Source organism: Vigna umbellata, chromosome 5, assembly GCF_029865625.1.
Source record: "Vigna umbellata cultivar VRB3 chromosome 5, Vumbellata_1.0, whole genome shotgun sequence".
NCBI classification, from domain to species: domain Eukaryota; kingdom Viridiplantae; phylum Streptophyta; class Magnoliopsida; order Fabales; family Fabaceae; genus Vigna; species Vigna umbellata.
The window spans coordinates 66873344-67009916 of record NC_142169.1 but is presented as its reverse complement, the minus strand read 5'-3'; the positions used below and the strand labels follow the sequence as shown (position 1 = coordinate 67009916).

General features: G+C 29.6%; 16 protein-coding genes and 1 non-coding gene across 22 annotated transcripts; 4 read left to right on the top strand and 13 right to left on the bottom strand.

The window, feature by feature from the left end:
- Positions 1–423: 423 nt before the first annotated feature.
- Positions 424–2924, bottom strand: LOC124825979 (GDSL esterase/lipase At1g29670-like). The gene is made up of 5 exons (XM_047298739.2): positions 2544–2924; positions 2231–2355; positions 1868–2113; positions 1222–1456; positions 424–1041 (listed from the first exon to the last, which is right to left on the bottom strand). The coding sequence occupies exons 1-5, from the start codon at positions 2791–2793 to the stop codon at positions 776–778; spliced, it is 1122 nt and encodes a 373-aa protein (XP_047154695.2). The 5' UTR covers positions 2794–2924; the 3' UTR covers positions 424–775.
- A 2141-nt stretch (positions 2925–5065) lies between these two features.
- On the bottom strand, positions 5066–6966 carry LOC124825924 (GDSL esterase/lipase At1g29670-like). The gene is made up of 5 exons (XM_047298668.2): positions 6617–6966; positions 6234–6358; positions 5894–6139; positions 5574–5820; positions 5066–5491 (listed from the first exon to the last, which is right to left on the bottom strand). Exons 1-5 carry the CDS (start codon positions 6864–6866, stop codon positions 5214–5216), a joined length of 1146 nt encoding a protein of 381 aa, XP_047154624.1. The 5' UTR covers positions 6867–6966; the 3' UTR covers positions 5066–5213.
- Positions 6967–19239: 12273 nt separating this feature from the next.
- Positions 19240–22278, bottom strand: LOC124825926 (GDSL esterase/lipase At1g29670-like). Its single transcript, XM_047298669.2, has 5 exons — positions 21986–22278; positions 21762–21886; positions 21391–21636; positions 19660–19894; positions 19240–19594 (listed from the first exon to the last, which is right to left on the bottom strand). Exons 1-5 carry the CDS (start codon positions 22230–22232, stop codon positions 19410–19412), a joined length of 1038 nt encoding a protein of 345 aa, XP_047154625.1. The 5' UTR covers positions 22233–22278; the 3' UTR covers positions 19240–19409.
- A 12313-nt stretch (positions 22279–34591) lies between these two features.
- On the bottom strand, positions 34592–36650 carry LOC124825874 (GDSL esterase/lipase At5g45670-like). Its single transcript, XM_047298602.2, has 5 exons — positions 36355–36650; positions 36165–36286; positions 35832–36074; positions 35319–35553; positions 34592–35241 (listed from the first exon to the last, which is right to left on the bottom strand). Exons 1-5 carry the CDS (start codon positions 36617–36619, stop codon positions 35060–35062), a joined length of 1047 nt encoding a protein of 348 aa, XP_047154558.1. The 5' UTR covers positions 36620–36650; the 3' UTR covers positions 34592–35059.
- A 7627-nt stretch (positions 36651–44277) lies between these two features.
- LOC124825981 (GDSL esterase/lipase At1g29660-like) lies at positions 44278–45965 on the bottom strand. Of its 4 annotated transcripts, none has more exons than XM_088091583.1 (6): positions 45710–45965; positions 45490–45614; positions 45307–45382; positions 45137–45200; positions 44642–44898; positions 44278–44552 (listed from the first exon to the last, which is right to left on the bottom strand). In XM_088091583.1, the coding sequence occupies exons 1-6, from the start codon at positions 45957–45959 to the stop codon at positions 44359–44361; spliced, it is 966 nt and encodes a 321-aa protein (XP_087947709.1). In that variant the 5' UTR covers positions 45960–45965; the 3' UTR covers positions 44278–44358. The 4 variants fall into 4 exon arrangements, with proteins under 4 accessions (XP_087947709.1, XP_087947710.1, XP_047154697.1 ...); XM_088091584.1 differs by having other exon boundaries at positions 45496–45614; XM_047298741.2 differs by having other exon boundaries at positions 44642–44873; positions 45137–45382.
- A 1742-nt stretch (positions 45966–47707) lies between these two features.
- LOC124825929 (GDSL esterase/lipase At1g29670-like) lies at positions 47708–50545 on the bottom strand. The gene is made up of 5 exons (XM_047298673.2): positions 50248–50545; positions 50048–50172; positions 49701–49943; positions 48169–48412; positions 47708–48088 (listed from the first exon to the last, which is right to left on the bottom strand). Exons 1-5 carry the CDS (start codon positions 50486–50488, stop codon positions 47871–47873), a joined length of 1071 nt encoding a protein of 356 aa, XP_047154629.2. The 5' UTR covers positions 50489–50545; the 3' UTR covers positions 47708–47870.
- A 5350-nt stretch (positions 50546–55895) lies between these two features.
- LOC124825927 (GDSL esterase/lipase At1g29670-like) lies at positions 55896–58734 on the bottom strand. Its single transcript, XM_047298670.2, has 5 exons — positions 58419–58734; positions 57163–57287; positions 56803–57048; positions 56439–56694; positions 55896–56327 (listed from the first exon to the last, which is right to left on the bottom strand). The coding sequence occupies exons 1-5, from the start codon at positions 58663–58665 to the stop codon at positions 56104–56106; spliced, it is 1098 nt and encodes a 365-aa protein (XP_047154626.1). The 5' UTR covers positions 58666–58734; the 3' UTR covers positions 55896–56103.
- A 6674-nt stretch (positions 58735–65408) lies between these two features.
- On the bottom strand, positions 65409–68155 carry LOC124825928 (GDSL esterase/lipase At1g29670-like). The gene is made up of 5 exons (XM_047298671.2): positions 67856–68155; positions 66674–66798; positions 66334–66579; positions 65943–66198; positions 65409–65863 (listed from the first exon to the last, which is right to left on the bottom strand). Exons 1-5 carry the CDS (start codon positions 68079–68081, stop codon positions 65640–65642), a joined length of 1077 nt encoding a protein of 358 aa, XP_047154627.2. The 5' UTR covers positions 68082–68155; the 3' UTR covers positions 65409–65639.
- Positions 68156–71639: 3484 nt separating this feature from the next.
- LOC124825930 (adenine phosphoribosyltransferase) lies at positions 71640–73346 on the bottom strand. The gene is made up of 2 exons (XM_047298674.2): positions 72807–73346; positions 71640–71896 (listed from the first exon to the last, which is right to left on the bottom strand). The coding sequence occupies exons 1-2, from the start codon at positions 73266–73268 to the stop codon at positions 71729–71731; spliced, it is 630 nt and encodes a 209-aa protein (XP_047154630.1). The 5' UTR covers positions 73269–73346; the 3' UTR covers positions 71640–71728.
- A 6631-nt stretch (positions 73347–79977) lies between these two features.
- LOC124825931 (subtilisin-like protease SBT5.6) lies at positions 79978–86086 on the top strand. Its single transcript, XM_047298675.2, has 9 exons — positions 79978–80115; positions 80224–80419; positions 80496–80687; positions 81056–81167; positions 83284–83845; positions 84199–84296; positions 84386–84743; positions 84889–85105; positions 85428–86086. Exons 1-9 carry the CDS (start codon positions 80026–80028, stop codon positions 85967–85969), a joined length of 2367 nt encoding a protein of 788 aa, XP_047154631.1. The 5' UTR covers positions 79978–80025; the 3' UTR covers positions 85970–86086.
- Positions 86087–86444: 358 nt separating this feature from the next.
- LOC124825932 (Pentatricopeptide repeat (PPR) superfamily protein) lies at positions 86445–90372 on the bottom strand. Of its 2 annotated transcripts, none has more exons than XM_047298676.2 (8): positions 90217–90372; positions 89179–89315; positions 89023–89091; positions 88877–88947; positions 88702–88798; positions 88005–88148; positions 87066–87278; positions 86445–86960 (listed from the first exon to the last, which is right to left on the bottom strand). In XM_047298676.2, exons 2-8 carry the CDS (start codon positions 89239–89241, stop codon positions 86754–86756), a joined length of 864 nt encoding a protein of 287 aa, XP_047154632.1. In that variant the 5' UTR covers positions 89242–89315; positions 90217–90372; the 3' UTR covers positions 86445–86753. The 2 variants fall into 2 exon arrangements, with proteins under 2 accessions (XP_047154632.1, XP_087972518.1); XM_088116392.1 differs by lacking the exon at positions 90217–90372 and adding an exon at positions 90046–90064.
- Positions 90373–93892: 3520 nt separating this feature from the next.
- Positions 93893–93965, top strand: TRNAK-CUU (transfer RNA lysine (anticodon CUU)). The gene has a single exon. It is a non-coding gene; the product is annotated as a tRNA-Lys (tRNA).
- Positions 93966–100324: 6359 nt separating this feature from the next.
- Positions 100325–100925, top strand: LOC124825875 (protein S40-1-like). The gene has a single exon (XM_047298604.2). The coding sequence runs from the start codon at positions 100427–100429 to the stop codon at positions 100748–100750; it is 324 nt and encodes a 107-aa protein (XP_047154560.1). The 5' UTR covers positions 100325–100426; the 3' UTR covers positions 100751–100925.
- Positions 100926–107448: 6523 nt separating this feature from the next.
- Positions 107449–111073, top strand: LOC124825933 (DNA-binding bromodomain-containing protein). Its single transcript, XM_047298680.2, has 11 exons — positions 107449–107610; positions 108029–108844; positions 108964–109024; positions 109095–109241; positions 109320–109384; positions 109481–109532; positions 109625–109708; positions 109794–109915; positions 110022–110088; positions 110327–110448; positions 110532–111073. Exons 2-11 carry the CDS (start codon positions 108122–108124, stop codon positions 110778–110780), a joined length of 1692 nt encoding a protein of 563 aa, XP_047154636.1. The 5' UTR covers positions 107449–107610; positions 108029–108121; the 3' UTR covers positions 110781–111073.
- Positions 111074–112193: 1120 nt separating this feature from the next.
- On the bottom strand, positions 112194–114402 carry EIF4E (eukaryotic translation initiation factor 4E). The gene is made up of 5 exons (XM_047298682.2): positions 114037–114402; positions 113760–113925; positions 113098–113223; positions 112638–112703; positions 112194–112543 (listed from the first exon to the last, which is right to left on the bottom strand). The coding sequence occupies exons 1-5, from the start codon at positions 114318–114320 to the stop codon at positions 112493–112495; spliced, it is 693 nt and encodes a 230-aa protein (XP_047154638.1). The 5' UTR covers positions 114321–114402; the 3' UTR covers positions 112194–112492.
- Positions 114403–115677: 1275 nt separating this feature from the next.
- On the bottom strand, positions 115678–120213 carry LOC124825936 (serine hydroxymethyltransferase 3, chloroplastic-like). Of its 2 annotated transcripts, none has more exons than XM_047298684.2 (12): positions 120114–120213; positions 119710–119967; positions 119094–119289; positions 118777–118951; positions 118564–118681; positions 118373–118485; positions 118151–118273; positions 117872–117976; positions 117642–117728; positions 116606–116713; positions 116356–116428; positions 115678–116246 (listed from the first exon to the last, which is right to left on the bottom strand). In XM_047298684.2, the coding sequence occupies exons 2-12, from the start codon at positions 119915–119917 to the stop codon at positions 115972–115974; spliced, it is 1581 nt and encodes a 526-aa protein (XP_047154640.1). In that variant the 5' UTR covers positions 119918–119967; positions 120114–120213; the 3' UTR covers positions 115678–115971. The 2 variants fall into 2 exon arrangements, with proteins under 2 accessions (XP_047154640.1, XP_047154639.1); XM_047298683.2 differs by having other exon boundaries at positions 120057–120200.
- A 4522-nt stretch (positions 120214–124735) lies between these two features.
- LOC124825937 (PITH domain protein (DUF1000)) lies at positions 124736–129335 on the bottom strand. Its single transcript, XM_047298686.2, has 9 exons — positions 129179–129335; positions 128975–129055; positions 128838–128887; positions 127303–127380; positions 126198–126255; positions 126067–126116; positions 125716–125824; positions 125582–125643; positions 124736–124956 (listed from the first exon to the last, which is right to left on the bottom strand). The coding sequence occupies exons 1-9, from the start codon at positions 129260–129262 to the stop codon at positions 124914–124916; spliced, it is 615 nt and encodes a 204-aa protein (XP_047154642.1). The 5' UTR covers positions 129263–129335; the 3' UTR covers positions 124736–124913.
- Positions 129336–136573: the final 7238 nt, after the last annotated feature.

The window sequence follows — 136573 nt, the reverse complement described above, 5'->3', positions numbered from 1 at the left end:
ATATCTATCTCATCATACCCTTCAAATGAAACTATTTTAAAGGATGATTAGTTTAAACATGAGTAGATATCTTGAATAATTCTCAGACCTAAACTTAACACAGTCTTCAAATTTCAACCATTGTGAAGACGAAAAGTAGAAACCAATGACCAAGTATGCTGAAAGTAAAACTTTCACAGAAGCAGATATAAAAGTTTACCACAATAATAACAAACTATTCTGATAAATGATCCATCTTGAATATTCGAATGTTATCCTTCATTGAAAGAAGTTCTATTTCAAAATTTCACTCGTTCGTGCATCTTGTGTAAAACAATTAAGAAAAGTCAAATAATAGAACATACATTAACTTGTTACAAAAACATAAATTCTTGAGTTAATCAATCTCTTTTCTCTCAGACAGAATGCTACGAAGTAGGGCACTAGTGCCAAGTGTTGCTTTTAATTCTAAAGGACCAAATTGATAATTTTTTACAGAAAAAAAAAAATCAGTAGGGTAGTCACTTAGATAAAGGATAGGAAGGGGCTAACAGAATGAATGTCAGAACTTTAAAGACTTCTCAATAACTTGAAAGGTTAAGTAGGAAAAAGAACGATGCTTGAAGAACAAAAGTTTAGTTTATTCTATGAATTGGATAAAATCTGAGGCAGAGGATAAGCAATTTAATCACTTGATTAAATCCACTTTGTCACTCAATTAAGTAGCAGGCCATTCATACATACTCAACTCAGAAGCAATTCAGCTCCTTATGAATAAGTACATGATAACCAGAACTTATTCAGTGACACTGAGCTGTGAAGTTGCCCCATTTGTAAACTCCAATACCCTCTTAGCTTCCCAGTCAACAAGGTGTTTGATATCCATTGGATAAACGAAAGCTGGATCAATGATAGAATCATAAGCTGGGATTGCATTGAGTAGGTTCCATGCCTCAGTTGGATGGACGTCATCCCAAAACACATATTCACTCCTATTATTGCACGGCTTTTGATCAGGAATACACCCCAATGGGCAGCAAGCAGCATCAGAAACCAAAAACCCTGAGACACATGGACTATATATGGTTATATATTATTCCCATACATCAAAATAATTCCATATTGTTTAGGAATCAAGATTAAGGTCAGAATATATTATACTGCATGCACTGCAGCCAAAGGCAATACATTGCTTTTAATTTGGAAATGTGGATTGAACAATACGAAAACCAAGTTTATTACCATGTGCATTGCCCTTTGGTGCCATGTGTATCGTGATGAATTTGGAATTAGCAGAGAATCTGTTATTGAATTGATCCACAAGAGCTTTAAGCTTGTTATTGAAATCGAGTGCAGCAGCATTCTGCTCTTCAACACAAGATCCATTTGTCCCATGAGAATGCATCACACTTGGAGTGCATCCGAAAAGGCCTAAACCATTCAACACGTACTTTCTTGCTCCAAGGTCATGTAAAGCCTGTCCATAAAATCAAATTTCCCAGCTCAATCATCATATCATGCATGGTGTACTTCAACTGAAATGCTACAGCTATTATTCCATAATATAACTACATCCTCCTATAAACCTTATAGATACTTTGTACGAAACAAAGTTCAGTTTCTATGTCTTGTTAGAGTAAAATTTTATACTATCAACCTATAAAAACTAAAGGAAGATAAGATTTTTAAAATTTTACATATTCAATCGGTGTTTGGGACAATTTCTCTATAAAAAAGTATTAAATGAGAAAGTTAAAGCATTTAATGTCTTTAGAAACATAAAACCATTCAATACTTACAATACAAAAACAAATATATGATTAGTATCATGACAAGATTTATAATTCATATTACAATCATTTGTGAAAAAGAAAATTTTAATGGATACCAGTAAATTCAGAGATAACTCTTCAATTAGAGCTTGTGCATACTGCTCAAGGCTATAAATTCGGCTTGTTGGGTAGAACTGAGGATTGAAGTAGTTTCCCATGTAATCATTGCTGCCTATGTTCACATAATACAAGCATTTTTCAAGATATTGTCGAGCAAAGTCTGGACTTCTAAATCTGGTTGCAATTTCAGAAACTATGACTCTGTGATTTGCTAACTGTAATCCCAAGCTGATAGAACCGCCCTGCATTGCATTGCGTTAATGCGGTAGCATGCATGAGAATTGTTACACAATCACTCCACCATAAACTAATTGAAGAATTTGAGCAAACTAGAAAGAATTCGGTTCTTTGATTAGTACTAAATGTGATCCGGTTTCGTTGCGTATTCCAGCTCCACCCGATGCATAGTTCACACCTTCAAGTATGTCTGAACCACTGGTGTTTGCAAAGGGTGGGATGAAATTCTCAAATCCCAGAAGCTGAGCTGCAATTATAGAACTTTAGTCTGTGACAAATACAGTTTTTATTCTGTTAGTACTACTAAAGAATTTTAAAATTTATGTTTGCAACCTTAAATGCTCAATAGTCTTTATAAATGTAAAGAAAAGTTCATTTTTTTTTCATTCAAAAACTAAAAACAGCTTTGAAAAAGTGTAACCAAACAACCCTTACTGATTATGTCAATTTCTGTCCGGCCATTGGTAAATCTTCCAGTTGGTCCAGTGGGGAAGTCGATGCCATATGGTCTGTAATTGGATTTTGCAGAGGTTGGAAGATGATTGTTGTTTCCACTATCAGATAAAGAGTCCCCAAGTATAAAAAGGCAAGGCACTTGGGACACCCCATGGACACCAAGTTGAATGCAGTTAGCAGCCAAGAAAAGAAGAAGCATAACCAACCATATGTCGGTTTCACAAGCCATCCCAAAGCAGAGGAATTGACGAGGAAAAAGAGATTAGGTTATGCTCCAGGAAATGAGGAACATGAACAGAGAACAAGAAAAGTAGGTATGATGGAAGCGGGGTTATCAAGGCATTCATTATTGGTTTAAAATATGTTACGTCAACCCTCAACTTGCTGCACATATAAAACACTCAATTATTGCAACGTTCATATCCGGGCTTAAAGCATAAGTATTATTCTGGAACAATATTATCTTTAAAAAAAATACTGTAATGGATTAAAAATATTGTATATAAATTCTCTTTCATTTCAACTTTTTCTAAAAGATGAGGCTTTTGAGTATAAAAAACAAATTTTATAAGAAATCATCTGTTAGAGATCTGACCTTAACCAGAGATAAGACGAGTTCAGATGTTGATTTTATATGTTAGTTTTATAAAATTAAGTTAAATTTAAAATTTAGTTGTTAACCCTAACTCTAATAATAAAAAAGAAAATGAAAATACATAAAACATGTTAGTATTATGTGCACTGTAATATTTTTTTTCTTTTCTATTGCAACGTTTTAAAGTATTTTCAACAAAAAGATAATTATTACATGCTCACAAATTATTTTGAAGTTGTTTCAAGGTACTCTTTGGAAGAAATAACATGTTTATATAAGGAAATTCATTATAAAATGAGAAATTATAAAAAAAAATCATTATTTTAAGATTTTGAATTAAAAATAATATTGATCTGTTATATGAATTGAATTCAAATTTTATTAATTTTGTATTTCTTTAACAAATTCTTTCCCTGGCAGATTTATAGATTCATAAGTTGCTTAAAAAAATTAGTTACTTGTTAAAGCAATTGTTTCTTATAAATAAAATATACTATTTTATTTCCTTTTCAGTTCCGACGAAGAAGACCAGGAACAATTGAAACAAAACATAAAAGTGTCAAACGAATCAAAAGATGGTGAACAAAATTACGTTAAAATTAAATCTAGAAAAATCATAAACATACAAAAACCACGTCACAAACGGATAAAAAAAATAAATAAAAAAATAAAATGAGAAAAGCACAAAATAACAAAATCACGTGTCTAGGATTTGCTGCGTCGTCTTTGTTTTCTCTTTTCTCACTCGTCATCGATAATATCGACATGTTATTGTTGATGTGCATTGGTGGTTCTCGTCGTTGACCTTTTCCTCATGGTCATTTTAACCTAGTTTGCGAGTAAAGTAATTTCTCAGGCTGCTTAGTTGATTTAACTTTATTTAATTTTACATTAAAAAATAGAGAAGAAGAAGCAACTTATGAGAATGAAATAGATATTTATAGAACTTAGTACAACTAAGAATCTGGACTTAAAAAATCCCTTCGCCTCCATTGATTTCCTCAACCCCACAATGTTTTCTTCCATCAAACATTTGTCGGTGCTCAAAAGATGTCTGGAACTGAAGTGTTTTTTATTATAAAATACCTAACAACAACGACATTTCAATATGTCGCTCTTGTTTCAAACTGATCCCTCCTGAAACAATGATTTCTTGTTAGTATAATTGTAATATTTCCTTATCTTTCATCAATATCAAAATCGGTTCAACATCTCTTATGTATTTCACTCAATCTAAATAATATAATTACAGAATTATCTTTCACTCTCAGAGAATTATCAAATGATAATTGTGAAAATATCTTTTTCTAATATATTATTAGAAAACAACTTACGTTATTTTTCTGAACATATTTTTGCATCACAAAGATAATCTCAACTATTATGTATCCTCTTATCAATAAATAAAAAATTCAAGATCGCATAACTCTATAAAAATATCTATGCATTTGTTTTTAATTTTATTCATTATATTTGTCACATTTATCTTAGCTCATCTTTGTCACTGTAAGATTAATAATAAAAAATGAGATGTACACTTCTTCAATTTTTCTACACCTTTAATATACCTAATAAAAAATAATATTTTTACTATTCTACTTAATTGATTTCAAATTATTTTATATTTTGAAATAAAAATACAATTTTATTGAATTTGGATAAATACAGAATAGAAAATGTGATGATCATATATCATCATCCTAAAAGAAATGTCACCTTTTTATTTATGTATTTATTATTATTGCTATTAGTTATAATAAAAATAGTTTACAATTTTTTTCTCACTTATTTGCAAAGTTTCCTCATTAATTACTGTTTGAATGAATCACACAACTTTTACTCACTTGATCTCCATCACAAATTGTTCCATTTATTCGGTTATGAACTACATCTTATATATTGTGAGTTTGGTTGTAGAATGATAAACTCGTTATTCATTAGTTTTGCAAATTATATATTACATCCTTGATTTAGAATTGCATTACACAGAAACAAGAAGAACTATGCTGCATTCATGACAGCCATTTTATTCAGTAGTACATGATAACGAGAGCTTATTCAGTGGCACTAAGTTGTGAAGTGGAGTCATCAGTGAGATCCAATTCCATTTTAATTTCATAGTGAACAAGGTGCTTGATATCCATTGGATAAGTGAAGTCTGAAGTAGAGGTAGAATTATAATTTGTTAATGCATTGAGTAGGTTCCATTTTTCAGTGGTGTGGAATGCATCCCAAAACACATAATCATTCCGATTATAGCACGGCTTTCCATCAGGAATGCACTCCCCTGTTAACCCTGGTTCGCAGCAAGGAGATTCTGGAAACTCAAAACCTGTGACACATGGAATATGTATATGCTTATCTCATAGTTAAAGACAAAAAATTTCTTTGAATAACAAAACCAAACCAAGTACCATTTTTATCACGAAGGTAAATGGCCAATGCTTGAGTATCCAGAAAGATGAACTTGGAATCGGCAGAGAATCCGTAATTGAATTTATCCACGAGAGCTTTAAGCTTGTTATTAAACTGGTATGCAGCAGTGTTCTGCTCTTCAACACAAGATTCATTTGTCCCATAAGAAGCCACGATACCAAGAGTGCATCCTATAAGGCCCAACCCTGCCGACGCATACTTTCTCGCTCCAAGTTCATGTAAAGCCTGACCATAATAGGATCTACATTTATTCATGTTCTAATCATTTCTGAAACACACAACTTCAATTAATGGATACCTGAAAATGCTGAGATAACTCTTCGATCAGAACTTCTGTATACTGCTCAACAGTATACATGCTGCTTGTTGGGTAGAACTGGGGAAGGAAGTAATTCGCCATGTAATCATTGCTACCTATGTTCACATAATACAAGCATTTTTCAAGGTATTCTTGAGCCAAGTCAGGACTTCCGAGTCTGGTAGCAATTTCAGAAACTATGACACTGTGATTTGCTAGCTGTGATCGCAAGCTGATAGAACCACCCTGTATTTGAACTAGTTTAGTAGCATGCATGAAAATTGTAACACAAGAACTCACCAAGAGAAATTGAAGATCGTGAGAAACATGAAAATTATACCGTATGCGAGCCGGTTTCGCTGCGTATTCCAGCTCCACCCGATGCATAGTTCACACCTTTGAGTATGTCTGATCCGCTAGTGTTTGCAAAGGGTGGTATGAAATTCTCAAATTCCAGAAACTGACCTACATATGTGGACTCTGATAGTGTGAGCTTCGACAAAGTGCACAGGGTAAGAAAAAAGACTCATTGCTTTAAAAATAAACATGGTTTTAATTCTTTCTGCACCGTTAAGAAATCGCTGAGTGAATACAATGTAGTGCATACTAATTAAATAGCGAGATTTGATATTAAAGCCTTTAAATGCAAAACAGAATGGTAAATAGTTTAAGGGGGAAATGAGAGAGAGATTAGAGGTGTTGATAAGTATAGAGAAATGTTACTGATTATGTCAATTTCTGTTCGGCCATTGGTAAATCTTCCAGTTGGTCCTAATGGAAAGTCCACCCCATAAGGTTTGTAATTAGATTTTGTAGTGGTTGGAAGTTGGTTGTTGTTTCCACTGTCAGACATGGAGTCCCCGAAGATAAAAAGACAAGGCACTTGGGACACCCCAAGGGCACAGTGTTGCATGCAGTTTGCAGCCAAGAAAAGAAAAAACACAACCAACCATGTGTTGGTTTCACAAGCCATATCTAAGCAGAGGAATTGCTCAAGCAATAGAGGTTAGGCTGTGCCCCAGGAAACCAGGACAATACTAAAGAAGTTGTAGTTGGCTGGTGTGGTTATCAAGACTTGTTGCTCTATATATTGTGAATCAAAATAAACATGTGAATGATTGGATAGGCAAGTTTCATACTGCATATAAAAACAAAAGCTCTGTGGCAATGAATTGAGTATTCAAAGTAACTGTTTATTGAGTTACGGCCCCTGCGCGCCATTATTGCAACAGTAGCAGAAATACACAAAAATAAAATAAAATTGACAGTTTATTTAATGTCGCTTGTTTGATATAAAACATGTGGCTAAGATAGTTCCAGTACGATTAGATATAGCATTGACAAATATGGTTGCATTGTAAATTGTAGATACGCATACAATATACGTTGTGCAAATCATCCATCCGCAAGATTTTCGCTATACAATGGACCCTTGAACTTGTCAATGAAATCTGATACTGGTCACCATGGCTATCAGAAGATGAAATTCGAAAACATGTTCTCCTTCATGAGACACCTTATATCTACATCGACTTGGCAACTCCTTGTCATCTGAAATTATTATGATTTAACATGCAAAAAAAAAAAAAAAAAAAGAGGTGCCCTGAGGATTAAATAACTAACCATCTAAAGTCCAAATTCAGAAGTTGATGTCCCCTCAATTAATTTTCTGTCGGAACAATCATACTAATAGTTCTCAATCCTAGTTAAAGTGATGAATTGGACCACCAAAGAAATATTAAAAGAAAATTAAAGATGGTGATGATCGGGACCACCCAAGAAGTACTAAATATAAAATTAGTTGATGACCTTGCTAGAAAAAAAAAATAATAGATAAAAGTTCAAGCTTGATTTGTCTCTACCTAGATATTAGTATAATAGATAAAGTAATTATAAAATAGTGTAAAATGAATGTGAAAATTTTGTGTATATCAAATTATCAATTTTGATTCAATTAAGTGTGAGTTTGTTTTTTGAGGTAAGTAATATTGAGAGAGATAGTGGAAAATGATAGAAATTAATGAGGGGAAAGAGAATGGAAAGTAATGTTATATGTATTAAGTGAAAAGTAAAGATAAATGAAAGAAAATTTATAAATTGCGTAAAGGATTTGCGGAAAAAAAATATTTTAATTGATAAAATTGGAAAATTATAATTTTATATTTTTTGGTTAAAATTGATTTAAAATAAAATTTAAATAGTTTAAATTAATTTAAAATAAAATATGATTTATTAATTACAATAAAAATAAGTGATGAAATTAATTTAAAATAAAATGTGATTGGTTGCATTTAAGTTAAAATAAGATGTGAGTGATTAGTTTAGCTGAAAAATATCTCAATTAATGAAATTATTTTGAATTAGAATATGATTGATTAAAATTAATGGAAATTAAAATGTGACTTGTTTTTAATATTTTTTTAATTGATGAAAATAATCTACATGAAAATGTTGAAAAAGGAATTTTATAAAAAAAAATAAAATATGAATTGAAATAATTATAAAGTGTAATTGGTTAAAATTATCATGCAATTAAAATGTGTCATTACTTAAAAAATTGCTTTAATCCATCGATTTGATTTAAAATAAAATGTTAAACCTGAAGTTTGATAAAATAAATAAGTTTTTTTTTCAAAATGAAACCAAGAATCGTATCTAGTTAGATGAGAATCGATTTTTCTTAGAAGAAAATTTATTCTACTCCAAAATGAAGCATATATTCAATTTTGGACAAGAATATGTTGTATTGGTGTCTCCATAATTGATTATCCTTCTACACCAACACGATTATGATCTTATTTAAATTTCTCAACGAAGCATGTCCGACAATTGAAATATTACCTCATAGATCTCAATTAATTTGTTTTAAAAAATAATTATTTTTACTCATTTTTCTTATATTATGTTTCATTTATGAAAAGTTAAAAGAAAAATAACTTTCTTCTATCCTGTTTCATGGTGAAATTTGTTAAAAATTATTGTTAACTATATAATATATGAATATTATTAAAACAAAAGGACAGAGCACTGATTAATAGGACCAAAACCAGCTAAGGCTAAAGGAAGCATAGAACATGTCAACTTAAGGCTAGCATTAGCCCACGCCTACCTGGAGCCCTACCCAACCTATGTCTCTTTCCATGGATTGGAGGGAAAAGAGAGATATAAGATAAAAGAAAAAAAAAAAACTAGATTAACGGAAAAATTATGAGAAATAAAGAAAAAAAAAATTATGAATATTAATGAATGATGTGATAGGTTTAGTAAATTAAAAAATATATTTTAGTTGATAAAAATAAAAGATTATTACTTTATTTTTGGATATAAAATAGTTTAAAATAAAATATAAATAGTGTAGATTATGTTATAACGAAATGTGAATTATTATAAATTGATGAAGTTATAATGAAATAAAATAGAATTGGTGGAAATTAAATTGAAATAAATTGTGACTAAATAGTTAAATAAATTATTATTATTATTATTATATTTATAATTATTGTTATTAATAATAATAATATTATTTATAATTATTATTATTATTATTTATAATTAATAATAATAATATTATTATTTATGATTAATATTATTATTATTTATAATTAATAATAATAATATTATTATTATTTATAATTAATATTATTATTATAGTTATTATTATTGTTATTATTATTATTATTATTATTATTATTATTATTTGTAACATTAATATTATTATAATTATTAATTTTATTATCATTATTATTATTCACTTTTTTCTTCATTTTTTTCTGCAAAGGATTTTTTTTTTTCTTCTTCGTCCAACACAACAGTTTTAATAAAACACACGCTCAAAATACGAGAATGGATTATGTAAATAGTAATATTGGTTCTGTTTAACAAATAAAAAGAAGATAATTGATTCTTTTAAAAAAATAGAAAGAAGATAATCGATTGATTATCTGATAGTTCAAAATCTTTTTTCACATGGTTGGTCATGATTTTTTTTTTCATAGAAAAATATTGTGAGAATAGAAGAATAAATGAGTAACTTTATATTATTTGAGGTAACTTTCTCTCATTTTCTTCTCATTCCAGCAAGAGAGCTTTCGCAACATATCAAATACATATGTGGTAACATTTTATAATCTCACATTTGATAATTTATAATTGATATATTATAGCATTTATATTTAAGATAACATTCCATAATCTCACACTTGATAATTCATAGTTAATATATATATATATATATATATATATATATATATATATATATATATATATATATATATATTAATATATATGTATTAAACTCAGATTTCAACTACAAACTCATAAATATAAGTCAAATTCTTCTAATTTGTTATTCTATCTCTTTCTTCGTTGGTACTGAATCAGATGACATTCCTTCATCTGCTTCCGTATAACGAATTATACATACACAAACATAAACAAGTAGAGTGAGCTAACATGCAACAAATCATTTATAAAACATGCATAATTACTTTGATACACTCAACAAACATCATATAATAATTATGTCAGACACCCTCATATCACCATACAACAATCGCACCATAGATACTCATCCCATCATACCACAATCCCTAATAGACACTCATCCCACAATACCCAATAGACACTCATCTCACAATACCCAATAGACACTCATCCCACAATACTCAATAAACATTCATTCCACAATACCCAATAGACACTCATCCCACAATACTCAATAGACACTCATTCCACAATACCCAATAGACACTCATTCGGATGATACGTTGATGAGCGGTCACGGAAGGTTATGCACTTGTGATGACTTCTACTTCTTCTCTTGCAAATACACTTCCAAAATACTCCCTATCATCCACAAGGTTAGTCCTCAACACTATGTCCAAAACCGGCACATAGACCAGGACCTCCTGCCCCTCTCACCACATAATTAATCCTTCTCTACTTCAGACTGAATGATTATTAGAGTATCAGGATAACCTCTAACAACAGGACCCTCAACATCAACATATACACAAATATCATATCATTACAAAATCTCTCCACGAGACTCGTACCATGCTCATATTCCTCAACTCATATTATACCATTACAATACCCATATCATGTTCAGATGCATAAATTCAAATCCAATATAATAAAATACAATCATCACAGAAATCATACAAAATGAATATATCACAAAATAAATTAACAATACTAAAATATCACCATAAATGGTCATCGGAGAAGAATCAAATGTTTGACGAATCAAACTCACCATAAACGCCAGTACATATGACTAGTCACAACTTACTGGATTTGACCAAGGCTGCTCTATGATCAGGGATGTACCAACTTCGATTTTGTAAGATTCCTCTATCCTACCATCACAATTATAACCTTAATATAAACGTTCTGGGGAACTAAGAAGTTGAATCTGGCATAGCCGGTTAGACATCTTCTTATCCTTCCAGAAAGATGAATCCATCACATATTTTATATCAATTGAGTATATTGCATAATAGTTTAACAGTACTTAATCTGTTCAATAGGATTTAAGTTAAAAACCTATCGAGTAGACTTCTAGGAAAGAGAGGTGTGTCACCATGGACAACTTAAGTACCAAGTTTTTCCTTAGCCAAAGTGTTCATCAACTAGTTTTTAACAAATTTCTTATTTACAGATTCAAAATAACAACATATAATATTAACACAGAAATTCAATACAACAAACACCTATGTTTTTCATTAACAATATTCACACAGAATTTCAACACATGAATAGTAATAAAACAATACTAAATCATAATATAAAGGCTTAGAAAGTTTAGCTCCCCTACCTCTATTACAGACTTAATCTCTTGCTCAGAATTTGTTTCCCCGAAAACCCTCTAGAACCTCTACTCTTCTTGTAACTAAAAATTCCTTCCTAACTCTTTCTTCTCTATTTATCAAGATTTCTCACTTGATTCTTCCTTTCTTTGTGCAGGATAACCTCCCCTCTCATGGCTATTTATAGTCCAAAAATTTTACTATTTAACAATTTTTTAATATTATTTATTATTTTAATATTATTTTATTATATTAATATTTTAATCACCACTTGACATATTTGATCCCTCAATAATGACTTCAAACGTGGAATGCTTATCCACTATCACTATTTTAAATTTTTTTTTGGTATTTTTTTTTAAAACAAAAAGGTAGAAAAGAGTTTGAGCCCATATTCTTGAAATCACCACAATTTTCTACCATTTAAGCTACCAAAATTTCTTATTTAGCTTTCCACATTTTATTTTTACATAAACTTATTAATTATATTTTCCATTCACGAAGAAATTTATTACTACTAGTAATAAAATTGTTACTATTAAGGTAAATATTTTTCATGGGTCTTACACATGTTCAAACGCAAGAAGTGATATGTAAATATAAGAATTGATTATGCTTAACAAGTAAAAGGAAAGAATTGATTCTCTTAAAAAAATAGAAAAAAGAGAATCGGTTATTTGAGTTCAAAAGTTTGGTCAAGAATTTCATTTTTTTTTTGTACATTGTGAAAATAGAAGGAGAAATTAATAATTTTGTATGATTCGAGGTGACTTCCTCTCTTTTTCTTCTAATTCTAATAACAGTTTTCTCGATATCTTCGGTAAATCCATACTCCATTCTCTCTTCAAATTGTGTGAAACAAAAAGAAGTGAAACTGACTTTCATATCATTGAACACATTAGAAAAAAAAAAGGTCATAGTATTTTAGCATGATATTTCATAATTTAAAAAAAAATTAAAACTAAATATAATGTTAGAGGGTGAGCTTTAAGCCTAACTCAACCCCACAAAATTGGTTGTAAGGTGAGGTTTGGATCTCACTTATATATTATAATTTGGCCTTATCTCTAGTCGATGTGAGACTTCTAACACACCCCCTTCACGCCGAGGTATAGACATCTCGTGCGTAATAGTAAAAATTGGGTAGTTCGATAACAGCCCGATAGCGGATGGAATAGAAATTCCCAAAAAACAAGAAATATCACTAGGATAGGCTCCAACCATGACTCTGATAACATATTAGAAAGTCGATTTAAATCTAACTCAACCTCACAAACCGGCTTGTAAGGTGAGGTTTGCACCTCACTTATTTATTATAAATCGTCTTCACGTCGAGGTATAAACATCTCGAGAGTGATAATATAATTAATGAGATGTTCCGATAGATAAACTTTTATAATATTAACTAATATTTAATAATTAAAAAATATCAATAAAATATGTTGTTTGGTCAGGACTATTTTTAAATCATAGTCTCTCCATATATTTTCAATTCCACTAATATCAATTTAAATTTTATTCCACTAATATTAGTTATAATTGTTTGAACTTATACTAAATAGGATTTTTTTAAGTTGTTGCTAAGTTCTTTATTCACTTTTCAATTGATATTAATTGAAACATTTTTCTAAATGATATTAGTCCAAATAAAAAAAATTAATCAAGATTGATTGAAAGTTTTTTTAATCAACATTAAAATAAGATGTTATCAATTATAGACAAAAAGTAATACAAGTGACTATCAGAAAAACAATTCACATAAAAATTGATTAAAAAGTTACCATAGACGTTAATACAGTAAAACTTAGTTAATATTTATCTTAAAATAATATTGTCAAAAATAAACGAAAATTTATAATCTAAAAAATAATTATAGTCTAAATAGTGAAAAGGAAGTATCAGCAATGTCTATTGGTGGTATTTTGTTGTCATATTGGATTGAATCGTGCATGCTGACTTTAATGGTCTTGTCTTTCATATTATTTTTGTACCAAAACTACACAAAAAGTTTTGTGAATTACAACACAGCAACACTAATAATGCACATGTTATCTTCTGACTTTTCTGTTCAAACACCTAAGCATTGTGCAACTTATCTGGTTTCCTTTTTCTCAAACTCATTTTCCATGAGCTAGTGGGCCTGGGCTTGGGCTCCATCTAAGTATATGGACAAATGGAAGAACTTGCATTTCATGCTCCCTCCCTCCATTATCCCATCTTCTCATTCCATCTCCCCAATTTTTTTTAAATTCTAAATTTACCCTTTTTACTTTTACAAATTTTACTTTTTATTTTTTTAAAACCCTAATTCAAATTCCCTTTCATTTTCATGATTCCATAATATAATCTGTTAAAAATTTCTTCTCCACTTCTTTGTCTTTATAAACTTGAAAATCTATACTTAAACTTGAAACTCTGAATCACAAAGAGATAACCCTTGTCGTTGTAAACCAAACCGTTTAGGCCGGAAGAGCTGAACTTTTCTTCGATGATAACTGATATTCGATGAATCTCGTAGAATTTGAAAGGAAATAAAAAATGTTGTGTTAACAGAAGTGGAAATTAAGAGAAAGAGAAAAAGTGACGCTGGGGATAGGGGTGGGGGCTTGCTGCTTTGAGTGTAAGGGAAAGTAAAAGTGAAAAAAGATTGATATTAGGGTTTTAAAAAATAAAAAATAGAATTGGTAAAAGTAAAAAGTAAAAATAATAAATTTATAATTTAAAAAAATTTGAAGAGGTGTAAGAAGAAGATCGGGATGGAGGAATCATCACTCTTCCATCAAAACTTGGAGCACATGGCGTATTGAGTGAACCACCCTCAACTTCTTCTTAACTATATTTATGAATATAATTAGAATTTATCGTACTATTGTTAAAGAATTTTTACATTAATTACATATAAATGTAATTAATATTCATTTTTTTAAAAATTAAATATACGAATAGACAATGAATTAATATTTTATTTTTATATTTTTATTTAAATTATTAAAATATTTATAATTTATTAGGTAACTTAAAATTATTTTTGTGACATCCCAAAAATATAATAAGCACATCATATACTTTAGGAGTCAACATTCCCAATAAAGAGAACAGTTAGAGTATGACTTGCAATTAAACAAGAAATTACAGTCATCCAGAACATAATATAGAGTTTAAACTTAGAAAGTTCCGAGTATTTTATATCCCGAGATCTAAACATATAAATACTAAGTAGACTGTGCAGCAGCATCGTTCTCCTCCAGCTCTTGCTCCAGAGGTATTTCCTCAACCACATCTGCTCCCATCCAAGTGGATGATCATCGCAAAGAAAACATACACAAACAGCACAAACACAGAAGCAAGGGTGAGCTAGATATAAAAAGCATGTTATCTCATAACACAGTTAATTCATGTCATCATACATAGATACATGTACAAGAAAAATTAAAGTATACTCATAACCCACATTTCATAACCTCATACGACTCATATTTACACTCGCATAGTTCAGCTGGTCTTTCTCCAACACTATACAAGGTAAATCCCCAACACACGACTCATATTTACACTCGCATAGTTCAGCTGGTCTTTCTCCAACACTATACAAGGTAAATTCCCAACACACGACTCATCCGGATTTGTATAACTGTCGAACTATTGGTCGTCTTTGCACTTGCGTAGTTCAGCTGGCACTCCCCAACACTAGCAAGGTAAATCCCCCAAATCTGTCTATGTCTAAACTCTAAGACTATAGACGAGGACCTCCCTCTACTCTCACCACTCACATTGTCCTTCTCTATTTGAGCATGAACAATGCTTTGAGTTTAGGGATAGACATACCAGTTCAAAGCTCCATACAGTTATACAGAACAACATCATCACCCCACACATCACTTTCATCCATCTCTCCCCGAGATGTCCTCTTCATCTTCATTTACATCATCATACAACATCAACCATGTCATAAAAACAACTCATAAATTACATACTTTCACAAAACCATCACTTATTAACACAAATTTCTTTAGGACTTTTAATGTTCAATACCTAAGTAATTCAAACAGCTTGGAGACCCTCACCAATGGCTCCGGAAGGGTCAAAACCCCCAGAACGAACTAAAGAACGTCCAAAACGGACATCCGGAACTCCCAAAACATCAAAAACAGCAAAAACACTCAACCTGCGACACATAATTCGCTCAGCGCACCCCCCCTTGTGCGCTGTGCGAATTTTCCCAGACAAAAGGACCACTAAAATTCGCATAGCGCACCCTATTTCGCATGGCGAATTAATTCGCAGCGTACATCACTTCAAACCTCTCGCTATGCACCCCACTCGCTCTTCGAATTAAATAGGCAGTGATCCTAAATCACCACCAGTCGCATAGCGACAAGATTCGCCATGGCGAGTCCAAAAACAGTGAGCATCACCCTCTGGAAATTCGCACAGCGCACTAACTCGCACAGCGAATTTCCAAAACAGTGAGCACCCCTTTTCAGGGTCTCGCTATGCGAGAGAACTCGCATAGCGACGCTGCATAATCTGCAGTACGTGAATTCTGCATAATCACTCACTTACACTAACCCTTACCATTTCTAGGACTCTTGGTTAATTTCTAAGACCTCTTATTCTATTATTACTGGTAATTCTTCTTGTCTAGATGATCCAAATCCTCCCTAGTACTAATGTAAAGGGATTAAATTCAGTTTTTCCATTTAAAGCATCAATCCTTGCAACTTATGAACACATTCTTATCTCAACCATTATCTCAGGACTTACTCAGTTCTCTGACCCCTCACCAGTTCTATTGACTCAACTAAACTATCCCAACTGCCCAATTGGTCACCAGAGAAGAATCAGATGTCTGAACGCATCAGTCTCACCTTCGCCGCCAACACATATGACTAGTCACAACGTACTGGACCAGGCCAGGGCTGCTCTATGATCAGGGATGTGCCAACTCAGGTTTTTAAGATTCTTCTATCCTACCAACACAGTGCTCTCAACAAGTCCTAATTGCCTTATAGTACTCTAGACCCCATTCACCCAATTTTAGTACTCCACTTCCCTCAGAGTAACCTAAATCAGTACATGTATCCACTCACCATCCTTTTTAATTATTTCCCAGAGATCTTATTCAAATCCAGAAACCCAGTACAGCCAACATAATGCTCATCCAAGTCAAACAATGTTCAGCACACTATGGTTACACAACTCCCACACATCCAGCAGATACAAATCAACATGCTCATCACAAAACATAACTAAACAGTACATAACAGTTCAAATCAACACACCGATTCAGGACTTAACATGCATATATCTCAAATTAATTTCAAACAAAAGACTAGCTCCCCTTACCTCAGAGTGTATTTCCAAGCTCACAAGGACGCCCCTTTTTGGGTATCTCACACACGCGAACTCAATCCAAACCCTACAAACCACCAAAGTGGTGACAGCAACAGCTCTTAGAGCTTTATTTGGCAGAAACAGGAAAACGACACCCCTTAGTAACGTACAACCCGTACTGTTGCATGCTTTAGGTTCGAAAATAGTGAAAGAGAAGGGAAAAACAACTTACCCATCCAAACGAAAATACGATCGGTTCAAAAGGAAGCCTTCGGTGTGGTGAACGTCTGAGCACCTTCCAACCCAAGATTGAACGGTTCAGAGAATTGGAAATTTAGAGAGAAGGCAGAGAAAACATTTAGGGCAAGGGTTTTAGAGAGAGAAAAGGAAAGAGCTCAGGAAAGTTGAAAAAGAATTCTGAGAGGCCCTTCCTAAGGTTAAGCTGGCCTTAGGCTGATGGGCCTGGCTGCCCCACATAGGGCCCAATGGCCTTAAACTTTTTCAGGCTCTTACAATTTTTGTTATATTTATTAATTGTTAATTTTGTTTTATTTATAAAGTTTTTGTTTTTTTTGTTAGACTACATTTTAGATTTAGTCAAGTTTTAAGTCTGAGAACTTTCAATAAAGTTCTTGTTAAATTTTGGTGATTTATTGAATCATGAGAAATTTAAACTTTTTCAACTCCGTCCTTTTGACCAAAATTGATTAAGGTGACAGATAAGATAAAAATTACATCACCAAATTAACAATCAATTGAATAATTTTAAATTTTTGAAAATCCATAAACCACAACAATTAAAATGTTAATAAAGACTCAATTGCAAGTTTCAAAATTTATCAATTTTTTTCTGCTGTTATTTGATTAAATTTCAGTTAGATTCCTACTATTCTTTATTACAATCTTAATTCAATGTTTTTTTTTTCATTTATACAATTTTTTATTCAAATGATGTATTTATAATAAGTCATATAATATTATGTTTCATTTGTTATAATTTTTATGATATTTTTTAATTAAAAATTAAAATATTAAAATATTAAAAAAATAATCTTTATTTATTAAATGTAAGGATACACTTAAAAGTAAAATTGTACGTATATCGACACATATCTACTCGTCCCATTTCATTTGTGCTGTACTTTTCATTTCATTTTCACCATCTACCTTTCTAACACGATCAGATCCAATTCAAGATTATTCCGAGTCGCACAATCCAGATAATGAAGTTCCAAGAGTTTTTTTTTTTTGTCAGTAAAAAATATAATAAATAGAAGAACATTTAGGGTGATCTAATTTATATAAAAAATTTACAAAAACCTCGTAATCTAGATATCCTTTTAATTTTACAAAAAAGCTTAATATAAGTATCAAGACAAACTCCTCTAACTCTCAAAGCATATCTACAAGAGCAATTCCTTTTGAAACTCAAAAGCATTTCAACCTCATTAATTAAACATGTAAAGAATACGAGAAATATTTTCCTCAACATTACCGCACATTAAGCGTAAGCTAATCATGTCAAAATACCCTCCTACCCAACTTATTCTTAGTTTTATAATAAAATAAAAGAGAAATTGTGCGAGTAATATGCATCACTTGTTTTACTATTTTTTTAAAGTATATTAAAGATAAAGTAGTACATGACAACGTCACTTTTTTTTATCCTGAAATTGTAGTTTACGAACGACCTGTCTATTTTATTAATCTTTTAAAAATTTCATATTTTAATAAATTTTATTAAAATTAAACTATTTTCATAAACAGGTTAATTTTTTTTTATCCTCATCTCTTCTCTCACTTCAACCTAGAGTAATTTAATGTTATAACAAGGTAATGTTAATACTTCCATTTTAGCAAATTTTAAAAAAATTATCTATTTCGGTAAATTTTAATTAAACTATACCACTTTCGTAAACAATATCTTCCTCTCTTTTTCTCATTTGAACCCATCATTAGAGTAATTCAATGTTATAATATAACCTCAACACATTTCAATACTCTTTTTATAAAATGTACTAATTTTAATGAATTTACAGTAAAATCCACCAGATTCATAAACAAAGTCATTTCTTTCCTATCTTCATCTATTTTCTCATTTCAACCCACCAGAAGAGTAATTTAATTTAAAACGTAATCTTCATAAACATTAAGGTCAATTATGTGGTAAATATTACTTTTCCTCATGAATGAGAAATAAAATAAAAAACACACACCATGCCATATATATCTTTAATACCTTTATAAATTAAACTTAATTCATATTATATATATAGAAACCTTTTAAGTACATTAATTTGATTTTTTGTTTAACTGGGCATTTATTGAAGAGATAGAAGCATCCATATGTGGTTTGAAGTGAATGATTTGGTTCAGTGGTTAATAAGAGGCTGGATTTGGTCGTATGTACCGATTGCAAAGAGTTGGTGGACTAGCTGAGTGATATGGTATCCATCGTAGAACAAATACTGGTTTCTATTGGGGCACGGTGTTCCATTAAGAACACACTGTCCATCGTCTCTCGTAGGGCAGCAAGGAGCATTCAGAACAGTGATACCTGAAACACATGCATGCTTAGTTGTTTGCGTAGAAGAAGAATCAAGTGTAAGAAATTGTTCATACCAAATTGGTCAAGGGGGCCGTCTGAGCTGTTTATGAAGATGAACTTGGAATCAGTGAACTTGTTATTCAATGTGTTCACTAAAGAATTGAGCTTGTTGTTGAAGAGGATGGCAGCGTCATTGAACTCAGCAACACAACTTCCATTTGTTCCACGTGTAGATATGGCTTGTGGAGTGCACCCTAGAGAACCCAACCCAGCTGCCGCCACTTTTCTTGCTCCTCTCTCATGCAGTTCCTGTCATCCAATACATACTATTATGTGCTGTCATCTTCTCTTTCATTTATCTTCTCATCTTATATGAATCCTCATATTTAGAGAGATAATAAAAACTATAATGTTTAAGGAAATTAAACGAGAAGAAAAAATCACAATGAAATCGTTTCGTACGAATGATGTTTTATGCATTGTTCATTTAGAAAATGAGAAATTGAGAAAAAGTAATAGAACTAAACTTAAATAAACCAATTTTGTGCAATTAACGTTGTTAGTGGACTTTTTAAAGTAGCTAAAAGTTTCTGGGCTGGGCCTAAGCTTGTATTTGGTTAACGTCTTAGTTGCATGGAAAATTTTGTTTATTAATTAATTAATCACTTTGGCATTAGATTTTGTTTTAGCAGATGGAACGATAATAATCTTATAATATCATTTATCATAAGTTGAATCTAAAATTTTTTATTTTAAAATTATTTTTTGACAACTGCAAATATTATTAAAATATGTTTATAAACATTAAATACATTAAAAAATAAATTGTATCCCTCCATTCCTTTTAAATCTCTTGTTTTTAAATTTTTTTATTTTCTTATTATAATTTTTAAATCTTAATAAAATATTAAATATTTTTATATCCTTATATTCATCATTCACCTAATATTAAATTAGTTTACAAATATATACATTTCATGATTTTTTTTAAAAAATATTGAATATATACTTAAAATGGGGGCATTAAAAATTAATTGCATTTATAAAAACAAAAGTAATTAATTTCCATCTAAATCTGCAATATCTTACCTCTGTTATTTTCATTACAAAATTTATTTTTAATGTCATAATATATTTTTTTATGAAATTTAATATTTATTTCAACGCCAGTTTTTTTGGTTTGAGATTAAAGAGCATGTAAATATTTTTTTTATATTTTTTTGTAAAGTAAATGATAGATCTTCTTAATATCTATGCATACAAAATAATGAAAAACATTTTATCCATGTAACTATTAAATTATACAATAATATATTGATGATAATATACATACATATACACACACACACACACACACATATATATATATATATATATATATATATATATATATATATATATATATATATATATATATATCAAACGCTGAAATGAAAAATAAATTAATTTCATATATACTAATATATGCTTGATTTATTCTGTGACACGCATGCACGCACCAACACAAAATACATACATCCACAGGCACACAGAGAAATAGGAAGTAAATTTAGTTAAGTAAAGAGTTAGTAAATGAAACTATTTTTTAAGCGAACCCTAACTCTTGAACTCGGGAGGGTTCTTATTAAATGCCATTCAAAGAACCCAAATTACCTCCAACGTATTCCTGATATAATAAATAATGAATACTGTTTATAGAAGTTTGATTTCAAATATTTATAATTATGTATGCTGTTAAGATTAAACCCCCCGATCGTGAATTTGTCAGACAATTATTGAAAAGCAAATAGAAAATTGTAAAATACCTCCATATATTGGGATAACTTGTTTATGAGAATATTGGTATATCGCTCAAGGGTATAGATTCGGCTTGAAGGGTATTGATCGGGAAGAAAGAAATTGTTTATGTAATCGTTGCTGCCTATGTTCACGTAATACAAACACTGGTTAAGGTACTCTTTAGCTTTCCTTAAACCTCCAAGTTCCCTGGCGATTTTCAAATATATGGCTCTGTGATTTTTCAGCTGTTCTTCCAAGTGGACATTGTCACCCTGCGTTGACGATAATTTAGTGGCATGCCTCAGCATTGAAACACAAATACTCTAAAACTATACGAAAAGCAGTTAGATATATAAATGAAGAAAGAAAGAAGGGTATATATATTTTGTTGATATACAAGACGCTTTCCGGTTTCAGAGAGAATCCCAGCTGCTCCGGATGCATGATTCACACCCTTAAGTATGTCTGAGCCACTAGTGTTTGCAAAGGGAGGGATATATTCTGAAAATTCAAGAAGTTGGGCTGCAAAGTGTGCATGGAGTGAGAAAATAGAGATAAAGAAAATATAAGTTTTTACTTAATTTTATTGTTGTTGATGAAAAATAAGGTAGAGAATATCACCAAGGTAATCAACTAGGTTTTGTCCATTGGTAAATCGTCCAGAAGGGCCTCCTGGGAAGTCGATGCCATATGGATTGTAATTGCTTTTTGCAGCTGTTCGAAGCTTGTTGTTATTTCCATTGTCACATAAAGAGTCCCCAAAGATAAAAAAGCCGGGCACTTGCTGTCCATTGACATAATGTTGCATGCAATTTGCAAGCAATAGAAGAATAGCTGAAACCAATGATGCTTTAGACTTAATTGTCATCTTAGGCTAGGTAGGTAGAAAAAGGCAGATGAGAAGAAAGAGTTTCGTGTGTGGCTATTGCAAGATGAAAGATGCATGTATATATAGGGTTGGGAACAAAGTTCTGTGTCCAAACTTTTAATTTACCATTACAATGAAGTCAAAATGAAGTAATAGTTTAAGGACAACCAGTTTGGCATCTTTATTTTGTTTTTAATATTTCTAAACCAAACTATAATGTGTATTTGTTAATTGCTATTTCAATTTCATCTTCACCCAATGCGAAGTTTCATATGAATCTAACACTTCCTGTTTTTGCATTTTCTTCCTCATGTTGAAAAGTCAAGGCCCAAAATGTTCTACATATTTATTTTGTATCTTTCAATTTAACAATTGATATATGAAAAAGGATTCATTTATTTCACTTGGTCTTGATTTTCATTTTTTAATTTTTTTTAGGGTTCATTGTTTAGACTAATTATTTCATATCATTAAGAAGAGAATAATAGTATGAAATTCTATAATAAAATTAAGTATACTCTAAATAAAAAATATTTTTTTAAAAAAAATCTTACTTTATTTTATAAAATATATGTATTTTATTTAGATATAGTTACATTATAATTATATTATAGTATAATCATAAAATTATACATTTAAAAATTAATTGTATAAATATATGATTTATTATTTATTATAAAATTATCTATAAAAATTAATTAATATTTTAAAGGATTTAAGTTTATGGTATTAAACGATAAATGAATATAAATAACTATCACATAAATTAGTAACTTTCATAAACTCGTAAAATTATATTAATTTTTTATATTTAGTTATTATTAATAGTATCTATGATAATGTCAATGCTATCATAGGTACCACTAAGTATATTTAAAACTATAAATTACATTTAATTAAACTTTTAGATTAATGAGATGATAAATGTATACTTAATTCATTAAATCATTTTCTTTTCCCTCTTTACTAATATGTATCTGATAATATGAAAATCTTCCTTAATTGGAAGTGGACACTGACACAAAAAAGATTTTTATAAATATATATATATATATATATATATATATATATATATATATATCAAAACTACTAAAATTATTAATACTTTTCTTTTTTATAATATGTGTCGAAAAGTAATTTATAATATGTGATAATTGATTATTATAAATAAAATAATTGATTATTTTAAATAATAATATATTATTTGAAAATTGATTCAAACATAAGAAATAATAAATTGTATTTATGTTATTTTTTTAGATTAAATTATTATTAAGTATTGAATGTATTGACTTTTTTAACAATAGGTTCAAAAGGTTTATGAATAATTAGGTTGACGATTTTCTGATTTTCAAATACTTTTAATATTGGAATGTGTTTAATTAGTAATTTAGTTTTTATATTTAAGTTTATAATTTATTTTGGTGTTTAATTTTTTTATTTAATTGAATTGTAATATTTTTTATATAAAATCAATTTTGTCCCTCTTGTTAAAGTGACGTTAAAGCTATTTAAAAGATTATGCGTGATAAAATTTGAAAAGTTTCATGTGTTCAAACGATAACCTATATTTTGTCAATGTGCATATTTTCAAGACGATAATGTCAATTTAATAGAAGATACTTAATTGAGTAAAAAAAATTATAAAAACTAAAGTGAATCATATAATAAATAGAATCAAATTATTAATTAAATTCATAAAATACTATTAAAAAAAATCCTAAAGTCCTCACATAATAACATAATAGACAGAGTTATTGATGATAATATTAATTATTTGACTAATTTGTCCTGTCAAAATAGTTTTAATCTACAACTAACTCAGCTGATTACGAGCTTGAGTCGGGTTGAACTTGAAAAAAATGTAATTTTTTTATACGAGCTAGTTGTTAATCTAGCTTACTTAGAATCCGACTCTCCGGGTTGAACCCGTGGAGAGCTGGGTTGGCTCACCAACCCACCTAATTTAATTTAATTATTTATTATTTTGTGTTTTAATATTATTAATTAGTATTTTTTTTATTATAATGTACATAGTGATAAAGAAGATGCTTTAAGAGAGAAAAATATTATTGATTTATCTAATATTATAAATGGACAAGTGATAAATTATCAATGTTAATAACTTATTTTTGTACATGCTTTTGGATTATACTGAGACTGTATGATACTTTTTTTTTTATTTTGAATTGTCTCTAGAGTTTAACATCATTTTAGTGTGACCTTTATTTAGATTTGAATTAAAAGATATTGTAATTTTTTATTTTAAAAAAATATTATAATTAAATGAGTTAGTGAATTAACCCGTTTAATCCACCAACCCGTGTTCGGTCGAGTTAGATTCAAATTTTTTCAACTCACTAATAAGTGGGCTAGGTTGATTCACTAAGTGACCAATATTATTTTCATAGGTTGCAATGATAAATATATATATATATATATATATATATATATATATATATATATAATATATATATATATATATATATATATATAAGAAATTGTACATATTTGATTAGTAATGTTTTAAGTTTGAAGATACAAATGATAGGAATCATGTAGATAATTGAGTTACTTATGATAAAAGGATGATCATCCATTTCGTTGAAAATAGATTATATACGAATTTCTTTAACTTTAAGAGGAAGATAAAGGAAGATCAAATTATTAATTATCTATTTGTAATATTTAAATTTTTATGTATTTTATTCATAAAAAAATAAGTATATTAATAAATTAACAAATTTAAGAGTTGATTTTAGAAAAGATTTTGTTTGATTTGAAGACTAAGTAAAGAATTTTTATAATAGAGTTGAATTTGTAGAATATATACTTTTTCGTTATCATACTATGATTTTATTTTATTTTAATGCTATATATGTACCTATTTCTAACTTTTTGTTGTTAGTAATATTATTCAATTTAAAAGCTCATTATCCACGAGTTTTGGAGTAGAAAAAAATAGGGTGCAAAATTGAAAAAAATTATAAAGACATCTAAAAAAGTAAGTTTTAATAATATATAGTTCAGTATTTTCTTAAATATAATACATTCAATATAGTTCTATTTTCATTTATATGAGTTTTTAATTCAAAATTAAAATTTAGGAAACAATCAACATCACTTTTACAACTTGTAACTCTTCAATAACTGAAAAAACATGTTTCGTTTAATATTTTTAAATAAATTTTACTTGATGTTATTTTATCAAATATATATGTTACTATACTATTCCATTACATTACTACGTCAGTTCTAGCCTTCTATTTATATATATTGACGTACTGTTCAAGACAGTATATTTAGAGGAGTGAGTGATATTTGGAAGATACAAGATTATTTAGTTTTTAAGATTGATTTGAAGAAGGGAATTTAAGAAAAAAGCAAGAGTAAAAATAAGGTTGTTTTAGTTAAAATTTTTTAATTAAAAATAAAGATTAATATAAGAAAAACCCATAAAAATTAGTAAAGCATGTTATAGTTTGGTAGATTAAAAAATCACCTGAATTACTAATAAATTTTACAAAATTTTAATTATCTACTGATTTTCAAAAAATTAATCGTCAATAGATTTATTAATAAATTTTAAAAAGGTTTAATTAGCGACTGATTTAAAATAAAAAATTATTATTAACGAATTTACTCACAAATTTTATTACAATATAATTAAAGTTTAAAATGAAAATATTCACATCTTTAATAAAATTTATTAAAATCATTCATCAATAATAAATATTATAAATTATTAAAAAAAAAATACTAACAAATGTTATTAATTCTGTTGATAAAAAAATTAATTTACCAACATATTTTTTTAATAGATTTTGTAAGGGTCTGTAAAATTAATAAAGGGGTCTTTGGGCCTTATGTGGGGCATCCAGACCCATCAGATCAAAGGCACATGATCTTAGCAGGGTCTTTCTCCTAAGTCAGTTTTCCCTGCCAATTTTTCCTTCTCTAACATACACCCTGTTGAACCGTTTAATTTTTGAATAGGTGGTGCTCAAACGTTCACCGCCCGTAACGGACCGAACGGTTATTGTTCCAACCGGTAAGTCACTTTTTCCTTTTCTCCACCGTTTCTAGCACCTAGGGCATTGCTACTTTACTGAATGCATGCCACTAGAAGTGTTCTACTTCAAATTTGAGGTAATTTCTAGCCTAAAAAGCTAATTCTATCACCATTGAGTCATTTACAGGGTGTCTTTGAATTTTGCTATGAGAACACTATTTAGATCTTCATGTCAAGTAAACTGTGAAGTTTTCCAGTGAGCTAATTATTTTTGTATGAATTTATTTTATACAAATATATGCAGGTTGAATGTTGAACTGTGTTCTTATAATTTTTATTGGATAATTATAACTGAGACTGTGGAATTGTGCTTAAATAATTTATGCTTTGGTGTTGAACTGGTACATGTGGCAATTATGTTTGTAAGTGTCTCTGTTGAAATTAATCTGTTTTGGTTGAAATTGTTCTGGTTGGAGGATTTGGAGTAAGGGCTCTGATAGCATGTATATGGGCAGGTACTGTTTAAGGTTACTGTGGAGAAGGGTGATATATATAATTGGGTATTTGATGTCTAGAACATTGTAGGATAGTTTTAATAACTTGGATAATTAAATCATAACTTGTTAAAAGCCTTTCTTTGTTGGTAGGATAGAGGGGACTTAAAAACCTGAGTTGGCACATCCCTGATCATAGAGCAGCCCTGGCCTGGTCCAGTACGTTGTGACTAGTCATATGTGCTAGCGCCAAAGGTGAGTCTGATGCGTTCAGACATATGAACCCTCTGCGGTAACCAATTGGGAGAAAGTAAGATCTCTACAATGATGAAAATTAGACAAGTATATGTATGTATATTATTAAATGTTATGGAAATATAAGTTAGGAAAGCATGATATATATTATATTAACATATGAAACGTATGATATAAATTGTTATCATAATATAATATATATATATATATATATATATATATATATATTATATTTCCATAACATTTAATAATATATATATATATATATATATATATATATATATATATATATATATATGAACGTAAATTGGTGCATGGATGGGATCTCACTCCTTTTTCTTCTTTTGTTTGGATTGATTGATGTTGTTTGACTGTCAGGATGTATGTATGGCGTTGTTGAGTGGTTGTAAAGCATATGAATGTGAACTACAATGATGTAATTGAGTATGAAGTGGACATCTCAGGGTGAGATGATTGAAAGAGATGTGTGGGGTGTTGTTGTTGTTCTGTATAACTGTATGGAGCTTTGAACTGGTATGTCTATCCCTACACTCGAATCATTGTTCATACTCAAATAGAGGAGAGCAGTGTAAGTGGTGAGAGTAGAGGGAGGTTCTTGTCTATAGTCTTAGAGTTTAGACATAGATAGATGGGGATTTTCCTTGCATAGTGTTGGGGAGTGCCAGCTGAACTACGCAAGTGCAAAGACGACCAATAGTTCGACAGTTATACCAATCTGGATGAGTCGTGTGAGTGTTTGAGTCATGGTTTAAAGTGGTATGCCTTGATTGTTCTTTATATGTAGCTAAGCACGATGATATTTATTGATTGAACTATATGATTACTGTTTGTTTATCTAGCTCACCCTTGCTTCTTTGTAGTGTGCTGCTTGTGTATGTTTTTCTTTGCAATGATCATCCACTTGGATGGGAGCAGATGTTGTTGAGGAGGTTCCCTTGGAGCAAGAGTTGGAGGATGCTGATGCAATATAGTATTTTTAGGATTTATAAATTTAAGTTGGTGTTATTTTGAAGTACTCTAAACTGTTTAAGTTTTAAGTTATATTCTTTTGTGGATGACTGTAATATCAGCTACTGAACTACTATTCTACTCTGACTGTTCTCTTTATTGGAACGTAGACGCTTAAGTTATATGATTGTGGTTATTATATATTTGGGATGCCACAGATTTTACGAATCAAAATTTCTGTCAATAAATCTAAACTCTTAAATGTATTAGTATAAATTATCAACAATTCAAAATTAGAGACGAATTTATTTTTTTGTCGATAAAATAATAGTTTTGTTTAGTGTAATTTTATTAAACACTTAAAATCTAACTTATTTGTTAAAAAGATTATCTAAGGTTAATTTAGTCTTGAATTTATATAACATCTCTATCTTATTTTTATCCTTAACTAAAAAAAGTTATTACAATGAACTTTAGAATATTAACGTAATTGAAATATCTAAATTCATAATAATACTTAATATATGTTATTTAGAAATTATTATAATTTGTGTGGGAATCTTGAGTTTAAATTTTACCTATTTAAGTATAATAAATATACGTAAAATCATGAATAATGTTTTACCTAACATAGAAGAATTGTATCTAGGCAAACATGCAAACAAGCTTAAGGAAATAAAATATCATTTTCAATGTAGAGTAACAGTCAGAGTCCATAAAAAAAATTCTGGTAGTTACGATTTACAAACATTTTTTTAAAAAAAAGAGAAGAAGTCCTTTATAATTTATAATTCTAAATTTGAATATCTTATAGCATAATAATTAAAATAAAGACTTTAATTTATTATTTATTATAAGTAATAATATAACGTATTATGTAAAAAATATATTAAAATAAAATACATTTTAAAAAACTTATAGATCTATATTTATAAATATATGATATTAATAAAATAATAAATAGAAATATTAAGTTCACATAATATAAAAAAAATATTATACAATAATAAAAAATAAAAAAATAATACAAATTGTGAGGTGATGTTGTAACTTTTTTTTTTTATTTCAAATTTAGTTTGCTGCCCTTCAAAAGATCTTATAGTTGCACACTTTTCTCACATTTTAATAACCATTTAACTAATCAGTAACCACTAATTAACACCCTACTTTCCAAAGTCAAGGTATTAAAAGTAATTAAATCTAAACTCTTAAATGGTTAGGCATGTATATTCTTCTCTCTCTACCTCTTTTTTTTTTTTTGGGGTTAAATATGTTTTTAGTTCCTAAACTATTGGCCGTTTCTGGTTTTCGTCCCTCTTCCAAACTAAGGTACAATTTGGTCTTCATTCTTTAGAAAAACGTTCGTTTTAGTCCTCAAAATTTTGTTTTTAGTCCTCAAAACGTTCGTTTTTTCGACTAAAACGAACGTTTTTTAAAGATTGAGGACTAAATTGTACCTTACTTTGGAAGAGGGACGAAAACCAGAAACGGTCAATAGTTTAGGGACAAAAAACATATTTAACCCTTTTTTTTTTATTGAATTTCCTATCTATGATTATGTCAAAATTTTATAATATATGGAACTTACTATATCTTGGTAATTTTTGGTATCAGACTGCGCTATAATTACATAACAAACCAAAACATATACTAATTCAACTAACATGTTGACAAATAAAAATAAAAATTGGTGAAGAAAACTGAAAGAAAAAACGTGAAAAAAATGGAGCCAGATAACTATTAAAGAAAGCTATTTAAGAGAATGTAAAATATCAAAAGTTGTGGCGAAAATAACAACTAGTTAAAATTGAGAAAATCATATTTTTAAGTTCACTTCCCCCTTTTATACTTTGAAACAAGCACAACCTTAGATTAATAAACCTCCATTTATTTGTATCAGACTTTTTAAAAGAATATTTATAAACAGACCATAATTTCATTGAAATCTTAACTACACATGTACTAGAGGGAGATGCGATCATTTCTAAACAAAAATACCTTACATTTAGTACTTCAAACTATAGATTCGTCTTTATTTTCGTACCTATGTCTATATCTATATCTATATATATATATATATATATATATATATATATATATATATATATATATATATATATATATTAATGTTTCAATATCAATTCATTTATTTTTATAAATATTATAAAAAATATATAATATTATTAAATATTTAATATAAAAAATATATGTTCTCATTTTATTAATGCTAAATATAAAAAATATTATAATCATGTAAATTTAAAAATAGAGCACAAAAAAGCAATTAATAAAAGTAAAATAATTATTTAAAATATTACATAAGTATAGATAAATGAAATTTTATTACAACCAAAATATTATTAATTTTACAAACATTAATAAATTAAAGTTGATAAAATTAAATTTTTTTAGAATGTTATGAAAAGAAAATAAATATTCAAGTTAAAAAATGTTTTAAAAATATTTTTACTTATTTTCTATAAATTAAAATGAAATATTCATTATACACTAATAAATATTATAGTTCACAACAAAATCGTGAAGATAAAAAAATATTAAACTAATCAAAATTTAAATTTAACAAGAAATCTTTCATTTTAAAACTTTAACCTATATTGATAAATTGATAATAAATGATATTCAAAATAATAATATATAATTTTATTGAAAAAATAATTTTATGTGATTAAAACAAAAAAAATATATTAAAAAATTAAAATAATAGAGTGTGTGTCCTAAAAATAATTTAATATATTAAAATAAATGTATAATAAAGAGTATGATAAGATGAAAAAATCTATTGGAAAACTGATTTTTTTTTTCGATATCAAAGTAGTTAAATCCTTTTTATATAATTGAAAATTATTTTAGTGAAATAAAAGCTATTCAAATGAAACAAAATTAAGAATAAAGATAATAAATATGAGCTTTATATATTACTTAATAATTAAAAGGTTTATAAATTGAATATTTGAAACTGCAGTTAAACATTCTTATATGAAAAAATAAATAAATAAAAAACATTAAAAATGACTAGATATAATCCATGGTAACACTAGTAAAAAATTGGGTTTTTACAGCGCACATTATGCCACGGTTCACTAGAAACCGCAGCATAATGGTGCGCGGTGGCAGTTTTGTAAATAGAAACCATCCCCTTTGACGCCACGTCTGAAAAAAAAAATTAAATAACAGCGTATATGCCGTAGTTCTCTGGAAAACTGCGGCATATACCCCTGCCAATTTATTGCAGGGGTTGACTGAGTCAGAGAATTTCAGAAGTTACAGGGGTATATGCCGCGGTTGCTCAGCGAACCGCGGCATATACCGCAGTAACTTCTGAACTTCTCCGTCAGTCAGAGAATTTCAGAAGTTACAGGGGTATATGCCGCGGTGGCTCTGAGCAACCGCGGCATATACCCCCTGTCATCTACTGATATTCCCCAAAAGGCAGTTGGGGAGACAGTTGTATTCAGAAGTTACAGGGGTATATGCCGCGGTTCGCTGGGAAACCGCGGCATATACCGCAGTAACTTCTGAACTTCTCCGTCAGTCAGAGAATTTCAGAAGTTACAGGGGTATATGCCGCGGTTGCTCAGAGCAACCGCGGCATATACCCCCTGTCATCTACTAATATTCCCCAAAAGGCAGTTGGGGAGACAGTTGTATTCAGCACGTTACAGGGGTATAGGCCGCGGTTCTCAGAGTAACCGCGACCTATTCTCCTACCTGAAATAAATTTAAATTGAATTTGAAATATTTAGAGGAATATACCGCGGTTGGCCCCTGAACCGCGACATATAGTTTAAAAATAATTTCAAAAATGCCATTTAGGTTATTTTTTTAATGAGTATAGGCCGCGGTTCGTTGTGAAACCGCGGTTAAGTAGTGAACCGCGGTAGATTCCCCAGTCAGAGTTAAAAAATAAAACTTTGGAACAGTATCGTCTTGTTCGCGCAGACGCTGGACGTCGAGTTTTCTTCTCCCGCCGACCACCCATCTCAGTTCCCTCGTTTCTTCACCGTTTAAACTCAAAATTGTTCGGTCAATTCCCATTTTTGACGATAAGAAACAGTTTTAGCCGATCAAAATCGTTTGAAACGCTTGTCATTCCTCTCCGCTGCCATTCCCCTTTGCTGCACCAAGCTTTTTCGCCGCCCCTGTTCCAGGTATTTATGCTCTTTTGCATTCTTAACATGATTTCTTCATTAGTTTTTGCATAATAACAATTGCTATAGTTTTGTTAATGTATGAAATTACTATAGTTTTGGTAATGTATGGTATAGTTTTTGCTAAAATTTTGGTAATGCATGAAATTGCTATAGTTTTGGTAATGTATGGTATAGTTTTTGCTATAGTTTTGGTAATGTGTGTTGTAGTTCTTGCATTATTTATATATCCGGGTAAGTGAACTTTGTTAACATAATAATGTTTCATATGTGATTTTAATATTTAATAGTTACGTTATTATGAATTTCAGGCGCCATTGGCAACTTCTTGTTATGTCTATGCAAGACAACTATGCTTTGTGGTTCTGTTCATTGCACAGGCCTCCTCCCACACAACTCAGACAAGCAATTGATTAGTAAGAACCTCAATGTTTGGACTTTCTTTGTTATATAAATGAATGCTAAAACCTTTTTTTATATACAGTTCTATTCCAGCAAGTATGATGATGGGTGGGAGATCAATTGTTAATAGTAGAAAGATTGCTTGGATTTCTCTCAAGGTTTGACATATGCTAAAGCCATACTTTGTTATAATTATTTTATTTTAATGTTATTCACTAACTATTATCAACTGTGATGATATATTGTAGTGTAACAGACAAAATGGGTCATATGAGTGCGGATACTATGTAATGTATTGGATGACCCATATTGTTCGTTCTCACATCACAAGTCGCTGGGAAACGGTAATATTTAACTTTAACAACATTTGATTTTTTCCCAAATGTTGAATTCATATACACTAATTAATATGAATTGTCTTTTGCAGAGATTCAAGACTACTACACCAGTTCCTGAGAAGTCACTATTATTCATTAGGAACGCTGCTGCGAAGTATATAATTAGATTATACAATAGCTCTTAGATTTAAACATTGCATTTGATTAGATTGAATTTTCTTAGACTTTGTACTTTATTTGATGTTGAAATACATTTGAACATGTGTTTGTTATGTTCAAATTGAATTTGTGTACATGTTTTTATATGCAGGTCTGTTTTTGTGGTAGTGGATATCACAAAAACAGACCTGCAATTTTAAAAAACTGCAGGGGAATATGCCGCGGTTGTAACCACAACCGCGGCATATAGTGTTTTGTTTTTTTTTTTAATGAGACATATGGCCGCGGTTAGTAATAGAACCGCGGCATATACTGACCGCGGCATATCGTGGACAAATTTTTTTTTTTTTAAAAAAAATGGATTTAGGCAGCGGTTCCTTGGACAACCGCGGCATATTCCGCAACCTATATACCGCGGTCATAACTGCGGCCTAAAGTCTCTGACTTACTACCGCGGCTGAATAGGCCGCGGTTCGTAAACCGCGACGTATAGTGAAAAATAACCGCGGTAAAATTCCCTCGCTGCACTAGTGTAAAAACCTAAAAATTGATAGTATATAGTTTAAATATATTGTTACAAAGTGCATCATTTGTCTTGTGGTGAAAACTAAGTCCGTGGAGTCACATAATGGTATATGACTATTTACATTCTTAAATAAAAAAAATTACGTTCTAACTAATGACAATAACTTTTAGTCTAATGGCAAGTGTTGGAATTAATTTAAACATTAATTGAGTGGTTAAGTAGAAGGAAATGGATTAATTCAAATATTACTCTTTAAAAGAATTTAGTACTTCAAAATTATTTTAGGAATGATTCAAATTTTAAAAAACAAATTTAACAGTTTATTAGTGTTGAGAAAAAAACAATAAAGGAATATATAAGAAGGAAACAGTGAACACAAAAATTTATAGACTCATGATTTTTTCCAAATTTATATGTAACAAAATTTACTTAAAAAAGGAACACAATTATATACATTCTACTATAAAAGAGTATACAACAAACTAAATATGAAGCTTGTTAAAAATATATCTAGAAACCACTATTTATAAATTTAAGTACATTATCTCTTATCTAGTCTCAGGTATTGAAAAGTAATAAAAAGTCTGTAGTATTTTGAATATTAATCCTGTTAGCCTCTTTAATTATTAAATCATTTTAAAATTCGTTAAATGTTATGTTGCACATGATAAGTATAACTGGAAACAGTGTATCTAATTATATTATGTTTGAAAATCCAACCGAGAGAAATATTTAAAAAATCTTTATTGGTATATCAATGTGACATCATTTTTTAATAAAATAAACCTTTGGAAAGTAAGTTTTACAGTCTTTCTTTGTTTTGAAAAGAACTGGAAAGATAACCTAGAAATGGAAAACATCGATACCATCAAAATGAACCCTATAAGAGATACTTCAAACAGTTAAAAACTTACAGATTACTTGAAATTATTAACAGTACATTAAATATTTTTTACAATAGTAACAACGCATTATTAGTATAAAAACTTGTATATTCTCGATTCATCAGATATCATCAGCGGTGATTGAATAAGATTCAGTCCACAATCTTTTCTTCTATTTTATACGGATGAAAAGGAAAAATGATACATGTTTTATTGTATTATACTCAAACAGTAGGCACTTATTCAAATTGATGCAATATAAGCAACGATTTAGAAAAAGTCTGACAACACACATACTGACATGCTCTTTTTACATTATTAAGATGTCGTATAAATACAATAATTTATATAATAGTTTGCACAATAACAATCTTTTTTAAGAAAAACATTGCGCAAATTATTGTATAAATTATTGAATATTAATGATCTTGTGAGTAAAATTTATTGAAAGGTATACAAGTTTATGAGTCGGATTGAATGATTATAAGACCTGTGTCTGACTCATTTTTGTAACTTTTTCAACAAATTTTATCCAAGAATAAAGAGCATATTAGACAGAGTGATGAAAGACTTAGTGAATTATTTAAGGATATGTGCCGTAATAAATTGGCCTGAATCTTCAGGTCAGAAGGCGCTGCACACCCTGATTTACTATTCCTGCGGTGAACCTGTTGGTCTTTTCTGTTCCATGGAGTCCATCGTAAAAGCGGAATTCATCTCTATTGCTGCAGGGTATTCCATTTGGAATACACGTCTCATTTCGCACCGTTGGGCAGCAAGGAGTATCCGCATCAGTGAAACCTGAAACACACGGACCATTTAGGTTCAACTTGTAATCCAGAATGTGAAATGGAGAGAGAGAAAACGGGAACTGGTACCAGTGTTGGTTTCGCTGTTTACGACCACGAATTTGGCTTTAGAAGATAACTTGTTTTCATTCAATCGCTCCACTTCAGATTTAAGCTTTCTGTCGAAAAGTAACGCAGCATCGTTCAGCTGTTGAGCACAACCTCTACCTTCTCTTGTATACGTAGCTCTGGCAAATGGATTGCATCCAATGTGACCCAGTGTAAAGACAAGGAATTTTCTTGCCCCGTAGTTGTCATGCAGTGTCTGTTGCCCACAATCATGTTTTTTTAGTTATATATGTATATCATCATATTAAGGCGTTTTCATCTAATTAGTTGGAGCTGGATTCAACGTTACAAATAATTTGTAACAACTACTACTATTCTTATGAATATTCCAAAAATATTACGTTATTTAGAAAAGTATTTTTTAATAGTTTAATGCTTCTAAAATGTATAAACTTTCTTCGAGTATATCTGGGGTGGTTTGTGATAAACTTTTTTACTTAAATAGAAAAAGAAATAGAAATCAGTATAAAACACCTTCAGATATGAAGAGTAGCGTCTAACAAGATCTGCAGCATATTGATCGGGTGTAAAGTCGCGTCTTGTTGGGGAAGAGGGGAGGAAGTAATTGCCGTAGTAATCATTGGTTCCTATTTTCATGTAATACACGCACTTGCCAAGGTGCTTTTCAGCTTTTTTTGAATTTCCAAGTCTCCTAACAATTCGGTTATATATGTCTCCGTGATTTTGGATCTGTCTTTCCAAACTGATAATGTCACCCTGCGATGCGTACGTAATAGTAATTTAGTGGCATTGAAATAATCCTCCAAAAAACATATTATATAAGAATGGATGATATAAAAATAATACTCTTTGGGAGCCTGTCTCAGGGCGAATCCCTCCTGCAGCAGATGCATAGTTGACACCCTTGAGTATGTCTGAGCCATCGGTGTCTGCATAGGGTGGGATGTCCGGTAACCCTTGACGTTCAGCTGCAATTAGTAAAAGTGTGGATTAGTGTTAAAAAAATGTTGAATTAAGAATTGAGAATGTTACTTACCAACAAAGTCAGCTTCTATTCGTCCATTGGTAGCTCTTCCTGTTGGGTTATTGCCTTGTTTGTAGTCGATGCCATATGGACTGTAATTGGCTTTTGCGTTTGTGGCGCGGTTGTTGTTATTTCCATTTTCAGAGTAAGAGTCCCCGAAGATATACATGCAAGGCGCTTGCGAATTTCCATGGACACACTGTTGCATGCAGTTTGCAGCCAACAGAAAAATGGACAAAACCACCCATGACTTAGTCTTAGCTCCCATCATCTCCATCTATTGATCTTGGAAAGAAAAACTGATAATGATCAAAGCAATGTGTGGGAGTATATATATGGGGTGGGGTGACAGTTTTTGTGTCCAAGTTGCATTCAGATTTTTTCAATTCAGTTTTATTGGTTTTAAGATTAAAAGAAGGATGAAAACGAAATTAACTTTTACATGTATAAATGTTATACAAATATATTTTTATTAAAATTAATATTTTAATTAAATATTTTTAAAAAAACTAAATTTATTTATATTTATATTTTGCATTGAATTTTATTTAAAATTATTTTAAAGTTGTTAATATAAAGTAGTGTTAACAGAAAAAAAAATTAACATTAATTTTAACAAACAAATATGTTAAACTTATTTATCAATTATATTTCATAAAATAAAATAAATTTATCAAAATTTTCAATACTTTTAAATAATTGTATATTTTAAAATAGAGCTGTTAAAATGGGTCACAACCCGCGAGTCAATCCGGTCCACCACAGGTTTGAACCGGGTTGGATTTAAAAATATTATATATTTTTTATGTGGGACAAATTTCAACCCGCTCATTTAAATCTATCTCATGTTGAACCTGTGGTAGACTGGGTTGGCCCACCAACCTACCTACCTAATTTTATTTTATTAAAATTTAATTTTAATTTTATAAAAAAATATTTATTATTTTGTTTTTGCTAAAAAAAATTATTTAAGTTCCTTATTTTCAAAATTAATTAAACACCCGGATTGAAATTTGTTTAGATTTAAATTATAAAAAGTTTGTAATTTTTTTATTTAAAAAAATTATAATTAAGTGAGACAGTGAGCCAACCCATTTACCCACCAACCCATAGTGGGTCGGGTCGAGTTTGAATTTTTTTGGCTTGCTAATAAATGAGCCACATTGGATTGATTCACTAAGTGACCAACCCGTGGTGGGCCGGGCTGAGTCGGACCGAGTGACTCATTTTGTATAAATGTTTAAGTTGGTTTAAAAATAACATTTTTACAAATTCAAATATAAAATTTTAAAATGATTTTAAACAATTATTTAACCATTCAAAACAAATAAATTTAAAATTTAAAAACAATTTTAAATAGAGTTTAATATAAAATATAAATATAAACAAACATAATCTTTTTCAAAATATTTAATAAAAATATTAATTTTAATAAAAATGTTTCTATAACATTTATATCAAATTAAATTTTAAAAAGATGATAATTTCATTTAAAAAAAATTAATTTTAAATTGAGACAGAAATAAAAATAAAAAAAATAAATTAAAATGAAGGTAATGTTACGTAACATGTAACACTATCACTGTTACATCGTATTGTTCTTCTTCTATGGTTTGTTAGTTTTAAAAAGGCTTAAATGCTTATTTCGTCTTTATGTTAAAAGGTGAATTTTTGTTTAGTACCCGGTTTTAAAAATGAAAACATTGGGTCCCTATGTTATGAAAAGTATATGAATAAGGTTCACAAAGAAAGAACAAGTTCAACAAATCATCAAAGAAAAAACTGAACAAGAGAGAGAAAAAGTTAGACAGCAAAAGAGATAAAAGAAAAAGTACGGTCACATCAGCATGGACTTAACGTCGTTGCTGTCAACTTAATGGATAAGACCTTATTCATACACATTTTCATGACATAGGGACCCAATGTCTTTATTTGGACGAAGTAAACATTTAAGCCTTTTAAAAATAATATTAAAAATTAATTAAAAAGAAAAAGAATTATAAAGTAGAAAAACTATAAAATGATATGGGATACATTTTTAATTGTGTTAGTGCAATTTTAAAAAATAAAACTGATAATATAAATTTTTTAAAATAAAAACTAAATTGATACAGATAAAAAGAAGATATGAATTTGAAATTTTTTTATACACTGAAAATAAATGGAATGCTTTAACCTAATTAATATTATTGCTGGCACGTGGAGTTTGGCAAGTTTTGGTACAGATTATTTAAGTTTTATAAGTGCTTTATTTATATTACATGAGCTGTTTTAGCTTCTTTTCTCAATTTTTCTTTACTGATTTATTACTCTACTTATCTATAATTAACCTATATTTCTTTTATCTATGTATAGTCAGGAATGTCAAACCGAAGAATTGAATAATTTTTTTTAGTTGAATTATAAAAAATATTAAAAACTACTTAATTCTTCAAGGTATGCTTGAATTTGCTATGTGTAATTTTAACAAGTTCCTGTATCAGGGTTATACTAACTTATACGTACATTACTTTCCATGAATGTGATTTAATATGTTGAAAATCTCACTTTTCTAAAACTGAATACTACTATGTAGAAAAATAGTGTTAAACCTATTAGAATGATATTAATGCATAAATGTTATGAAATTATCTTTCCTAGCTAAAAATAAATATTATTCAAGAAAAAGTTTCAAAAGAAAAAGTTATTTTGATTTAACATAAAAGTTCAAGACATAAATTGTGACAATTCCATTTCTTAATATTTCAAATAATAATAATAATAATATATTATAGTTTTAGTTCATTTATTATTTTTTTTATTCTTTATAAACAAAAATGTGATTTACAAGAAATACAATTATTTAAAATGTATATTCTTTGAATAAAAATTTTGAAAGATGCAAGTTGAAACAACTTGTTTTTTTTTCTCTTCTTAAGGATGTTTGTAATCCAAATCTTCTAAAATTGAAAATGTACAGAGTTAAATAGTGATAATTTCAATCAAATATTTAATAACGGTTAAAAATCAATTTTATGTTTTAATAAAAAAAAGTTATATTTTAAATTATTGAATGAACTAATTTAGATACCTTTGAATTAAAAAACCTTTAAACATGTAAAATGATACAGCTTGACATCTAAAAAAAACTAATATATATATATATATATATATATATATATATATATATATATATATATATATATATATATATATATATATATATATATATATAAGGGTTTGCTAACGCGCGTACGCCTGTTTTTCAGTTGGTACATTTTAGCAATGTGTATCGGGTTTTAGTAGACAAAAATATCCTTATATATCATGGATTCTAAGTTTTAAGGTTAACGGTATTTTAATAATTTTCATTCTCAAAACTAAAAAAAAAAAAAGAAACCCCCAAAGCCTTACTCACCTCTCTCATTCCTTTAAACCCTTTCTCTTTCATCTTTCTCACTCCAATCTTTTCTCTGTCATCCCTACTGTAGCCCCAATTGAAAAAATCAGAAACACCCTACTGTAGCCCCAATTGAAAAAATCAGAAACCGTTAAACAATCTTACAAAAAAATGATTTTATAATGAGTTTTGATCTTATAATTTTTGTCTTATCTAATTTTATCCAATTTTCACAAGCATAAAGGAATTGGTAATTGACCTGGAAAAAATCAGAAATACTTGTTGTTAAACAATTTCTTACAAAAATTGACTTTATAATGAGTTTTTATTTTATAATTTTTGTCTTATCTGAAAGAATTGGTAATTGGCCTGGAGGGTTTTTTTAGAGATGATGATTCAACATATGAGATGATGAAATTAGAGAAATTAGTAAAGATGGTGAAATTGAAGAGATCTTGAATGAACCTTTGCCTCAAGGTGAATATGTCAATGACTCAACTCTTTAGAAAGACAAATTGTTTAAAGGCAAGTGTTTCTGATTTTTTCAATTGGGGCTACAGTAGGGAGACAGAGAAAAGGAGAAAATGTTGGAGTGAGAGAGATGAAAGAGAAAGGATTGAGAGGAATGAGAGAGGTGAGCAAGGGTTTGGGGGGTTTCTTTTTTTTTTTTTTATGTTTTGAGAATGAAAATTATTAAAATACCCTTAACCTTAAAACTTAGAATCCATGATATATAAGGGTATTTTTGTCTACTAAAATCCGGTACACATTGCTAAAATGTACCAACTGAAAAACAGGCGTACGCGCGTTAGCAAACCCCTATATATATATATATATATATATATATATTTATTTATTTATTTATTTATTTAAATATTTATGAGATTTAAAATAATAAAATAAATATTGTGACGAAAATAAATTAATAGATTGATTTGGATATACATCTCTATTATTTTTTTTTCATAATTTGAGTTATGCCAGTTCATAATTTCTTGAATAAAATAAATAGAAAAATTTACAATTATCAATATACAAATATTTTCTAACAAAAACTATATAATTCTGATTCTCCAATATATAGAAATTCACTCGTGATGAGCTAAACGTAAAAGAAAAAATATATTTCTCTTATATCAAATTTACATAATAATAACAATAATAGTGATACTTGATTTAATTTTGTTTTAAATAATATACAAATTAATATTTATTTAAATTAATATATTTTAACGATTAGAATGAAACAAATATTTAAAAATATAAATAATATATTTAATTAATTATAGGTAACCATCTTTATTATAATAAGCGTTATAGGACAATTACATTTCCCTAACACATAAGAAAAACTCCTGAAATCTAGTTTCAGAAGTCAATCTTTTGCTAATTTTTTACTTTTCTTATTCTTTTTTAGTTCGATCCATCGTGATCATCGATTCGAAAATATACCAAAGTGTCTCAATCCACATTACAATAACTCTTATGCAACCAAAATAAGAAAATTCACAATATTCTTAAACAACCTTCAAGAAAAAAAAAATACAAAGGTTATTGAAATCAGTCATCAAACAACTAATACTACACCACACTAAAGAAGACAAACAACAAAACATACCAAAAAAATACACCTGGAGTGACAAATAATCTTCAAAAGAGTTATACTACAAAGTCAGTAACATGTTCAATCTCTTTATTAATGATCTTAAGTAATAAAGTGTTTTTAGATGTAAAATATGAGTATTCAAGAAATATTTGCTTCAAAAACTCGCTTAAAAGCTTCCGCAAATACTACAAAAGAATTAATTCTAAAAATAATTGAATATTTTTCCTTTTAACATATTTGAAAATATTTTATTATTACTGGCTGAAATAGCCACTCAAAATTATAATCTATCATTATATTTTTCATAAATCTTAGAAATCATTTTCAATCAACATAATGAATTATTATTAATTATTTATGAAAGTATATTTTTTTCATGTCACATAAAATAATAAATTATTTATGGAATTTTCAAGCGAATTTTAAATTTCCAAGAAAATTTGCATAAATTTGTGATTTCTAAAATTTTAAATTTCTTCTCTTGAAATTTATATTATCTAAAAATTTTATAAATTTTTTTTTTTGGAATTATAACATTCAATAATTTATTACTTATTGAAACTATCTATATAAAAAATTATTATTTATTGTAAAAAACATTTATGGGGTAACTTTCAATGGAGTCATTATATCCCTCCAACTAATACTACAACTTTCAAAGTTAGAAAATAAACACGTTCTTTTTTATTAGCTTTGACCTATCATTGTAAAGCTCCCCATCATTCAATTGCATGATAGAAGGTATCGATGCTGAAATTTCACGACCGAAATATTACTATTTTCATATAAGAGATTATGATATACTTGTAACTTAATTAATTCAAGTTATTAACTTAAAATAAAGTAAAATAAGTCTAAATTAAAAATAACTCATTTCATCTCTTGTGTTGAAATAGATGGTGTAAATTTTTAATATTCAATTATCATATTGAATCAATTTTAATGGAGTTGAAAAGTTAAGTTACCCACATGATCTATTAATGATATTTATCATACAATTTATTATAGTTTCATTAACATTAATTTCTTTGAAAATTGCATGTGTATCTTTCCTTGGAGGAAATCATGTTCTGAGGCTAAAATGGTTACTAACTGTAAAAGTCTTCCTTTTAGTATTTAATACAACAACAAACTTAAGACTACTCCTTAAATCAAAATATGTGTCCATTATTTTATGCACGTGTTTCAGTGGTAAAGAAATTAATTACATGGGTTAAATAATTTTTTTATATTTTCCAAAACTGATTTATTTAAAACTGGTACTTCCAAAAGAAAAGTTGTGAGGGTTTTAATATTAAAAATTTAGTGAATAAGTATTTATATTAATTTTAAATTAAGTGTTGACACTAAGCTATTTGCAGCTTGATATTGATAAAGTTAACATCTCAATACTACTAATTTAAAAAAATGTTGAGTGTTAAAAATATTCAGAGATAAACAAATTTTAGAAGTATAAAAAATATTATTTAGACTAAACATTATATAACAAGAATAAATTTTAGAAGTATAAAAAATATTATTTAAATTAAACATTATATAACTAGAATATGTAAAGATGATGAAGAAAAACTACAATTATAAATATATTTTGCATAATATTTTGAAGGTATGAATATACCTATAATATATAATGTACCACTATAAAAATAAAAATTTATAAACTATTAGGTCTATGATTACTTTTTTGTTTTTATGTTTTTTCTTTTACTTAACTGAATTTTAATATTTTTTTAATAGAGTTAATTTGATTTTTTTTTTCATTAAGTTGATATTAACCGTGTTTATAAAGTGTTATATGTCAAAATTATAGTAAAATGTCACGTGTAAAATCTAAAAGGCTTTAACTCTCAAACTAAACTAAAGAAGTTATAAGAAAAAAAATGAAGCAACGTAAAATATAAAAAATACAAAGTTAATATTATTAGGATTGTAAATATTCTCATATTTTAGAAGAAAATTTATTCTCTATTTTAAGTTCTCACTAGACTGAAAGGAAATTTATTTAACAAGACTGTAAGTAAAACTGTCAAAATGAGTCACAATTTGCGGGTCAACTTTGTCCATTATGGGTTTGAGCCAGGTTAGGTTTGAAAAAGTTGAATTTTTTTTATGCGGGTCAGATTTTAACCGACTCATTTAAACTCGGTTCATGCGGGTTGAACCCTGGTGGGCCGGGTTGACCCACCAATCCACCTACCTAATTTTATTTTATTAAAATTTAATTTTAATTTTATAAAAAAAATATTTATTATTTTGTTTTTGCTTGAAAAAATTATTTAAGTTCATTATTTTTAAAATTAATTAAACACCCATTGGGAGTGAAATTTAGTTAGATTTAAATTATAAAAAGTTTATAATTTTTTTTTTATTTATAAAAAATTGTAATTAAGGGAATCAGTGAGTCAACCTGTTTACCCACCAACCCGCGTTGAGTCAGGCCGGGTTCGAATTTTTCTAACTCGCTAATAAATGAACCGGGTTGGATTGACTCATTAAGTGACCAACCCGTGGTGGGTCAGACTAGATCGGGTCAGGTAGCCTGTTTTGACCTCTCTAGCGGTAAGCCTTCCTTTTCTCCTCTAATCATAAACTTTTGTAGGGTTAAAATGATTTTACAGCTTTTGGCCAAAACATTGTTTTATTAAAGTAAGGTTTATATATATTCAATCGTTCGAAATATATTTTTTCTTGACGGGTGTTACTTAGGAATCTCGTGGGGCATTGTATTAACCAATCATATTCTTTTTGTCTTTTATAGTATAAATAGTCTCTCTATTATAATTTCATATGCATCATCTTATAAACTTTAGTTACAAAGGTTATTTCATAAGCCTTTATATTTTTTTTGTACAAGGGTTGAGGGCACCCATAATGTTTCTTATTATATATATATATATATATATATATATATATATATATATATATATATATATTAATATTAAATGCCAAGGAGTAATATATTTATTATGTAGAATGGATTTTTTTATTTATTTCTATTTTGGCGGTAGGTGTAAGAATATATCTCATGTATTTAAGGTGTCGTAGTTTGAATTGAGGACTGAACAAGTCGCATGATGTCATTGGATGATCTCTGTGCAGTGATTCGGTTGGCAGCTTCCGAGGGATGCGTTTCATCCCAAAACATGTAGTTACTTCTATTCTGACATAGTGTTCTATTAGGTAAACAAGGCGTTGGGCAGCATGGAGCATTCACAACAGGGAAATCTGAAACACAAATCAAATCAAATTGTAAGACATTGATTGGATGTTGTTTTAATCTAGAATGTGAAATTTAAGAAATTTGAAAAGGGCACCTGGGATAATGGATCTGTCCAAGCTAGGGACGAAGATGGATTTGGAATGGGTAGAGGAATGGTTATTGAATTGGTCCACTCTAGATTTAAGCTTGTCATTATAGATGGAGACAGCATCACTCATCTCTTCAACACAAGATCCATTTGTCTGATGCGTGGTAGCTGGAATGCAACCTATATCAGCCACCCCAACTACCACGAATTTTCTTGCCCCAAAATCGTCATGCAGTTCCTGTCCCCCAAAATCATCTTTTTTTCTATAATTTTTCAATAGGTGTAAATATTATTAGGGTGGTATAATTAGATCCATCCTATGATTTTTGTTATCAAATTCTTTCACTTTTTGCATTCGTTGTTTGTTTTTTATACAATCTTTTGTAATACTTGATCCAGTAGTTTAATTTCAATTTATATAATCCAGTATGCTTGGAAAAAATACCCCACATGATGAATTTAGGAGACAGTGAGAAAAATGTAGAAAAAATTGTAAAATACCTGTATATATTTAAATAGTCGGACAAGAAGAGTGTCGGCGTATTGTTGAGGGGTATAGAAGAGCCTGGTTAGGTAAATAGGGAAAAAGAAGTAATTGAATAGGTAATCGTTGGTGCCTATATTCACATAATACAAGCACTTGTTAAGGTACTCTGTTGCATTCTCAGAACCTCCAAGTTTCTCACTGATCTCTGAAAATATGGCTCTGTGATTGCTCACCTGATTTTCCAAATCAATATTGTCACCCTGCGTCAGCATACAAATGAAAATCTTTTAAAATTATACCAAAAAAGACCAATTAAATGGAAAAAGAAAGAAGGATAAATAAAGGTATATTAATTTGAATTATATACTCCAACCATGCCACTCTCGGGTCTTATTCCTGCTCCTCCAGATGCATAGTTCACACCCTTAAGAATGTCTGAGCCACTAGTGTCTGCATGGGGTGGGATGAATTTCTGAAATCCCAGAAGCTCGCCTGCAACAAATGGCTAAACGTTAATTGGAGTGCTAAACACAAAACCTGGGGTTAAAAATATTATATTTTAAAAAGAAATTGTGAATGTTACGTACTAATGAAGTCAAATGAGGTTCTTCCATTAGTAAATCTTCCTGTTGGACCTTGTGGGAAGTCGATGCCATATGGTATGAAATTGGCTCTTCCTAATGTTGCACGGTTGTTGTTATTTCCACAGTCAGTTAGAGAGTCCCCAAAGGCAAAAAGGCAAGGAACAAGTGGTTCTGCATGGACACAATAATGTTGCATGCAATTTGCAGCCAATAGAAGAGATAAAACTAGCCAGAGTTTAATCTTAGCTTCCATCGATCTCGTTGTAGCAAGTGTCAGATGAAAGATGCATGTGTATTTATTGAATTTTTTGCTTTCAAATGAAGTCAGAATGAATCAACATTGGAGGCCGAATAGTTTGTCAACGGAAAGTAATTACTAACATTATTGCTAAGATGACCTGTTGGGCAAGTTTTGTTGCTGGTAGAAACAGAAGGGAAGAGATCTTTTTGTGGATTATTCACATATGAAATTCATATGCCCGAGACTCAACTCTTCTGCTACAAACAAAAAATATTAATGAGAGTTATTGTATAAAAATCTTTGAGAGTGTCTAATCTAATCAAAAGTGGGTCTCTTTTGTAATACCCACAACATTATTTCATCTCCAAAAAGTCTGAGGACTGCATTGAAATTGCTCAAAAGATGGATTTCATGCATGTCATTGGTGGGTTGTTGTTGATGATAGAAGATTTCTCCTTTCCATCCTTTAGCTTTTCGCCTCTCCTACTACTAATGATTGTCCATGTAAAATTCATTTTGGTATCGATATACCAGCATTCCTGTTTTAAGAGACTACTTCTATATAATTCATAGACTCTGAATCAATCTATCAATTTTAAGTTAAGAATATCTTAAAAGTTACATAATACATCATTAGATAGCAGGTTCATCTTCCGATTGTACACTTTTTCCATATTATTATTACACTCATACTAAAAATTTGTTGGATATGAAAATAATAGGACCCTTGTTCTATAGAAAAATGTTTCTTTACATAAGTAGTATCAGTTGACAACTCACTTTTAAAAATAATTTGGTCATTAAAAAGATTAACTTTTATATATTTGTAAAAATATATTAAAAGATACAACAATAATAGATGTGAAGTATGTGTAAAAATTCGTTGGATACTAAAATAGTAATAGCTTGTTCCATATTAATATTACACCCAAAGGTCTATCCTTCAAAAAATAATAAATTATTTACTTTTGTTTTCCTATAGGGTTTTTCCTTAATTTATTTTTAACGAAGCACACGAAAAATTAAGTTCACTGTTCAACATAATTTTTTTCCATCGTCATTTAACTTGATCTTTAAGATAAGAAGTGCATTTTCTTGTGAGACCAAACCTACCTTAATAAAAATAGGTTTAGATTCTATTTCTATATCCAATACGTTCACTTAGTATAAAAGGTGTGATTCTAATTGTAGTTAAATTAATGTCTTATTTTCTCAAAAAAAAGATCGTATTTAATTTACATATCTACGCAAGTTTACTTGGTATAAAAGATGCGATTTGAGTCGTTATCAAATTGACATCGTTTCTTATTATAAACGACTTACCTTCGATTTCATTTTTCATATAAGTTCATGTATATTATCAAATCAATGTCGTATGTCAAAAAACTTAGTATAAGAGGCAATAATTTAGTTGTGATTAAATTCACGTCGTACTTTAATTAAAATGGCACGTGTCTTCTGATCTCTACTTACATATTTGTGTGTAAGTAAATAACAAAATGTAGCATTTTTAAAGAAAGGTAATTTTGGGACGTGATTTTACATCTAAAGAGATGCGATGGTTACATGTTCGTTTGACAATCCTAAAAGCATTGTACATAATTTGTGGAGATTGTCTTTGATGGGATGTTTTTGGTCCGTCATTATGATTTGTTTTTTATATACTTTTTTAATTAGTCTGTATTCGTTAAGATTAATTATTCCTTCAGATAAAAAAAATACAATTTTCAATTAAGCACAGAAATATATAGTGCAAAAAATAGTTGAAAAGGAAAATATATTCATGTCTTTAATAGAAATATAACAAAGTCCCATATCACATACGGTTCGCCCATCATGAACTTATTGACTAAACTTTATTAAACATTAGAAAAGTATAAAAGTGTTCATTTGTAAATGGATATGGGATTTTGAAGTAAAGCATCAAGACTGAACAAGGGTGCTGATGTTGACTGGGTAAACGAAGTCTCGATTAGAACCATTATACGCAAGGAGTGCGAGGAATCTGTTGAAAGCTTCTGTGAAAACAAATTTATCCCAAAACACATACTGATTTCTATTCTGGCATGGTGTTTGATTAGGATCACACAGCAAATCCGTCCCCGTTGGGCAGCAAGAAGCATTCGTAACAGTGAAACCTCCTGAAACAGTACAAGGACCTTTCATTCAGATTGTTTCAATATAAAAACGAAGCATAGAGTTTAAGAAAATAGAAATGCACCAGTAGCAACGACTCCAAGGTTTCTGGCTGAGTTGTTTACAAACATGAATCTAGAATCATCACCAAAATTGTTGTTTAGTCGGTCCACTAGAGATCTAAGCTTGCCAGTGAATATGGAGGTTGCAGCATTCATCTCTTCAACACAAGATCCATTTGTCCTATTCATGGATAAGGCATACGGAGTGCACCCAATACGACCCGGCGAGATGAACACGAATTTTCTTGCCCCAAGACTACGCAGATCCTGTCCTCCAAAATCATGTATATTTTCATAATTGTTAAACTTGGATAACTAAGGTAGAGGAGTGTATAAATACATCAATTGAATTAGTTTATTATAAAATTAAACTAAATTTTAGAAGGAACTGGGGTTATTTAAACTGAATTAAATGATAATTCAATTGAATTTAATTAACTTGTTTTATGATTTGAGAAATTTAGACTAAATTATTCATCTTTAATTGATAATGTTTTCATCTTTAAGACAGATTATTGTGCCATGGTTACAATTAAGTCAGTTCTGAGAATCTATTTAATTGGAAACTGATTATATGATGAGCTGTCAAAGAACTTGTTAAGGTTCTTTGGACTTTCAGTTGGACGTAGAATTGTTGCTTAACTATTTGTCTTATTTTAATTTAGAAGTCTGTGTGTCTAGCAATTTAGAGATTGATTTTAGAATATTTTGTTTGTTTTGAATACTTGCTCATTTGCACTAGGTGTGATTTTTTTAGAAACCGATCTAAAGTTTTAAAATTGAGATTTTTATTATTGTATTATGAATTTGGTTTAATCCTCGTATTTGATGTTTTTATTCTTTCCTTTTAATAATATAACTTTCTTTAAAAGTAAATAATTGGTCAACATCACAAGGTCAACTAATTGAAATGTCAAAATTTCAAAAGAATGTTTGAAAGAGAATTATCTTCTAAGAAAATGTTTAAAATATGGAAAATGATACTTGAACAACCATTTTTGACAACATTTAGACACGCGCACACGTGTCAAAATCTGAGTGGTCCATTTTCATTTAATTTTTCCAACTGGACCACTCAGATTTTGACACGTGTGCGCGTGTCTAAATGTTGTCAAAAATGGTTGTTCAAGTGTCATTTTCCTTAAAATATTATCAATTGAAATGTCAAAATTTCATAAGAATTTTTGAAAGAGAATAACTTTCTAAAAAATATTTAAAATATTATAAATCAATATATATCTTATTTTGAAGTGTTTTTTCCAATTTCAGAAATTTTCAAAATCAACTTTTCAAAATTAAATCAATATATAATTCAACTTAGTATGAATTTAGTTGACTTCAAATATATTTTTGAACAATTGTTTTAGTGAAACCTGGGATGAGAGTCATGTAATGTCTTTGAAACCGTAAGACATCAATCCATAGCATCCCAAGTAGAATAAATTTATGAGTAATCCAATATGTGATTTGAGTTTATAATTATGTATGCTACTAAAAGCGTGATGAAGTGGATTTGTGAGGGAAAAATGAAAAGAAAAAAGGAAATTGTAGGTACCTGAATATAGCGAGAGTATCTGTTAATAAGATCTTGTGCAAATTGTTCAGTGTTGAAGAAGCGGCTTGTTCGGTAAAATTGGGGAAGATAGTAATTATATATGTAATCATTGTTACCTATATGCACGTAATACAAGCACTGCCTAAGGTGTTGTCGAGTTCGATTATATCCAATTTGTGAAAGAATTCTGAGAATTATGTATCTGTGATTTGCGATCTGCCTTCTGAAATTGATATTGTTACCCTGCGTACGTAGTATAGTGGCATTAGCTGGCTTTGAGATATAATAAAAAGGCTCTAAAATTATAAGAAGAAAAACAGTATTCATGTATGTATGTGTGTGTATACTAGATGTCTGCCGGTCTCATCGCGAATCCCAGCTGATCCAGATGCATAGGTGACACCCTTGAGTATGTCTGAGCCAGTGGTGTTTGCATAGGGTGGGATGGATGTGTTTAATCTCAGAAATTCAGCTGCAACGGTTGAAGTTTAATTAGTGAGGTAAAAAATAAAAGTATGGGAAAGCACAGAGCATTGATGTTACGTACCAATGATATCAACTTGCGTTTTTCCATTGGAAAATCTACCAGTTGAGCCTCGGGAGAAGTCGATGCCATAGGGCATATAATTGGATTTTACGCTTGTTCGAAGGTTGTTGTTGTTTCCATGGTCAGATAGAGTGCCCCCAAACACAAAGACACCAGGCACTTGCGCTTGTCCATTCACACAACATTGTTGCAGCATATTTGCAGCCAATAGAAGAAGAGATAGAAGCAGCCATGACTTCATCTCCAAAACAAGTTGGGTTACTTACTTTTATCAGAAAATGATAGTTATAAAAGAGTGTCACAGCCACAACAAGCAACGCGCAAGGGTATATATAGGCTAACTTTTTATTTATCATCAACTGATTAAACCAGGATTTCGTACGTCTTTACCTTTTTTCAACCCATTACATTATTGTTACGATCCCGTGTTTGGCAAGTATTTTACCATTTCAATAGTCATATCCATTTTCTATTTTAATTTTTACTTGAAATTATACATTAGTTAGATATAAAATTAATGTGTAATATATAAAACAAGAAACTTCATTCTATCAAGAATTCTATTTTCTCAGATATAGTTAAATTTAAATTCAAATTTTATTATATTAATATATTATAAGAGTCTTTTTTTTATTATAAGAGTAATTAATAATTAAGGTATTAGTTTCATTTAAGACATTATATTATAATAGAACGAGTTTGTTATCACTTACTTTTAAGTCTCTGACTTGATTCTGTGATATTAAATGCTTTTAAATATATAGATTGTGTTGGTGATTAGAATCTATGGTAATAAATGTTTTTTAAGTGTGTAAATCACGTTTCAAAGTTATGATAAATAATTTATAGTGTAGTGTAAAAATGTCTTTTAATAGTTTTTCTAGGATGTGTATATTATTAAACTAATTAATTAACTTATTTTGTTCTTTTGTCATCAAAAACTCTGTATCTCTTTTATTTCCTAATAAAGCACTTTATCTCTTTTTAGTATAAGTATGTTTTGGTAAATTATGATATAAATTCTATTCTGAGATCGAAATTAAAATTATAGTTTAAAATTTAGTTTATAACCTAAATCAAAAATATAATTTTATATAAACTAATACGAAAATAATATAAATAAATTTTAGTTTACAAAAGAAATATTCCATTTTATTTTATTATTTTCCCTTAAAAGTGCTTTATAGAAAATCCATTCAAACTTTATCCCCATTTACTTAAAGTGTATTTGGATTGTAAATGTTTAAAGTATAAAAACGTGGAATTAAGTATTTTATTACAATATTAGTTTATTCTAAATTTTTATTAACATATTATTATTATTCATTACAATTAAAAATAATCAAAATTAAAAAAATTCCGACACCAAATCAATTATCTTCAATATAATTAAATATATAATTACTTTGCAAGTCAAACAACATATATTAGATTATATTGAGAACATAATTAATTATGTAAATTAAGACATTGCTCTCCGCCAATACTGGAATGCCACAGCAAATAAAAGACTTAATTCAGCGACTCTGATATTCATGCTAGAATCATGGGCTTCTTCATCAATTTGCTGCTATTTCTTTTTTCTTTCAGTTTACCAAAATCAATAAGTTTTTAAATATTTACAAGAAGTACAACTTTACTTTTAATGAAAAAGTCGTCTCATAGATATGCAACTTTTCTTTTCCAGTTTTAATTAAAGAAGTATTACTTCAATTTTTTTTAAAAGAATGGTTTTACCAAGAGTGTTCGCTTGAACAGATATAATGTTGATTGACAAATGCGAGTCATGAAATCAAAATGAAGTCGTGTTCGGATGAGAAGAAACGCGAGAAACGCAGCAAATGGATTTGTGGGATGTCATGATTTTTTGTCACCTGCAAAAATGAAGAGATTTGAAGGAATTGGTACTGAAATGTTACATGTATCCTCAACCTATTATACAATTTCTTGTGTGTATATCAACTTAACATACAAAATCGATTTTCAAAACTACAGAACCGAATCGAGGAAGTTAAAATTAAAAAGACGTAAAGATACGTGTTTATATATTAATGAAAAAGTCGTCTCATAAATATACAACTTTTCTTTTCCAAATTTTAAATAAAGAAGTCACATATTACTTCAATTTAAAAACAGGCTTCACTAAGTGTTTGTTTTTGTCATTCTAACCACAACATGGGAGTTTTTTAAGTCATTGTAATTACAATTATGCTAAATTTACTAAGTGTGTAAATTACATTTTAAAGTTATGATAAATAATTTGGAGTGTAGTGTAAAAATGTCTTTTAAAGTTTTGCTAGGATGTGTATATTATTAAACTAATTAATTAGCTTATTTTGTTCTTTTGTCATGAAAAACTCTGTATCTCTTTTATTTCCTAATAAGGCACTTTATCTCTTTTTAATATAAGCATGTTTTGGTAAATTATAATATAAATTCTATTATGTTATCTAAATAAAAATTATAGTTTAAAATTTAGTTTATAACCTTGTTCTATAGAATCTTGTTTTATAGAAAAATGTTTTTTTAATATGTTCTTTTATATAGCTAGTATCACATTAATACAAAAATAAATTTTAATATCTATTATTTTAAATATTTTATATTTGATTACACATCGTTGTATTTATGACCGATGTTAATTGACGTCATGTGTATTAATATATAAAAGAAAAAACTTCATTCTATCGTGAATTCAATTTTCTTATATTTAATTAAATTTAAATTCAAATTTTATTATATTAATATATTATAAGAGTCTTTTTTTATTATAAGAGTAATTAATAATTAAGGTATTAGTTTCATTTAAAACATTATATTATAAAAGAACGAGTTTGTTATCACTTACTTTTAAGTCTCTGACTTGATTATGTGATATTAAATGCTTTTAAATATATAGATTGCGTTGGTGGTTAGAATTAATATATGGTATAATAAATGTTTTTTAAGTGTGTAAATTACGTTTCAAAGTTATGATAAATAATTCATAGTGTAGTGTAAAAACGTCTTTTAATAGTTTTTCTAGGATGTGTATATTGTTAAACTAATTAATTAACTTATTTTGTTCTTTTGTCATGAAAAACTCTATCTCTTCTATTTCCAAATAAAGCACTTTATCTCTTTTTAGTATAAGTATGTTTTGGTAAATTATAATATAAATTCTATTCTGAGATCGAAATAAAAATTATAATTTAAAATTTAGTTTATAACCTAAATTAAAAGTAAAAGTTTATATAAACTAATACGAAAATATAAATAAATTTTAGTTTACAAAAGAAATATTTCATTTTTTTTTATTTTTTGTAACACTCCAAATTTTGAAATTTAATAGATAATATAACTATTGTACATTTATCTTACAATAATCTCTCAAACAGTATAAAGAGTTCATACTTAATTACATTATGCTTTCAAACATCATCACGTAAAACACTCATAATTTTTTTCTTTCTTCTTAAACTATTCTTCATTTCTATGTTGCCTCCTGTTTCACTTGTATTAGTTCAGATGTCGTTCCCTCATCTGTTCACGTATAACTTATACGTTATACGATCATCACAAAAATATGATTTTCTGAGACAAACAAACAAGTAAGGGTGAGTTATCATGCAAAATTCTAAAATGAGTCATATCAATATTGTTATACATAATACATTCATCATAAATTTTTGTAATATGAAATTATTATACTAGACTCTATTATTCGGATATAATGTTGATGGAAGTCTCGGGTGGTCATACACTTAAGGTGACCTCTACTTTTCTCACAACATAATCTTGACCAAATACAATATATCATATCACCCAAAAGGTTAGTCACTTAACATCAATGACCATAATTGAAGATAAACTAGGACCTCCTACCACTCTCACCACATAACACATCCTTCTCTATTTGAGTCTGGATAATTATTAGAGTATTAGGATAACCACCAACAACAAGACCCTCAGCATAAACATATACACTAATACATGTCATTATAGAGTCTCTCCCCGAGACTCATGCTATATTCAAATGCATAATTTCATATCCAACATCGTAAAATACATTCATCACAGAAATCATACAAATTGATTATATCACAAAATAAATTAACAATAATAAAATATCACTATAAATGGTCACCAGAAAAGAATCAAATGTTTGACGAATCAAACTCACCGTAAACGCTAGTACATATGACTAGTCACAACTTACTGGATCAGACCAAGGTTGTTCTATGATCAAGGATGTATCAACTCCGGTTTTTTAAGATTCCTTTATCCTATCAGCAAAAATTAACCTTAATATAAACGTTTTGTGGAACTAAGTAGTTGAATCTGGCATAACCGGTTAGACACCTTCTTATCCTTCCAGAAAGATGCAAGAAAAAATGCACTAATACATAGACATACATAATAATTCAATAAGAAAGATGCAAGAAGAGAATAAAAACAATAAACATTCTGGAAAACTAAGAAGTTGAATCTAACATAGCCGGTTAAACATCTTCTTATCCTTCCAGAAAGATGTAAGAAAAATACACTAACACATAGACATACACAATAATTCAATATATGAATAGTAATTAGATAATTAACATAAAAGCCTAGAAAAAAAACAAAAAAGTTATCCTCAAATCTTCTCAAACTCATTCCATTATTCTTCTTCAAATCATCTCCCAGGAATCACCTCGTGTGAATAAAGCATAAGTGTTTGTGTTTGTCATTATTCTAACCACAACAACAGGAAAGTTTTTTAAGTCATTGTAATTACGATTATGGCTACATTTATATAAAAATAAGTTTTTTCTTAAAATATATTTTAATTATAATATATTTATAATTATTAAAATATAATAGAAAATTTATATTTTTGTTTTTATAAAAAAGTATATAATTTGTTTATAAATATAAGAAAATAAATCGTAAATGTGAAAATAATTATAAAAATAAATCACAGTGTATATCTGTATTTAATAACAATATAAAAAATGTTATTTTTGGTTTTATTTAAAATTTTGGTTTAATAGGTTCGGAGGTCCCTATATTTGCGGGTTCGTTTCACTTGGGTCCTCCAATTTTAGAAGTGATCAATTAGGTCCCTAATTTAATAAAATTGAGTCAATAATACCCTTTCCGTTAAATGCAAGGGAATCTGAATACAAATTAAACAGGTGGCATGCTAAGGCATCATTTTATTTTGCAGGTGGCAGAGTTTGAGCTTAATACGTGACAATTTCTGCAATTTTTAATTTGCATTCAGATTCCCTTGCATTTAACGGAAAGGGTATTATTGACTCAATTTTGTTAAATTAGGGACCTAATTGATCACTTTTAAAATTGGAGGACCCAAGTGAAACGAACCCGCAAATATAGGGACCTCCGAACCTATTAAACCTAAAATTTTTATAAGTTTAAAAATGAATTAAATAAAATTCTGTTGAACGTTAATATTTAAAATGTGGAACTAAACATTATGAATCACTCGCTGAAGTTTTATCATTGTTTTCCTTTTTTGTGGAGAGTCGTGGAGATGGACCAGGGATTTTCACTGTTGAAGGACTTTAAGTTTTTTAAAATCCAACTACATGAAGAGATTTAGTTTAGGCTATAAATAGTATGTTCGTACCCTCGCAAACCGAAATGATTTAGGCTAATTGTAAAAGTTTTGCACGCAAATAATTTCTTGTAATTTTATTAATTTTGGATGAAAATACATATCATAATTAGCACTCACTACCAATAAGCAAACCTTAACCAAAATTTTTATGGCAAATTACACTTGGACTTGTTACCACAAACATAAAAGACAGAAATATCAGAGATTTTATGGGCACACAAACATTAAAATAACAGTAACCAGCTTATGTCCAATTAGATCTGAGCCAAGCGATTGATGTCAACAGGGTAAGCATCTGACGAAGATTGAGCATTGTAAGCTCTCCTTGCAATGATAGCATTTGCAGACTCTGTTGGATGAAATGCATCCCAAAACAGGTATTCCTTCCTGTTCCTGCATGGGGGTTGAAAGGGCAAACATGTAATTTGACCATTGTTCCTTCCTACCCCACAGCACCCAGCATTTGTAACTCTGAATCCTGAAAATCAAACACCACATGGGTATAAACTTAAATCAGAAAAAACTATCTCCATAGTAAAATCATTCTAAAAAAAGTTGCATATGTTGAGGCAGAACAGAAAACAATTACCAAAGGAAGATGGGTTGTTTAGGATATCTTGAAAGATACCATAAACGTTTACATAGATGGCTCTCGCATCAGGAAACTGGTTGTTGAATCGATCAACAAGAGATCTCAATCCGTTGTTGAATAATTGGTTTGCAGAATTGATTCTTGCCACACATGTTCTACCATCTGGGCTGTTTTGGGCCAATGCATTAGGGCTGCAACCTATTTGACCAACCCCAAACAACGCCAGTTTCCTTGCGCCATTATTGTACAAAACCTGAATCAAGCACCAGCACAAAAGAACTCAGTTTTTAAACTTATTCCATTTATTCTTCCGGAATTTTCTTCAAACAGTTTATGTTGATGAGAAGAAGCATATACTAACCGTGAGTTGTTGAGCATATGCCTGAATAAGAACATTAGCATACTGCTGGGGTGTGAACTGCCTACTGCTGGAATAGACTAAGGGCATGAAATAGTTGTTGAGGTAATCATTGCTACCCAATCCAACTGAGTAGATGCACTGGCTAAGGTAATTTGCAGCCGTGTTCTCATCTCCCAGTAAATTTACAATCTGGGTCACTGTTCTTTGGTAATTTTGTACCTGCCCCCTAAAACTGATACGAGCACCCTACAGTTTAAGTAAAGTAGAAAACGTATGAACAATCATAGAAAATAACCAAATGGTTGCCAAATTTATGGAAGAAAAAATTATGGGCCAAAAGGCTCCAAAATAAATAAGCACCAATTGCTGTCCAGTTTCCTCTCTAATGCCGGCAGCTGCAGAAGCATAATTCACTCCCCTAAGTATGTCTCTACCCCTTGCTGTTGCAAAGGGACTTATGTAACCGTTGAACCCCAAAAGCTCAGCTGTTAAAGTTCAAGAGAAAGTTAGACAAGAGTAAAAATTTCATATATGATTTACCATATATGCAACTATTAAAGAATCCATTTAGTTCATGTGCAGAATAAGCAGCTCCTACTTTCCTCTCACCATCTTTTTCTTTTTAGTATTACTACTATACCAGCACTGCTGGTTAATTTTTCTAGCTGCTGCTCTTTCCCTCTTTACTTCCCTCCTCGACCACCAGTTAGGTCTTAATTCAAGGACTACACCAGAACCAGACTGTCTTAAATTGCAAATTCAATGCAGCCAAACATGCCCATGTGCTTGATATTTGAGGGGTAGACATATAACTAAAGTCAAAGAGCAGTAGTAACATGTGCACAGTTTGGAAAACTTTACCAAAGTCAAATTTTTAGTTGCTCATAAAAAAAAATATTTTATAAACTTTAACTTGGACCATGTAAAATTAGTGTTCACTCTAATTTTATTATCAATGAAAAACGTTAGTAATAAAGGAGTTTAATTGTTAGGCATAAGAATAATTAATTAAACTTGTAATGAAAAATGAAAATAAATAACGTTGAACGAAACCAAAAGTTAAAAAGGGTTTTGGAATGTAAGAGATACCACAAATTTTACTCACCAAGTTCTTGTTTATGTTTGATGATTTCTGTGTGCTACTTTTTTATTTGGTTCTGTATTTTCATCTGATGTTTGACAAAGATGGTATGTGTCTTTAAGGCGTTCTTTAATTGGAAGTTAAGATTAATATGCTGTGCAGGGAATTTTTTTTTTTTCTGGCTAAATTTAGCATCAATGCATCGTATAATTGTCGCCTAATTGGTCATTAAAGGTAATCTATGGTCGATTACAAAAGCAAACATATTTATACGTTGAATTGAGGTTACATATATATACCTGTCTTAAATGATCAGATGAAAAACGGGAAAACAATATAAACTGTGAGAAACATTACTTTCATGCCAGAAAAACAGTAAATAAACGTAAAATCTTAAGTTGGATAAAGGCTGAGAAGTGAAGATTATAGGAAGGGTATCTCGTATTCTGCCGAAAATAGCATGCAAGTTTGATAAGCTGATTAAAAAAAGTTTGAACTTGAAAAAAATTATTAGTTGAGAAATTAAGAAACTCACCGACAACATCAACAGTAGTTTTGCCATTGGAAAACCTTCCAGTTGGACCACCAGAGAAGTCAATCCCGTAGGGAAGGTAATTGGCTTTGGCCAATGAATTGAGCTGGTTGTTATTCCCATTATCCACCAAAGAGTCACCAAAAATAAAGTAGCAAGGTACTTGTTGTGCAAATCCAAACCCATTACTGCATAAAACCAGAACCACTATCACTAACCCTATATTCATAATGTACTTCCCAGATGCCATTGTCGCTAGAAATGAAGCTACAAATTCCGAACTATGTGCTTTGGGTTAATGAGTGGATGAAGAACTTGTAATGAACAAAACTATTTATAGTAGGAGATGGAAGAGAAAGGACCAACCTTGTAGTCTTTTACAGTTGGGATATTATTGTTATGAGCATTAAATTCACGCGGATATAGTGTGAAATTCAATGACGACAGTCCCGCCTTTATCATGTACCCAGTCATTATCTCTTTCTCTTCTCTTTAATGTCCAATTAATTGCATTTTTTTGTAGAGATTATGTGAATTCAGGTATTGCAAGAGAACCTTTTTTTTTTTTGCAAAAATTAAAATCCAAATTTGTTTCATACAATCGGGTTTAAATCTAAGATCTCATGTAAGCTGGGCAAAGTATATGAAAGTACTGTTTGTATTCTTATGATAGAAATTATGAATGAAATAGTAGGTACTGTATTGGATAACATGAAAGTAAATTGAGAGAAAGAGAAGGCCTTCTATATGATGCGAGTCTCTTTCCTAATTAAGGGCATTCAATATAAGGTATAAACTTGTATCTTGTTTATTGGCCGGTTTGCATCGATATAATGCTCACAGAAGATATATGATAAGGTGAATCTCAAATCAACGTCAATCATTTTCTTTCTTTTCTTTTCTTTTTATAAAACTGTGTGGATCTAGCTAGGTAATTAAATAGAAATAACATTGAGAATAATTAAGGAATTATTATTAGTTTATATCTCTGGCATCTTCGTGACTTTACTTTCTCTTCTGCTAGCTGTTAGTATTTTGCAGAAAATGGAGAACAGATAGTACCAAACCATTTTGAATTTTGGAAAGGGAAATAAATGTTGAGAAGAAAATGAAATGAATGCAATGTCGGACACCTTCATCAGGCTATGTACCTAATCTACTCCGCGTTTCAAAATATTCATCCACACCATCATTAAAAATATATTACTCACTCTTCTCCAGTTTAGATAATAATAATAAACTCATTCACTCTATCTTGTAGCATAATTACTCTCAAACATGATTCAATCGATTTTAATTTTGAAAACTTTATTTCAACTGTCACGATGATTATGTGTAATATTAATAATATTCTGCAAACAATGTACGAATATGGAAAATAATACAACAATTTTATACTGTATGAGTTATCCCATCTCGCTAACAGTTTCATTACAATGTTTTTTCCTGTAAATCTTATGTTTTTCATTTAACTGGACTTTATATCCATTTCAGTAGTTATTTATTCAGTACGTATTTAGCAATTAAAATTTAATTTCGAAATGTTCAATTACTTTATACAAAATGACCAAACCTTAACAAGTGATGCGACTATAATAAATGATGAATAGTATGTCACGTTAAGATCTTGAACTGGTTTATCAATTATCACTTCTCACGTGTATTATGTTAAAAAAACTCTTTTATAAATCAATTAATTGAGAATAAAAAGAACAAAAAAACACGAGAGAGAAAATTGTTTGAGGATGATTTAGTCATTTCTTAAAGAAACAAATAAGTAATAAAAAGTCTTGGAAAATTAAATATAAAAGAATAAAGTAAGATCTTTAAAAGAGATTGGAGCTTATTTTCTAATAATTATAGCAATAAAATTATTCGAAAAAAGTGGTCCGTATAAATTACTTTCGTTATCTAAATCCTGAAATCTCTCAAGTGTGAAATCAAGCTATCTTAGATTTACTTTGATTGAGATTTTTAGAGTGCATCCCTGCCCTATATCAAGCTAACAACCGAAATCTAAATTTAAATAAAATGGTCTAATTGGATTGAAAATTAAAGTTCACTTATTTTTTATGCTTTTTGTTCTAACAAGGTTGAACGAAAAATATAAAAAATTATTTTGACAGTTTATTATTAAGAGCATAGCTAACCAAAATATGTATGGGTTGTTTTCACTATGGACCGACCCGGCAGCAAATTGATTGTTATAAATTTAATTTATGATTTTTCAGTTTTTAATTGGCCATAAAAAATGCTAAAATTTAGGGAAATATATTTTAATAGCATAATACTTAAGATTTTAATAACTAGTTGTTTGGGGAATGAAAAGCAGGAGTATTGATGTGGGTTTGAGATGGTGGGTGGATAAGGCTAGGAAGTTGAGAAGCAAACATAAATGTTAGAAGATAGTGTGAATTCAATGATTTTTTTGCTTTCATACGGACTAACGTAACAGAAGCTTGGATTTTTCAACAGTCACTAAGGTCTAAAACTCAATGGTCAACTTAGCTATGCAACTTGGAGCATGTTGTGGTTGACATTTGCGTCGGTTGTGCACCAATTAAAACCGTGTCTGCAGTCCATGCTCCGCTGGTCAGCACAAAATGTTGCTGCGTCTTACTAAGCTAAGAATCCTCTGCACTTTACAGCTAATAGGATCCACGTATGTTATTTTTCTTCTCTTCGGCTAATCATTGAAATCAAATTTACAAGTGTAAGTCTAACCATATAAAGGTATGATTGATAATGATATTGAGAGATTATTATTTGAGTCATATGATTGTTGGTTTTGGACATAACAATGCTAGACAAATTATTTCACTCGTTCTTATTCATATCATTTCTCAACATCCTCCTGCCTCCTTTTTCAGTTGAATTTTATTGTTTTACACAAAATCACAAATAAGCAGAGATTTGGCATAGTGACATGGATTGAAAAAAAAAACAATTTAAATCTAAAAATCAAATCAAATAGATAACGTAAAATGAAATCAAAAATCGGATCAGATAAAAAAAATGAAAAAGAATTAAAATTTTTTTGAAGTCCACAAAAGTATTAAAATTCACTCAAATATTAATACATAAGTCACACACTCACTGTATTTATTTGCAAATCGTACCAATAACAAAGTAGTAATATATGGTAGGTAAAAATTGTTCGTTAACTTTAGATTAAATAATTCTATTCGTGGTAGACAAATTTTAAATTCTTATTTTTATGTATTTTAATTCGGTTTTTACTTTAAAAAATTTATTGCAATCAGATTCTTTATCTTAACATTACACCAATATTATTAAAGAGGTGTCATGTATCAATTAAAGATTTTTTTTGTTTTTTAATTTTTTTTAATTAAAAATAAAAAATTATCACTTGTCAAGATATTGTCTTAATTTAGTTTCTATTGTCCTAATTGAGTTCCAATTTTTCTGAAACAAAATGTCTCTCTTTATTTAATTTAATTTTTTTATAAATTTTATACAAATATTATTTTTAAAATAAATAAAATAAATGTTTTATTAAATATTTTAATTAATATTAAGTTTATTTATATTTATATTTTACATTAAAATTTATTTAAAATTATTTTCAAATTTTAAATTTATTTGTTTTAAATTATAAAATTGTTTAAAACTATTTTAAAAGTTTAGAATTTGTAAAAGTTATTTTTAAACCGACTCAAACATTTGTATAAAAATTATTAAATTTTACACGTTTTAAAATTTTGTAAAAGTTGATAGATTTATTTTATTTTATGAATACAATTACATATTTGATAACTGAAATTAATTTCGATTTTATTCTATCAATATTACTTTCTACTAGTAACTCTAAAATCATTTTAAATAAAATTCAATATAAAATATAAATATAAATAAATTTATTTTTTGTTAAAAATATTTAATAAAAATATTTGCAAAACATTCGTATATTTATATAAACTTTAAATTTGAAAATAAACGAAATTATTTAATTAACTTAATTGAAAAAATAAAAGTATATGGAGTAAATTTAGATTAAGACAATGATATCATTATAATGGTAACATATATGGCATTGTTGCTACTTCATCACAATATTGATGTCACGTTATACAAAATATTCTTTTATAAAAAATTAAAAAATATATTTAAAAAAACAAAAAATTATGAATTGATACGTAATACATTTTTAATTGTGTTAATGCATTATTAACAAAAAAAAAAACCTTATTAGATAAAAAATTTCAAAATAGGAATCGTGCATAAATAAGAATGATTTAAATTCTTTTTATAAAAGTAAAGAAATGAAATTATTTTACCACAAGTTTGTAAAAGAAAATAACAACAAAGTGTTGTATTTTTTAACTTTGTAACTAGAATAACAGAACGATTATACTCATGTAATCTCTAATCCTTGCACTTTCTACAAGAGTTTTTTATATTATTATCTTTTCAATTTTATTTTTTTATTTTTTATTTTCATTATTACTACTTCTATTTTAATTACTTTTACTTTTTATTTTTTAGTACGATATTTCATATAAATGTATATTAAATAATATTAAAATTTTAAATTAAATTAAATTAAATTATCATAAAATTTTAAATTTAAAAATGAAATTTAAAAAAATCAATTAATACAAATTTATGTTAAAGGGGTGTAGAGTGATTTTCATAAAAAAATTAAAAAAAAAATATTTTTAAAGTTAAAATAAAATTTTCTTAAAAAATTGGAAGTACAAGTTAAGATGTTAGAGGAAGATGAAAGACCTCAATTTTGGAATAAAAAAAAATAGTATGGAGATATAGGAAGCACTTGAGGTGGTGGAGGAAGCAACTCTCAATGAAGGAGAGAGAAAGACTTAGTTGTTGATGGAGAGATTGGAGAAAGATCCAAAAGCACTAGTGGTTTCCTACGTAGAGTTGCTCCCTCCACCACCACCAACCGCTCCCTGCACTACTCCATACCTAATTTGCCCTTCTATAAAACGGATGTCAACATCTATTTCACCTTCAATAGATGTTGACATCCGTTTACATATTTTATATTTTAGTTTATTATTTTTATTTAAAAAAAAAAATTCAACGGATGTGCCACATCCGTTTAATAGATTTTTAAAAAGTAATTTATTTATTATTTAAATAATAATATATAAATTAAATTAATTATTATTATTTTATTAAATAAAATAAAATTAATTTATAGATAATTCAGTAATATTTTTAAAATAATTAAATAATATTTATATATTAATTTAAAATAAAAAATAAAAAAAATAAAAACTAAAAAAATTCAATGGATGTCGGATGTGGCACATCCGTTTTAATATATTATAAAAAATATTTTAATTATTATTTAAATAATAATACATAAATTAAATTAATAATAATTATTTTATTAAATAAAATAAAATTAATTTATAAATAATTAAGTAATAATTTTAAAATAATTAAATAATATTTATATATTAATTTAAAATAAAAAAAATAAAAAAACTAAAAACTAAGAAAAACAAAAAAATTTAACGGATGTCGCTACGTCCGTTAACGGATGCACATCCGTTTTAATATATTTATAAAAAATATTTTAATTATTATTTAAATAATAATACATAAATTAAATTAATAATTATTATTTTATTAAATAAAATAAAATTAATTTATAAATAATTAAGTAATAATTTTAAAAAAATTAAACAATATTTATATATTAATTTAAAATACAATAAATTAAAAAATTAAAAATTAAAAAAAAAACGCAACGGATGTGGCACATCCGTTGAAGAATTTTTTCTTCATAGAATGTTGACATCCATTGGAGAAAAGAGGTGAGAGTATAGATATTTTAAAATATAAAGAATAGTTTTGGAATTTAAAAAAAATGTGGTAGTGCAGGAAGCAAAGTGGGGTGGTGTAGGGAGTATCCTTCTTTCTGCGTTATGCTGGGTTAAAGTACAAGCCCATCACTGTTTTAAAGACCAACACAAACTAGTAATAGGTAAATGCTGCTCCTTAAGTTTATCAAAAAATATAAAGATTAAAAGGTTTTTTTTTCTTTTTCTAAAAACAAATGAAATTAATTCTAGTGATGTTTTTATTTCTCTTACGACCTATTAATTTTAATTTATGCATGTTAATATGTATTGCACTATTCATCATGCTTATAAGCTATCTTTTTTCTTTCTTAATCATTTAAAATCTTTACACTTATAAATGATTTATTGTAATTAAATATAATTGATTTTTTTAATATAATTAATTATTATAAGAAAGTTAATCCATTATTTTGAATGATAAAAAATGATCTAAAAATTATTTCAAACACAAGTTATACACTTGTTTGGTTATCACCCAAACAATCCATTCTGCTTGGATTTTTAGATTCCACAACTACAAAAAATAATCAATTAGTTCTTTTATATTGATTATTTTTAGATCTCTTATCAATTATTGGAATATATAAATAAGAGGTATTCCTCATCTTAAGATGAGTTAAATTTGAAGTCACTGTTTTAACATTAAACCAACATTATATATAGCACTCCATACATTCACACTCTTAGAACTAAAGTAAAAGTGACATGAGATTTTTAAATATTAATATTTTAATTGAAGCTATTTAAGAGGTGAACGTCAATTATCTAAGTTAAAAATGTCATAATAAAAAAATTATGTACAACAGGACACTTTATAAATTGGATAAATAATGTTTCAGTGTAAACCAAAAATAATTGTCTTTTCCAAACTAACTTTTAGAATATATATTAATTTTAGCATTAAAATTTACAAAATTATTAAATATAAAATCAGAGTAAATTGTTATATAAGTAAAATTGTTAAAATGGATCATTTGATTCAGTTCCGTCTAATTCTCCATATTTTCCATCCAAATTAATTTACTCATTAGAAAATTGAAGAAATTTGAATCCAATAGTTCATATAATTTTACTTTTTGTGTTGATTGATTAAAATTCTTAAAAAGGATAGTACAGTTATATTTGTTAAACCAGCAAGTAAACAACTTTTTTTCAAATCTTATGAAATATAATTTTCACATTGAAATTGCCTAAGATAAATCACAGTTGGTAATATAAAGCCGCAAATCTCTAACTGTGTCCTTTTTAATCCAAAGGACGACAAAGTTTTCAATTAAATGTTAAAGAAGATTCTGATTAAGCAATAGAATATGGTTTTGGACACAGGTTATTGCAATTACTAGAGATTTTTGGCAGAACTAAAAGGTGATTAGGACCTAGCCAAGGTACTGATATCAGAAGGGTAAGCATCTAATGAAGATTGAGCGTTGTAAGCTCTCCTACCGATGATAGTATTGGCAGCCTCACTTGGATTGTATGCATCAAAATACAACACCTCGTTCCTGTTAGAGCATGGTTGTTGAAGTGACTGACATGTAACTCTACCACTGTTCCTTCCTACCCTACAGCACCCAGCATTTACCACTCTGAAACCTGAAAATTCAACAACAACACTTCTGCTAAATTTTAGTCCCAACAAAAATACCAAATGTTTTGGGCAGAAGATAATTACCAAAGCTTGATGGGTTACGTATTATGTCTTGAAAGATACCATAAACGTTTATATAGGTGAATTTTGCATTCGGCAACTGGGTGTTGAGTTGATCAACCATAGATCTCACTCTGCTGTTGAATAATTGAATTGGAGAATTCAATGTTTCCACACATGTTATACCATCTGGGCTGTTTTGTGCCAATGCATAAGGGCTGCAACCTATTGGAGAAACCCCAAATAACACCATTTTCCTTGCCCCGTAGTTGTACAGAACCTGAATCAAAAACACAACAATCAAGCTTTTAATTTGTGAACCTACTTTGAGCTTCCTTCTTACCTTCACAACTTTGTACCACAATCATTTATTTTTGTTGTTTATTTTTATCAGACTTAATGAAAATGTACTAACCCTGAGGAATTGAGCATATTGTTGAATAAGAAGATCAGCAAATCGATCTGGTGGGTATAGAGTGCTGGTGCGATAGAGTTGAGTCAAAAAATAGTTGTTAAGGTAATCTTCACTGCCAATTCCAATTGAATAAATGCACCTTTTCAGATAAACCTCAGTTCTGTTGGCATCTCTCAGTAAATTTAACATATAGGACACTGTCCTTATGTGGTTTTGCACCTGCCCTCTAAAATTGGTACGGCCTCCCTACAAAGTTGAACACAAATCAACAACTATACAAAAAATAAACACCATATGGCTACCAAATTGACGAAGAAAAGAACAACAAAATAAGTACTACCAGGTGCTGCCCAGTTTCGTCACTAATTCCGGCACCTGCAGAAGCATAATTGACTCCAGAAAATATGTTTCTATCATTGGCTCTTGAAAATGGAGCTATGTAGCTGCTCAACCCCAATCTTTCAGCTGTCAGAATTCATGAGAAAGTTAGACAACATTTCATATGTTTACATGCATATATATCAGCTCTTAAGAACTATGCCAGAATTAGACTCTTTAATTGCACATTCTCTTCAGCCTAACAAAAGAGCATGTGCTTGGTTGGTATTGGAGGGTTAGGCAGACACCCAAAGAGGAATGACTCAAAGGGCAATATGCTCACTTTTTTCAAAACTTTAAGCAATTGATTATACTTTAAGTTCAAATCATATATAAGTATAGTAATAACTTCAATGATACAAAGATAAAAAAAAAATAGATAAATTATATTTTGACTAAATTGTATAATTTTTATTTTCTGAAAATAAATTCAAGATATAATATGCTAATATTCTCCTAATAAAAACAAATTCTCATCAAAATTGAATAATTTAATTATCATGAGCAATTAGTATAGGAAGATACAAGTTAAACTATGAATGACTACGAAACGGTAAAGGACGTGTTTATCTTCTCATTCTCATCATTAAAGAAAAAAATTATTCTCATTCTTATACCCATATTCAAATTGAATAAATCTTTTATGTCATCTCCATCTTACTAGTAATATATATATCAATATATATTACTAGTATTTTTTTAATTAAATTTTTAATAACATTTTTAATTTTACATAATGCCCCTTCCCTCCTAATTAATAATAATATGATTAACAAATAAATATTAAAAGTTTAATTTCTGCGTAAAAGTGTATTGCCAGAGCATAACGGAGATTTATATATCTAACGGCGTTGATTTTTACATTAGGAGGGACGATATTGTTATACTTTTAAAAGTTTTGGATCTTGATTAAATTTTGATTAACATGCGAGCTAAATTGAATGAAAATAAAAGTAGTAAGACCAAAATGATAGTTAAATCTTCCAGAAACAATATATTAATTTCCAGTTTATATCCCAAAACTTTAAAATTATTTCATGAAGAACTTGTTTTTCATAAAAAGTAAAATAAAATACTAGTTTATGAATAAAATATAAAAGAAGTAATTATATTTTAGGAAGAGAGGATAAATTAAGAAACTGACCTATTATATCAACAAGAGTTTTGCCATTGGAAAACCTTCCAGTTGGGCCAAAACTGAAGTCAATCCCATAAGGCAGATAATCGGCCCTAGCATATGACCAGAGGTTGTTGTTGTTCCCACTATCTGCCAATGAGTCCCCAAAAATAAAGTAGCATGGAACTTGTTGTGCACCTCCTCTCACACTCCACAAACCCACTCCCACGATTACCATCACCACTATATTCATTTTCCCTTCACCACTCAACTAACCTACCAAATTAACAACAACAATTTTTATCATCACATTTCTAATCTCATCAAACTATATATAGTACAACCAACGCAAAAAACCAATTACCTATATTTCTTTTTATCACCATTAACTTCATCCCTACTTATGTCAAATTCAATAAGCAGTATTAAAGTCACATTAGCCTTGTACCACTTTACTTGTACCTACTTTAAAATAATTAAAAGTGTTAAATATACTTAAAATTCATCTTCTCAAACTTAAAAATATAATGAATATAATACTTCTAATCCAATTGTATTAATATCTTTTTATGTATTAAATGGTGTTTCAAATTAGTGTTTGAGGTATTTACACTGTTTAATTCATTTTAACTTAAATGTTAATCTGAAATACCATTTAACACACAAAATATTACACAATTAAGTTAAAAGAATTATATTCATTTATTTTTTAAAAGTTAGACAAAATAAATTTAAATTTTTAATCTAGAAACTAAAAACATATTAACCTTAGTAATTAATTACTTTTAAATTTTGTGTCTATATGCTATTCAACACTAAAGTAAAAAGAATATGGAGATTCCCCAGACATGAAACTGTATATTTAAAGATACTTTAAGATGATAAAGAATAATTTTGTGTTAAATTGGAATGGAGAAATCCTAAAAATATTTTAAGAAGCATGTGTTGTTTTAAGGGACAGCGTTTACTTTTTTTTTGTTCTCTGTTTAGTGTTCTACAGAAAGTGGAAAGTGGGGTACCAAACAAGTTTGAATTTTGGAATGTGAAATTAAAGTTTGGAGGTAGCAGGAGCGACAGGGAATTTGAAACTAAAAGTTGACAAGATCAGATGAATCCTATGCACTTAGGGCAACTTCATCACGCCATGTCGTTATCCTCTATTTACTCACAATAACTATTTTTCTTTCTTTAATTCTGAATCTTTTCATTCTTTCAATTTCCTACTGATCTTTTAAATATTTTTACTCCGTATATATGGAGATCTATTGATTAAAAAATACTTTCAATAATCCAAAACGGAATACTTCAACTCAATATAATTATGTTTTCAAATTTATGCATTGACAAAATTTGAGACCTCTTTCTTTTTTCTTGTTGTTTGAATAATAGTCTTTTTCAAGTTGTTCGAGAGAAGGTGTGTTTACGCAAATATTTTAGTGCTCAAGTTAGTTACAAAATAAAACCTTATCAAAATGTATTAAAGATATTGAAATAAATACCTTGTCAATATTATGTTATCTAGGATTTAGAAATGTGTTACTAAGATTTGTTTCTTATAGTATGAGAGTCTTAAAAAATCATTTATTTTCTCAACGTAGATAAATTGTATCATTCAATTTTGTTAATAAGTATTCAACGATAATAGTTTTAAAATATTTAATGTTTTTATTCTGTCTAAAATAACTTTACAATAATTAAAAAGTTCTACTTTGTTCTTTAAATTTGCTTTTCTCGACTGTTATTTATCAACAAAACATTAATTAGCAAAAGAGACATAGCTGGACACTGTATTTCTTGCATTTGAAGTAGTTAAGGTAAAATGAAAAGAGTGGTATTTTGAATGAAAAAAGAAACATTTATCAAAATTATTACAAAAATATTTTATAGTTAGTTTCTTTAACAAGTAAAAGTGTTTTGTAAATAAAATTAATTATATAGTAGTTCATGCCTGGAGATGGTCGGTCCATGCCTTGGTGGAAGTAGCCATCTTTTCATAAATGCTACTTTATACTAAACTTTAATTATTTTGGCTGTGCCATTCACTAACAAACTTGGATTTTCAGAATTAATAAATGAATAAACTTACATTATTTTATACAATCATTCTAATAATGTTTACTTAGAACATTTCTAATTACGTACGTATGGTTGAGTTGTTTAACTCGTTCTAGTGTAAGCTCAATTACATTCACGTTTAATATTTAAGAATTTTAACAAGTATCTTTCCAATAAATAACAAGTATATGGTGTTAATGTAGCTATGTTTAGAATGAGAGAAGAAAGAGTAACTAGGTATAACTAAGGGCAACAATTGTAGAGGTACCACTTAATTGTCAACTAGAATTGTTTAGTTTGACACAAGGCTTGAAGCTTCTTTTCATTAGTAGACAACTTAGTTAATTTATTATATTAGGTACCCAATTTGACCATTTTGCAGTTTGTGAATGATGATGATGATGTGTTTCTTTAAGTGACTGTGATTTATGTTAACCCCTTCCTATACCTAATATTAGTAGCTTTTATCACAACTATGTTGTAACAAATTGATTCTACACCTTTTAACATCTCTTATTCTTTTAACAAATTAAACACAAGATTGGATTTACATATAAATTCTCAATATATAATTATGTCATTATATCCTGTGTTTTATAAAAAGAAAATGCATTTAAATTTTATCCAAAAATTAACAAAAGCACGTGGTAACTACGAACCAAATATTAATTCACTTGAAACCATGTCAGCGTTCGATCATTGTGACTACATATTTCTTTTTGTACACAAAGATCAAGTAATCACAAATTTATTTGTCAATTGTACCTAATCATGTTGCAATATATCCCAGATTCTTTATAACTCCTTCTAAAAATAAACTAAGAAATGTCTACAAGTGATCAGTCATAAAAATACAAGGACACATAGTGTGGAAGAAATTCAAGATGGTGCACTTGATTCAAGTGGGAAAAAAAAAAGTCCAACCTATAAATGACTTAATAATGCATTAACTATGTACTTGCAGCTTAATTTTTGTCATGCTAATTAAAAATATTGTTAAGTTTATTCAGTTATCTTCTTCCCTGAAAACAGCATTTCTTAAAACAGTTTTCAATCATATTTATAAAAAAACAGTGATTGGATTTTCTTTTATTTAGATCTGAGTTTAAAAAAGTATTTCATTTTGATTGTTAAAGCAAAGATTAATGTTAGTGTTGCTGAATTTGCCACAAATTGTTGTATTAGTAGTTGGGGGTTGACAATGAAGTGGACTCTCTGTCTTCGGATCGGGCTTCAGATACCGTATATGTATGCTAAAGAAGGCTGTTTCTTCTTTCACTTCCACTTCCAAAAATTTTAGGCTCAAATATAAGAAATTTTTCTTTGCTTCGGAGGAAGTATGAGGTAGGAATTTATTTTATTTACTTCAACCAGAAATTTTGACGATTATGATATTTATTTTCACACTGAATACTTTATTTTATTTTGATAATTATCTTGTTCTGTTCGCATGCAAACTTGGAAGTTTGGAAATTCTGGAATGAGTGACATTTAAACGTAAAGGTCATTCGTTTGGGTTCAGATAAATGAAAACAAAGCTGCAGATTCTGCTGTGAGCTTACTAAAATTTTACCTTAAGAGAAATTATGGTATTTTTTTTTAAAACTTGTTTCGATTGAATAAAATCCATAACCAAGCTTCTGTAAAACAAACTTTATAGAAACACTTCATATTTACAATGTCCTCATTCCATCGTTGTAACAGTAAATTTAACTGTAAATTCCTGCTGAAATCTTATATCCTAAGAAAAACAGAGTGAAAGCAAAAATTGAAATTGAATTTTGGTCACTTATAAGTTCAGCAGTTACATAATCCTTAAAAATTCTCGATGATCCAAATTCCCAACTATAGATCAGAGTCTTTACCACCAACAGGAAAGAATTGCAACAACAAATCTTTGACAACCTGAACCAAAGCCTTTAAATCATTGTTACTTAATTCAAGACAATCCCTGATTAATCCTCCTTCCACCACCTCTTTCTGAAACGTCTCCCCCATTTCCCTCATCACTCCCTGCCATTCAACATGCTCAAATTCATCACTAACGTAATAACCACATATAACAAGGTTGTATAATAGCATACAGCTACGTTTACTTATAAAATTGAAAACATTAAATTTCTTTTCTGTGTTCTGATCCTATAATATCCTTCATTTTAAGTTACAAGTTTAGTTGGTAGCAATTTCTCATTGTTGGAGAGAAAAACTTAGCTATTTTATACTGTGAGACACTGTTTTTTAATGCTAACGAGAAGGAACAAAACCTAGACAAACATACATTTTTTTTTCATATATAAACTAAAATAAAAACAAGAATAAACATACATGAGGATTAAAACGTGCCATTTTTTTTACATATATGAACTAAAAGAGGTCAAATAAATAATTGATTAAATTAATTAATTGTGTCAATAGTTCTATTTCCTTCATAGTCTTTTTCTGATAAAACATTCCAGAATTTGTATACAACGTTAATTTCTTTATTTACTTTTATTAAATATTATAAATGTGTCTTTTATAATAAAAAGTTAATTTTAAAAATTATTAACAATTACAGTAAATTTGATATATTGATATTTAAAAGTCAAATATAACAAACTAAGTTAATTTTTATTGATATGTATAATTATATTATAAGAAGTTTCATTAAAGACATAAGAAAAATTTATTAAGTCAGAAGTCACTTATACATTAACGACTTTAGGAAGCAAATAAAAACATGCTCATGTTTTTGTAGAAGAAAATTTGTATACATTTTGAATTTGTAAAAGGTTTAAAAAAATAAGTTGATTTTAGAAACTATTGAAATATTCCTATAGTAACAATTGTCATATAAGTATTATTTAAATAATTTAATTTTTGTTTCAAATTCACTTTTAGAATTATTAAAAAATGTAAATATAAAAACAGGCGTTTTACGTACCGACTGGCGAAACGCTTTGAGGAGCTTGCTGGAAAGCGACTTTGAGACGGTGAGGACACTCTGGTAATTTCGCGAAATCCAAGCTGACCTTTCCGCGACCGATTCCAAACGAGTCAACTCAGTCAAGCCCCTCAGCAACTCGTTCATGTCCGAAACGACGCCGTAAATATCCGTGAAGGACAAGTCCGTCCACGACCACGTCCAGAGGAGTTTGGCGAAGCCGAAGACGGTTCCACGGTCGAGGCTGTTGGCGATGGCCCGAGCTCGGTCGGCGCCAACAACGTCGCCTCGCGAGGCCCGGAGGTTGGCAACGCCGATGAGAAGGGAATGCGAAAGGGAGAAGAGGTCTCGGTAACGGAAGTAAGAGGAGAAAGATATGGATTGAGAAGGAAATGGTGCGGTTGCGAAGAGAATGAAAACGACGAAGAAGACCGTGATCGAGTTTGATCGTACGGTTGCCATTGGATTTGGAGTAAAGAAAAAATCATAGAATTGTGAAAAAAATTATAAATAAAATTCACTGTTTATATTAGATCTAAGCGGTGAGACCTGGCTTAGGAAGTGGTACTCTTTATCGGGTCGGGTCATTAAATTCTTAAGTTGGAAGTAATAAGTAAAATAAAATCTCAACTTGTTGTAACTAATGTCATTTTTTTATATTACTCTTTCTTTGATTATATTATTCTTTAATCCTTTCTTCTTCTTTTTTGATGAGCAATTAATTGTGATGCTTCTTAGTATTTTGGTTAGTGCAGAAATTCAATAATTTATGATGTTAATATTGGGGGTTAAAACACCTCTACCGAAGAAGAACAGCCTAAGACATACCAATGTAACAATGACTAGGAGTACCATAACAACAAAAGTAAAAATATTGGAGAACTAAAGCTGCAAGCTTTATAGAAGGTAGTATTGTCTCCTGGAAATTAAATAAACAAAATGCAGGGGAAGATCTATGAGGCTCTACACTAATCTATCTCAGTCGAAATTCAGCACTTGCTGTGTTAACTTTGTTGGGACAAAGCCAGATATCGTGCCTCACTGCTCTGCTTGCATTCCATTACAGGACAACACTTGTCAAGGTAAACAGCACTCTTTTCCATTGTTCTGACACATACTATGAACATATTCTCGTTTAAATTTCAATTTTGTTATCGTTAATGTTCTGAAAGTTAGAAGACTAAAATTGTTTTCTTCTAGTTTTTAGAATATTAAAAATAAATTAAAACAAATTGTATTTCTTAAACTTTTTTAAAAGTGTTGAAAGTGACACCACTTTAGCTGTTAACAACAGAATCTAAAGTCGTGAATGCTAGAAAAGGTTCACATGTTTCTTTAAAAAGTTAAAAACACTAGGGATTTTAGAGTAAATTTGTTTAAAGAATTTAAAAGTAAATGATTGAAAGTATATTTGAAAATAAAGTTTACAAAAGTTTATATAGGATTTGATTAATATAATTGATGAAAAAAGTTTTAATTAATAAAAATTTAAAATTATTAAAATATTTTTGGTAGTAAAAATAATGTAAAATAATATTTATTATAATATATTTATTGTTAAAAAATATTAAAACTAGATAAAAAATAAATAAAATTAATTAAAAAATGAAATAAATTTGTATCAGAAAATCTATCAATTTGGAATTTTAGTTCTAACAAGTTTGACAAAAGTAGTATAGTTAAATTTCAATTTAATCCATTGTAGTGAGAGAGTAATGTGATAGAGGTATAAATATTTTTTATCCAATTTGAAAGGTAATTTAGACATGCAAGACAAAAATGAAATATCTATTCTTGTTTTCTTTTTCAACTTTTAACTTTGTTTGAAAACTACGGCTAACTTAGAAATTTAAAACTCATTAATGTATTGGTTAAAAGAATTAAAATAATAGGAAAAGGGCACAGAAATTTGTAATGTAATATGTGATTTTGAAAATGCTGCTTATTTCAAATTTTTAAATGTTCATTTTAGGATTCCTAAATTTCAAAATCTCACTATTTATTCTTGGAACTGAATATAAGAAGCTTGAAATCAAATATAAGAAGTTAGAATTAATTACTCCTGAATTATTGTGTGGAACTGATTACGGTGTATATTGTTGTAGCCTGGAATAAGATATATGCTCTAAAATCAATTCCAACACTGCAAGTAAAATCGGTTACCTTGCACTAGAATCAGATCGTTTTTAGTTTCCATGTTCAACGTCTTCATCTTCAATCTCTTCACCTTGAACATCCAAATCAAAATCCCAAGCGGTATGAGTTGAAATCGATTCCTCCTTTGGATAGAATCGATTATAAGGCTTTAATGTGAATGTTGGAATATTCTGTCTTGCCGTAATCTATTATTTCCACTTTTATATTAGGTAAAAATGATAATTGTACGAAAGTTTATTCGACATTTCTTCTTAAATCACTTCAAAGCCGAGTAAACTGCAAAAATTGAAACTTTGAATAATTTCTGAAACTGTCGCTTTGCCTGACTTTTAAATCATACAAAACAAACATAATTTACCTCGTAATTTAATCTTTACCAATACATGTGAACACTACTTTCTACATAAACGAACTAGGTCTAAGGAAACGGTTACTTGTTCAAGCAATTTGGTAAGAGAGAAATTTGAGTATGGACACGTCTTTATATCCCTATTTTAGACAAAATTAGAGAGAATGTATTTTTTTTTTCAACCGTAACATGGTTAAAGATATAAGGAAAATATATAATGTTGTTGAAATGTCAAAGTTGTTCTCCTTTACTATATTAAATTCAGTTTGGAGAAAAAATGTTGTTCTCATTTGATTTTATCTTATTTATCCGTGTGATTGGACTGATTTCAAAAGTTTTAATCTTCCAGTCATTTTCTTTTTTCTATTTTTTTCTTTTCTAATTTTTTAGATGAAAAGATGACATCTTACAACCCTGAACCATGTGTTCCTTCTTTGACCGCATGCCCTGTCAGTCCTGACATTAATACTTTCACCCTCTATGATTCTGGGAATATATTTAAACCTTTTTTTATGTTTGTACTTCTTTATATGAATTAAAAAAGAATATCACAATATTAAAGGAACAACTTTTACTTACCTCGATTTTATCCTATGGTATAAAAACAGTCTCTAACTATTTTCAACCATTATCCTTTTAGACACAGAGAAGGGTGAATATTATTTTGGTCTTTAAGAAAGGTAAACTTGTCGAACTTAGTTCATAACAAATAAAAAATTATTTAATTATTGATTATATGTATAAGAAGCATCATAACTATATCTTGTTAATAAACTTTTAAAGTATATTTTTGTCATTGAATCATGATTAAGCTAATCATAATCAAAAGGTTATAGAAAGATTTATAAATACATGTTAAAAGCATTTTTGTTAAGACTTTTTTATGTTTGATTTATCAAAATCTAATTAACTTAAACATATTTTTAACAATTACATTCATTCGATTGGACAACTTATTATCTGAACAAAAATATGATAACTGAAAAATAAGCGACAAAATAATTATTTTAAGTGAACTTTTGATTTTACACCCAAATTTTAATGATACTGTAAAAATCTCTAGTACTTATTCAGTTCAACCTTGTCAAATCAATTTATCAATAGATATATGTAATAGGAGGGAAGTAACGCAAAATTATCAAGTTCTTAAATATATTAATACCAAAAAAGTTTTTACAAATATTTTTTAAAAGAAAAAAAATTATATTCTAACTATTTATGGTACCAGAATAATATTTTAATCTTCTTTATAGTGGCCCAATGAGAGCAGATCAGCATCTTGAGCCTGTGCACAATATTTGGACTCTGCACAAGCACTGACACGAAACCTGAACTTTTTTTTATGACCTGTTTGAATTTTTAGCTATTTGACGCATGAAAGAATTGCAATACTTAAAAATTTGTTGGATGGGAAAAATATAATTTTTTTTTCCATTTTTTTTCCATTCAGCTACTATTTTTTGTCCGGTAAAAATTTATTTATTTTTGCCTAATTATTATATATTTGATTACATAACAAAAAATAATATTTTTCAAATAAAACAAGGGCATCAATTAATGTGGTTGAAAATTGTTTTATGAAGCAAATTGGAAATCTATTCTTAACATATGGGATGAACCTTTTTACAAAACTTTTCTGTATAATAAAAAATTATGTTTCTTATTTCCTAATCGATAAATTACAAGAAACTCGTTAAAAGTTTAACTACTTAGAAGAAATTATACTCTATTGTAATTATTTGAATTTATAAATAGTTACTCTAATAATTTTAGTACCAGATTTTTTGTCATATTATCATTCTAAGTATTTAACCAAATTTTAATTTTCATCTTAACAAGTAATTTAGATTTAATTACATCAAAGTAAAGCTCAATTCAATTTTTGTGAGAATTATTTTCGCATAAAATTAATATATCTTAGATAAGTAAATACTTTATTATTTTTTTTACACCTTAATGAAAATATACACATAAAATATTTTTTAACACAAGTATACATAAAATAAAATAAAATTATCTCTTCTTATAAGTAACGAGGTGAGTTTTACTTATTAATAAATAAAAACATACAGAGAGAGAAGGGGGGAAATCATTTATAAATATAATACATATATAATATGCATAACATTCATATAATTACTAATGCCGTTTTAATTTTGATTATTAAAATTGCATTCGTGCATTCATTTCACGACTAACATAACTAGTTATATAATCTCTCGGTTTATTCTCAAGTGCAGTTTAACAATTTTTTAACAAAATAAAATATATAATAAATTTTATTAATTTAAATTAAATATTCATCAAAAAATTGTTTTTCTATTTTCACTTTTACATCCATATAAATGCATAACCACAAGTTAATAAAGAAAAATAGGCGAGGAATAAAGGTACAGATAAAAATAAAAAGAATAACTAATATCATCTGAAACCTTGAAAATAACAAGTAAATAATATCAAAAATATTCAAATTTAAGATAGTTAATGGAATATATATATATATATATATATATATATATATATATATATATATATATATATATATATATATATATATATATATATATATATATGGGTTTGCTAGCGTGTACGTGTTTTTCATTTAGTATATTTTAGCGATATGTACCGGGTTTTAGTAGACAAAAATACCCTTATATATTATGGATTTTAAGTTTTAAGATTATGAGTATTTTAATAATTTTTATTCTCAAAACTAAAAAAAATTCAAACCCTTATTCACCATTCTCATTTATCTCAACCCTTTCTCTTTCATCTCCTCTTCCAACATTTTCTCTTTCTTAGCCCCAACTGACACACTTCAAACAATTTCTTACAAAAAATTATTTTATAATGAGTTTTTATTTTATAATTTGGTTTAATAGCCAATTTAGTCCCCACTTTGATTGAAAAATCTCAATTTAGTCCCTCGTTATAAAAGTGTTTTACATTAGTCCTAACTTTTAAAATAGTGGGTCAGATTGGTCCCTTTCGTTAAATATAAGTTAACGAAATTAATGAATGATGATGTGACACAGCTTAAAGCTGATGTGTTAGATTGGTCCCTCGTTAGCTTTAAGTTGTGTCACATCATCATCCATTAATTTTGTTAACTTATATTTAACAGAAAGGACCAATCTGACCCACTATTTTAAAAGTTAGGACTAATTCAAAACACTTTTATAACGAGGGACTAAATTGAGATTTTTCAACCAAAGTGAGGACTAAATTGGCTATTAAACCTTATAATTTTTGTCTTATATAATTTTATCTAATTTTCACAAGCATAATGCATATGAATGAATTAGTAATTGACTTGGAAAAAAATCAGAAACACTCGCGGTTAAACAATTTCTTAAATAAATGATTTTATAATGAGTTTTCATTTTATAATTTTTGTCTTATTTAATTTTCACAAGCATAATAACATATGAAAGAATTGGTAATTGACCTAGAGAGTTTTTTTTAGAGATGATGAAACATCTGCACATGATGAAATTAGAGATATTAGTGAAAATGATGAAATTGAAGAGATCTTGAATAAACCTTTGCTCGAAGGCGAATATGCCAATGATTTAATTCTTTAAAAATTGTTTAACGGCGAATGTTTCTGATTCTTTCACTTGGGGCTAGGTGACAGAGAAAATGTTAGAATAAAAGAAATGAAAGAAAAAGGCTGAGAGGAATGAGGAAGGTAAGTAAAAGTTTGGGGTTTCTTGTTTTTTTTTAGTTTTGAGAATAAAATTATTAAAATACTCTTAACCTTAAAACTTAGAATTCATGATATAATATATATATATATATATATATATATATATATATATATATATATATATATATATATATATATATATAAAATATGACTTATTCTTGATCTTATCCCCCATTTTATTTTAAATTAAATTTTTATATTAATTAGATAATAAATGCTCTTAATTTTTTGAAATTCTTATATTATTTACCATTTATCCTATATTTTTACTACATTTATTAATTTTTATACACTTTTCTCTTATTTTCCTTCAAATGTTATCATATTTTCCTTAATCCAAATAAGTAAACTTTAATTATTCTTTTATTCAAAAAAGAAAAAAGTAAAAGAATATATGATAGAATATTTTTTTAGAAACAAATAGTGACAATTTAATACATGCTTTTATTTCTGGTATGTATTTATGTTTCTCGTGTTCATTTCTACAATTGTTTACATTATATATGACTTTATTCACTTAGTTTTAGAAAACAGATAAAACAAATACGTATTTCCTAAAAAATAAAATTATACTTGCTTTTACTAAAGAAAAATATTCTTATAACAACTTTTTTTTGACAACTTATAGTATGTGATGAATCCGTTTTAAATATAAGTACCAATAAAATAATCACGATCCATCTTCAAAAAGTTGTTAAAAAAGACTGTTAAGTCGTTTACTAAAATACATGTATGTATTGAATCCATCCGTCCATGGGAATCTTCGACAGAAACTAATTTAGTTCTACAGTCATCACATTATCCATATATCTAATGTATCACTCATCACGAGAGTTATGTCTTATATGGAAAGACCTATGAAAATATCATAACTTTAAAATCTTGTCGTTTAATAATGAAGCATACATTTTGGTCCAGACTCTACATATAAGAGCACTGAGAGATTTCCTGGAACCTCTGATATAAATATCTCATTATCATAATCATTCTGCATTTGTGGACAAATGGCCATTAAGAGAGTTAATTCAGCAACTTACTTCTTACTTTTTCTCCACTTTCTCCTTCCCTTCGCCTCATGCAGCAACAGGAAGCAGGTCTTTCATTTTTCATCTCCTATCTTTCTCACTTTTTTTCTTTTACTCTCTCTGTCTTCTGCTTTTCCATGTCGATTATGTGAAACAGTCTTTCTCGCCTTCACACAGGTTTATGTAGTTGAGTTGTTCGGAGATCAAAGCAATAGTGATAAAACAGATGAAGTTGAGAATACCCATCATGCTTTTTTGCTTTCCGTTAAAGAAACTGAGGAGGAAGCACGAGCTTCCCTTCTTTATAATTACAAACACAGTATCAATGGTTTTGCAGCATTGCTTACTCCGAAAGAAGCCAATGAGCTCTCGGGTAAAACTATGATCATTCTTCAGTTTTGGTTTTAACTTTTTAAATACGTCTAACTTTGGAAAGAAAACATGGACAGAAATGGAGGGAGTGGTTTCTGTGCATAAGAACCAGCCAAGAATCTACTCTTTGCACACCACCAGATCATGGGAATTCGTGGGATTGGATAGACCTTTGAATCCATTGGAAGAAGACTCAAAACAGAAAAACAGAGACTTGCTAAGCAGAGCACAATATGGGAAAGATATCATAGTAGGAATGATTGATAGTGGTAATTTTATCACCATAATTATCTTCCTTATATGTCTATGGTATAATCTTGAAAATAATTAAATAAAAGATTGTTATTCGTACAACATTTTACCACAATATTTCTTTTCTTTGTATCTCTTATCATCGTATTTCGTATATATCTTATTTCGTATTTTCTTTCCTTTCTTTCTGTAGGTAACAGCATTACTCTAATTATGGGTGTGGCTGTTCTCATTTTACTCTATTTATCTAGATAATGTATTATGTAATTAAATAACTAATCTGTAGCATCAAACCAGTGAGCAGTGTTAATTAGTGTGTGCGTGTCTGCATGATATATGTTTATATATATAAATATATGTGTGTTGACTGTGGTTCTACTTGCAGGTGTGTGGCCAGATTCAAGTAGCTTCAGTGATGAAGGGATGGAGCCTGTTCCAACAAAATGGAAAGGAGAATGTCAAAATGGAACTGCTTTCGATTCATCACAGTGTAATAGGTGACATTGTTTTTCTTTATACCACACATGAACTTCTAAATTTTTTTTGTTAAATTAAGATGATATATACGTGTGCTAGTGTATATATATATATATATAGTTTGGGTAAGACATATATAATTCAAGGTTAAGTTATGTTTCAAAGGAAATAAGTATAATTAGTTTGATTTTATTGATTTTGTTGAAATATATATATAGTGATGGCAGTTCTAAAATAGAGTCTTTAAGTTTGTGATTTCTGAATAAGCTATTCAGTGTAGCTTTTTCATTACAGTTACATGTATTGAAAATTACAAGACAAAAGTTCTTCGGTGAACTTTGGAACCTTTGAATGGTTTTTCTTTATGAGTTAGTCAGCGTTAGTGGTTTCTTTCTTCATTTATTTAATCTTCTGAACACTAAGGAATGGCTTAAATATTACTAAAGCAAAAGTTCAGTTCACTATCCGTTGCTGCATAAATTATTATCATGTCATTGTCAAGGTGTATAAATATCTATATACATCTATTTAAAAGATAACGAAAAGAAAGTGTGCATGAGAAGGAAGAATATATATTTGAAATAATACTGTAAGATATTATACTTTTATATAAAATAAAGGGAAACATTTAACTGAAAGTAAAACATTATAGAACTATTCCTAGCAAATTGGACATGCGAAGAATTATATAATACCTATTATTCTTAGAGTACCTTTATCAGATTAATTCAGAAGCATGTAACTGACATGGAACATGGTTTTCTCTGTGTGGTCCTTTTCGTTTCCTATACATCATATATTTCATTAATTTTCTGGAAAAAAAATGATAACTTTGGCGGTAGGTGGGGTTAATTCTAAATAGAATATCTATTGAGCATGATTTCTAGCTTTTGTCCTTTTGACTTAATTGTTTTTGGCTTCTTTTTATTTTGCATCTCGTGAGTTTCTCTACATGTATATGTGTATGTGTATCTATCTCTTTCTTTTGTTTGCTTTGTTTGTTGGGTCAATGTCTTTTCTCTTGGCATCCATTCCCATAGTCTAATAGGAAGATGATCGAAGGAAAAGGAAAATGAAAATGTATAATTATTGAAGAGGTCTACACTGAAATGATCAGTTTATGCCAAAAGATCGAAACATGTGAACGAGAGAGAAAAAGAGTGGCATGTAAACTAGGGGACAACATTTTCATCTGTATGTATTGGGACGATAGACTGATGAAAATTTTGCAGTTCTGACAAGTCTTTGTTTGGTGTTACTCGTGATGTTTCTGAATCTGACTCCATTACTATGGGCTTTTTGAATCAGATATTTATACAATAAAATCATATAATAATTTCTATAAAACTTTTTTTTCCAACACATTACTTACATATATACAATGTCTCATTTCACTGACAAATTAGATAAATTTCATTTGGATAATCCATCAGATACAAAAAATTCATTGACCTATTTTATTCATACTAATTTATTTGATAACAGTTTAATTCATAACATTAAACTATGAAAAAAAATGTAATTAAAAACATTTTAAAAGTTGTTAAACAAATTTTAATTGAAAAACAAGTAACATATCAGTAATCATCTATAAAATTAAATGGCTGAACTTAATTTGATTTATTTTTTATATTTTGCAATTAATGAATTTAGCTAGCACTCCATGGTGAGAATAAATACATTTTATCTTTCTTATATTTGAATTATCTCTACATTATTTATATGTAATTGCGAATATATTTAATGTATTTAAATAGCTTAAATACATTTAATCATATTAAATGGTTGAAAACAATAGTATTAAAATAATTGAGTAGATAAAAAAAAATTTCTCCTATCTACATTAATTGAGTAGATAAAATACATTAAGTTTAAAGTTTTAAACTTAAAAGTCATTTTGGCTTCTTAGACTTTCTTTACTATAGATTACATTGTTCATCCCATTAGTTTATCATGCTAATTTCATCAATTTAGGAAATATATCTAGAAAAGTCACGTGAATGATAGATATTATTACTTTAGAAAATGACAGATGACAGTCTAACAGCAAAATTACTCTAGAATTAATCTCACAGAGTTACATTTTAAACACATAAGAAATATTAAACTTATAGGAAGTTTGCATATTTGGTGCAGGAAGATTATAGGAGCTCGTTACTACTTGCGTGGTTACGAGAGTGTATTTGGTCCTCTAAACGAAAAAGAGGACTACAGATCAGCACGTGACAAAGATGGTCATGGAACACACACAGCTTCAATAGTAGCAGGGCGTGCAGTGGCGAATGCCTCAGCCCTTGGAGGCTTTGCCAAGGGCACAGCCCTAGGTGGGGCCCCTTTGGCCCGTCTTGCCATATACAAAGCATGTTGGCCCATAAAGGGACAGTCCAAAGACCAAGGGAACATATGCACAAACATTGACATGCTCAAAGCTATAGATGATGCCATTGGTGATGGCGTTGATGTTCTAAGCATTTCCATTGGGTTCAAAGAACCCATTTCTTATGAGGAGGATGTGATTGCCAGGGGTGCATTGCATGCTGTGAGGAACAACATTGTTGTAGCGTGCAGTGCAGGTAACGCTGGCCCTTCACCTCAAACTTTGTCAAATCCTGCACCATGGATCATCACGGTTGGTGCCAGCACTGTAGATCGGTCTTTTCTTGCTCTTGTTAAACTCATCAATGGCACAGTCATTGAGGTAAGACGTTAAGTTTATCAAAGTGTGTTTGGTTGCATGACTATGTGAAGAAAAAATCAGTCTGGGGTATGCATATTTATAACTCTTACATCTGATTGTGATTTTGAAGTGGTTATGAAACAACCCTGCAACCTGCATGATTCATGAAAAACAAATAGACACATATAAGACTAAGACTTGTATAATACTATTAATAAGAAGATTTCCACAGTGAAAATTGAAATCCTATTGATTTATCTTGTTCAATTCTTGTAAAATTCAATGTCACAAAAATGTTAGTGAACATGGAGCTAGATAATGAACTTTTAATTGGTTGAATTACACTCTTCTTTTTTGTTGTATGTTAATATCAGGGTCGATCAATTACCCCAGTTCACATGGGAAAGAACTATTACCCATTGGTTCTAGCTAAAGATGTTGAACTTCCAGGCCTGCCTAGTAATAATTCTGGGTAGATTTTGAGCACTTTTGTTTTCCTCCTACATTTTTTATTCCGTGACTGATATAAAATTTAAAAGGCTTGTTTGATTAATCGTGCAGGTATTGCTTGGACAATAGCCTTGAACCTAACAGGACAATGGGGAAGATAGTTATCTGCCTCAGAGGGCAAGGTCAAAGGTTATATAAAGGCTTAGAAGTTCAAAGGGCAGGGGGGATTGGTCTTATCCTTGGGAACAATAAACTAAATGGAAATGATGTACCCTCTGATCCTCATTTTATTCCAGCCACTGGACTGTCCTATGATAATGTCTTAAAACTCATTCACTATGTCCGTTCTACCCCAAATCCAATGGCACAAATTCTGCCAGGAACAACAGTGTTAAAAACCACACCAGCACCCTACATGGCCTCTTTCTCTAGCAGGGGTCCAAATATAATTGACCCCAATATTCTCAAGGTACTAATTCCCTCATCATTTGATCGCTGTATCATCACTAAACATTACATTTGAAACCTTGTGTCGTGTCATCATGCAACTGATTTATCTCCTGTGCATATATTCAAAGTAACATCAAAATTCTTTAATCATTTTTTGCTTTCAGCCTGATATTACAGCCCCAGGAGTAGACATATTAGCAGCATGGACCGCGGAAGATGGTCCCACACGAATGACATTTAACGACAAACGAGTGGTTAAGTACAACATCTTCTCTGGAACTTCAATGTCATGCCCTCATGTTGCTGCTGCAGCTGTTCTTCTCAAAGCCATACACCCTACATGGACCACTGCTGCTATAAGATCTGCCCTCATAACTACAGGTAACTTCAAGATGCTCATGATCCACCCCTTAGATGATTCATCTGTAATTCTTAATTCACACCTAAAAGCTTACGTAGAGGCAGTAATAACCATTATTTGCTTCTAGATCTGATCATGAACAGAGTTATGGATCAATCTAATTTGAAAACCCAACAAATAAAATAATACTAATCTCAGCATAATGAGCTGCAATCTGTCATCTATACAAGGGGAATGATTTATTGATCTGTTTAGTTCTACCAAGTCTAACTTCATCATGCAAATAAAAGTCTATTACAATAGCATTCCCAATTTTACTGATCTGGATCCTTTTCTTTGCAGCCAAGCCAACGGACAACACTGGCCATCCATTGATTGATGAAGCTGGAAATCTTGCAACTCCTTTTGCAATGGGATCGGGCCACTTCAACCCCAAAAAAGCAGCAGATCCTGGTCTAGTTTATGATGCCTCCTACATGGACTACCTTCTTTACACTTGTAAACTTGGAGTAGCTAAAAACCTCAACATTACATATAACTGTCCAAAGTCATTTCTTGAACCCTTTGAACTCAACTATCCATCCATACAAGTCCATGGACTCAATTACTCTAGGACTATTAAGAGGACAGTCACCAATGTTGGTAGAAGCAGGAGTATTTACAAGTTTAGTGCCTCGTCACCAAAGGAATTCTCCATCTCAGCCACTCCAGATACTCTTACATTTAATCATGTTGGGCAGAAAATGAACTTCATCATCACAGTGACAGCAAACTTGAGTCTGATACCAACCAACCATGGCCCAGATAAGTACTACTTTGGTTGGTATGCATGGACTCGAAAACATAACGTTGTAAGAAGCCCCGTGGCAGTGTCTTTTATATAGAATAACATCGTTTCTTCTTATTTTCATTGTTTTCTGCCGCTTCTTTTTCTTTTGAATCCTCTCAAAAAAAATAATTACTGCACATATATTCTGAGTCTATGTACTTTTTTGGGCAAATCTTCCTAGCTAGTTGACATCATGGTGGAGCCTTGATTTAAAGCACTCCTCAACAGGGGCCTATGAGGATCTTTCAATCGCTTTAAAATATATTAATCCTAAAAAAAATAATTTGAAAAGGACTAAGGACGGTGTTAGTTTGGCTTTGGTTACCTAAACGTAAAACGAAAATCCAACTTAAGGAATCCAATCAATAATCAGTGGTTTGGTTTTAAAGGGTAAGAATCGAATATCAATAGGGGTCAGATTTAATCGGTTAGGTACATGTTCGACTCGATTGTGAAGTGACAGAGAAAAAAACTTTAATTAATTTGATTCAAATTGTCAGGTTCATTAGGTTGATCCAGTGTCAAGAATATACTTAAACAAGAATTAGTATATGCGGAACTAAGAAATTAGTTTCGATTGTAGACATCAAATCTTATATATTCACAAGTTTTGCTCTGAATACATGCCTAGCTAACTAAGTATCTATACATTACAACATTGTTGTTTTTTTAATTTAGGGTGCAGAGCCCCGATCCTTCAATGTAGTACAACTTCGGATTGATCCGTGGCTATGTTGGACCTGGATGCACAGCAATGCATCAGATTGATGAGCCGCTGATGCAGCTGCAGTAGAACGCAACAAGTAATGTCCTCAAGGGCATAGATTGATTTACCCATTTCAATTGTTTGATTCATTATCATCATATGCTTCGGTTCTAACTCTCACCCGTTCACGATTGAAGTGAAGGTACTTCCATTTAATCCCATATCGTTTTATAACCAATTTCCGCATCTCTTCTTCGCCTAGTTCTCTAAAGGCTCTTGCCACTCTCCTGACCGTATCTTCATCAGGTTTTACCCGCAACTCCTCCATGTCTGCAAATACCTGCACTTACACGAGGCCGCAACTGTTAAGGCATAGAAGAGTCTAGTTAAAACTGCAAAAAAAAGTAATGCGGTGAAGTGAGATTAATGGTTCAAAGAAGGATACCTCTATGATCTTATCCGGCATATCATGATGATCATATATCGATATCATCCTAGAAAATAGTCTTTTAGAGACAGAGCGCAAGTGGGTATGTATGATCATATTCCACAATGATTCTGCCTCATCTACCCTCTGGTCCATATCAAATGCCAGAAGAAGAGTATCAAACGTTCCCATCGTTGCTCCTTGTCCTTTGCTTAGCATCCACTTTGCTACCTGTGATTTACCGAGACTAATAATCAGTAAGATTCTTTTCCAATTCCTCTTAAGTAACCAAACACGAGATCATCAGGTCTAGAAGGAAAAAGGGTTTCATTCACAGAGCACAAGTTCATTTAAATCATCCGCACATGTATAATTTTGTCAATCCTGAGATGTTAGATAAAAGCAGTTAAAAGTTATGCATATTTTTACCAATTAAATAAACTTGATGACATTCCCAAAAAAGGATAAAACAATGTCAATATTGATGGATGAAACACAATTAAGAAAAGAGAAAAATATAAAAGCGGATGGATACATGAAATCCATAAAATATATTCACGACTCGTTGTAACCATAATACATACTGTTACTTCAACAGATGAGGGAACATTTTTATAAGAAAATGACAATTTTCACTTATTCAGTACCGAAAACCGATCCAAAACTTTAAAAACAACTGAGTAATTTCAGCATTACTTAACAGGCAAATTCATTTATGAAAAGTTTTAACAATAAACCACCACCGCTCAATCATTTCTTGAGATATGAAAATTTTGAATCCCAGAGAACTTTGCGGGAAGGGATATCAGCTCTAGGGCTTGTTATAAAAACACAATTTTTCAATCAACAAACAAACTGAATATCTGCTGTCAAATATTCTTTAAAAAATCAATAAAGGCAAACAAAGCGCTTGGTTTGATACAGAACAGGAGCTCTTTAAAGTAGTTATGTTCTTACTTGAATTACACGAACCCACTGACCCCTTTTCCTCAAGATTTTTAAAGCCTTAGCTGCTGCAATCACTGGAAACTCTGTTTCCCAAGCCGTCCATTTGTCTAATGCCCCATAAACAGCTTCTTTCTCATTAGGGAGTTTAGAAACCTGACATTTCAAGTTCCATGTACAAAATCAAAATCAAAATCAACATGATACTATAACATTAAAAGAACCCCCCGTTGTTCATTAAATTAAAATTATTTTCTTGGTCAATTAACAGTATTTAATAAATAGTTCACTTCCTACCCTGTATTACCGATTTCTCCACATTCATCCGCACCTCCATGATCCAATAACTTGTAAGAAATGAAGAATCGGTAGAAGAATTGCGGAAAAGCTCAAGAAAACTCCAGAAACCAGAAGAAAAACAAGAGAAAGGAGATAAATTACTCTGTGTTAGAAGGAAATCAATGTGCTCAACCTATTAACCAATCACAAAAGTCTGCTACTCATAAAAATATGTAAGTTACACTTGAAGACACTAACAAAATAACTGAATCTTACAAATCCAAACCAACCCGTAACTGACAGACTAAGTTCAATTTTGAATACACTAGGTGATAAAATATCAGGTTATGGCAGTGCTGATGAATATGAAGAATCCAGTAATACCCCAAATCTAATATTCTAACTAAAAGCATATCAATAGGTAACATACAATTCTAACAAGAGTGAGGGCCTTTTGGCCAGACTGAGCTGAATCTCTACTTCTCCACAAGTGATGCTCTTTCTTTCCAGTTGTCTTCTTCCCTTTTCTGCATTCCAGGTAAAAGAAATAATTCGCATAAACAAGAATTCATTGAAAAATAATGAAAATAGAATAAAAAACCTACTTCTTCTCCATGGGACCACCACCTTTTGAGCTAAATTTGGATCTCTTAATCACGCAGTGGGTACAACTTCTCTATAACAAAAAAGCAGAATATTTCAATATTTCAAAGCCAAATACAAGAAATGCAATTATTGAGCTGTTGTTTACCTTCAGTGAGACGGTTATTGCAATTGTTGATAATTTATTCCCCCATAGAAGGGCTCTTGTTTTATCCATCTTAGCCAGAGTCAGAAGAGAAGAATTAGCAATCAATAAATAAAAAAATAAAAATAGCTTTTTCCTTGGTCAAAAGAACAGCTTTACCTCAGATATTCGTGACAGGGGCAGAGGAGAAACAATTGAGCTTAAACATGTCGTCGGCATCATGCCTTTCAAATTTGGAGATGTGTTATTAGAATCGAAGGGATAAGTACCCTCTAGAGTTGTCAAAACTGCACTCCCTGCAATGCAACAAATACCATCATTTCTTTTCATTGAAGAAGATCTACTGTAAAACCTATGGCATGTCATTTATCAGTATTTCTTCAGTTTAACGACTCCACTCCCGAAACTCATTCTTTGGTGCTAAACTTTTTAACAACAGTAAAGAAGCCTGCTTACACTCCTTCACCCGTACACGAATTGGTAGTAAGTTTAAAGCACAAATTTCTTCATATTTCTTAACTTTTTATGCAGAATCTTTAAGTTGTTTTTCTGTTTAACACCACTATGCTGGGTACAGAATCTAATTATATATATAGCATGTATCTACACATATGATGTTCAAAATTAAGAACTCACTCACTTCACTACCTATGTATGCGCATAAAAATCACTAAATTTAGAATACAAAAGCTATAGATTGTCTGTGTAAAACTCTTTACACTGTAAACTAATTTAAAACATCCTTCATAGCACTTTAGTAAAAGTTAACAAACCTGACTCACATGTGTGAAGATTTGATTAGAGTGTAAAACTGTTTTACCCAGTCAAAGAATAGTCTTTTTTCACTTCAATTTTAAACCAGTAAAATTACCACATTTCAGAATACTTTCTTGTTATGGTTATGCAGAAGAATTTACATTGTCTGAATTCGACAACCAAACTATTTAAAGATAAATCTTTATCGCTTTTCAGTTTCATTTATGCATTCCTTCGAACACTTGATAGACAAAATAAACCAACTCTTACTTATTTCAGAATAAATAACTTTGACAAGCTAAAGAACCCAGTGTTATAGCAACTGAAAATTGAACAGAAACAGCACAATAAGAGCATGCAGGAAATAAACTCATGGTAGAAGGGAGCAATTGATACTCCGGCTAATACTTAACCAATAAAAGAAAATAAAAAAACTATTACCCTCTGGGTCGATTTCTCCTTGGCATCAGATACGAATTTTGCTTTACTGCATATTGTCGGAACTGATGCAGTGTTCACCTCGCTGTTCAGTTAATTTCGTGCTTCTCTGCTGCAATTCTGCATGTTTGGGTATGGACTTTCGCGCTGGGTTCGCTCTGGCCCTACTTCTCAGCTCAACCAGAACTAGGAAAGTGTTATTTACACCACCTTTTGTTAATTATCATACCTCCCTGTCGTAGTTTTCCAATATTTTCCTCCAAACACCCTTTTAATTTTAAAATTCCCCCATGAGTTTCTTCACAAATAAATATATGCACACACTTTTTTACATTGGAGTCATGCCAAATTTCTCTTTTAAGTGCATGTCTTTTGCATACATTTAGTTATTTGCATGTTATTTTAGGCTTTGTTTAATTGAATGGATTTGGGAGAGAGTGATTGAATGGGTTTGAGAGAATTTGAAGGTAAAAATTTTGTTGTTTATTTGAGTGAATTTGAAGATAAGTGAGAATGGATTTGGAAGTAAAGTTTGTGAGAATTAGTGTATGATTTGATTGATATGACAGATTAAAAAAATTTACTTCCAAAACCACTCTCACTTACCTCCAAATTCACTCAAATAAACAACAAAAAATTTACTTTCAAATCCTTTCAATCACTCTCTCCCAAATCCATTCAAGTGAACAAAGTGTTAGTAATATTTGGATGAGCTTTTCTATTAATAATGATATGTGATATATATTGTTGCTATATTTATCTCTGTACGGTTCCAATCATATCAGCAAAGATTGAGTTGGGTAATTTGGAAAGTATATATTTGATTATACTATCATGGGAAAGTAGGAGCTGTGATAGAGAATCCTAGGAGTATTATGTGGGATATAGATAATTACATCATTGTATATATCAGAACACAATTGTTGAATAAAAGACATGAGATTCCAAAATATCAATTTCTGACAACTATAAACTCTCTTTTTTTAGAAGAAAATTAAAAGAAAATAGTTTATCTGAAGTTAATTAATAAAATCTATATAATTTTTTTATTAAACTTATGTATAAGCTAATATTAATTTGTAGAAAAGTTTTTTCGTTTCTAAAACTACTTAGGAAGAAGTTTTTCTAAATGAACTCTTAGCTTATATTCATTTTTTTTTATAAACTACCTTTCATCGTCATCAAATAAAGGTTTTTGTTTTAGAGAATAAATTATAAATGTTGTATCAAAACCTTTTTCTTGTATATCTCCAAATTATTGTAGAAAATGATAAGTATACAATTTAACCCAATACCCAAATGATCATTGTTCTTAAAAGTTTATTAGTAACATATTTGCAAATTCTCATTGATACAATAAAAACTTTCCAAAAATTTAAAGCTATCATAATTCATAAAAAGAACTCTTTTAAAAGAGTGAATAAAACTTAGGCTACAAAAGAATAAAAAAAAACAAAGAAGAATGATGGGAGGAGCTTGAAAAAAGTGTGTTAAGTGCTCTCGAAGGACAATGTGATGTGCGCAAGATATCTCACGGCACAAGTTGAATATCGTCTCGTATTTCTTGTGAATGCAACTTTATGGATCTCGCGATAAAAAGGATAACAAGCAGAACCAACCACACACAAGTTCAGTCACACATGAACTCGACAAACATGAAGTTAACCAATTTAAACTTAGCCATGATAAAGAAAGAAAAATAAATAATATATATATATATATATATATATATATATATATATATATATATATATATATATATATATATATATATATATATATATTGTTAACGCACATACGTCTGTTTTTCAGTTGGTACATTTTAACAATGTGTATCGGGTTGTAGTAGACAAAAATACCCTTATATATAATGGATTCCAAGTTTTAAGGTTAAGGGTATTTTAATAATTTTCATTCTCAAAACTAAAAAAAAAAAAAACCCAAACCCTTCCTCATCTCCCTCCCTCCTTTCAACCCTTTCTCTTTCATCTCTCTCACTCCAACATTTTCTCTGTCACCCTATGGTAGCCATAACTGAAAAAAATCAGAAACATTAGCTGTTAAACAATCTTACAAAAAATGATTTTATAATGAGTTTTTCATTTTATAATTTTTGTCTTATCTAATTTTATCCAATTTTCACAAGCATAACTTTTGGTAATTGACTTGAAAAATTCATAAATACTCGATGTTAAACAATTTCTTACACAAAATGATTTTATAACGAGTTTTCATTTTATAATTTTTGTCTTATATAATCTTATCTAATTTTCAGAAGCATAAGGACATCGAAGGAATTGGTAATTGGTCTCAGAAACACTCGTTGTTAAACAATTTCTTACAAAAAATGATTTTATAATGAGTTTTCATTTTATAATTTTTGTCGTATATATTTTAGAAATGATGATTCAACATATGTAGATGATGAAATTAAAGAGGTCAGTGAACGGTGAAATTGAAGAGATCTTGAATGAACCTTTGCCTGAAGGTGAATATGTCAATGACTCGACTCAAAACAAATTGTTTAACGATAAGTGTTTCTAATTTTGTTCAATTGGCGCTACAATAGGGATGACAGCGAAAATGTTGGAGTGAAAGAGATGAAAAAGAAAGGGTTGAGAGGAATGAGAGAGGTGAGTAAGAGTTTGGGGGTTTCTTTTATTTTAGTTTTGAGAATAAAAATTATTAAAATACCCCTAACCTTAAAACTTAGAATCCATGATATATAAGAATATTTTTGTCTACTAAAATTCGGTACACATTGCTAAAATGTACCAACTGAAAAACAGGCGTACGCGCGTTAGCAAAGCCATATATATATATATATATAAGGATTAAATATGTTTTTTTATCTTTTAATTTTAAATGAAAATTGAAAATTAGTTTCTCTCCGAAATTTTGGTTCAATTTAATCTCTCAATCTTTAAAATGTATGGATTTATCAACTAATGTTGAAAAGAAAAAGTGTCAAACAGTGTAAATAACTCATTATCATGAAATGTATTTAAAATTTCAAATAAATTTAACAAAATTTGGTTAAAAAAACTAAATTTACATAATTTTAAACATAAGAGACTAAATTAATTTGAAACTTTGAAAAGAGACTAATTACAACTTATATTTTAAAACATAAAAATATATTTAACCTTATGATAAAAATTTATATTTATTGCTAGTGTATTATAGAAGGCATGGCTCCACATTTCTTGAGTTTTACTTCAGAATTTGTATCTCGCAAACTGATCTCATGTGTCTTACAAGTTACAACAGCTTCATCAATTGAAAATTAAAGCATCTCACAACATTTGCAGTTGTATTATATCTAATATGTTATATCTTCCTCAAAACAAGTGATTGAATGTTTTAATAGTTCAAATATATTGTACGGTGCTATAGAGTTTAGATGTCCATATGAATATTGAAACTATATTTAGTCAAACTTTTTTTTACGCCGAACTACTCAATAAAACAAGAAAAATAATACTGTTAACATTTTATATATAATTATAATTTAATATTTAAAATTTTAAAGTATATAAGTGAGTAAATTGGAAAAATGAAATTATTTTTATCATTTATTTTAAGTTAATTAAGGTCGTAAATTATTCTAATTAAAAGTTAATAGTGTATAATATACGTATGTAGAATAAAACAAGCAACAGATTTTGCATGAGCATAAGCCCGTCTAGCTCAGCTGGTAGAGCGCAAGGCTCTTAACCTTGTGGTCGTGGGTTCGAGCCCCACGGTGGGCGTACTTTCTTTTTAAGATTTTCATAAATCATTTCTAATACCATTATACCACTTTTTTTTATATTACTGTTATTTTTCAGACAAATCATTTAAATAAAAATTAGATTATACAATTAGAGTAATTTAGTATAATGATTTATACATACATTTTTTCCTATGTTAATGATAACAAAAACCATAAATATAATTAAAAAAAAAAACAATTGTTTTGAAATGCAATGCACTCTCATGACTGAATTCTACTAATTTTTGTGTAACTTCAAAACGCTGTAAAGCATGAGGGGATATATCATGGGCATCACCAGTTTCGACTGCAAAATTTCCCGCCAGATTTCTCTGACATCTCTTTTGCCATCATCGTCATATTTTATTCCAAAAGAATTTGGCATGCTTAATGTTGCAGTAGCATAAGCCAGGAGCACAATTTTTAATTTGCACATAAATTTATTTTATAGCACGAGATAAAAAAAAATTTTTACTCTTAATTAAAAAGCTTTATAGATAAGTTTTTCTGTCTGGGTATCTCAGAAGATAAACGTAGAGAATGCGAACCCATTTCACTTACCAGTGTCACATGTTCGCCATTTTCAATCATTGTCGTACTGCTAGACAATACACTTTTAATATATAGCCATCACATGCACAATCAGATAAGCCTTTTTCGACAATCATGCACATCAGATACCCCAAAATATTAATTATTTGGCACTCATTAATCATTCACAACAAAAGCGTACAAAACTTTTATGTTCTGTCTCAATTCCCAATTTCCATGCTAAGAATGATTTTCATTTTTCATTCTTTTTTCTTAAAATGAAAGAACTTCAACTTTACAATTTAGTTATTTGTTGGCCAGCTTTTAGCATCCATGTAGATTATACCATGTATAGTTCTCACAACTTTATGATGTTTTAAACAACGATAGTTGCGTTCTTTGAAGACCAACCAAAATGATCAGGATGGGTAGTCGGATAAACAAAATAAAACTTTTTTTGAAACTCTAGCTTGAGTACCTTGTATGCTCTTTTCAGGTTATGCGAATTTATTATATTTTGTATATATTACCAATTGATACAGAGTTTAATGTTTTTATACTAATATATTCATGTTTTGGTATGAGATCAATTAAAATACTTATCCAATTTCTTCTCTGATGTTGTTTAGTAATTGATTTTCTACTCCTTTTCTTTATTTCACCATTTGAAAATATTTGTCAAAAGTTAAAAGTTATTTAATGTTTAAGTTAGCAAATTATTCAGAAATTTAGAACAATAATATTAAATACATAATAAATATAATTATTTATTTTTTATCTTTGATCTGGATTTTTAATTTTTGACTTGAATTTGAGATTAATGAAACTTTAATCTTGACTTCATACTTTTAATTATTATTTACCTTATTTCCTGTGAAGAAAACTTGCTTATTGAATAAAACCGAACGTCTCTGTTTATATAGGTTTTATCCGTTAATTCTACTATATTCGCTTGCTGCTTACCTTTTTTTTTTTTTTTATGATCGTCCGGTGTGCTTTGTATGGTCCGACCATACAGTATAATTCACATTGTAATTTAGATCTAATTCAATTTATAATTTAAGTTGATTTTAACCATGAAATTGAGCCGTTAAACAAAGGTTGTTGTTACTTATATATAGTAATTTAATGGTGTTATTAAAATAATTGATTGACATTATTATCTCCCTCAAGTTTTTGAGTTTACGAAAGTTATGGTGAGATGAGGAGCAGAAATCGCAAAGCAAGGCCCTTCCGAAGAAAACCAACAGAACATTGCTTGGAGAGGTGACTTCACGGGAATATTCGACAAACATAGAGGAAACTGAAAAGTAAGATAAAATAAAATTATTGAAATAAAGTTAAGAAAAATTATGCCAGTGTTATGGAGACTTGCACGAAAACAAATAAACGACGTGGGGAACGTAGCAGGGAAGCAGGGTAATGATGAAGAGAGTGCAACCCTTGCAGCACGTGGAAAAGTGGGCCGTGACATCATCATGAGACACGTGTACAAATACTAGTGGACCGTGAGTTGGAAATCCTGGTACGCAGAGGTGACAGATATTATGCGGATGAGGCGTGGGGCCCAGCTGCAGAGGCTTGGCTCGAAATGAGGGCGTAGGTGTAGTAAAACACAGAGAGATAGCTTTATAGCCACGCTTTTTACCCATTCAATCATTGTTGTGTTTCCCAATGCTTTAGCCGCTACCATGCATAACATAAACTAATCATAATTTTGTTTTTTCATTTTTCTGTTCTTTTATTTTATTTGCAAATAAATTGAACGTTGAATAAATCATTTCAATATCTATACTAAAATGAGGTCGTCAGTCATTATTACTAATCTATCACGGTTAATAAGAGAAAGAAAACTCAAATAAAAACTTGTCAATGCTTGTGAGATTTTATATATATAATAAACCGAAACATTAGTTGTTTTTAGAGCTTTATTTAATATAGTTTGGTACTTTACATAGTGTTATTATTATACGGTTATTAATAAGAAGAGATAGTTGTACACGTAATATCAATTAAATTAGGAGGTTTTTTTGACTTCGATTCTCAGTTTCTTACAAGGTTAAGGTTGACTTCGATGTGAACGGTGTTTCTTCCGCTAAGTTTGCCCGTGCATCACCTAAAATAATACTTTGAACATTTCAAGTCTAATATAAAAGATTATTATTTTTCAAAAGTTTAATTGCTATGATATCAACACGTAAGTATGTGATGTACCTTATCCACAAAGGAACCCTAATTGGTCACACTGTTGATTGAGCAGTGGGTTATAGATGTTTGTTTTGTACATAATAAATTTTCTAATTTATCAAATTGGTATAAAATTATATAGTAGTGTAAGTGTTTATTTTCTTCTCTTTTGTATCTCATCCCTCCATCTTAGTTCTAGACTATTCTCTAGTCTACATTATGAAAACACTATTACAGGACCCTATTATGATTCAAACTGGTCACATAATATCATGAAGTCCAAACACAAAAAAGTCATTGAACAAACAAATAATGACACCATTATATACACAAACCATGTATATCTCAAACAGAACAACATAGTATTCAATAATGTTGTCATAAAATACACATAGAGGAAAATTTGTCATTATTTTGATAGGAAAGAGGAAAACAACGACCTTGAGACCATGGAATCATTTTCTCATTCAAAATCGTAAATGAAATACACAGTTCAAAACATATGGAAAGTGAGCGTAATATATTTTTTTTCTTTGCAATATTAATAAAGTAAAAGTTAAAAATAATTCAATTTCTAAATAACAGGGACCACATATGTACTGTCTTCTAAATACGTTCAAACATTTTAATTAAGTACTGTTTTAAAAAAATTTACAAAATATTATCTACAGCTATTTTAATTTTAAAAACGGAGCAAAAATAATAACCTTCTGAAAATGTTTTTCCTGTTGTAAAAATATATACCATTTGAGTGTATGTATCAATGGTGTAAATGGAAAATGTTTTATATGGTAAACTTGTTGAGATGTATTATAACTATCTTAAAGATTATATTAATGATAATTTTTCATGTATTAATATTGTGAGGTACATATGTTACTGATATATACCACTAACCTTGTTAATAATTATTTTTTTCAATATTAATATTTTTAATGAGATACTCTCTTCCAATTTTTTATTTACAGATTATAATTCAAATTATTATTATTATTTAAGATAAGCAAAATTATTATCACTAGAAACAATAACATATTCATAAGAATAAACAAAAATTATTTTTATTACAATAAATTAATATAAAAAATACAAGGTAAAATTATTTCAACCAATATTACATATTCATGTTAGAGTTTGATTTTCACAATAGACTTGTTTAGAGTTTAATAAAATCAAATATTTTTTTAATTTATAATTTTTCTATTATAACTTGTAATATATATGTTACACCTGAATAGCTCATTATCTCAAACCAACAAATAATATGATAAAAGATAAGTAAATGTGTTCCAATATATATGAAAATTAAACTATTTTAATAAATTAGTGTAATATGACACACTCAACATCTTTTGGAATATTTATACACAAAAATTGATAGCTAACTCATTAAAATTATACACATACTTTGTAACATAATATCTTATTCTCATATTGAGTTTCGTATTTAATTCGTGATTATTCATACCATGTTATTATCTTCCATATCATTTCATTACATACTTATAGAAGACTTCTAAGAAGTTAAGAAAAAGCATAATATAAATCACCTATAATATTAAACTCAACTGTTTTTTACAAACTTAATTCACTTACAGTATTAGAAACATCCACTCTTAATTAAAATTTCTTAAAAAATAAAATAAATTTTTTTAAAAATATTAATAGAGACCAGATATTTACTATAATCAATCATTTATTCAATTGATTTTTTATTTCCACTTTATTACTACCTATTCAGATATATATTTTATGACCACAATATATTTCTCACTTTCTAATGAAGTAAATAGTAAAAATATATTTTATATAATGTATGTATAAAGTTTTCATCATTTTCCATTTAAAATTTGTTACCGACACAAAAAATTAAATTTTGCTTCATATATTTTGAGAAGAAAAATACTTAATTTTAATTACAGTATAATTGTAATTACAGTAAAAAATACAAAATATATTATTTTGTTCATAAAATGTAGAATTACGTGCATTCGAATTATGCAATTAAAATAGTTATAAACTTTTATTTATTTTTGTTGTATGATTATTCCACATTTTGGTATTATCATCCTTAACTGGCCAATAATATAACATCTTTATTTTTTATCAAATAAGAAATTCAAAATAATTAACAAAATTTGTCAAATACATTCAAATTTACTGGAAAAAAAACATGGGTGTGGACAACACTACACTCTTTAATTAATAATTTATTAAGAAAAAGGGTAGTTAGTAGATATTTATCCTTGTAGATTTTTATAAATAATTAAGTTAATTCCTATTATTATCAGTTAATTTTCAAAACTAAACTTATTGAACAAAATAAGTACCTATCATTATCAGTTAATTTTCAAAACTAAACTTGTTGAACAAAATAAGCACCATATAAAGTTAATTGGAAAATACCAAAAATTATAATTTATTTTTCACAGTTTTATCTTTATTGTTATTACCTTGTAATAATTATTTTAAAAAACATTATATTAGTTTTAATTAATTAATATTATCAAAATGTTAATGCTTTGTATTAAAATTAACCTCATTAAATTTTGGTATGGTATTTTCTTGTATGAGTAACATTATTAAATATTATGGTAAAAGAATCCTATAAATTCTCATAAACACTTTGTTGGCTAACATAACTGAAAAAAAAATGTAATTAGTTAAACTCAGTTTCAATTATAAATAAATATGTTATAAAAGTATATATATTTAATAGTTTCGCAGTTTAATATATGGAGATTCTTTCAAAGGATTTGATTTCTGAGTTGTCATCATTAGAAAAGGGTTACACAAAAAATAAGAAAGGTCTGATGTAAATAATTTGACAGAAATACACAGCCACAACACATAGATTAGAGCAAAAACAGTAACGTTCTTGTCTCGACGTCTTCCTTGCCAGAAATTTTACTTTGTCAGAGAAAAACACTGTACAAAGATTATTATCTTTTGACACGCTAAGTTAAAATGGTTTTAACTTTCGGCTATTTAGATAAGGATGAAGCAGTAGCCACGTATGTAAGCAATCACAGTTATGCTTCTGTCTTGGTCTTCGTTATAGATAGTTAATTAACAAACAATTCTGAAACTATACGTCAACGAGATGTGTAGGTAAGAGCGTTAAACTTTTGTATATAATTCATTGTGTTTGGAAAGTAACAGAATTCAGAGTAGATGCAGTAATCATTTAAATCATGTGCTTAACATTTAAAGAAACATAAACTCTTGACTTAATTCATTCAATATACCTTATTTTGGATAAACATTAAAACTGAACATTCAACAATAATGTAAATAATTCATTAGATTCGGAAACATGGAATAGGGTAAAACGAAGAGAATTAGGAAACGTAGAGACACAAAATTCAACTGGAAACCAAGATGAAGGCATGTGTAATTAAGATCACAGGTGAGATTTTTAATTGGGATTAACTGAGAGAAGGCACAGGAAGGAGTTAATTGCAAGAAAAGGAAATGTGGTGGTATTGAAATGAAGAAAACAAAAGTGGGACCCACAGGAAGAAAATTAAGAACTGGATTTGTTCACAAAATAGAGCCGACTCAGTGAATGAAACAAATTATAATGACGCCATCTGACAATACAAATCAATCCAAGTGTACCCAATACGTTTCCAAGGGATTCCCTTCCTGTTCTTATAAATAAAACCCCAAACCTTCACTGTTTCATTCCCAAACCTTACTTAACCCCCAAAACAATTCATAAAACATTAACCCAACCAAATGGCCGAGGAGTTCACGGAATCCGAGGTTGTTTTCTCAGACCACAGCCTCCGCCGAGGAGTCAAGGTGGCGCTGCCCCCGCCGCAGAGGATCACAATTTCAAAGCCTGTCAATATACCGGTTAGAATGGTTCGGCGGTGGGATTACAACGAGGAGGAGGAAGAGTTGGAGGAAATGAGGCCGCCGCATGAGATCGTTCGGCAGAGGGTCGCCGGAAAAATGGCATTCTCAGTCTGCACCGGGAACGGGAGGACTTTGAAGGGAAGAGATTTGAGTCAGGTCAGAAATTCGATCCTCAGGTTGACTGGGTTTCTGGAAGCCTGACATTGGAAGAAGCTGGAAAAATTGAAAGCAAAAACAATTGCCTCCATTTCTTGCGTTGTTATTGATTGGTTGATTAATTGGGTTAGCTTGAGATCGTTTTTGGAATCTCCTTAATTGTTTGTAACAGGAAAACATTTGAATTTAGAAATAAAATAAATTTATTCACAGATTTTAATTATGCTTTATTATTTAATTTCATAGCATTCGGTTTTCTTGGGGTATAGCTTGCTTCTGCGTGTTGGATGTTCTAAGGTGTGCGCAATCACCCACTTCTGGATCATTATTTTTGTTTTCTGATTGAAGATAAATTCAAAAGGAAGGTTTTTTTCCTTCTTCTGAAACACTCATGGTTTTCATGTGTCGGTGTTTTGCCATTAAAATGAAAACTTTGAATAATCACATGAGAAGACAGCTAGCTAAGAAGGAAAATTATAAAAAGAAGGAAAGAATTTAGTTTATAAGCACGTTATCTTAATAAACTTTTGTTTAAGTGATTGACATTTGGCTCAAATTCACTTTGCGAAGAAGTAATTAATCCAGCAGATTAATTAATGAGGAACTAATTAAATTACAATAGCGAAGAATTGCAAGAGGTTCTTGATAATCAATCGGTTAAGAAATTCAAAATATTTTGTTGATTGGATTATACATTGAAAGAAAGACTATTTAATACACAGTTCAAATATACAATTGTTTAATATTCTTTTTAGCCTCGTTTATAAATAAAGAAAATCAATGTTTACGCTAATTGCAAAATAAATCAGTATCGTTTAGTTCTACTACTGACATTTAAAAATAATTTTTGAGGCTATATAATTAATTGAGATAAAAATAATTAAAATTTTACTTATGTGTAATATAGTTTTAAGAAAATTGTTACTTGTAATTTTTTGTCAAGGTATTTAAAGGTTATTTACTATACTTATTTTGACCGTTCTTATAAAAATAAGTTTGATTTGGCTGTTTTGTTGAAAATCAATTTAAAATGTTTTCTATGTTTTATTTTTTTTGTCTTATATTCTTTTAAAGTCTTATATCTATGGGAGTCTAACTTTATCTTTTGTAACGAATATTCTGTAATATTACCTTGATTATTCACAATACTTTGACTATTCAAGTACAACATGAACTAAACTTAAAATAATAAATACACTAAAGCAGAAATAAATTCAGAGGATTAAAAGTAATAAAAAATTAAAAGCACGTCTTGTTAATGGTCAATAAAGTTTAATGTCCTTAATTAAAATTTGACAACTGTTTAATTATAGCAAACTAATTAACTAGCTCTTATGGTGAATAAAGAAAAGAAAATCAATGGCATTAAATATATTTTTTAATTTATGTATTTGAAAATGTAAAAACACATGGATGCGCTCTTTGAAAAGGAAATCAATATAGTAACATGGGTTTTAATTGTGAGAAAATACGCAGGAAAAAGATAGGCATGAAAATTTAGTAGTCTCCTTTTCCATACAATGACAAAAGTATATTCTTAGTATTTTAATAATGTGAGGACAAAATAGAATGATTGAGTACTTAATTTGGCATTCCACGTACACCTACCAATATTCTATTTTTTTTTTCTCATCTACATATCATTTGTCTCCTTGGAGAAGACTTATGTGTAAGTTTTTTCCCCTTGAATATAAATATTGAATAAATTAATGTAAAGTAATAATGAATAGTTTTATCATGTATCATATTTTTTAGTTGAATGAGAAGTAAAAATTAAAATTGAGTAGGATAAGTACACCGAAAACAATACGAATGAACAATGTACGAATCTGTAAACTACGTCTAGATACAATGTCAACCTCAGTGTACCTTGTCGTTTTACTCTTCACGTTTAATTTTTTTTTTAACTTTTAGCGTATGGATATAAAGTTCGTATTATGAAAATATGCAATAAATGCTTTTCGTGAGTGTCTTTGTTTAAATTTGCTAAAGAAAAATACTGTTGAATCGGTTTGAGCTATCTGAATCCTAGTACGACACTTTTGAAAATAGAAAAAGTAATTGTCTGTCCATGTATTAACGATTAAACTATAATTTGGTAATTAAAGGGGCAGATAGAGAGTCGTAGTGAAGAGATTACTGTATTATTCTAAAGACAAATATTGAAATGAACAATAAGAAATAAGACAGTGACGTTGATCGAGATTTGTTTATTACACAATAAATCAGTTGATGTATCAAATGATTAAGCCGAACTTTATCAGCACTTAACGATTGAAATCAGATTGCAAACCATGTGGAAAATGGGAATTGCTGGTGACTATCTTTATCCTCGTTTAATTTATTTTTGAGTGAAAGAAAGTTGGTCAAAGAGACACGAAGGAAGTTGAAAAAAATGAAAAGGATGATTCGTGGCGTTATCCATTTGGACAATTTGTTCTTTGGATAGAAAGAGGAAGTTTCGTGCGGGGTACTTGGTAGGATTATTGAAAGGTAGATTGGAAAATAGTATAAAAGTTATTTCAAAAGTTTGGGAAAATGATTGAGGGATAGTTATAAAGGGATATCGCTTTGGGGATATTACATTGTGATATGGTTTTGATGGCCCCTGATCCTCCACCACATCCTTTCATTTTATGGTGATTTATTTGTCCATTGCGCTATAGGGGTCACTCTTTCTAGCTACTTCTTACTTACCTTGCACATTAGACACGCACTCTTAGGAATAAAGGATTTTTTAATCTTCAAGTAAGCATTTGCATGTGTGGATGAAATTAATATACCTTTTATTTTCTACATTCTAATGTTTCTCCTGCCTTATTTCATAATTACATCACCATAACATTACTATTTACAAATAATAATAATTTTGTTGTAATGAATTTTCGACTTGTTCCCTAAAAGTCAAGTAAGTTAGAACATAAAATTAATTTAGAAGTTTTTATACTAATAGGAGTAAAAGTGCTCTCAACGTGGTGGTCATATGAATCACGGGTATTATGAATAGGATACGAATTTTGAGTAAAGTTCTCTACTAAAATTAAATTCAAGTAACTATGGAGTGAAAAGTGCACAATCATATCGTGTGGACGTTTGAGTAATCATCTAATACACCTGATTCAACTGAAAAAATTGAAAAATATAATAAAAGTTATGTACAACAATGTGATAAAAGAAAATTATATAAAAAAATACTTTCACTGATAATATTAAGCATTTGATGTGTAAAGAAAGATGACAGAAAAATTATGAAGGTTTATTTTAGAAAATACAACTAAATAAATAAAATAATTACGAATAAAATAGTTAGAAAAAGTAAACTTTAATAAAAATTAATGAAAAAGTTAATTAAAAAGAATAAAAAATATATAAGTAAAATATTTATCATTCTTATTTTGTTTGGAAAGTAATGAAATTGGTTAAAAACGTAGTTATTATTACCTACATATATGAATTGGTTTCTGCGTTAATTTGTCAGTGAATATTTTTTAATTGTAAACACCCAATTTTATCTGAATAAATAAAAAAAATAAGTACTTATTTTTTCATTTTATGGGTCACTAATTTATTTCCATGCAGTTCTCTTCTAATTACATGATGCTCCAACCACTCATCATAAATTTCTCTCATTTTATTTATTTTATTTTTATTTTTTGTTGGTCACTATCATTTGTGTTATTTTTTTTATTTGATTTTTGGCATGATTGATATTTTGCATTTGAAAATTAATTTTTTTTGGACAATTAAAATTAAAAAAAAATCATCTCGTGTTTATATGTCATCTTCTTTAATTTTTTTTATTTACGTTTTTTTATGTCTGCCTTTATTTTTTTTATACACCTCTCTTTTCATTTTTGTTACTTTGTTTATTTTCTTTTCAACTAAATAAATAAAATAATTACGAATAAGTAGTTAGAAAAAGTAAAATTTAATAAAAATTAATGAAAAAGTTAATTAAAAATATATATATAAGTAAAAATTTTATCATTCTTGTTTTTTTTCTAATGTTTTCTTTGATTTTGATGATTTTTATTAATCTATATTTTTTTTATGATTATTGATTTTATTCTAATCCACTTTTTCAGATGTTATGATTCTTAGGAGAAGGAATTTGAATGTGCTTCCTCCATATAATCCAATTTTTTTAATTTTAATTCCTTATTTAGAACCGACGACAATTATAGAAAAGCTACAAATAAAGGTCCTAGAAAGGTAATAAGACGAATAATTTCACTTGTTTCTTATAATATTATGTAAGCAAAGATAAGAGTGATTCTCTCTGCACCTCACAACCCTCGTCCTGCACCTCCAAAACAAATTTTAATTTCAACTTATGCCCTTGCCACAGTCAACGAGGAGAGAGAGGAATATTTTGGATTTTTAAAAAGTTGAGGAAAACTTAACTCCACTTCTCTGCCGCATCTCACGATCAAACCCTATACATACACCCCCTCCTTTGCAAACAGTCTCCTCTCTCTTTTTCACTCCATCCTCCTCCTCTCTACCATTGTGTCCCTGTATCTTCTCTCCGCTGCGTTCCTGCCATTGTTGCTCGCGTTCCTCCGTTGTTTTAGTCACAAATCTGGCGTCCAGAGGTTAGTAGCTTGCATCTGCTGTGTATTTTTGTTTGCTGTAATCTGTGGTTCGTTCGTCGTGGTTCGTGTTCGTCGTGGTTCGTGTTCGGTCACCGGAGCTCGCTGGAGGTGGACGTCCGCAGTTGGAAGTGCGGAAGGGGATCAGAACGCATTTTGATATGCGGCAAGGAGAAACGCAGTTCGATCTGCGATAAGCTCAAACCGCAGTTCGATCTGCGACACACATATACAACCGCGTTTCGATGTGCGGAAGCGGATAACCGGAGGTGGTAAAAGCATTGGAGCAGCTTCAGGAATCAAAGGACATGCAGAGAAAAGGTGTTGATCATAAACATCATCATGTACGCAATTCCGGCCAAGGCCGATCAACCGGCACCCCTGGTGGTGCAGATGTGCCTAGAATTGCTTCTGCTTATCCTAGACCTACAGCTTCTCTCCTTGGCGGTTGATACACTTTTGTGATGCGGCAAGTAGGAAGCAGAATACACAGGATTCAGAGGTTTAGGTCTGGCATGAACCATATTTATGTAAGCAATGTATAGTTTGCATTATTTCTGTTATATTTTGTGCTATATATAGATTTTTTTTTGCTGTTGTGGTCCTGATTGTTAGACATGCAAGAGTCTAATGTGGATCCTTGAGATTATGGTGTTCATTAATTTTGAACCCTGTAGAAATTTGCAACACTGCCCATGTGGTTTATGCTCTTCATATTTATCTTTTGCATTAAATATGTGAAAAAATCTTAATAATGTTGACTACCTGACATCCCTCCCCAACCACCATGTGCACCCTGCTTTTCATCTGCTTCAAATCATACTGGTAGCATTGTGGGTCACTTATGGTTCAACCCCCTGTGACATTTGTTGAAGTGACATGGATTTGGGAGAATCATTTTAAGTTATTTCTTGAAAATATAAAAGTATACAAACCAATGAAGTTTCTTTTGTTATCAAGCTTTCTTAATTAATTTTCAGTATATATCTAAAGTATATGATTGTATATACCGCAGTCTGCACATTCAATTCAGCAGGTATCTATTTATTTATTGATCTGTGTGTTCACACATTACAACATTATAGAGAAATGTTTTAAAATGTTGAAATTCACTTTAACCAAATCAGGTTCAATATATTAGAATATATATTGAGACTAAGAATTTATTGTCTGGTTTGTAATGGAATAAATTAAGTAAATATCACTCTAACCAAATACACACATATCACAAACCGCACTTCAAAGTGCGGCCTCAAAATAAAAAACGCAATTCGAAGTGCGGCTGCGTCTTTTCGCACCTCGAAGTGCGGTTGCTAACCTGTCTTCTTCCTTCTTCTTTCTCTCACCGTCACAACATATCTCCAAATCTTCCAACAACACTACCAGCACCCCGAGAATTTTAACCACAACTCAATCCAATTCAATACACAGTAAACAAGTGAAGTGAAGAAAAATAACTTGCTACAGTGCAAAACGAAGAACAAGGCACTTGAGGGTTTATAACCAAAAAATATTTTTGTGGTTGACAGTCAGAAAAATGGTTGGGGGTTAAAAAAATTAAATTCATTAATTACGTTTTGACTTTTTATTAAATGAAGGGCAAAGAGGTAAATTTGGAGGTGCAGGATGAACTGAGTGAGGTGTAAGAAGAATCACTCCAAATATAATTTTATGTTCAGTATTACCTTGATAAAAGTAATCATGAATTAAATATTTATGTACAGCAGTAATTTTAAGAATAATAAAAAACATGGAGGTGTGTATTTTATAACGTGTTGCAAATGAAAAAGCGCCATATAAATGTGTCACGATCATTTTGCAATTTGCCAGGCTGGCGGCAAGAATTTGAAACGGGCCGAGAAGCCCAAATTCTTAAAGCAGCTGTATTCGTACCTAATTATTATTGACATCACTCCACGCTTGCGGTTTAAAATTTAAATAAATATCTGATATTGTGTTAAAGATAAAAAGGTATTAGATATTTCCTGTATTATAAAATAAATATTCTTGATAGATATTTCGTTGCTCAAGAATCACATCACAATAGTAATTGAAATAATAATAGTAAATAGGAAAAGAAAAAAAAGGCGGACTAAAGCCCGCGAGGTAAAACAAGAGCCGTATCTATAAATAAATAAAAGGGAAAATAAAAAGTCAAGGCGACTCGTCGATTACCAAAAACCCTAGAAACCATACTGCTACACACACTCATCGCACACTGTGGTTTTGGCAGCGCGACTCATCTCCCTCCTCCCGTCGATCTGCGAGAGGGGCTTCCCAGCCCACTCTCTTTTTCTCTCTCATGCAATTCAGGTACGTTTGTTTCCAACCATAATTTGGATTTAGTCCAAAACTCGGTGCAATTCCGCGCTTTCTTGTTTATTCAGTGGAGTTTTGGTTCGCTTTGTCGATTTGAAGAATCTTATAGGGTGCTTCTATTTTGTTTTTAATTTTATTCGACGTGAATGGAGTGGGTTGTTGTTATTCTCGTCGGAATTAATGTCTTCGTTTTTTCTTTTAGTTTTTTTCGTGAATTATAATAGTGTCGATCCAATTCTTTTAAATTTTGGGTCGGGGAAATTGTTTGATTACCGCGAACGATTTTCGCCTTCAACAACCTGCAGTGCATGGTCTATTTGTATTTTGTAATTTATTAATTTTTGGACAATACGCTATATACTATATTTCCTCTACGATTTCCACTTTTTAATTTAGTTATCTTGGTATCCAGGTGATTTGTCTTTTCAATTTGGAGCATTGCCTTCTTGAAGGACGCCGCACCTTTGTCTCAGAAGTTAGAATTTTCAGCTTTTATTCCATCAGCATGATTACCACTGAAATTATAGCACCTAGTGCTAAATTGAAGATCAAGTTCTCAACCAAAAGGATGGACGTTGATTTTGGGGCTAAACGTGAGTTTGGACGGGAAGTGTCTCACACTGATGAAAGAAGGCGTTTTAATTCGAATGGAAAATCCTCTGGGCTGAATTCCCAGAAGAGGGGACAACCAGATAGTAATGAAGGCCAAAAGGTGAAAAGACAGAGGGTTGATCGAAAAGGGTCAGTTCAGTGTTCTACAATACTGAAGAGTTTAATGACTCATCCATATGGTTGGGTGTTTAGCAAGCCAGTAGACCCTGTGGCTTTGAATATTCCAGATTATTTTAACATCATAAAAAGTCCAATGGATTTTGGAACAATTAAAGCTAAGTTGGAGACGAACGGTTATTCGGGCACTGAGGAGTTTGCAGATGATGTCAGGCTGACTTTCTCAAATGCAATGACATACAATCCTCCCGGTAATGATGTTCATTTGATGGCAAAGGATCTACGTAGAATATTTGACCGAAAATGGAAAGAACTGGTTAGGAAATTGAAGTGTGAAGATGAACGCAGTAGAAGCGAGACTGAAACAGTGAAGGAAACTAGTGGAAGAAATCTTGACACAATGCATTCCCGAAATAAGGATTCCTGGCCTAAAAAGACACATGTATCTGAAAAGAAAGGAATTCACAAGAGTATATCACCGACCTCCAAAGATGCTAGTGTAAGTGTAATATTCAGCGATGCAATATTTTTCTGTGGTACATTTGTATGTCTCATGTTTCTTTTGTTTCTCTGGTGTTACTTTTTCAATGTGTTATATTGGAAATGTTTAACTTGTAGGTGGAGGCACCTAAATTATCACATATTCCTTGCAAGTTTATGGAGAAAGACTTGCACAAAGGTATGATGCTTTAAGAGTACTGTGAAGGTTTTTGGCTCTGGAAAGGAGCTAATAACTGTGCATTCTATAGGCAGAAAAGGTAACCGTGCTAGAGAACAGTCTGCTGGCTCGCTAAAGGCATGTTCTACTGCGCGCCCTGTCACATGCAAGTGTAGCACTTGTGGTGATACCAACTGTCATTGTGTAATTCAAAGCAACTCAACACAAGTGTCATCAGGTAGTTAGACAATCTACTGGCTGCTTATCTGATTCGCCACTTGTTTCCTTATTGACTTGTATCTTTTTACTGATTTAGATATATCATCTGAAGGATCAGAAGGAAGGGACCTAACTGCGTCTGGTGCTGATACGTTGAGACAGGTACTAAAAATATTATTGTCCATATATTAGTCAAAATAGGTTTGAGAAATCTTTTTTTACATGCAAATCTTAGAGAAACCTTTTGTCTACTTCCAGGATTGCCTGACTAAGGGTTCCTCACCCATGGAGAAGAAATCGGATTCTGATGGTGAGAATCATTTATGACTTCTAATAGTTAGTTATCTTGTATGTTTTCCATGCATGCGGATTTCATATTGTTGATTTTGATATTTTACATAGGGGCTGTTAGTTCCTTGGACAGTGAACATATTTGTCCTAGTTCTAAGCATGTACCTTTTACCACTGATGCCTCTTCTGGGGAAGGTCAGCACCTCGCTTCCTATCAAGTTAGCTGCTGCTACCTTTTTATTTGAATTGATATGATGCTAATGTCTTTTTGTTGCTTTAGTTTGGAGCACGTCTATCTTGCCTGTCCAGCTGTCTCCTAAAAAGGCTCTTCGTGCAGCTATGCTTAAAAGCCGCTTTGCAGATACCATTTTGAAAGCTCAGCAAAAGACCCTTCTTGAGCATGTAAGGCTTGTTATTATCTTGATAGCTGAACTTTCTCCTCTTTCCTCAGTAAAGGATACTTTTGAATGTCGTTGGGTTTTCTAATTTTTGTTATTTTGTTTATTAGGGTGATAAAGGTAATCCTAAAAAGATGCAGCTGGAAAAGGAGAGATTGGAAAGGATTCAGCGTGAAGGTGAGTGTGGTATATTATTTATATTTCTTTGGACATAGAAACTTTTTGGTAGAAGCATCTGTACTGTTTTGAACTTTGAAGGCTCTATTGTGAAATCCTATGTCCATGTTCCATTTATTCCGTGTACCTTTTCTGTATAAAAATGTGCTTTCTGTAATTTATATGTATATATTTGTCATCTGTATTCTGAAAGCAACCATTTGCTCATCTTATTCATTGTATGTTGCATGCTTAACAGAAAGAGCTAGAATCGAAGCTCAAATTAAAACTGCTGAGGCTGCTGCAAGAACGAGGGCTGAGGAAGAGTCAAGGCGGCGAAGAGAAAAGGAAAGAGAAGCTGCACGAGTTGCAATAGAGAAGGTTTTATTCATTATTTATAATTGGTTGGAAGTTAAATTTTCCGTGATCATGTAATTGAGTATTTAATTTGATGTGTTTTGTAGATGAGAAGAACTGTTGATATAGAACATAATATGGAGATCATAAGAGAACTGGAAAGTTTGAGTGGATGCACGCTATCTTATAAGGCGATGGGCGGCAGAAATGGCTACAAAGTTGCATTGGACACATGGGATAAACCTCAGTTTGAGAATCCATTGGAGCGGCTTGGTTTATTTATGAAGGAAGAGTATATCGTAGAAGATGAGGAGTTTCTGAACGGAGCCAGAGAAGAAGGGGAAATTTTTAACTGATGCAGTTTAATACTTTCTACCAACTCTAAGTGTTTATATTAGACAGGGAATAGACCATTATTGTAAATGCACTTACTGTGTCAAATCAAGCCTTTTTGAGTATAACTGCCTTATTACCCCTCCTATCTAGGTGAACTGCACGCTAGCAATTTTGTTTACAATCTTAAATCATTCATTTGAACATACGTAGAAGGCCTTTTTATACGTGTCTCTCTTAAATGTAAATATTTAGATTAATATCCCAAAAAACGATACTCCTGATTTGTTAAAAAGTTTTGTTTACGTGTGTACTATACCGGTATGTATTAATTGTTTTGTTTTTTATTTTTATGAGTGATAGGAAAATACAAGGTCAATTTTTTTTCTCCTGCCTTGGAGTAAATTTTTTATATTAGACCAGGGACCGTTAAGGGTAAATTTTTAGGAGAAAATGTGAGTGTAATATGCCGAACTCAATCTGTTAAACTATAATATTACTTCGTAGATATTATTATTGTATAATTTTTTTGCAATGTATTAAATCAAGTATGAGTGTGGATAAATTTTTATAACTCTTTCTGTGAAAATTATTTTAGTTCTTTGTAAGTTATAGTTGTTTAAATTTCTTGGTATGTTAATTTGTGAAAGCTATTCTATATTAAGTTATACGAAAGAAAAATTACCTGGTTGAATAGTTTTTTCACGAGTTAAATTTTGAAAAAGATATAATTATTTAGACCAATAAATTTATGAAAATAGTTAATTTTTAGTTTATTGAAAATTATTTGGATTACTCTTAAAAGTTCTGTGTGCTACAATTATTTAATTGAAGCATATCAAAGCTTCACATCGAAACACGTATAACTTGCAAACGTTCATATGAATGCAATATTTTCTATAAGGTATTTTGAACACAAGATTAAGTGTATTACCGGAAGCTTTTAGAAAATTTAAGAGATGTATTGTAGTCATTATTCTAAGATTATGTTAATTTACTATTTCAAATCAATCAACTAATTTTTTAAATTTAATCATTTCAAGTTAGTATTTGAATCTTAGAAATCTTGCATTTACACTTCTGCACCGCGGTTTTAGCTGCTGTTTTTTAGTTAATTAAAGTGCACCTTGGAATTGCTTACAAAATTTCTTTTATTGCCATTTTTTCGTTTATTTTAATATTATAATCTTATAATATTACTAAATGTCTTAGTTGTAATTATTGTTAAACTTTTATCAGTGTAAAAAAAGAAAAACATGTAACGCCTTAAGCATTTTCCTCATCTACTACTGCTCCCCTCAGTATAACTTCTGATAATGCAACCACAACGAATTAGATAGATGTACCAAAAAGTGTTATATTTTTCGATCATAAACGTGTTATATTTTAAGATTTGACACGTTAAGTTTTCCATCAACACAATATGCACTTTCCGGTATTTGAAGGAGAATCTTCATATCAATCCAAGGATGCAAGTTTGGTTCCATTTTCTAACTAATGGTAGTACATTTATACCCTAATCACTATATTATTGATGATGAAACATCTTCAGTAGGAAATATTCTCCGAGCACAACAAATAGGAAAGTACTACAAAGATATAAGAGACCAAAAGGGCTTAGAATTCAGCTCAGCTACAGGCAGGAGGAAAGACTGAGCATCTAAATGCCAACTCTTCATGCAAGAAATGTACCGCATCCTTCATTTGCCACCCACCTTTTAATACGCTATACACTTCATATCACGTATTTATTTTTAGCACTCCTCTCATGCTTCATTGCATCCTCCTGGAGATCACAGGGCAACACAAATAAAAACCCAAAATACGAAACAGATTAACCTAATTTGGAATTAGATAAACATAGATAGCTTTCCACTCACATGAAATATAAAGCCTATTGTCTCATTGTAATCAAGAAACTCCTTCCACTGCTTTCCAATGCTCATCTGCAAGAAGAAAAATGTTTGATACTCCTCAAGTTACCACAACAATTCGAGAGAAGATTTAAGGTTTAGACAGTCACTAAAGATCCTCACTCCTAATGAGAACGAACATAAGTAAAGCAGGGTTTAGACAGTCACCAAAGACACTCACTCGTAATGAGAACAAATATAACATGTAGTTTTCTAACGTTGCTGTTATTCAGTGTAATCACAGAAAGTCATCTTGGAGAATTCAAGAGTAAATTAGATGAGGTATGTCTAATACACATTCCTCAATAATTCTGACATAACATGAGGGTTTAATTAAGATTAGCCAAATCTCCCTCCCAACTTGCAGAACCATAGACAATAAAGGGAAAGACAAACAAAGCAAAATAAATAGGTAAAAAAAAGTCACCTGAGCAGCTTCATTTGAAGCATTCTTAGTCCAAATAGAAATTTTATCCTGCCTATTTCTGACATTCACGACAGCTCCACAAATTTCATCTCCGTGATCAAACTGTTCTCCAATCATTGCCAACAACTAGAGGCAGCAGGAACAGAGAAAACAAAAGCACTATTAGTTAGGTCACAAATAAATAATTTATTTTACATACACTACTCAATGCAATTTTTTTTCACTCAAACATCCGTTAAGATTGGTTCATTTCTGTATCATCCAATTCACTAATAGAATATAAAATCCAAGCCCTATCCCTACAAAACATTCTCCGGTATCAAAAAATAAGAAAATAATTTCAATTACGAGTTTTAGACTAGCTATTACAAAAAATAACTAGCCGTATCAAACATCCGTTAAGATTGGTTCATTTCCTGTGTATCATCCAATTCACTAATAGAATATAAAATCCAAGCCCTATCCCTACAAAACATTCTCCGGTATCAAACAATAAGAAAATAATTTCAATTACGAGTTTTAGACTAGCTATTCCAAAAAATGACTAGCCGTACATGACGATTCGTTACAACAGTAACACATGCTAATTAAATTCACAAGTTATACTCCACAAACAAATGAGCATTTTGTTATAAAAAACAGAGGCTAATGTAAAACAATACCGTATACAACCAACTGGTATCAGATTTGTTCCTTTGGAAAGTCATGGTCCATTTTCCACCATTGGCGCAGATAGGGTCCTCCCATTTGGGCTCAATCTTATACTTGAAGCAGTGAAAGTCCGCCCCCACACCCAACTTGCTCGGGTGGTGAATGTTATTGTAAATGCTGAACAATTTTCATGTAAAAAAAACAAAGGGTTAGCTTTTGCAAGAATCAAGAAAGAAACAATTAGGTTAAGACCCAGAGGGAGGGGAAGGGAAAAGATCAAAGCTTGACCTCCAAAACTCTTCGACGGTGGCGAAGGTGTATATGGGTCGGATGGAACTGCCCCATGCGGCTTGTTTGGACTTGGCGGAAGCGCTGTCGAACCAGAAGGTCCAGGAATTCTCGAGAGGGTGGGGGTTGCGGAGGAGTGCGGACGGAGGCTTGGAGGCAGCCGAGGCGGCGTCGTCGGCATCTTCGAGGATCTCCCCATCTTCGAGATCGTCGTCGTCGTTGTCGACCCTGCTAGGGTTTTGGTCATCGGTGATAGTTGATTTTTGTGAATCTTCCACAACCATTTTTAAGTTCACACTTTTTCCCTTTCTTTCCTTCTGTGTTCTTTGTGCTAAGAGATGCAAATAGATGCGTGTATTCGGTTTCGAATCACTGATTATAGGTTATTTTTAATGAAAACAACAAGAGAGAGAGAGAGAGAGAGAGAGAGAGAGAGAGAGAGACTGGTGGGCTGGGCTGGTTTGGGCCGAGCCACTCACAACTCTTGGGCTTCAAGCCCCGTATTGGTAATCGATGTCGCTTATTACCGGTTGAAAAGTGAAATAGAAGTACCATACTTTTCGAAAGTGCGGTACCAATTCTTTTCAAGAGGAAAATAATACTACCAGTAATAACTCATTTTTTCTGTCACACTTATGCTATATATATATATATTATTTGTTGAAGTTTATTAGAATTCACAAAATTACATGGGTTTTACTCTTTTTTAAAGAATCTCACTTATAATTTTGAAGCTTTTAATAAATTTTAATTAATAAAAGAGTTTGTATGAGGAAGAATATTGTATCAACACTCCTCTTAATTGAGTGTTATGAGAAACCTTACTAACCAGCTTGTTTTAATTATTTAGCAGCTATTTTACGTGAAACATTCCTTACTAACAAAATTATTCATAAAATGAATAGATTATCCTTGTAATATAACAAATGGACTCATTCGAAATTTAACGATTATACCAGTAAATAGTACTTGTGTCTTTGTTATTATTATGTTATATTATTATACTCTTTTAAGTATATCAACATAATTTAATATCTTTATTTAAATTCTGTAAAATCATTTTTAAAAAATAAGAATGACATATAAATGTGTTACATTGAATTAATTCTCTGAAGACTCTTGACATACGTGCGACAAAAAATAACTTATAAGTTAGTTGATTTATATTTTAGTTAATTAGTAGTCGATAAACTCAAAGGTAATAAATTTATAAACTTGAAAATATAAAATTACATAAGCATGTGCTTTTAGAAAAAAAAAACATTATTATGCAACTATAACTTTTAACATTTTAAAAATAATTATTTTTTTGGAACTTTTATTTTCTTTCTAAAAGCTTCATATGTTTTTTTTATTTAGATAAATATTTTTATTTCTAATTGATTTATTAAATATTAACTAAATTTAAGTTTTATTTTTCACAAATTTGAATTATTTTATTTTTCAATTTAAACTATTATTTAGTTGATTTTATTTTTTAGTTTTGATGTGTAAAATTATAGATAATAATAAGTAAAAAAAAATTAAAAATAATAAGAATATATTAAAATATAAATAATAAAAACTAAAAAAATTACAAACTAAAATATAAATAAAGTAGATAAATTATTTTCAAAACAAACCATTTTATAAGGCTTAAACTAATTTATAAGCTAAGATCTGTTTATTAAGCAGCCATACTTATACCACAGATAGATTGTTTTACATGATTGGACCCAAAGTTTTCTACAACTTTCTCAAATTGCCACGTCCCAAAATACTTTATGATGGTGTTATCTTCTAAAGAAAGCCATCGTCAATGATCAAACCCTATAAGGTAGATGCTGAAACTCCATAGTAACATACAACATATTCTTAGCATCATATCGAAGCATGTTTATTATACAAAATTTTTTAAGAGTGTCTCAGTTTTAAGTGCTCATTAAGCAGGTACACTCAGACTCCGGGTATCGGATACTGAATAGTAAGAGCTTCAACTTTTCTGCGCAATTCTGAGACCTTTCCCCCCAAGGGAAATTCAGAAGATGATACAAACTTCAAAAACTCTTGGAGCTTCGTTCCTGAGACCAAACTTTTGGCTTCAAGACTTATTTGCACTCCCTCATGAATTAAATCTGCAATTAGTGCGAATTCTTTCTCACCAAGTCCTCTTGTTGTCATGGCAGGTGCCCCAATGCGAATGCCTCCCGGAACAAGGGCACTCTTATCACCTTTTTATAGTAAGCACATGTCAGAAATAACGGGTCATAAATATCACGGTGAACAAGCATAGATGCCAAACTGGTGCACGCAAGAAACAACACAGCAATAAGATCTCACCAGGCACTGAATTTTTGTTGAGGGTTATAGAAGCCATATCAAGAATTTTCTCCACCCGAGCACCATCAAGACCCTATCGAACATGTTAATTAATATGAAACATAGCTAACGTTAAAAAATGATCATATATCAACTTGCATATCATGCCCTTTTGCGTTGAAACATGTCAATCTATAATGGATGAACGAGCAGAAGTAGGGAACGAAGTATATTTTGTGACACACATAAAAGAAAGGAACAAGAAGCTTACAGAAGGCCTTAGATCAACAAGAACCAGGTGATTGTCACTACCACCAGAAACCAGTTTATATCCATGCTCAATTAACCGCTGAGCAAGAGCTCTACAGTTAGCAACCACCTGCAGGATAGTATTATTATGAGTGTCAATAAGTGTTATGTGCCAAACTCTATATATGGCTATGCACGGTTCCCTTTTTTCTTTTTAAATCAAACCGAATCAAACCAAACCACTCTAATGAACTGGTTTTGTCCAAATGGATCTTTGCCCAGTTCAAGTTCAGTGATAAAATAAAGTGACTTTAATGCTCTCTGATTCATGAAGGGCAACTGATAATATGTAAACCAAAAATGCAAACTGTGCACATATTAAGAAACATGCACAATGCCTATTAACTCCCATTAGTTTGCAAAAAGAATCTCAACTCTAATTTATTGCATTCCTATATATAACCTATATCCAGACTTGTTTTGAAGTAGATTTTGGACCTTTCTGAGTACCTACTGGGAATCTGCATTGTCACGTAAAATGGAAGGTCAGAAATGCTGACTAAGGCCTAGTGTGGGTAGGGCGAGAAACCCCAATCTACCTTAATATCTGTAATTTGGAAGCTAAACTTCTATTGGACACAAATGGGGTAGGCTTCATAATTTTATTTTTCTTTTATATTTTGCAATTATTGATTCTATGATTATGAAGTGATAGGAAGGGACTACCTTCAAAACATACAAGAGAAATGGTAAAGCAAAATAGCATTAGCGTTCTGCACTTCTTAATGACACGTCTATATCCTCTAGTTTTGGATTGAAAGAGTTGGAAATACATGCGAATCGTGCCTAATGTAACATCTATCTTCATTCCGCATTTATTCCACAGGACCATGAGAATAATTCTAGTGATCAGATTAGCTGGCAAAACAATCTATTTTATTTCTTATCAATACAGAGTAGCAACCTTGGTGGATTCAAAATTAAGCACCAAAAGGATTTTTAAAATGATCATGTACACAACCCTTATGTCCAATGATGAAATGGGCAATCGGTAATACCTTATTCTGGTAATTTTTAAACTCTGGAGACTGGGCATACTTCAAGCAAACTGCTAGTCCTCCAATTGTGTGGTTATGAGGACCCCCCTGGACAAATCTATCACTATCAAATCACAGAAGGAGGAAGGTAAAGAGTACGCGTGCATCTTAACTCCATAGGAGCACAGGATCTAATGCACCTGAATTAGAATAGTTAGGATAAAACTATTAAGAGAATATTCATAATTTACCTGTAGACCGGGAAAAACAGAATTGTTAATGGCGGGCTCCAGATCAACCCCATGCACAGGATCTTTCTTGAAGAATATCATACCACCTCTTGGACCTCTTAAAGACTAGAAGAAAATATCCAACAGACTAAGTCACAGGTGTGCCAAGTGTAGCAAAGAAAAGTAGTTACTTAGAGTTTCAAGCAACATAGCATCCAGTTTGTACACAAACTAAATGCAGATTCTTCTCTTTTTTATTTTAAATGCAAAATTGTGGCATAAAAATATCTCAAGGCAAACCTTGTGGGTTGTGGTGGTCACAATATCACAATAGTCAAAGGGACTAGCAAGTACAGATGCAGCAACAAGCCCACTTATATGAGCCATATCCATCATAAGAAAAGCACCTACTTCATCTGCAATCTTTCCATGCATAAAAGATGTGATTAGCTTCTTGCCAAAAAGAAAATCATATAATGAGCAATATATAATTCCAGATTATTCCATATATACAAAACATACTTTTCTCATGCGAGGGTAATCAATGTCCCGAGGATAAGCACTAAACCCCGCAATAATCAGCTTTGGCCTGAAGAGATTAGCAGTTTTCTCCAGCATATCATAATCAATTAGACCTATTATGATGCCAACATGGGGTAAAAAATGAGTCATCTAACAAATTTGAAATAACTTTAATGAGAAAACAAAACCACCTGTTGATTCGTCAAGTCGATAAGGCATAGATTCAAAATAAATTGAAGTAGCAGATACACGTTTTTTAGGCGTCATGAATCCATGGGACAAATGTCCTCCATGAGGCAAGTCCAAACCCTGGAAACAAACCATTGCACATCATAACTATTACAATAATGGGCTGCGATTTGGAATAGCCAAACAAGATCAAGGATACGTCAAATAGATTTTACCATAATTCGATCATGTGGTTTAAGAACTGCAGTGTATACTGCAAAATTAGCTGGGGATCCAGATAATGGTTGAACATTAACACCCCATTTGGTTCCATCTACATGAAATGCGGCCAGTGCCCTTTGTTGGCATAGGGTTTCGAGCTCATCAATGTACTCATTCCCACCATAGTACCTTCCATTTAAAATGAGCTTTAATGAAATTTTAATTATTGAAAATGAATAAATCAAACACAATTTCCCATTTTCTATGAACAAAGTCTCGTTACCAAAACAAACATAAAAACAATATTTTCTTAAATCAAAGAGATCCTTACCTTTTACCCGGCAATCCTTCTGAATACTTGTTTGTGAGGCATGAACCAACTGCTTCCATCACAGCTCTAGATGTAAAATTCTCAGAAGCAATAAGCTCAAGACTTTTAAATTGCCGGTCCTTCTCCTTGTCAATAATTGCACGAACCTCAGGATCGGCTTCAGTCAAGCCATGGTCCAGGAAGCTACTTCCATCACCTAATATTCGCAATTACATGTGATTCCACGGACAAAATAAATCATTTAGCCATACATCCAATTACCAGTATACTGGAACCAAGCCAAAATACTAAACATCAAAACAGAGAAAATTAGATAGAAACAAATATTCCAAAGTCCAAAGCTATTTATTATTGTGAAAGAGATCTGTTCAACCCTTGAGTCTCAAATACATACATACATCACTTGATTATCAAAATAAACTGAGGGCCAGTTTTAACACCCTGCCATGCCAAATATCAAGGAAGAACAAAAATAGCGAATAAGATCAAACACTCACAAATATAAAGAAAAGGAGCCTATAGAGCATAGCAACAACCTTAATCATTTCAAATGAAAAAGAAAATATCAGTCATTAGGACAAGACAATATTTGAAGAAGATGGTAGATTACAGTTACCTCCAATTTCAGGAACAGAGAAAGACAGAGACGACGGCTTCCCAGTGACTAAACTCCCTTCAACAGGGGAAGCTTTGCATGGCTTCATATTGCAGAACTTCACTTCAGATACAAACCCGCAGTTATTGCCATACCCCTTTGCGGGGAAACCCATCCCCTTGGTCCAAACAGATTGTTGCAGAGAACCCATCATTGTACAAGCTTGCATCTTTTGCTTCTTTTGCTTCAGAAATTACACGGGATAATAACACTCATTCCCTACATAGTGCAGTAAGATAGAAAACAGGGACAGATTAATACACAACATGCCACAACAAGGTAAAGTAAAATAAGGATTGAGACTGTACTTCAAAACATGCATGCAAATAAATTGGATAGAATAGTTTTGAAGAGAGAATTGGTACCAAATAAAGCTGACACCAAAATCAACTATATGTTAAAGGAGAGAATAAGAGGGATAACTATTGCACAGTGGCCTCTTTGCTCAGACAGGTTAGGGTTTTGATAAAAGAATAGATTAGCTTTAATTTATTTATGGTTTAAATATATTTTTATTTTCTTATGGCATAAATTATTTTAAGATCTTTTACCAATTTTATTTGTATACAAAAGTTTCATAAAACTCACGTCCTTAATAGAATATTTATTTACTTATATAAATATATGTTAAAATAAAAAAATAGTTTTTATATTTTTAATCTGATTGTTAATGTATAATCAACTTTCGAATCATCACAGAAGAAAGTTCACCACATATATTTATATTTTTAAACTTAAAGATTAACAAAGAAATATGGTCAATAGATTTTTTTTTTGTAAAAAAAAATCATTTTTATTATATATAATATGATATATATCAATTTATATTTTTCTTATTTTATGAATTGTTAATGTATAATCAACTTTCGAATCATCACAAAAGAAAGTTCACCACATATATTTATATTTTTAAACTTAAAGATTAACAAATAAATATGGTCAATTTTTTGTAAAAAAAATTATTTTTATTATATATAATATGATATATATCAAATATTATATTTTTCTTATTTTATGAAAGTTAATATACTACATGGATCTTATTTTATTTAATGGATATTTTTAGATAAGTAAAATAATAATAATAATATAATACTAATATAAGCCCAAAAGGTACATTTAATAACAAAATAGTTAAACATTAATATTATAATTTAGTAACATAAATGTTTTTAAATTTAGGAAAAAAATTGTTTTGAATTTTAAAAATAAATGTACCTAGTTTTTATCATTTATTGTTTTTATTCTCAAATATTTTCAAAATTAATTGATGATGTGAATAAATTGGTTTTTCATATTGACCGTAAGATAATAGGTTAGCGAAATCAAATTTAAAAAAGTAATTTAATTTAAATGGTAAAACATATTTAAGAATTTATCTATTATTTTTAGTTACTTATTTCAGGTTCTATAACTATACAAAATTTAGTTTTCGATTTTATATACTTACCTGTCACTAATTTTATTTTTACACATATATTAAAAAGAGAAAGTAAAGTTAACATAAATATAACTTGACTATTCGAGATTGTGACAATTCCAAAAATTCTATAACAATCATCTAATAAATATTAATTATCATCTGTTCTTTGGAAAATTTTAAAAAATTGGTTTGCTTAATTAAATTTCAGTTTGAAAGACGATTACGTGTGATAGTAGCACCTCAGGATGTTCAATCTTGAAGACGGTTTCCTTTTATTGGAGCTGTAAAATTAATGTAATGTTTTAAATATTTGTGTTTTCTCAAAAGATCAAATAAAACATTAAAATATAAAATAATAAAGAAAATTATTTTTTAAAATTATTTTGGCCCAAGACAAAAATTAATCTTGTTTCTATGTATTTTCAAGAACGAAGAAATCAAAGTTACATAATTCTTTTTTAATTTATTTGAGAAAATTAATATTTTATTTTTTATTTATCAAGTGAATTCAAAATATACTTTTAGTTTGGAAGATTAGTGTATTACGTATATCCAAATATACTTTGGTCATGTCAGCATAAGACTTGCTTTTAGTTGAATAGATATAAGCTCACTAAGACTACGTATATCTAATCCACATACGTTCAACCAGATTGTTAGTCATTATAATTTACAATTAAGCTAAGGAACAAAATATTAACTTAAGATTATAAATAATTAGGTCATGTGGGTTAGACTCATTTAAGTAAATATCCACAATTACATATTAATTAATTATCGAATTTATTATCATTTAATACTTGCTAATTTAAGTATTGAGTGTTTTTCTTAAAAACATAAACCCTATTCAGATTAGAGAGAATGAGTATCATTTTAAAATGACAAGTTCTTTGTACATAAAGTTAGAAGTTCATGAATTTAGAGTCTTTACAAAATATATTCATTTTTATAAAAATATTTATTGTAATAAAAATGCTAAGCATCATTATTATAATTTTTGTCATCTCAACTATACTAACATTACAAAATTCACCAATTATTTGTCACCAAATAAAAAATTATTAAAAATAAAAAAATAAAATAAAAAATAAATAAAATATGAAAAATTACTCATGACAAAATTTACATTTCAAAACATAAGCAAATTAACTCTAATTTTATTCAGTTAACTCTTGATTCATGCCAAAGTACCATCTAAATTACATAAACATAGTTTTCATCTGAACACGATATATAATTTCATGATAAATATTAATTGATATTCTATATTAACTGTTAAACAGGTGAACCTTTTTCTTTTTATAAACTTTCCTTCGTCACAAAATCTTTATATGAATAATTGTTTTTTAAAATCTATAATACCGATAATTTGTGTGCTTTAATTGAGTACAATATTATAAAATCAGTAACAAAAGTATAATATCTAAATTAGTAATTGTTTAGCCATACGCGCAGAGTCGTTTTTGCATAAAATGTTTGTAAAATTAATCGCTGATAAGATTGTAACATTATTATTATTTTATAGTTTGCTTACAAAATAAAATAATCGTAAATAAACACACTCTAAATCATTGGTTAAAATTTCATAGAAATAAGAAATTTTAATAAGTCAAGTTGTTGTTTATTCTAGTTTTATGATTTTAATAAACCTCGTCCTATTCAGCGGAGAAAGAGACTTTCCTTCCTTACCTTGTTCTTGCTTGTGTAGCCAATGAAATCCACGAAGGGTTTCGTGTGTTGTTAATACTAACCATTAATAGTAAAATTATTTTATATTTGGTTTACCAAATAAAATAATCTTAAAGATTTTTTTATCTTAGTTTATTAGCTAATTGATTTGATTTATTAATAGTTTATTAAGAAGAGTAGGGATTTCGATAACTACTAGTGCGAAGATAATCTTTCCAGGTCATGATGTTAAGTTTGTTTTGTTTGTGGTGCAGCTGTGGATAAGTTGCTTTGTAGGATTAAGCTCATAAATTACATTATAACATTTTTAGTTCACTTTCAATTTTTTTAATAAATTTAACTATTTTAAGTTGAGTTTTCATTAGATTATTTTAGTTTATTTAGTATTTAGAATTTTTATATATTTTTAATTAAGTTTTTGTTATTAAAATTTTTTGATTAACTATTTATATATATATATATATATATTTTTTTTTTTTAATCAAATCCTTATAATTAAATTTTCATATATGTGACTAATATGAAAAGGAAGAAGAAAGGTAACAAAGAAAATAGAAGAGAAGTATAAATAAGAAAAACAGATAAAGAAAAATCACCAATATAACGTTAGAACTCTTCCAAACATCTCTTATCAGTGTTTTCGAAACTAAAATAATATTCGTACTTTATTGTGATATCACAGGTTTACCCTTTCATTCTAAATGAAAAAACAATCATACGCAATACTTTTTGTTTACCTTTCGAAAGTCACAATCACTATTTTTTTTTTTAAATCTCCTCCAACGAAGAAAAAACAAAACAAAAGAGAAAGAAGAATAGGAAAAATAAATAACTAAATAATCATCATAACATCAAAGTATCACTAAATAACATTTCTTTTGAAACTACAATAATATCTTCATATTTAAAAAAAAATCCACAATCTTCAAATCCTTATTATAGCTCTCAATATCGTCAATACCATCAATAGACCTTTAACAACAACAAAAATCACTAATGTTAGACACACGTAAAAAAAAATAATAAAAAATCATCTAACATTAGTTTAATTATTTGATTCGAAGAGATTTTGAACTATTATTAAAAAGAAAAAATATTAGGATAAAAATACGCCAACGAAGAAAATAAAAAGTAGCATGAAAGAAAGAAAAATATTTTGAAATGTAAATTGATACTATTGTAAAAAATATACAAAGAAAGAGAAAAACAATAACAGAAATACTTCAATCAAAATAACAATAAATATTAATAACCCACTAAATAAAAAAACATATAACACAATTGTGTATCAAAGTTTAATTTTAAAAATTCAGTTACTAAAGATAACTTTCTATAAATTTAATTGTTCAATTCTTTTATGTCTAATAGAATCCTAATGATGCACACATTTAATATAACTTATTATACGGCCATAGTTTGGACTGAAAAAAATATATTCCAACACCTCTTTTTTTATTTTATGCAAAGATTGAATACTAATTTACTAAAAACTGGGCTACGAAAAAAATGGCCACACATATTTTCTATCAGAGTTTTTCTTTTTCTGCCAAGCAGTGAAGAAATCTTATCTTCAAAAGATTCCTCACTTTTCTTGCATTGCAGTCAAGATAGTGAATTATTCTTCTCCATTTATATGATAACCTCATACAACTTTCCTTAGCTAGAAGGTAGAACTGAATTAGATTCGCTTCTTTTACAAAGTCAATTGCATCTCAACCTTTGTGCATCAACATCAATTTCATAGCTAAAAAACGTAGCCGACCCTCTCATTGCCTTTTTCTAAAGGGTTTATCCATCCAATTGCAGAGAGAAACAATTGCTAATGATTAGTTTTTCAGTTGTTCTATAAAATATCTAAGATTGTCGTATTCATCATCCAGATAAACAGTATATATGTAATTTATATAGACTGCAGGACTAAATATTTCATAGCACAGTATTGTATTTAACCAGGTCCAGCTGTACTTTCTTGTCTTAGGTGGATCGAAACAAGGGGAACAAGATCGGGTTGCGATGGTTATTAAGTAAAAAAAATAAAAACAGTAAATGTGTTTCATTCTATGTGTGAAAGACCCCCGCCACTTTCAGCACGTGTCCTACAAAATAATCAAGTGTTAGGAATTACGAAGATACACAACTACACCAAAGTGAAGCTCGTGAATACTAGGCTCTTAACCATTGCAAAGTACAAAAACATGCAATCTTATGAATAAACAGGTATGCACTTGCACACACAAAAAGGAAACGGGTGCGGATGAGTCTGCCCGAGATGCACATGCATGAGGCAATTATGCTTCACATGGACATCAAAACAAACATGCATGAAACATTTAAGGATGGACATTACAAGTTTACAACCGAGAAATGCATTTAAATCTTGATTTGGCGCCTTTCTTAACTGACCTAGAGAACTCTTACCAATTTTTACAGGTTCTAGCCATTTCAGAAGCTATATACAAACTAAGATCAATGAAGTTGAAGAAGAATTTTTCTAGAGGGCAATGATTTGCTAATAGGACAAAATATGTTGCAATTAAGCAAATACTGGGATAAAAATGCCTAATTTGGAGAGTCCAACATCATTTTTGTGTCCCAGCCTATTTTTTCTGAAATGATATTGGACTTACAAACTTGTTACCCTCTTCCATTTTAAAAATGAATGGCACGGAAGGATATAGAAGATAATTGACTATCTAATAAAGCCAAGAGTTCAATTCTTACTTGTGGTCAGAAGGATTTGGCAACAGCTCATAAACAATATTGGCAACGGCATCCCTTTTCATCTACACAAAAAAACAAGAAAGTTAATAATCTCACTGCACTATAAACAACAAGCAACCTATCAGTTAAAGTACCTGAGTGGCTTCGCCTTTAAAGCCAATGTAGTGTATTTCCGTTATGTCTCCTCCAAAACTCTCAGGAAAGTGCAATGTAATATTTGCCACACTTTGAAATTTAGAATATCTAACAAAAGGTATATATGCGTTAAAAGAAAATACTGAAAAGAGAACTCCAATGACACAAAACAATACCGCTTCTTAGTTAGCTACAGTATAGGAATATGCTACGGTAAAAATACAGAAAAAAATGCATAGCATACACGTATTGTTGCCTTGTTCAATATTTCACAATATTTTCGGGTATAAGAATTTGTAGAAAAGGCCACAGTTATGGAATAGCTAAAATGAGAAGTAGGTGAGGGTTACCTTGTCTGGTATTCCAACACTCCTTGCATATTCTCAACCAAATCCCATTCCTGCAAGAGAAAAATAATTGTTGCATCCAAGTTGTGGTGACTTGTCAAATAATTCCTTGAAAACCTTAAAAGAAACTATACCTGAACGGCTTGCATGCTTTGTGCATCTGAAAAGTCAATGCCCTCTCGGTTGATGAACCTAATTCAAATTGAACTGTTCAGCCATTTTGAGTAAGAGAATATTTACACAAAAAAGTACTGTAATTGAACATTTAGTTCAATTTATACAAATTTTATTACTGTTATATAGAGGTGGCACCCAGAATTATCACTGAAGATGGGATACTTGGCAAATATTAAAAGCCTTGCGGGCCCAAATACTAAGTGCGATATATCTATTTATCTTGATGCGAAAGTAAGTAATAGGAAAGAGGTTAACAAACATCTACTGTTAGTTTCATATTGGATAAAACACGTTTTGCATCCCCGTAAAATTCCTAAAATATTAAATACGCCCTCAAAAATTTCGTATTATTCCCGTCCCTCTAAAATTTAAACATACTAATTTATAAATAATAAAGATATACGGAAAACTTACAAGGGTCTAAAAATAATCTTAACTATACATCTAAAGAAATCACTTTTAATTATAAAACTCATGAGTTGTCGTCATTACCAACATGACCTAAAAAAATATGTTTAAATCCTTTCATGTTTCATCTTACAAAGTCTCCTCTTGCTCACTAAATAAAATGTACAAGAAACTTCATTCGGTATGATCATGAATAAGATATTTATACTAGTTGCCCTGATATCCAACTGAGAATATGAACAATTTAGTTGTACAATACTAACAAAAGATAGCATTAATAAGCAGGCAAACAACACATCAATCAAACAGCACACAAGTTGAGGAGAGTATAACAGAGAACATGGTATCTAAAACAAGGCCCTACCACATAAATATGTACACAAACTTAATAGGTTGTACTTGAAAGAAAAGTAGAATCACAAATGTGGGAAAATCAAATGTGATAAATGTCATAGAAGGAATATTTCAAATAATAAATGGTAACCAAAAGCAACATTCATTTTAAACTCAGTTGTTATCAAAGGCAACAACAAACCAAAAACTTGCGTCACAGAGGCTGGTAATTTCTATAATCATAAAATAGAATTATATCCATAAATTACTTGTGAAAAAAAGGACAACCTAATACATCTGCTTCAAAACCATAAAACTTACACTCTCATCTTGGAGGGACTTGTTCCATAAGCTCCACCGACTATGGATATGCTCTTAATCTTAACATCTGAAGTAAACCTACACATAGAAGCATAATAAGTTCTGTAAAAACTTATGAAAGATGTTACAGCAAAGTTGTGGACATTAATTTTTTTAGTTGAGAGTTGATCATACTAAATATGAAGATTGGCAACATACAGGAAAAGCGTTACAGTAAAAATAATCATTATTCAAGACATACTTAAACACTGTCACAAACACACGTTTATGTTTCTTTTTAATACAGTATTTTAAAATGTTGAAAGAATTTTTTACAGTAAAGGTAAAGTTAATGCCAAATGGTCTCTGATTCATGGAACACAAAAAGAGTAGAGTTATTAAGAAAGTATACACTTCGTTTTCTTCTTTTCCCTTTTAACATCAAAGCACATGTTTGCTAGAAACATGTTGTGTAATTCAGTCCCATTTTAAAGAATACTTATTCATTCACACCCTTCAATATTCCATTTGACTGTTTTTATCCAAAAATATATAAACTTTGCTTTGCTTAGAGTAAGATATTCGATATTCAATATCCTAGAGGCAATGCTTATTCAATATTCAATATCTTAGAGAGAAGTAGGATAAGTCATTGAACTGTCTGATACACATTCTTTTAACTAAGCCTAATTGTGAAATGTGGTCCATCTAGCCCTAACTGGGATAAGGCCTCTGCTGTTGCAGTAGCAAGGTTAAATTAAAATCAGAATAAGCTGATTGTTAGATGCTCAGATAAAATATGCAGACAACACATATTTGCAAGGGAGAACCAGAACCTGTAATAATACTAAAAGTACACAGATGGTTACGTTGTTGAAAATGTTAGCTTTTTTAGAGGACCCTAAGATGTTTCGATGTCAATAAATCCTGAACAAACTCATATAAGAGACTAGAGCATCACTTATATATCATAATGGTGTGACCCTTTGTTTCAAAATGTGCTCCATGTAGTTCTAAATGGGATAAGGCATCTGTTGTTGCAGTAGTAAGGTTAAAATAAAATCAGAATTAGCTAACTGTTACATGTTCAGATAAAATATGCAGATAACAACCAGAACCAGTAATACTACTGAAATTACATAGATAGTTAAGTGGTTGAAAATGTTAGCTTTTTTAGGGAAGAGAACAAAGAGCTATGAACAAACTCATATGGAAAAATAGGACACCCCTTTAATAAAAAAATCTTCAGATAATAGGTTATTAATCTTTCTACTTTTATGCTGTCCATCTTACCTATTTTTAATTAATTTGGACTTTCAATTCATCTTGAAGAAAAATTTCTCAAAGCATTCTATGCCATTAAAATGGAAGTATTTGAAAATGAAAAGTAAAAACATAACAAATATAAACAACCAATCCATTCCATCCATGCATATACTACCACAACACCAAAGAAAAATAGCTTATTAAAATAAATAAATAAGACATTCGATACATCATATTAGAACTAGGGAAAAATCAGTTCTGCTGAAAATAAGTCAGACATGATTACTTACGGAATGAATACAAGTAACTCAGGATCACCCTCATTGCTTTTCAAGTGTTCCTGTTGAAGCAATTACTAAAAAGTTAAATACAAAATACAGAAACAGTGAATCCTAAAATTGAAGCGAACAATTGGAGAATGCATTACCCCAGAAGTATTCAGCCTATCTTCCCAAGCTTTAAAAACTGATTTAACACTACCTGGTGTGGCCTCATTCAAAGCAAATACCTGACCATATTACCAAATCAGTGAATTAAAGATCTCAGTACTAATTACAATAAAAACTAAAGATAATATATACAGTGATTGGAATGAAAATTATGAAATTCACAATGTATGAGATAGAAAAACCTTGGAGATATCTATGTGCTGATAGAGAGACCAATTAGAGGAACAGTCATGTTCTTCACAACTGTGGTCGTGTAAGCACGCCATCTTCACTTGTTTCCCGTGCAAACCGAAACCGATTGATTCTTTTTTTTTTATTTATCTTATACACCAACTCTGGCATTTTGAAACGACACTTTCCTACACCGTTTTGTTTCTGATACAGGAAGACCTTATTTAGTTCGTTACTACTATAGTTTTTATTTAATCTAACTCTATTATAAATTTAACTAGTCAGTTAAATAAATTATAATAATAAAAAATACATAAAGTTTTAATTATTATAATACAAATATATACATAAAATAATTATATTTATTGTTTTTTATTATATTATATTTATAATTATTTATTATAGAAGAATTAATTATGGGAATAAAAATAATAAAGAGGTACTTATTATAAAAACCAATTACACAATATAATCTCAATTAATTATCTTTTATTATATTTACACAAATAAAAAAGAAAATAACTTACAATGAACCTTTTTTTCATATATAAATAAATAGATAGATAAATAGATAAAGATAACGTCTATCAAAGAGTAGTTATAGAAAAATATCTAGTTGATGTTGTATATACTTTAAGTAAAAATAATAGTAATAATTAAATTGATGGTCATATAAAAAATAGGTATTCATTTTGAATAATTTTTTTTATAATTTTAAAATACAACTTTCAGTCAAATAAAAATAGTAAACATACTTCTCACTATATATTGTTATAGTTTTTTTTTCAATTTTAAATATATATAATTAAAAAATAAAATAGAAATATGAAAAAGATATAAAAAATAGACATATATATATATATATATATATATATATATATATATAAGTAAATAAACTTTAAATTATTTTTCATAAATATTTATAAAAGATAGTAAAATAAGTCAAAATCAAGTTGTGTTTATAAAAAGTGGTGGCTTTATTAGCTTGTTACAGTCATTCTCATATTTATTTTCTTAAGTAATTAAATATATTACAGAAAGTATTTTACTTTCATTTTGTAATTTTATAAATACTTACAGAAAAAGAAAAGTTATTTAAACATCATTATATTATAAATGATTTACAACCAGCCAATAAAATAGTATAGAGTGATTTTAGTATAATTTCCCTTTAAATATTCATTTCAATTAACATAAAAACAAAATGCATTTGATTTTTTTAAATTTTAATTTAGTATAAAATTTTAAATTAAATTAAATCAATATTTCAATTTATATTTCTTTTGTGGAATTTTTTAATATAGATGTTAAATTTTATAATAAATATAAAATGCAGATATATTTTTTATATAATTTTTATTATATTTATAATTTCAAAATTATAAATAATTTAATCGTGTAAATTATTTAATATGAATTTATTATCATACTTGGGAAAATATAAATATAGTGTATAAAATACAATAAAAAATAAATTTAAAAGGTATTATATATATATATATATATATATATATATTGATGGTTAATTTACTAAAATAATATAACATTGTATTTAAATATAATAATACACAATTTAGTTTAGAAATTATTTCAAGCCAAGTTAAAAAAATTGGTTAAGGAAAAATTATTTTCAACCAAAAGTAGAGGCAAAATACTAAATAGATAAAAAAATCAGAAAGGAATTGTAAAAAATTAGACCAGGACTCATTAGAGCCAATACATTTACCAAATAATCTACTGTATTATGTTGTAAAAAATAAAAGAATTATATTTGAAATAAATAACAAAGGAATTATGTTTGCAATTTTTTTTACAGTAATAATAATAATAATAATAAATCACTTATAATAAATAGTAATAAATAATTTTATTTAATTTATTTATTCAATATAAATATTTTTATTTCCATTATTTTTCTCACCTTATAGTACTCATAATAGGATATTGATATGTTAAGTTTAACTTAAAGTTATTTAATTCCTCCTAAACTAAGTACTAAAGACCCAAATTTTATACTGTTTAAAAAATGATTGTAAAGAAGTAACCAAATTAGATTGTATGGTTTGATACACTCGCTTTACTCCTTTTTTTTCAAAAAAAAACAACAACTTGTTTTTCATTCAAGAATTATAAGATTATTAATTTCAATCTTGAAGTAAAAGGTTTTTTCAATAATGTTTCCAATTTCATATCAAACGGACTTTTTCAAACCATTTTCATTTGTTGAAACTAGCTTGTTGTGTTCTATCTTTTAGAAAATAAATAACCGAATATCATAAATTAATTTGAATTTTCAATCTAGCCTGTTAATACATATATTCTACAATAACATTTGCAGTAGTATTATTTATTAATAAAATATTGTTTTTTTTAAATAAGATAGAGTAGTTATGCAAATATTAAGGGATCAACTATGGGCTTTACAGTTGGGCTGGGCTAATGCAAGTTCTGTACTGAGACTCAATGTCATGAGATCCAGTTCATACATGTGATGTAACATTAAATAACAAATTTAATTAACCTTCCAGCTACTAAAGGAGTTATTTAAAATTCAAGGTATGGAGAATCATTTTACTTATTTTTCAATGTAAAAAACAAAAAGAGTAAAAAATATATGCTTGTTTTTCATAATTATCTAACAAATTATAATTTAATATATACAAATTATTAATACTAATAAAAATGCATGTGTGTATGTTTATTATTTTATAATAACAAAATTAATAAAATTACTATTATAAAACTGAATATCAATAATTTTATAATTTCATTTTAAATAATTTTTATTTATTCTGTAGATAATTTTAAAAAAAGAGATTAAATTTTTTAAAAATATTTAAAAGATTTTTCAATAAAAGTGATTAAAATTATTTAAAAGTGGTTTAGGGTTGCTGACTTTGTCCAATAAAAGAAATTGAAGAGGGTTTTACAATCGACCTAGTCCTACTGTTTATCATACTTTTACTCAAACAAAAGTTTTTCACTCTAAGTAAAAGATTTTCTTTTTCAAACAAAAATAAAATTAGCAATAATCTTGTTTTCGACTTATTTTTGCTTAAACAAAAATAATACTACAATTTAATCAAGCTTTAGCTGTCGTTCAAACACAAATACTTTCACTCAAATTAACATATTTTTCACTCAAGTTAAAATACTTTAGGTCAAACTAAAAAACAATTTCTCATACACAAATACACACACATACATATATATATATATATATATATATATATATATATATATATATATATATATATATATATATATATATATATATATACACATATGAATGAATGATAGTTATCTAAAAGCTAAAGTTTATATATAAATTTTCTTCTTAACTTTTCATTAGGATGATAATATGTTAGGCACGAGACTAAGCATATATGTGTTGAAAGGAAAGCTTTTCAAACCAAATAACTCAAATACATTGTAAAAATAAGTTAAATTTTACGTGAAACAAGTTTATAATTCTTTAAATGTTGATATGTGCTAAGTGTTAAAATTATAAAAAACTGGGTTTCACTTACATTTTTAATCAATTAAGAAAATCAATTAATCAAATAAATTTGTGTACAAATTTTAATCGATTGAAAAATAATATAATTGATTAAAATGGTCTTATGTACACCAAGTGCATTGCTTTTTGTTTTAATCGTGTGTGTGTGCGTGTGTGTGCGTGGGTGTGTGTGTGCGTGGGTGTGTGTGTGCGTGGGTGTGTGTGCGTACGTGGGTGTGTGCGTGCGTGTGTGTGTGCGTGTGTGTGTGTGTGTGCGTGTGTGTGTGTGCGTGTGTGTGTGTGTGTGCGCGTGTGTGTGTGTTGTGTGTGTGTGTGCGTGTGTGTGTGCGTGCGTGTGTGTGTCTGTGTGTGTGTGTGTGTGTGTCTGTGTGTGTGTGTGTCTGTGTGTGTCTGTGTCTGTGTGTGTGTGTGTGTGTGTGTGTGTGTGTGTGTCTGTGTGTGTGTGTCTGTGTGTGTCTGTGTCTGTGTGTGTGTGTGTGTGTGTGTCTGTGTGTGTGTGTCTGTGTGTCTGTGTGTGTGTGTCTGTGTGTTTGTGTGTCTGTGTGTGTGTGTGTGTGTGTGTGTGTCTGTGTGTGTGTCTGTGCGTGTGTGTGTGTCTGTGTGTGTGTGTGTCTGTGTGTGTGTGTGTGTGTGTGTGTGTTTGTGTGTGTGTGTTTGTGTGTGTCTGTGTGTGTCTGTGTGTGTGTGTGTGTGTGTGTGTGTGTGTGTGTGTGTCTGTGTGTGTGTGTGTGTCTGTGTGTCTATGTCTGTCTGTGTGTCTGTGTGTGCGTGTGTGTCTGTGTGTGTGTGTCTGTCTGTGTGTCTGTGTGTCTGTGTGTGTGTGTATGTGTGTGTGTGTGTGTGTGTCTGTGTCTGTGTCTGTGTCTGGGTGTCTGTGTCTGTGTGTCTGTGTCTGTGTGTGTCTCTGTGTGTGTGTGTGTGTGTGTTTGTGTGTGTGTCTGTGTGTTTGTGTCTGTGTGTGTGTGTCTGTGTGTGTCTGTCTGTGTGTGTCTGTCTGTGTGTCTGTGTCTGTGTTTGTGTGTGTGTGTGTGTGTGTCTGTCTGCCTGTCTCTGTGTGTGTGTGTGTGTGTGTGATTGTGTTTGTGTGTTTGTGTGTCTGTGTCTGTGTCTCTGTGTATGTGTGTGTGTGTGTGTGTGTCTGTGTCTGTGTCTATGTGTGTGTGTGTTTGTGTGTCTGTGTGTGTCTGTGTGTGTCTGTCTGTGTGTGTGTTTGTGTGTGTGTCTGTGTGTGTGTGTGTGTGTGTGTGTGTGTGTGTTTGTGTCTGTGTTGTGTGTGTGTTTCTGTGTGTGTGTCTCTGTGTGTGTTGTGTGTGTGTGTCTGTGTGTGTGTGTGTGTCTGTCTGTGTCTGTCTGTCTGTGTGTCTGTGTCTAGGTTTGTGTCTATGTGTGTCAGTCAGTCTGTGTGTGTGTGTGTGTCTGTGTGTGTCTGTCTGTGTGTCTGTGTTTGTGTCTGTGTTTGTGTGTGTGTGTGTGTGTCTGTCTGTGTCTGTGTCTATGTGTGTGCGTGTTTGTGTGTCGGTGTCTGTGTGTGTATGTGTGTGTCTGTCTGTGTGTGTTTGTGTGTCAGTGTCTGTGTGTTCTAATTCTTTTTATAGGTACAAAAAACATTTTGAAATGTGATTAAACTGAAACAAGAATAGGATTTGGAGTTGTCTTGGATTTGTCTTGGATTTGTCTTGGAGACATCAACCATTGTTTAAAGAAATTCAACGTTTGTAAGGGTCCAATGGAAAAAGAAAGATCAACTAAGGATATGCGTTATCTCTCTTTGTAAAATCTACACTTGTGATGTACCGTGTATTATTTGTATTAGTTTAGTTTTAACTGTTTAGGCAAAACTCTTAAAGAGTGTGTGTAACCTCTTATTTAGGTTGGTGTTTTTGTTGTTCTTGAGAGAAGTTAGAGTACATTGACTTTATTTTCTATTATGTGATTCTTCATATCAAAGTGAGTGAATTCCCTTCAACTAAAGTTGTTGGAGGATGATTAGATGTATACTCATTTACACTTTGTTCACTTGAATGGATTTGGGAGAGAGTGATTGAATGGATTTGAGATGATTTGAAGATAAATTTTGTTGTTTATTTGAGTGGATTTGGAAGTAAATTTTTTTAATCTGTCACATCAATCAAATCCTACACTAATTCTAACAAACTTTACTTCCAAATTCACTCCCACTTACCTCCAAATTCACTCAAATAAACAATAACAAAATTTATCTTCAAATTCTCTAAAATTCATTCAATCAGTCTTCCCAAATCTATTCAAGTGAACAAAGCCTTAGAGTCAAACTCCTATAAATCTTATGATGTTCTTTTGATTTATTCGTGTCAATTGTTTTGAAAGTTAAAAATATTTTGAAAACATGATAAAAATTGTTAAAGAAAATTAAAAATTGTTTTCAAATCAATTCACTATTTGATATATATTATCTTTCAATTTAACAATATGAAAATATAATATATATAAATTGAAAGATAACATATATACTATACCTTTTTAAGTAACTCAAATAAATAAATAATTGTTATAAAATTTTTTAATAATGAATATACCTTTTTTAATGATTGTTATAAAATATTTTGAAAACATGATAAAATTTATTTCGGAAAATATTATAAGTCTACGAGTTAAACTTATAGAAGTAAATATAAATATTATTTTTTATTTTTTTCATTATATTAAACTCATTATAAAATATATAACTAATTTATCGCCGTAAGAATAAATTTTTATTTAAAGATAAAGGATAAATAGATAAAGAATATATATATATATATATATATATATATATATATATATATATATATATATATATATATATATATATATATATATATGTATGTAATAATCCTGATTATGCATAATAATAATAAAATATATAATTAAACATTTTATTTGTGTATGATTCTTTTTAAAACTTCGTACCAGCTTTTATATATAGTTAAATTGACATGTTAAATATGATCCACATTAAGCCACGTTAAGTATAAGATGACGCTGTGTTAAACATTTTTTTATGGACAAGGTCGTATCAAACAATACATAGACAAATTAGACTTTTTGTCACACATCATATAAAAAAAAATCCTTATAAAACCTAACTTATTTTTTAATTGTGTTGTATGTCCTAAGTTAGTTTATTATAGTTTGGATAGTTTATAATGTGTTTTAGGTAGTAAAGGCACCAAACTTAATGTTATCTTCAACTACTGTCCCGTTGAGCATGACAATCCAAACGATATCGTATTGGGTAGAAATTTGAAAATGAATAGTAGAAGGGAACATCTTAGTCAAACGCATGAACCAATTGGTGTTTGTACGCAATGTATTGAATAATATTTATGACAGAGTAGTCAATATTAAGCACGTTTTACACAACAAAAATTATTTTCATTCCTAACAAAACAAGTCGGCAGAGAATAATACACTTCAAGCCTTTAGACCTTGGCAAGCAAGTGGGAAAATTAAATATACACGTGTCATCTTTATTTTCTCCACCCATTCTACCAACTACACGTGAAAATGTAGGTTTTTTGTTGGATTCGATCAAAATATTAATTTTACGATAACTTAAGCTACCAAGTATCTGTGATCAATTCCAAACTATATCATATCTACATTATATACTTATTAAATGAGTTAATTATCTTATTTTATAAGTCTCGCCGCCATATAAACTTTAAACATTATTAAACAAAATGTTACCATGTGATTATTTAACAACATAACGTTCCGTAGTCCTATAAACTTATTCATATTTTAAATATTTTTTTATTAATATCTCTCTCGTTCACAACATTTTTGCAAGTTGATTGCATTCTTTGTATCCACACTTTTAAAATCTAATCAATTGTTGAAGTGCTCAAAATACTAGTGGTTTCAT

Bases quoted from the DNA above. Each gene is read 5' to 3' on its own strand.
- LOC124825874 (XM_047298602.2), bottom strand. From the start codon at position 36,619: ATGGAGATGATGGGAGCTAAGACTAAGTCATGGGTGGTTTTGTCCATT. The intron at 36,075-36,164 runs GTATTATTTTTA...TACGCATCGCAG, and splicing joins CTGAGACAGGCTCCCAAAGA to GGTGACATTATCAGTTTGGA. The intron at 35,554-35,831 runs GTGTTTTATACT...TGTGGGCAACAG, and splicing joins GCTACTCTTCATATCTGAAG to ACACTGCATGACAACTACGG.
- LOC124825926 (XM_047298669.2), bottom strand. From the start codon at position 22,232: ATGACAATTAAGTCTAAAGCATCATTGGTTTCAGCTATTCTTCTATTG. The intron at 21,887-21,985 runs GTGATATTCTCT...CACACTTTGCAG, and splicing joins AAACCTAGTTGATTACCTTG to CCCAACTTCTTGAATTTTCA. The intron at 21,637-21,761 runs GTATATCAACAA...TCGTCAACGCAG, and splicing joins CTGAAACCGGAAAGCGTCTT to GGTGACAATGTCCACTTGGA.
- LOC124825930 (XM_047298674.2), bottom strand. From the start codon at position 73,268: ATGGCAACCGTACGATCAAACTCGATCACGGTCTTCTTCGTCGTTTTC. The intron at 71,897-72,806 runs GTACGTAAAACG...GTTGAATGGCAG, and splicing joins TCAAAGCGTTTCGCCAGTCG to GGAGTGATGAGGGAAATGGG.
- LOC124825981 (XM_047298741.2), bottom strand. From the start codon at position 45,959: ATGGAAGCTAAGATTAAACTCTGGCTAGTTTTATCTCTTCTATTGGCT. The intron at 45,615-45,709 runs GTACGTAACATT...CATTTGTTGCAG, and splicing joins AACCTCATTTGACTTCATTA to GCGAGCTTCTGGGATTTCAG. The intron at 44,874-45,136 runs GTATTTTACAAT...TTTGGGGGACAG, and splicing joins GACTATTTAAATATATACAG to GAACTGCATGACGATTTTGG.
- LOC124825979 (XM_047298739.2), bottom strand. From the start codon at position 2,793: ATGGCTTGTGAAACCGACATATGGTTGGTTATGCTTCTTCTTTTCTTG. The intron at 2,114-2,230 runs GTACTAATCAAA...AATGCAATGCAG, and splicing joins ACGAAACCGGATCACATTTA to GGCGGTTCTATCAGCTTGGG. The intron at 1,042-1,221 runs GTAATAAACTTG...CATGTGTCTCAG, and splicing joins ACCAAAGGGCAATGCACATG to GGTTTTTGGTTTCTGATGCT.
- LOC124825937 (XM_047298686.2), bottom strand. From the start codon at position 129,262: ATGGCGTGCTTACACGACCACAGTTGTGAAGAACATGACTGTTCCTCT. The intron at 128,888-128,974 runs GTAATGCATTCT...TTGCTTCAACAG, and splicing joins ATAGGCTGAATACTTCTGGG to GAACACTTGAAAAGCAATGA. The intron at 126,256-127,302 runs GTAAGTTTTATG...AATTTGAATTAG, and splicing joins AGTCCCTCCAAGATGAGAGT to GTTCATCAACCGAGAGGGCA.
- LOC124825931 (XM_047298675.2), top strand. From the start codon at position 80,026: ATGGCCATTAAGAGAGTTAATTCAGCAACTTACTTCTTACTTTTTCTC. The intron at 83,846-84,198 runs GTAAGACGTTAA...TGTTAATATCAG, and splicing joins TCAATGGCACAGTCATTGAG to GGTCGATCAATTACCCCAGT. The intron at 84,297-84,385 runs GTAGATTTTGAG...TTAATCGTGCAG, and splicing joins CTGCCTAGTAATAATTCTGG to GTATTGCTTGGACAATAGCC.
- LOC124825927 (XM_047298670.2), bottom strand. From the start codon at position 58,665: ATGGCATCTGGGAAGTACATTATGAATATAGGGTTAGTGATAGTGGTT. The intron at 57,049-57,162 runs GTGCTTATTTAT...CTTAAACTGTAG, and splicing joins AGGAAACTGGACAGCAATTG to GGTGCTCGTATCAGTTTTAG. The intron at 56,695-56,802 runs GTTAGTATATGC...TGCTTGATTCAG, and splicing joins CATATGCTCAACAACTCACG to GTTTTGTACAATAATGGCGC.
- LOC124825929 (XM_047298673.2), bottom strand. From the start codon at position 50,488: ATGAAGTCATGGCTGCTTCTATCTCTTCTTCTATTGGCTGCAAATATG. The intron at 49,944-50,047 runs GTATACACACAC...CTACGTACGCAG, and splicing joins ATGAGACCGGCAGACATCTA to GGTAACAATATCAATTTCAG. The intron at 48,089-48,168 runs GTGCATTTCTAT...GTACTGTTTCAG, and splicing joins CCTTGGAGTCGTTGCTACTG to GAGGTTTCACTGTTACGAAT.
- LOC124825924 (XM_047298668.2), bottom strand. From the start codon at position 6,866: ATGGCTTGTGAAACCAACACATGGTTGGTTGTGTTTTTTCTTTTCTTG. The intron at 6,140-6,233 runs GTATAATTTTCA...GTTCAAATACAG, and splicing joins GCGAAACCGGCTCGCATACG to GGTGGTTCTATCAGCTTGCG. The intron at 5,492-5,573 runs GTACTTGGTTTG...CATGTGTCACAG, and splicing joins TTACCTTCGTGATAAAAATG to GTTTTGAGTTTCCAGAATCT.
- LOC124825932 (XM_047298676.2), bottom strand. From the start codon at position 89,241: ATGATGCCGACGACATGTTTAAGCTCAATTGTTTCTCCTCTGCCCCTG. The intron at 88,799-88,876 runs GTAGGTTTTTTA...CCTGGAATGCAG, and splicing joins GGTGGTCCCATGGAGAAGAA to AAAAGGGAAGAAGACAACTG. The intron at 87,279-88,004 runs GTAAGAACATAA...GGTAAATCACAG, and splicing joins AGTGGGTTCGTGTAATTCAA to GTAGCAAAGTGGATGCTAAG.
- LOC124825928 (XM_047298671.2), bottom strand. From the start codon at position 68,081: ATGAATATAGTGGTGATGGTAATCGTGGGAGTGGGTTTGTGGAGTGTG. The intron at 66,199-66,333 runs GTTAGTACATTT...TTTTTGATTCAG, and splicing joins AATATGCTCAATTCCTCAGG to GTTCTGTACAACTACGGGGC. The intron at 65,864-65,942 runs GTAATTATCTTC...TTGAATTTTCAG, and splicing joins ACGTAACCCATCAAGCTTTG to GTTTCAGAGTGGTAAATGCT.
- LOC124825933 (XM_047298680.2), top strand. From the start codon at position 108,122: ATGATTACCACTGAAATTATAGCACCTAGTGCTAAATTGAAGATCAAG. The intron at 109,025-109,094 runs GTATGATGCTTT...TGCATTCTATAG, and splicing joins GGAGAAAGACTTGCACAAAG to GCAGAAAAGGTAACCGTGCT. The intron at 109,385-109,480 runs GTACTAAAAATA...GTCTACTTCCAG, and splicing joins GTGCTGATACGTTGAGACAG to GATTGCCTGACTAAGGGTTC.
- LOC124825875 (XM_047298604.2), top strand. From the start codon at position 100,427: ATGGCCGAGGAGTTCACGGAATCCGAGGTTGTTTTCTCAGACCACAGC.
- LOC124825936 (XM_047298684.2), bottom strand. From the start codon at position 119,917: ATGCAAGCTTGTACAATGATGGGTTCTCTGCAACAATCTGTTTGGACC. The intron at 119,290-119,709 runs GTAACTGTAATC...TGCGAATATTAG, and splicing joins CTCTGTTCCTGAAATTGGAG to GTGATGGAAGTAGCTTCCTG. The intron at 116,429-116,605 runs GTAAGCTTCTTG...CATGTTCGATAG, and splicing joins TTGTTGATCTAAGGCCTTCT to GGTCTTGATGGTGCTCGGGT.
- EIF4E (XM_047298682.2), bottom strand. From the start codon at position 114,320: ATGGTTGTGGAAGATTCACAAAAATCAACTATCACCGATGACCAAAAC. The intron at 112,704-113,097 runs GTGACTTTTTTT...TTCTTCTTGCAG, and splicing joins CTTCAAATGAAGCTGCTCAG to ATGAGCATTGGAAAGCAGTG. The intron at 112,544-112,637 runs GTGAGTGGAAAG...TGTGATCTCCAG, and splicing joins CAATAGGCTTTATATTTCAT to GAGGATGCAATGAAGCATGA.